At 37.6% G+C, this 134,826-nt stretch overlaps 15 protein-coding genes and 4 pseudogenes across 18 annotated transcripts; 6 read left to right on the plus strand and 13 right to left on the minus strand.

Moving 5' to 3' along the window:
* Positions 1-6,805: 6,805 nt before the first annotated feature.
* LOC143538759 (uncharacterized) lies at positions 6,806-9,911 on the minus strand (annotated as a pseudogene). The gene is made up of 9 exons (XR_013136310.1): positions 9,761-9,911; positions 8,752-8,812; positions 8,526-8,658; positions 8,320-8,443; positions 8,010-8,066; positions 7,444-7,540; positions 7,166-7,373; positions 7,012-7,072; positions 6,806-6,934 (listed from the first exon to the last, which is right to left on the minus strand). The product of XR_013136310.1 is annotated as an uncharacterized LOC143538759 (transcript).
* A 1,498-nt stretch (positions 9,912-11,409) lies between these two features.
* LOC143538760 (ubiquitin C-terminal hydrolase 13-like) lies at positions 11,410-20,760 on the plus strand (annotated as a pseudogene).
* A 15,475-nt stretch (positions 20,761-36,235) lies between these two features.
* Positions 36,236-46,496, plus strand: LOC143538738 (myosin-11-like; annotated as a pseudogene).
* A 99-nt stretch (positions 46,497-46,595) lies between these two features.
* LOC143538740 (carbon catabolite repressor protein 4 homolog 4-like) lies at positions 46,596-49,952 on the minus strand. The gene is made up of 9 exons (XM_077032222.1): positions 49,723-49,952; positions 49,518-49,558; positions 49,146-49,195; positions 48,923-48,992; positions 48,711-48,832; positions 48,491-48,603; positions 48,276-48,393; positions 48,009-48,156; positions 46,596-47,356 (listed from the first exon to the last, which is right to left on the minus strand). Exons 1-9 carry the CDS (start codon positions 49,898-49,900, stop codon positions 47,054-47,056), a joined length of 1,143 nt encoding a protein of 380 aa, XP_076888337.1. The 5' UTR covers positions 49,901-49,952; the 3' UTR covers positions 46,596-47,053.
* Positions 49,953-53,916: 3,964 nt separating this feature from the next.
* Positions 53,917-56,336, plus strand: LOC143538739 (uncharacterized). The gene is made up of 2 exons (XM_077032221.1): positions 53,917-53,959; positions 54,537-56,336. The coding sequence occupies exon 2, from the start codon at positions 54,614-54,616 to the stop codon at positions 56,246-56,248; it is 1,635 nt and encodes a 544-aa protein (XP_076888336.1). The 5' UTR covers positions 53,917-53,959; positions 54,537-54,613; the 3' UTR covers positions 56,249-56,336.
* A 242-nt stretch (positions 56,337-56,578) lies between these two features.
* Positions 56,579-58,379, minus strand: LOC143538761 (uncharacterized). The gene has a single exon (XM_077032242.1). The coding sequence runs from the start codon at positions 58,310-58,312 to the stop codon at positions 56,579-56,581; it is 1,734 nt and encodes a 577-aa protein (XP_076888357.1). The 5' UTR covers positions 58,313-58,379.
* Positions 58,380-58,597: 218 nt separating this feature from the next.
* LOC143538762 (uncharacterized) lies at positions 58,598-61,594 on the minus strand. Its single transcript, XM_077032243.1, has 11 exons — positions 61,478-61,594; positions 60,887-61,216; positions 60,683-60,793; positions 60,240-60,330; positions 60,050-60,118; positions 59,869-59,946; positions 59,684-59,776; positions 59,559-59,609; positions 59,264-59,464; positions 59,046-59,114; positions 58,598-58,609 (listed from the first exon to the last, which is right to left on the minus strand). The coding sequence occupies exons 4-11, from the start codon at positions 60,312-60,314 to the stop codon at positions 58,598-58,600; spliced, it is 648 nt and encodes a 215-aa protein (XP_076888358.1). The 5' UTR covers positions 60,315-60,330; positions 60,683-60,793; positions 60,887-61,216; positions 61,478-61,594.
* Positions 61,595-71,859: 10,265 nt separating this feature from the next.
* On the plus strand, positions 71,860-75,724 carry LOC143538741 (serine/threonine protein phosphatase 2A regulatory subunit B''beta-like). The gene is made up of 13 exons (XM_077032223.1): positions 71,860-72,026; positions 72,357-72,602; positions 72,914-73,019; positions 73,109-73,208; positions 73,286-73,391; positions 73,479-73,569; positions 73,647-73,788; positions 74,289-74,436; positions 74,541-74,650; positions 74,763-74,919; positions 75,002-75,127; positions 75,220-75,361; positions 75,456-75,724. Exons 1-12 carry the CDS (start codon positions 71,877-71,879, stop codon positions 75,358-75,360), a joined length of 1,623 nt encoding a protein of 540 aa, XP_076888338.1. The 5' UTR covers positions 71,860-71,876; the 3' UTR covers position 75,361; positions 75,456-75,724.
* Positions 75,725-76,657: 933 nt separating this feature from the next.
* Positions 76,658-78,147, minus strand: LOC143538743 (H/ACA ribonucleoprotein complex subunit 1-like protein 2). Of its 2 annotated transcripts, none has more exons than XM_077032226.1 (4): positions 77,930-78,147; positions 77,687-77,835; positions 77,492-77,607; positions 76,658-76,882 (listed from the first exon to the last, which is right to left on the minus strand). In XM_077032226.1, the coding sequence occupies exons 1-4, from the start codon at positions 78,096-78,098 to the stop codon at positions 76,705-76,707; spliced, it is 612 nt and encodes a 203-aa protein (XP_076888341.1). In that variant the 5' UTR covers positions 78,099-78,147; the 3' UTR covers positions 76,658-76,704. The 2 variants fall into 2 exon arrangements, with proteins under 2 accessions (XP_076888341.1, XP_076888342.1); XM_077032227.1 differs by having other exon boundaries at positions 76,659-76,850; positions 77,484-77,607.
* A 2,367-nt stretch (positions 78,148-80,514) lies between these two features.
* LOC143538714 (uncharacterized) lies at positions 80,515-82,907 on the minus strand. The gene is made up of 3 exons (XM_077032202.1): positions 82,639-82,907; positions 81,566-82,252; positions 80,515-81,096 (listed from the first exon to the last, which is right to left on the minus strand). Exons 1-3 carry the CDS (start codon positions 82,861-82,863, stop codon positions 80,602-80,604), a joined length of 1,407 nt encoding a protein of 468 aa, XP_076888317.1. The 5' UTR covers positions 82,864-82,907; the 3' UTR covers positions 80,515-80,601.
* A 212-nt stretch (positions 82,908-83,119) lies between these two features.
* Positions 83,120-84,853, minus strand: LOC143538763 (uncharacterized). The gene is made up of 3 exons (XM_077032244.1): positions 84,839-84,853; positions 84,328-84,759; positions 83,120-83,941 (listed from the first exon to the last, which is right to left on the minus strand). The coding sequence occupies exons 1-3, from the start codon at positions 84,851-84,853 to the stop codon at positions 83,219-83,221; spliced, it is 1,170 nt and encodes a 389-aa protein (XP_076888359.1). The 3' UTR covers positions 83,120-83,218.
* On the minus strand, positions 84,809-86,542 carry LOC143538765 (uncharacterized). The gene is made up of 3 exons (XM_077032245.1): positions 86,528-86,542; positions 86,017-86,448; positions 84,809-85,630 (listed from the first exon to the last, which is right to left on the minus strand). Exons 1-3 carry the CDS (start codon positions 86,540-86,542, stop codon positions 84,908-84,910), a joined length of 1,170 nt encoding a protein of 389 aa, XP_076888360.1. The 3' UTR covers positions 84,809-84,907.
* LOC143538766 (uncharacterized) lies at positions 86,498-88,231 on the minus strand. The gene is made up of 3 exons (XM_077032246.1): positions 88,217-88,231; positions 87,706-88,137; positions 86,498-87,319 (listed from the first exon to the last, which is right to left on the minus strand). Exons 1-3 carry the CDS (start codon positions 88,229-88,231, stop codon positions 86,597-86,599), a joined length of 1,170 nt encoding a protein of 389 aa, XP_076888361.1. The 3' UTR covers positions 86,498-86,596.
* Positions 88,187-90,773, minus strand: LOC143538742 (uncharacterized). Its single transcript, XM_077032225.1, has 4 exons — positions 90,495-90,773; positions 90,255-90,407; positions 89,395-90,164; positions 88,187-89,008 (listed from the first exon to the last, which is right to left on the minus strand). Exons 1-4 carry the CDS (start codon positions 90,577-90,579, stop codon positions 88,286-88,288), a joined length of 1,731 nt encoding a protein of 576 aa, XP_076888340.1. The 5' UTR covers positions 90,580-90,773; the 3' UTR covers positions 88,187-88,285.
* A 954-nt stretch (positions 90,774-91,727) lies between these two features.
* On the minus strand, positions 91,728-95,992 carry LOC143538744 (uncharacterized). The gene is made up of 5 exons (XM_077032228.1): positions 95,527-95,992; positions 93,245-93,379; positions 92,989-93,171; positions 92,708-92,875; positions 91,728-92,140 (listed from the first exon to the last, which is right to left on the minus strand). The coding sequence occupies exons 1-5, from the start codon at positions 95,861-95,863 to the stop codon at positions 91,980-91,982; spliced, it is 984 nt and encodes a 327-aa protein (XP_076888343.1). The 5' UTR covers positions 95,864-95,992; the 3' UTR covers positions 91,728-91,979.
* Positions 95,993-97,029: 1,037 nt separating this feature from the next.
* Positions 97,030-99,773, minus strand: LOC143538715 (late embryogenesis abundant protein D-34-like). Its single transcript, XM_077032203.1, has 3 exons — positions 99,467-99,773; positions 97,449-97,742; positions 97,030-97,360 (listed from the first exon to the last, which is right to left on the minus strand). The coding sequence occupies exons 1-3, from the start codon at positions 99,770-99,772 to the stop codon at positions 97,184-97,186; spliced, it is 777 nt and encodes a 258-aa protein (XP_076888318.1). The 5' UTR covers position 99,773; the 3' UTR covers positions 97,030-97,183.
* Positions 99,774-102,233: 2,460 nt separating this feature from the next.
* On the plus strand, positions 102,234-105,543 carry LOC143538746 (chaperone protein dnaJ 10-like; annotated as a pseudogene). Its single transcript, XR_013136307.1, has 7 exons — positions 102,234-102,384; positions 102,769-102,898; positions 102,972-103,130; positions 103,927-104,105; positions 104,181-104,261; positions 105,088-105,220; positions 105,292-105,543. The product of XR_013136307.1 is annotated as a chaperone protein dnaJ 10-like (transcript).
* Positions 105,544-107,562: 2,019 nt separating this feature from the next.
* Positions 107,563-109,758, plus strand: LOC143538745 (UDP-rhamnose/UDP-galactose transporter 2-like). The gene is made up of 5 exons (XM_077032229.1): positions 107,563-107,886; positions 108,132-108,316; positions 108,759-108,959; positions 109,152-109,319; positions 109,408-109,758. The coding sequence occupies exons 1-5, from the start codon at positions 107,757-107,759 to the stop codon at positions 109,756-109,758; spliced, it is 1,035 nt and encodes a 344-aa protein (XP_076888344.1). The 5' UTR covers positions 107,563-107,756.
* Positions 109,759-111,982: 2,224 nt separating this feature from the next.
* LOC143538747 (uncharacterized) lies at positions 111,983-114,919 on the minus strand. Its single transcript, XM_077032230.1, has 3 exons — positions 114,282-114,919; positions 112,796-113,481; positions 111,983-112,121 (listed from the first exon to the last, which is right to left on the minus strand). The coding sequence occupies exons 1-3, from the start codon at positions 114,504-114,506 to the stop codon at positions 112,082-112,084; spliced, it is 951 nt and encodes a 316-aa protein (XP_076888345.1). The 5' UTR covers positions 114,507-114,919; the 3' UTR covers positions 111,983-112,081.
* Between the last annotated feature and the right edge of the window lie 19,907 nt (positions 114,920-134,826).

Below are 134,826 nucleotides of genomic sequence, written 5' to 3' on the forward strand. Positions count from 1 at the left end.
GCTAGTAGTAAAAGGGTTTAATCAGCAAGAAGGAATCGACTACAATGAAGTGTTTGCTCCTGTGGCAATATTGGAGGCAATTCGACTATTTTTGGCATTTGCTGCTCACAATGAGATGAAGGTGTTCCAGCTAGATGTGAAAAGTGCCTTTCTGAATGGTAAAGTCGATGAGGTGGTGTACGTTGAACAACCTCCGGGTTTTCCTGACCCTAATTTTCCTGATCATGTGTACAAACTGAGCAAAGCGTTATATGGGCTACATCAGGCCCCTCGTGCTTGGTACTCAACCCTGTCTGATTATTTGCTTGAGAATGGGTTCGAAAGAGGAAAGATCGATAGCACGTTGTTCATCAAGAGAAAAGCAGGAGATTTTCTACTAGTGCAAGTCTATGTGGACGACATCATTTTTGTTGCATCCAAAGTCGCCATGTGTCAGGATTTTGAAGCAGTCATGAAAAAGAGGTTTGAAATGAGCGCCATGGGCGAATTAACTTTCTTTTTGGGATTGCAGGTTGATCAGAAGAAAGATGGGATGTTTATTTATCAAACAAAATATGTCCATGACGTACTCAAACGCTTCAAGATGGAAGACAGCACTTCTTTTGATACTCCAGTTTGCGTCAATCACAAACTGGGTGCAGATTTTGACAGTGATGAAGACGTGGACCCCACCCAATATCGAGCAATCATAGGTTGTTTAATGTATTTAACTGCATCTAGACCTGATATTATGTTTGCAGTATGTCTTTGTGCTCGTTTTCAGGCAAACCCGAAGGAATCACACATGAAGGAAGTAAAGAGGATCTTGCGTTATCTCAAAGGCAAGCCTAAGTTGGGATTGTGGTACTCAACAGGAGGAGAACTGGATTTGGTCGCTTACACAGATTCCGACTATGGAGGTTGCAACCAGAACATGAAGTCAACAACCGGTGGATGTCAGTTTCTGGGAGGAAGATTGGTGTCGTGGCAGTGCAAGAAGCAGACCTCTGTAGCCATTTCCACCTGCGAAGCAGAGTATATGGCAGGATCGAACTGCTGCTCCCAGGTTCTTTGGATACAACAGCAATTGCGAGATTACGGTCTGAATTTCACTCAAACTCCTATTTGCATTGATAACATTGCTGCTATCTCAGTAACTAACAATCCCGTCAAACAAAGCAAAACTTAACACATTGACATTCGTCATCATTTTATACGGGATTGTGCTGAGAATAAATTAATTGTGCTAGAAAAGGTTGATTCGTTGGTTAATTTCGCCGATCTTTTTACTAAAGCGTTTGACTGAACTCGTTTTCAAAATCTTGTTGAACTTAATGGGATGATCAATCCCGAGTAACCGTGTTTTTCGTTTTTATTCAAAAAAATAATAATAAAAAAAAAAACGTCACTATCGCTTAAAATGATATCGATTGCTTCAGTTTGAAGGACATATCTTCGAATGTGTTTGGTCCTCACTTCTACCAGCAGACTATGAGGATAGCCATTAACCAGATGACTGAAAGTGACCGGGGCGGTTTTTGATGGGTTTTTATTCTTTCGCTGAAAAATAGTCGTTCATACTTAGTTAGAAGGACACATATTCGTATGTGGTCGGTCCAGCTGATCCATTGGATCTTCAGGATAGCCGTTTATCTGAAGACTTTGACTTGATCGGGGCGATAGAATTTAAAATTTTTAAGGGAAATGATATAATTTTTCAAGTCTATAACTTCAAAGGAAGTTTCAATACATTGTTTAAAAGAAAATTGATCCAACCTTGGAAAGTGATAGAAAAACTAACTCTGTGTGCTTAACTAGTGAAGTTATGAGGCCTAAAAGACTCTAGAACAACCATTGCATGTTATGGTAGCTTTTTATGGTGCGTAAAAGTAGAAGTGATACTAACTAAATCTCCTCGATTTAAAGTGGAGACTCATTCAGAGTTGTGCATGTCTCCAAATACATCTTTCTGAATGATAGGCAGAAAAGTGATTACCCAGTCATACCCGAGCCCGTGAGTGTTCTGATTCCCGAGAAGATAGTGTGTCAAGCACCTGCAGTGATCCAGATTCGGGACTTGCAGTCGTCTACTGTTTGAAGCTGTGTTAATCTTTATTAAAAAAAATGTGTGTTGTTAAGCCTCTGAAGCTTATGATGTTATACTTATCAATCGAGAGGCAAGAAAGAGAATGGGAAGAAGACTCTAAAGATCAATATGTACTTACTGTTTAATAAAACTACGGGTCGAGATCAACTCGGGGTGACTTGGGGAAAGCCAAATACGCTTTGAGAATAGATAGGAGGCATCACAATCTCTCATGTGATGTCCATCTAAATTTTGAGCTTAATTGAACCTAATCCGTATCACAGAAGCGATGAAAACCATACTAAGTTGTATACCTGCTTACAACCTGCTTCTTTATGTCATAATACCGCTGAACATGGATCTATGTGACAGCCACTTAATTAGTATGATTCCTGTTCGGATCTTTTCTAAAACATGCTGGTCCCCGTCAAGACTGAAATTTGATCCCGTTTATTAATTTACTAAATATTAAAGTTGCATATTTTGTTTTATGGTTTCAAACTTGGTTACTTGGTTCGTTGATCGTAAAGTTTAAATGTTTAACGAAGAATTTTAAAAGAAAGTTGAACTTCGATCTAATGTATAAGGAACTGTTTTGTAAGTTTAATATTAAGCGAAGTTAAGGGTAAGCGAAGTTAACCTTAACTTCGCCTGTGCATATTCAAACCTATATAAAGGTCAACTTAGTCAAACCTTTTACATTTTTCACAAACCCAGCGAACTTATCCTCAATTAACCCACGGCGAACTTAACCCTCGAATCAATCCTTGATATTAGTTGTTTTCTATCCGTGTTAAAGGTGTGTAGGCTCGGTATAATGTATAATTCTTGTCAATGATGTTAATCTGATGTCGTTTTGGTCTGAGTTGTGACCTCGTTCATGCAAACCTTTAAACACCCGATAACCAATCTCTTTCTAATGTGTTCATAACTAATTTGATCGTCTAGATCTTCATAGTAACATCCTTTTATCTTATCAATCACCAATTCTCCGATCAAACCTTGATCAACCCTCTGTATATGCCGTTTCAGATTCAGGCGAAGTTATGATTAGGCGAAGTTGTTCTCAACTTCGCCTTAGGCATAACTTCGCCTGGTTATTTTAAATTAATTAATTATTCTGAGTTGTTCTCAGGCGAAGTTAGATTTGGCGTAGTTACACTCAACTTCGCCTTTTGTTTAACTTCGCCTGATGCTTATCTTAGTTAATTTAAAAGTTTTGATTATTATCAGGCGAAGTTAGGATTAAGGCGAAGTTGTACTCAACTTCGCCATATGTCTAACTTCGCCTGCACGTTAGGAGTTATCATAACTTCGCTCATGGTAACAGGCGAAGTTATGATCTGCTTTGTCGATATTCTAACTTAGACCGTTTGTTGTGCAGATATGGCTGCTGTAGCGGGAGCTGGTGGTGCTGGTGGAGACGAAGGTGATAACAACCGACAATTCTTTCCGGGTCACAATATGTACATCACACTGGATCCGGTGTAGATGATTATCGCGAGATCATCTCCTTCCTTGTTCGCTCGCGTATTTTCCACGCGATTACTACAACTTTACCCATATCTCTACCGAACATTGAAGATTTCTGGCGAACGGTAGAATATGATTGTAGAGTTGAGCATCCGGTCATGCGGGCCACAGTAAACAATCAGGAGGTCCAGTTTTCATCAGAACATATCAGGGTCGCCTTGCAATTCGGGACTGAAACTAGAGATGATCCTACAGACTTCTCTGCTCCATTCAGAGATGGTGCATTTTTACGAATGGGCTATTCAGGCCCATTGGGTGACACTCAGAGACGAAAGGGATTTTTATTGGATCAATGGCGCTTTCTGATGCATGTGATGATTATGTGCATGTCGGGTCGTAAAGCTGGTACTGACGGTATGGGTGCAACGATGCAATCAGCAATGACAGCACTGACTTACAACAAGCCTTACAGCTTCAGTCAGATGGTGTTCTATGAAATCGACCGTCAGAGGCGCGCAGTCGCTCGTGAAAGATTTTTGATGTATCCCAGATTCTTACAGATGATCTTGAATCATGTAGCTCCTACGCTACCTCAGCGCCGTCCCATTCGATATGTAGAGAGTGTAAGCAAGAGGATATTTGCGCAATGCAGGTCGTCAAGTACTCGCAGTAAACCAGAGATTCGTCATCGGCATACTCCTTTATTTGGTTATTTGATAAACCCTGCGTATGTTGCTCCTCGTGGAGATGAATTTCGGGATCCGGCACCGCAACAGGCTGATGTTTTTCAACCACCACCTGTGGTACAGCAAGCATTGCCTGCTGCTCCTGTTGTGGCACCGGAAGAACAGGTAGATCTTGAGGCTGCTTTTGGTGGCCAAGGGTTCTTTGATATGGAGCGAGTTGATCCTGCTGCAGAGATTCAGGTCTCAGTAGCAGAGGTTTCTGGTGTAAATGTGTCGATGGTAGCTACGTCTGTGGCTGATTCTGAGAGAACCGATTCTGACTCCTCAGCTGATGATGTTGCTGAAGCACGACAGATTCTGGTCACCCAGGAAAGAATTCATGGAAAAAGGAAGAAAGACTCGGATGATAGTGACTCTGACTTTGAGGAGGAGTTAGATCGTTTGATTCGTCGATCGAAAAGGGTCAGAACGGGTGAGGGCTCGGGGGCTGGTGAAAGCTCAAGGGTGGTTCGTTTCTCTCCACCAGCGTTATCTGGTATAACCATGGTTCCTGCATCGATGACTGTGACAGAACCGATCACCTCAGATGCTCCCGTGTTAACTACATCATCTTCTTTTGGCATTCCACCCACCACTTTTCAGCTCTCGGCTCCAGTGATAGTTTCCTTGCCGCCCCCTACACTTACTCTATCGGAGGTTGTTGCAAGATTTGTTGAGTCGACACTAGTGGCTACTGCGGGGTTATCTGTTACAATACCACCCGTGGTTACTTTTCAGCCTGATTCAGATATTCCGGCTAGCTTGGTAATCCCTCCACCGTATGCTCAAGACGTTTCTCATATGAGGTTTGATTTTGATGCTACATTATCTGATTCTGAAAGGATAGCAGCTCTTGAGAGGGTGGTGGCAGAACAGTCAAGAATTAATCTTATCCAGACTCAAGCTATCCAACGCCTTGTTGCAGAAAATCAGATCCAATCGTCCCTCCTGGTTGAGCACGGTAAACTTTTTGATGCTTTAAAACAGTTCTTAGCATCTCAGGGGGAGACGAGCTGCAAGGGCGATGAGTTGAGAACGAAGAAAAGTCATGATAGAGACGATGATCCCAGTGCATCGAAAGGTGCAGGTGGTGAGTTGCCAAGAACTGAACAAACTCTTGGGACTTCCACATCTCAGAGGAAGTCAACTGGTACAACAGGTGGATCAGGTGGTGATGATGTGGTGGTAGTAGATGATGAGGAAATGGTGGATGATGATATTGTGGGTGATGAAGATGTGTTATCGGTTGATGAGATTGAGAAGATAGGAGCCGAGATTGTGATTGACAGTGAAATTGAAGAGGGAGAGATTGTGGAGGACAATGTAGAACATGATATCCCAGAAGTTGATAAGGCAAATGTGGGTCAAGATATGGAAATTGATGAGTCTGAATGGGAAGAGCAGCCCAGATGGAAAGAAGGCTACGCTCAGTGGTTCGTAAAGACAAAGAAGCACGCGGTTCCGACTATGTTAAAGAAAAGTTACAATATCAAAGAGTATGATGAATCGAAAAAGGGTATTATATGCTGGTTGTATGATGAGCAGTTGAGGCTATTTGTGATTAAACGCTTTGATGGGATTCAGTACTTTAAGAGGTTGTTGAGATCGTTGAATACATTGCCTGAGTGTGAGGTGAAGGATTTGGCCAAGTTGGGGTTGATTAATAGAAGTGATGATAATATAGTCAGAATTATTGGGAAGATTGTGTGGAAAGAAAGTATAAAAGAGAAGAAGTTCGAGTTGTTAAAGCCGCAGAAAGGGAAGCTTGTTGAAGATAAGACAGAGGAATGCGAGCTGATGGCAAACCTTGGATGGCAATGAAGTATAAGCCGATCCGGTGTTTGAAAGAAGTGCCGATGAAACCAATGCCCAAGGATGTCTTAAAGAATCTTAAATGGTGGTATGTTGATAGTCAAACAGCTGAAGCGGTTATGGAGGATGAAGATGAACAAGAAGTTATGAGAGTATATGATCCCATGTACTTGGTAAATTTGTCTCAAGCTGACTTGCAGGTGCTAAACGAGAAAAAGATATTCTATATTCCTGTATGGAAAGATGAAGCCAAGAAATATCAGAGAGTTGTTTCTGTTTGTGTCAGAGAAGGCGTTCATGCTTGAAGACGTGTGACACGAGATTTTTGGGATTACAAGACACGAGATTGAAGATAGAGATATGAAGCTACTGCCAAGGAGGAGTCTGTTGGTGCATGATGTCAGTAGTTCAGTATTTAGTGTTTTGTATGTGTCTGTAATCGTGTTAGTTTGTTTGTTTTGGTTTTAGATATGTAATCTCACAAGTTCGCCTAATGTAAGCGAACTTGTGGAGAAGCGAAGTTAATGAAAACTTCGCCTAGTCTGTTAGGCGAAATTGTCGAAGTCTTTATAAGCTTAGGGTACGGCTTGTTTCAAAAGGTACGAGGGAGAACGTGTAATTGTGATTCGATATCACGTGTTGAAGTGTTGCAATACAACGTGTCTTATCAGTATTGTAACGTGTGTTCGTGTTCGTTTTAACGTATTCCACATCTTATACTCGTATCGTGTTACGTAGGGATTCCGCACCTACGTATTACGAGATAATCCTGTGTAGATCCGGCTGGGAACCTACAATCACTTCCAGGAGAAAATAGTTCTGTAACGAGCTTCACGACCCCTGACATTGGTGCATCATCCTGCAGAAAATGATTTACCTTTTTAATGAATATTGTTGCAGTGATTATATATAATGTATGTATATATCGACACTCACTAGATACACAATGTCATAGCCTTTGCGGTAGATATCGAGAGAGTTTTCAACGTTGTGATTCCTGCAAAAAGGCAATAATATAATTACAAATACTCATTTTTGGCTGCCAAAAGATTTAATTTAATAATGGCTTGAAAGAATAATATCTACTTACAAATATCCAACAGAAATACGAGTTACATAATCCAAACCATCAGACATTCTCAAATCTCCCATATGATCACCAAGAAGTAGCACATTAGTTCTTTGCTTCAGAGACGCGCTATCGATCATTTGATCATCAATTTCACCCAACTGCTCATGCAAAGATGCAGCCATATCGAGAGCATGCTCGTTTTTATTCAAGCTGTGAATCAACTTCCCTGTGCAAATTTCCAAAACTAAAACAATGGTTACCTGTTCATTTACATGTTCAAGTAGCAGCTAAGTTACCCGTAAAAGATACAAGGTTACCACTGTCGTCAAATTTCATCCGGTTTGATACGATCTTAACATTTTTGAAAGTTCTATGAAGTTTTTGACGAAGAACCTGATGTCAATGAGAATAAACACCATTGTTATAACAGGGCTGGCAATTTCTTGCATAACATGAAAGTTCGGGTCATAAACGGGTTCAACCAGCCTAACTCATTTATGACGTGATTAAACCTGTTTTACCTAATCGTGTTGAGTGGGCTAACACATACACAACACGTTTTATATTATTAAATATATTAAAAATTTGAATATATGATACATTTAATAATATAAAACAGTTACACAGTTGATAAACGGGTTATAAATGTGTAATGTATGTGTTAGCCCAATTTAACACGACTAGCTAAATGGGTTCAATCGTGTCATAAACGTGTCGACTCGCTTATGACCCAAACCCCTTTGAACTCAAACCCAAGCCAACTTAACTTCATGTCGTGTTGCCAGAAATTGCCATTTTCAAACTAGGATACTATTTTCCAGCTGGCATAAAAGAGTGCTGACATGGCAGTGGTTTAACTTACCTCCTCAATAATATCTGCTAGACCTGCTGAAAATATGAGAACCGGAATGTCTCTTTCCTGTACACATAAAAGATATAGCTTTACTTACGTTTTCATAACCAGATGATGTCATAAATAATTTAAAAAAAATACATAACTAATTTAAAACAAAATGTAGAACTACTTCATCTTTTAATGTAAATTTGCAATATTAACAAAATATGAAACCTTTTTTTTTTGTAAAAAAAAAGAAACTAAATCAGGGTCCAACCACTCGGTTCAGTTATGCAGCCGGTAGTAATAAAAATGTCAAAAAAGGCTAGAAACTCGCCTCTAAAAACTCAAAAAGCTCAGCAACACCGTCTCTAAAAGCAATCAAAGCACTAGATACAGAGTTTCTTATTGCATCATACGTAAGACCTCCTTCAACAAGGAGATCATGTACCTTACCCCACCTGTAAATTAAAAGAAGGAACATAATCAAATTTACGTACTAATAAACGCTTTTATATATAAGCGTGTAAATAGTCAACATACCATTCTTCCATGAGCTTTGTTTTCTCATCGATTGGAAGTTGTGGGTCATATTCTATCGGATGATAATAGTTAAATAGTTCATCTCTTTTAGCATTGTACTCAGGGTTCTCTTGTTTTAGAAGCCCGTGACTCGCTACACGCGTAATCAGATAATACTTTGGTTACATTAAAAAACACATAACAGTAACAAAATCATTCAAAGTTTATAAAGAAACCATGAACATACATTGTCCTCTGCATCCATCAACCCAAAACCTTGTCAGTGTATTATCGAAATCTGCAATTACCTACAGTTTAATCAACGAAACGGTAGCAAAAAGTTAGATCAAGAACCAAAGTACTGTTTGCAGACTGATAGATCACATTTTGTTTTAAGATTGCATTGCCAATAAGGGTATGCACAGTTCAGTCTGGGTTGGTCTTGGGCTAAAAGCAAACAAAAAACCAAAACTTCAGTTTTTGAAAACGTACGGTTTCGGTTTTGCCATTTGAGCTTTGAATGTTTTGGGCCCAAAAAAAAAATTTGGCACAAAAAAAAGTTGTTAATAAATAACTAATTGATATTATACATTTGGACTAAAATATTTGGATTACGTATTTATCAGATTCTAAATTACTTATAAATAAAAGATAAATTATTTTGTTAACTAATAACTAACTGATTATTATACATTTGGACTAAAATATTTAAATTACATATTATTTTTTTTAACAGCCAACAAACATAGAATGCCTAGGTACTCAATAGTCCATACGGGGTGACCCAATGGCAAAAGGTCACCGCCAGCTGGCCTAATCCAGCCGTACGTTCCGGGGAAAACCCACCCGCCTGAAGGCCCACCGGTGGTAATACCCAGACGCCCTCAGGATTGAACTGAAGATCACAAAGATTCCAGTCTTTCTTCATTTAAACTACACATTATTAAATTCTTATAAATTACTTATAATAAAAAATTGCTGTCCAGCAAAAAAAAAATCTACAAACTCTGTTCGGTTTTTAATACATGTAAAACCAAAACCGAACTGTAAAAAGTTTGATTTTTTACAAAACATTAAAGCCAAACATTCAGTTTTTGTCTCGGTTTGGTTTTTCTGGTTTTATGCAACCCCTAATTGTCAATAAGACTAAATTTAGTAACTTTTTATATTATGAACACCGGAACTATGATTATTACAAAAAGGGTACCAATAAAAACCCCCAAATTGAAACGATTAACTATTTACATATAAAAAACCTGCAATTTCGTGGGACCCGCAAGGCGAATAGCTGCTTTCTTTTAATGAAGAAGCTTGGGATTATCGATTACAACGTTTGAAGAATAACAGTTGGACCCGTTAATCATTGTTTTAGCTTGATTCATGCTTCTTGCACTGTAGTTAAGAACCCTAGAAATTAACAAGAAGAAGTGGGATGAATCAATGAGTTAGATGCTGCTTTATGTACACGCATTGTAACATAGATTAAACATTACTGATTGCTGTTGACATAACTTCATAAGTTTACAAAACCTGGAAGTGAAGTGGAGAGTAAACTCAGACAATGAGAAAGTAAAAAAAATAAAAGTTTATAATTTGTATTTGTATTATTAAAGGACTATAATAGACAACGTTGACCAAATATTATCAAAAATGAATACGTTTATTTAACATACATCTCTTCAATAACTGTTTTTTGTCTAATAAACAAGGGTTACGTCAGCGAAATCGGTTTAACCTTAGCTGACAATTTTAGGCACTAAAAATTGTAAAAATAATACATGACTCACTTTCAACCAATCCAAATATGATATGTGTCAAACACGGCTAAACTTAGTCTTCAACTTTAGTTTATTAACCATCATGCATGACTCTTAGCCGAATTCGAGATTCGTGTTTTTCACCTAGCCGACTCATATTTTCTCTTTTAACGCGCTCTAATTTGACTCGCGGGCTAGAACTTCACTTAATTAGCCGTCTTCTTTTCTTCCTTTAGCTGCTAAAATTACATAATTTACCTAACCAATTAAGTACTTAGTCGGCTTCCAATTTTTTTTCTCTTAGTCGCTTCTTTTTTCCTTTTAATAAATTTAGTCGCGATATTGAATGCTTTTACTTACACAATTTAATACTTAGCCATGTTATATTTTTTTCCTCTTCGCCATCTTATTTCTTTTCTTTTAGCCGGCATGTTGTGTGCCTACAATTGAGTATATTGTAATCGTAATTTATTATGTTTTGTTATTATTATGATTTTTATTTCAGTGTTAATGAACATTTTCGTTTATTATTTTTTTTGTTAGTGTCAGCACATATATAATATTTTTAATCAATGAGGAAAAATAGATATTGTGTTGTAAGAAAGTAAAAAAATTTTGGTAGGGTGAAAAAGGTTTTATAAGTTTTTTAAAAAATTACAAATTTTGTCCTTTTGAATTACATAGATTACGGAATGAGTCCTTTATCAAAAATAGTTTCACTCTTTGTCCTTTATTTGGATGTTTGCCATGATTTTTGTCCTTTAAGCTAACACCCGTTAACTTATACCGTTAAACAGCCCCATGTGTATAAAATGTGATCGGCATAATAGTCTTTTCCCCTGCCCCTTCTCTTTCCTCCTACTCACAACTTCAAACACTTAGAATAATTAACACCCTTTATAATTTAGAAACCCGGAAGAACATGATTCTTCTTCCAAAACCGTTGCTGATAACAATAATGATGATGATGATGATGATGATAATAATAATAACAATAATAATCGGAAAGCAAAGAAGCAGGAGCAAAACACTGTTCAATCAAACTAAGAAGAAAAACAGTTACAAACGTCAAAACCCTAGGTTTGTTACCGAACCGAATCAAACAGGCAATAACACTCCGGAGCCGGAGGAGAAACAACTCCGGTTCAATGGCGAAGGCCGGAATCAGACCGGAGGTAGCACGCCGGAACCGGTGCAGGAGAAGAAGAAACCACACCATTACAACGGTGGAGGACGGAATCGTAACCCTAGGTTTGTCAACGAAACAGGAGGTGACTCACCGGAACCGGTGCCAGAGAAGAAACAACATCGTCAAAACAGCGGGAAATCGGAACCCTAGGCTTGTCATTGAACAAAATCGAACCGTCGATAGCACGCCGAAGCTGGAACCGCTGCCGGAGAAGAAACAACAACAACACCGTGACAACGGCGGAAGGCGGAATCAGAACCCTAGGTCAGTTACCGAACAAAGTTTGGGATTAACAGGAATACTTTGGGGATTATGGTTTCTAAATTATAAAGGGTGTTAATTATTCTAAGTGTTTGAAGTTCAACAGGTGAGTAGGAGGAAAGAGAAGGGGCTTGGGAAAAGATTATTATGCCCATCACGTTTTATGCACATGGGGTTGTTTAACGGTATAAGTTAAAGGGTGTTAGCTTAAAGGACAAAAACCATGGAAAACATCCAAATAAAGGACAAAGAGTGAAACTATTTTTGATAAATGACACATTCCATAATATATGTAATTCAAAAGGACAAAATTTATAATCTTTTTCTAAGTTTTATAAAAATATTAGATAAGAAAATAAATTTGGTAAGTAACCACATTTAATATTGCGGTATGCGGCAAAGAGAAAAATAAAGATGATGAATAAGAGAAAAAAAAAGAAGAAGCAAGCAAGCTAAGTACTTAAGTGGGTAGGTAAAAGTATTTAATTATGTGAGCTATTTTTTCGTCTAAAAAAAGAAAAGAGGACAAGTAAGAAGAAAAAAAATGGAAGCCGCCCAGGTGTTAAATTTGGCTAGGTAAATTATTTAATTTTATCGGCTAAATTTATGCATCTAAAATACAGAAATGAAGACGACTAAGTGAAGTCTTAGCCTACGAGCCGAGTTAGAGCCGGCTAAGAGGGAAAAAAATGAGTCAGCTAAGAGGGAAAGGAATGAGCCAGCTTAGTGAAAAAACATGGATCCCAAAGCTGGCTAAGAGCCAGGCTTGCCGATTAAGAAACTAAAAATTGTAGGCTAAGTATAGCTGTGTTTGACCCGTGTCATATTTCTATTAGTTGAAACTGGGCCTCATATACTTTTTATAATTTTCAATGCCCAAAAAGTGTCGGCTAAGGCTTGACCGCCTTAGCCGGCTTCCTTGACATAACGATGGTTTATTGGACCAAAATCCAATTGTTAAGGACATTAGGCTAAAATCGACATGTTTATTTTTGAAAATATATGATCACAGTTGTCTATTATATAGTAATTTTGCCTTTATTAAAAGTGTGTGAAGATTAAAAAAAATATAGATTTCTTTAAAATGAAAAGCTTGTAAGAATGCTTATAAAAGTGTATGTTATATCGTTTCGGTGTGAGTATCCACAAAGTGGGTTGTAGGCATCTTCTAATGTACGTCCGGAGGAGGTGGAAATAGGGTGGATGTATGGATGGAGTTGTGGAGGGAGGTCTGTTCGGGTGGGGTTTATCGTTATAGATGAGAAGCAGACTATGAAGTGGGGGCTACCTCTTTCACACACACATATATATACACACACATAGTATATATTGCTTTAATAATTTTAGTTGGACTTGCGGAGGTTTAGTGATGTAGAAAAAGCAAGGTTTTTTTAGAAAAGTTTGGAATATGACGTGACGTCGATGTGATGAATTGTGAAACTCCAGTATTGCTAGCGCTCTAAGTGCCAACCAACTTTTAAAAAGATCATGGTATGTCAAAGTCTTCAAGATTAAATTTAAATCACAGGCGTTTAATTAAAGTCATAAAAATCTTCTAGAAGTAGCAATTGATTAATGGCAGTTATACACATTCTCTCATGTGTTTAACTCTCTACGTCAATATCAAAACTTATTCCACTTTCACTCAACATTCATCCTTTAAATATATATGTGATCACCCTCCCCCTTAATGGTCCAAGGGCTGCAATCAGTCTTGTAGTAAAAGTCTGTCGACCGTTAGGTGGGGAATAACGATTAATCGATGTATAGTTAGAATTTTCACAAACTCCCTTCCTCTTCTTTTCCTTTTCAAACAAGCACACCCCATCTTTTCAAACACCCCATCTTCATCGTCACTAACTCCTCCGCTACACCACCGTCCCACACCTTACAACCACCATCCCTTTCTCCATCGTATCCGCACCACATGCAACTTCAGTGACCAGCATTAGCCACCACCTGCATTAGCAACGTTGACTGAGGTACTTACGGGTGACAAATGTCGCCACTATTACTTCGTTTTTTTCAGTGTACTGTAAAGTAGTTATCACACCCTAACCTGACCCGACCCGACCCAAATAACTATTTTCCCTTTGAAATATCTTCAAGTTTGTTTACATTTTTCAAAAATGAAATAACTTTTATATTTTAGTTAAAACAAAGTTACTTTTTCTTATTGAAATATCAATATTAATATTATTATGACATGATTAATTGTTGTTGGGTGACGCGCGTGTAAACCCTTGAAGTGGTGTGCATATATAAGAAGAAAGATAGATACAGTAGTCGGTCTTCAGGTGTTGCGCCGTTGCTTCAAAGTCAAACCCCCTCGAAATTGTCGCCGTCTGGTCGGATTCCGACAACTTCAATTCTCCTCCGATGAGTTATTATGTATGTAATATCAATCACACTTCATACATATATATATATTTATATATACACACTCACACTTTATATACTCATACACACACATGCACATGCAAATGCAAAACCCTAGCTTCTTGCTGTTAACTATATATATATACTGTACCACACTCACTTAATCGGCTTATAGGCTTTAGATCTATATATATATATATTTTCAATCGATCCATATAATCCTAACTCTAGGGCTTGTCTATCAACTATATATACATATATATATATACACACTGTTCTAGGGTTTTGGATAAATTGTTATCGGATCTAATGTTTTTATATCTGGCTTTCATTGTTGCAGCCTGAAGCAGCCGACGAGATCATACGGCTCCCACCTGATTCTGATCCAGCGGCCTTAGAATTAGGTACTCGGCACAATTTAATTAACTAATACGTTTCTTGTTTGTGTATACATGTAAAGATTTTTTGGTGGTTTGGTCAATTTACCCAAAAAGAATATGGTTTCTGGTGGGTACAGATCGACCATGAAGCGTTTTTAGTGATTCCGCTACGTTAGATAGCAAAATTTGACACGGGGCTGAGGAAAGGCGGCATGCTCCACTATCTGAGATAGTGGATCTATGCCAATCTCAGAGAGTGGAATACCCTAAAAACGCTTCACGGTTGATCTGGACAACCAGAAACAATCCTCTTAATTTGGCTAAATCGACCGATCCAACAAATTACTTTGTAATTAAATATGCATAAGCTTCTTTTAGTACTTCTGACTAAAATATGTTAAATCCGCTTCAGTGTTTGAGGATCTTCCATCGACGCGGTTCACATGGAATATAGAGAATTTTTCAACATTAAAGGACATTAATAACTTGCTCTCTGATCCCTTTGATGCTGGAGGATACAAATGGTATTATTTTTTGTTACATGGTGGATTGATTTGTGTGTTAATTTCTTTCGTTGTCTCGTGTTTGTGTAGGCAATTACAGCTCGTATTCCTGAAAGGAAACAATGAGGACGGCCTATCGTTGTATATTCAGGCTGTTGATTCCACAAAACTGCCATATGGTTGCAACATATATGCTAAGCTCAGCCTGGCTGTAGTGAATCAAGTGAGTCGTTCGTTTAACGTGCAGGAAGGTAAGCCTTTACTTATGTTGCTTACAAGGATCTACAACGCTCATTTATTAGGAAGGCTCTGATACCATGTAATTTGTCAAATATTCGATATCATTTATTCGCAAAGTGAGTACATATACAAGATGGTACCACACATGTTTTGAGGGCGATATATATACAAAATAAATACAATGATATATACAACAATACTTGCTAGCTGCTTTTTTCTTTTTCTCGATCGTACCACACATGTTTTGATCATTCTTGCTTCTTGTTTTCTTTGTCTTGCCATCACTCAGGTTTCTTGCTATTTTGATATCAGCCTTGCTTTGTTTTTGCTTTAGTTACTTGCTATATATCTTCTCTTGCTTTAACTGGAATTGGTTTATTTGCTAAACTTGCTATTCTCTTGTTTGTTACTAATCAAAAACCAAATCGGTATATGTTTTTCTTGCTTCTTGTTTAAACGTTCTTGCTACTGAAACGATTCTTGCGTTTGTTCGCTTTCATTAAGCCTGTCGTTGCTCATAAGATCTCTTGCTCACTTGCTACTAAACTTTTATTGATCAACCTACTCATGTGGTTGATCAGGTTTCTTGCTATACTTACTTGATTAAACGAAAATCATCACTAACAATTATAGGACCAAGCCAGGAGATCATGATTCAACCAACAATCAAAAACATAACATGAAGAATTAAATATCCACTAAGACCCATTACCTTCCGATCTGGGGAAACCCTCACCTAAGGCCAACGTCTATGAACACTCACCTAAAGGCACGACAGTGCGGTGAGATAAAACCCTATTGTTGCAATACTCTATATAGTTATTGCTCCCTTATTACTAAGTAAAAATGGAAATTTGATCATTTTGATGATCAGTTTTACCTTGCATCTTGATAAATCAGTGGTGGATATATTGTAGATAAATTTTGGTATGCAGCCCAGAACATTAATCCATACTCTTTAACCACGTGCGGACATGCTATCTTGTAGTTTCTTCTTTTATATGTTCCTTAAAATGTTAATCGTTAAAACATATGTGGTCTAGTTCACGTTAGAAGTAATATTCTGCATAATCTTTTTATGATAATTTATAATGTGTGTAACATACCTTAGTTATTTAATTATCTCACATCGACAAGAACGAAAATATTTATTCCTAGTGTCGTAATCTCCACGTTCTATCCTGCAGATACACAACATCATGAGTTTAGTTATCGATATAATGATTGGGGTCATAGCTGGTTTATGCCACTTAGTGAGCTGTATGACGATGGCAGAGGTTATGTTATCAATGATAAATGTGTAATTGAAGCTGATGTTACAGTAAGGCAGTCAGTTCGCTCAAAAATGGAAACTGGTTATGTTGGCCTTAAATGTCTAGGCTCTACTTGCTATGTGCATTCTCTCCTACAAACCTTATACCACATACCTTACTTTAGAAGGGTGAGTGATATCACTTTTTAGCTTTTACCTCATCAATTGATGCTCTTTAAAAGTATAATATTCGACGCTCATGTTTAACTTTTCAATCAGGCTGTCTTTCATATGTCACCAACTGGATTTGATATGCCATCTGGGAGCATTCCTCTGTCTTTGCAGAGCTTATTCTATAACCTTCAGTACAGTGAAACTAGTGTCGCCACCGAAGAGCTGACCAAGTCTTTCGGTCTGGATACACATGAATACTTTAAGAAGAATGATGCTCAAGAATACATCATGGTTCTCTTTGAGAAACTTGTAGAAAAAATGAAGGTATGCCTATTTCCGCCATCGAACATGAATTTTGTTAATTTTTTATTATTGCCTGATTATGTAGTTATGTATACTTGTGGTTATACATTGGCATAGGGTACTGTTGTAGGGGGTGCAATACAACGATTGTTTGAAGGACATACTATGAGCTATGTCGATTACATAAATGCCGACACCAGATCAACAAGAACGGAAACTTTTACTTGTAAGTACATTAACATTTGTAAGAACAAACTTGTTTTATATATGTTGATTGTAGTTCTTTTATTGACACATATATCTTGTGTCAGACCTTCAGCTTGATGTCGAAGGTTGTCGCAACGTGTATGATTCTTTTGACAAATATGTAGAAGTCAGGCAACCTGAAGCTGATATTAATAGATATGATCAGGTCAGAATCATTTCTTGAATTTATTATAAATGTACATATTTTGCTATTTAAACATTTGGGCTTTTACAATTCAATCATGTGTTGTTCTTCACAGGATCTGTTCATTGATTTCCCCCCTGTTCTAGTACTGGAGTTAAAACGTTTCAGATACGATGATTCCATGGAAGATACAACGGTGAAGGTCAGTAACTTTGATCCTTATGACATGGTTCAGTTCATGTGAAGGCCGCGGTTTGATATACTTTCGAATACGTTTTGTTGATTCTTACAACAATACCTTATTTGGACTTTTTATTGTGAAATTATTCAATTGGACAGATTAACAACGATTATAGATTCCCCTTGCAACTTGATCTTGATATAGTGGATAGAAAGTATTTATCACCTCTGGCAGACAAAAGTGTTCGCAATCTTTACACTCTTTACAGGTATCAGAATTTAGTTGAGTATTTCGCACCGCGAGTTCATTATAGTAACTTTCATGAATCAGTAGTCATAAGATATATAGCATAACATAGTAACTAGTTATTTTAGTTCTAGAAACAGTTAGAAAGCAGGCCAAAATGATTACTGTATTATTTAAGTTATGGAAATATGCAGGAAAAACCATAACTATGCTAAGTTTTGTGAATAAGTTGGCTTTTTAATTTATTTTATTGTCTGAATATTCAGTAATTCAGTTCTATGTTATTTTTCCAGTGTTTGGGCTCACAGTGGGGATGTACATGATGGGCATTATTTTGCCTATATCAGGCCGACGCTATCTGATCAATGGTATGAAATATCACGTGTTTGACAACTACGACTGATCTCTTCGGTTTTTGATTTTATTATCCGGTTTTCAATCTAAAAATACGTTCATTCATTCATACATGTATATTAATTACATACATGATTGAACAAAGTAACACAAACAAATTTTGAATCTTGATTTCACTAATTTCATCCTATTTGTTTACAATATAAACAGACGTTCCAAACCAACGCAACGTTTGGATACGACTGATTACATGTTACAATATTAACACTTGACATTAAGCTATAAATTTAGTTTAATTAATACTTCCAATAATACATACAGATATAAATGCAAAGGCATATGCACAAACACAAACACAAACACACACACACACGCACAATCTATCACATTTTTATTTAATGCGTTGGCTGAAGTTAATATCTTGTAGGTTTAAATTTGATGATGAACGCGTGATTGTCACAGATATCAAGAGAGCATTGTTTGACCAATATGGAGGCGAGGAGGTGATTTGGTGGATGATATAAGTGATTTATTAGCATGCACTTCACTTAAACTTATATATAATTCATGAATTTATGTTTTATTTGAAACAGGTAAATTATTATACAAGGAATTCAAACGCATACATGCTTGTGTATGTACGTGAAAGTGAGAAGGCTAAAATATTTTGTAATGTGGATGAGAATATGGATATGGCCGAACACCTTCGAGTAAGAGTTTTTATTAACAAATCTGGTATTCTTATTAGTTTTTGTGATCTTACTAAAAAATCACATTGAACCCATAATTATATCTTCCAGGTAAGATTAATAGAAGATGAACCGCGTTTGTGTACAAAAATAAAGGTTAATTTCCAATGTTTTCCTCCTTAGAACTACCATTTGAGATTCATGAAATCATTACTTACCTTGCAATATGATGAAACTAGGTTGTTCATGATAGGGATATTTATGAACAGATTGGGAGACAGATATATTTGATCTAGTGGATTTTGATATAGTTCGTTCTTTTCGTATCCGAAAACATGCCTCTTTTGCTCTTTTCCAGGTACAATATTTGGTTATCACATATCATACATAGTTCAAATTGTGTTTTGTATTGTGCTATTTTATAAATCTGAATATCTGAAAAATTTTGCAGGATTAAGTTTTTAAAGAAACGGGTATACCAGTGCGACGACAACAATTTTGGCTGTGGGAAAAACGCCAGGGTCCAACCTATCGCCCTTATCGTCCATTGACATCTAAGGAAAAAGATAAGACTGTATGCACTTTTTGAGCTCTGCTTAAATTTGGTTTAATTGTTGATTAGTTAAATAAATAAACTAATTACGTTAAATATGACCCAATCATCATTCGTATTGATTTTCGTCCAATCATATTTTAGTGAATCTATGGATCAAGATTAATGTCACTAAGATCTTTCAATCGTTGCTAACGGGCAATTAAGTTGCAATTTAACTTTCCGAAGAGCTGCATCTATGCATTTATATAGGAATAATCCAAATGCTTTTATTGGTTATATCCTTTCATTATGATTTGGTAATTTTTGTCTAATTTAATGTGTTTTAGGTTGAATATATAAGAAAATTCTCAAGCAGGGTTAAAAACGACGAGCTTCACTTGTATCTTGAAGTAGACTTCGGATCGGTAAGATCTCACTGATAGCTTTTTATTTTTAATATTTGCTATCCATTTAATTTTCCATTGTATAGGACCTGCTGCCATTCCCTCCACCGGAGAAGCCGATTCTTCTTTTCTTTAAACTTTATGATCCTGTAAAAGAAAAGCTTCGGTATATATCGACCCTCACTCTATATATAACAATATGATACCATATATATACTCACATACAATACGGAATCAGCGTTGATTATTGTTTTTAACAAGCAGGTTTGTCGAGCACCTCGGTGTGAAGGCTACTGGAAAGCTAGATGACATAGTGTTAACGCTAGAAGGACTGGCTGGCTTTAGACATGGTGCTGAAATAGCACTATATGAGGTCAGTATTATATGTTTTGTTCGGTATTCTATCCACATTTTGTTATGTTTTATTGTTTTAATCTTTACCTTCATTATGTTTGATGCAGGAAGTGAGTTCTGAACCATTTGTCATATGTATACCCCTTGACAAGGAGCTTACTTTTAAAGAAAACCAGGTATTAATGCAACTCTTTGTTTGTGGTTTATATATTATAATTGTTTATTCATTTAATCATCATTTTGTAATAATTATCTGGTAATTTGTGTGTCTTCCTAGCTTAAAGATGGGGACATTATTTGCTTTCAGAAAGTTGTTCGTGATGAACTTAGAGAAACGTTCCGGTTTCCTGATTTTCCTTCTTTTATGCAACATGCTCGGGATCGTCAGGTAATTTGCAACAAGTTTATTCTTGTTTGTTAGCAATTTTTTTACTTTCTGATATTTAGTTCTATTTGGTTTGTTTAGTTATTTTGTCTGGAAGGTGAACAGGACATTGGAGATTCTTAATTTTCGGAAGCATGTTGATAAACGGCTATGAAGTAGTCATGTGAACTTGATGTCGAGCAAGTTTTCTGCTAGTATGTTTGAGTAAAGTTTATCGACTAGTTGGAATTTATTCGGGCTTTTCTGTTTGATTGTTATTTGCTTTTGTTTCTCTTGTTTAAGAGCGAGCTAGTCTTGTTTCGTTTATGCTAATTAACCAGTTCAATAATAAAAATTGAGTGAACCTTTTGCTCATTATTTGTGTTTCATTTGTTTGTGAGAGTTGTTCTTATGCCCAAAATTGTGGTATTAGAGCACAATGTGTTATAATATTTGAGTTGCGAGCACATCTCCATACAAATCAATGGCTGAACCAATTAACGTCATTAAAAATTGAGTGAACCTTTTGCTCATTATTTGTGTTTGATTGTTATTTGCTTTTGTTTCTCTTGTTTAAGAGCGAGTCTTGTTTCGTTTATGCTAACCAGTTCAATAATAAAAATTGAGTGAACCTTTTGCTCATTATTTGTGTTTCAGTTGTTTGTGAGAGTTGTTCTTAACTTCTTATGCACAAAATTGTGGTATTAGAGCACAATGTGTTATAATATTTGAGTTGCGAGCACATCTCCATACAAATCAATGGCTGAACCAATCAACGTCATTATGATACAAGGTCTAAGGAGAGTTTAATTGTGTTTAGCGACCGGAGGGGTTCAAGAACAACGAGTCTATAAGCTAACAAAAGGTTTGGCCTACGCCAAGCCCCAAGGGTGCAGAACATAAGGCTCGACTTGGCATTAATTAAAGAGGCTCGTTTTAACAAGATACAACAACAATAATGAGTGGTCTACCATAGAGAAGCTAACTAACGGTTATTACTTGTTTAAATTTGAGAATTACTAAATTTGAGAATTATTCTTTAAAAAAAACACTATAAAACACACGACTCACATAGGCTTATACTACAAGTATAGATATATATTGTCCGTCTTATACCATGCATATAGGTCTATATTGTATAAGCCGTATAAGCCGACATATGACTTCTATAAGTAAAGGCGTCCTTTAAAATAACAACATCCATTAAATATATTGTTAAAATATTAAAAAGGAAAAAAGCACAAGTCAAAGGAGTAATGGTCAGCTTCCCAATATTGTCTCCTAATTAGAAGATGTCACAGGCTGTCACCAGTTTTAGTTACCTTGTTTAGGCTCTTTTATTTTCTATTTATGCTGGTGTTCTTTTCCTGTGTAGATCATCCTTTAATAAATACAAAATAATATATTCTCTGAATACCAATTCAAGATGGTATCAAAGCATGTTTGATCCTGTGAAATTCTAAGCTTCAAGATGCCTGACACATAAACCATTGTCAGCCAAATTCCTGATGAATTGACGATGCAGATTGCTGCTCTTCTGAGAAATGGTCTCGGAACACAGCAAACAACAACAAACTCTGAAATTTATCCTTAGGGATTAAACTCGGGGGTGATAACTATGCCTTAAGGGCAACCCTGATGAAGAAAGCCATTGGAGGCAGGGGAAGAAGCTCTCACATTACAGGCGACCATGTGCCTCCCTAAAAAACCGAGACAGGTTACTCACGCTGGGAACAAGACGATCAGTGTGTCTTCACCTGGATTATCCAGAATCTCGAATCCAACTTGGTGAATAATGTTTCACGGTATCCGACCGCAAAAGCCTTGTAGGATGGTTTGGCAACTACATACGGGTTCGGAACCGATTCATTACAAGTCTTTGACCTCCATAAAAGAGCCAACTCCCTTAGACAAGGATCTGACACTTTGGAAGACATGTGGAACAAACTGCAAAGCATATGGATGTCCATTGATAGAAGAGATCCAAACCCCATGAAAGACCCGGGAGACATCCAGATCTATAATAAGAAGACTCAAGAGCAAAGGTTATACCAATTACTCACAGCACTCAATGACAAAATGGAACCTGTAAAAAGGGATATCCTGAAAAAGGATCCTCTTCCAACGGTGGAAATGGCTTACGCCACCATACGCAGGGAAGCTGCTAGAATGAATATTCTAAGATCTAGACCATCCGATAATGAGTCAACAGAGATTGGGATGGGACTGGCTGCAAAAGACTGGTCACAAAGAACAAAACTTCGACCTAGAGATAAAGAAGATAAATCCAAGCTCTTTTGCACCCACTGTCAAATGAAGAAACACACGAAAGACCAATGTTTCAGGCTCGTCGGTTATCCAGAGTGGTGGGGAGATGGTCAGAAGCAAAAGAATTCGAGGGCTGATGACAAAGGAACGTCGACGGCGGGTGGGGGAGTGGCTCCGATCGAAAAAGGCAGGAGCGGCGGTTTTGGGGGATTGGCTGCAACCACCAATGATAATTCGATAGGTAAAGGGTTTGAGAATTACATCTCAAGCCCTCCCACTCTTAACTCTAAGATTTTTCCCCTAAATCTTTCTTTATTTGCTGAATTTAATCAAAAAGGAAATGGAAATGAAAAATCTAAAGCCTGTCATGTTCAGCCCATATCTCAACCTAAAACTTCAAAGAATTGGATCTTTGATTGTCGGGCCACATATACCATGTCTTAAGATCCCAAAGATTTTTGTAATATATCAGCCCCATCTAAATCCCATATCGAGACCGCTAGTGGGGAAATGGTTCAAGTCAAAGGGGGAGGTTCTATCATTTTTTCAGAAAAAATGAAAATTAACAATTGTTTATACATTCCCTCTCTGTCCTCCAAACTTTTATCCATTAGCCAAGTTACAAAGCAACTTAATTGTGTCGTGCTCATGTATCCCAATTTTTGTGTTCTACAGGACATTCGTACGAAGGAGATCGTTGGGCGTGGTACTGAACATGGAGGCCTCTACTACGTTGATGAGGTGGTTCACAGGGGACATGCCATGCTTGCTCATGGGACAACTGAAAGACAACTATGGTTATGGCACCGACGTCTTGGTCATCCCTCTTTTAGCTATCTTAAATTTTTGTTTCCTAGTCTTTTTTCGAATAACTCCGTTCAGGAGAAGTGTGAAACTTGCATTCTTGCAAAAAGTCATAGAGTATCTTTTAATCAAAACGATACTAGAGTTGAGTCTGTTTTTTCTTTAATCCATTCTGATGTTTGGGGACCGGCCCCTAATAGCACCAATAGTCGGTTCAGATATTTTGTTCTTTTTGTGGATGATTTTTCACGTATGAATTGGATATACTTCATGAAACATAAGTCAGAAGTCCCTGAAATCTTTTTATGTTCTATAAAATGGTTCAAACTCAATTTGGAAAAAAAATACAGATCCTCCGTTCCGATAACGGAACTGAATTTGTGAACAAACCGATGAAAACCTTCTCCCAAGAAAATGGTCTCATTCATCAAACTACTTGTCCCAATACTCCGCAACAGAACGGTACCTCGGAACGAAAAAATCGCACATTACTCAAAAAACGTGTGCAATTATGATTGAATCTCATGTCCCTTTGTCATATTGGCCAGAAGCTCTTGCCACATCGGCATATCTTGTTAATCGTCTTCCAACTCAAACCCTAGGACATAAAACCCCGTTGGATGTCCTAGCCACCTAAGTAAAAGTTCCATCCATAATGACCTTACCTCCTCGGGTGTTTGGATGCTCGGTGTTCATTCACACTCCAAAAACTAATCGAAACAAACTTAGTGCCTGTGCTGAAAAATGTGTTTTTGTTGGGTACGGCATCCACCAAAAGGGTTATCGTTGCTACAATCCTGTCACTCTTCGGGTCCATGTAACCATGGACCTTGACTTCACCGAATCTGACTATTTTTTCGACCATCAATCTAGTGCTCAGGGGGAGAAAATAAGTGAGTCACTCGATTGGTTCGATTGGTTGTTTTATCATAGTTGCTCGATGGATGTTCCGACAGAGCCGGTAGATGGCGCCAACGAACCTGCTTCAACCAATGTTGAAGAGGATGACGAGTTAGCTCACACAACCAACGATTCTCTTAAGGACGTGTAACATCCCGAAATTTCAAGATAATATTAATTATATTACTTAATAATAGAGGGAAAGTTTACTCGGGTTATCTGGAAATAAACAATAGAATAGGAGTTGGTATGGGTCGGGCTAGCGTTGGGTAATGGACGTGGGTTATGGATTTGGATTAATAGAGATGGGTTAAATGAGAATGGGCCTTAGGTCCATGGGATTTCAGGGATATAAATATCCCCTAAACCCCAAAATATCTTTCATATTTCACCAAACTCCCTAACACACACACCATACCACACTAACTTCGCCGCCGGGCCAAGGGAAGAATCGGGCAGATCCGAGAGAGAGAGAGAGAGCGGTTGGTTGTGATTAACAAGTAAACAAGATCCAAACAAGCTCAAAAAGGTATGATTCTTGACCTTTAAGGTTTAAAGATCCAAGCTTTTTAGTGTATAAGCGACCGAAGATGGTCGGGAAGCGTAGTGGGTGATATTGAACCATAGCAAGGGTGTTAAAAACGCTCAAAATGCTGGAAAGAAACCGAACAGCGGCTGTCTGGGTAACTTCGCCTGCATCTGGGCAACTTCGCCTTCAACACGATGAACTTCGCCTGATGAACTTCGCCTGCAAGCTAAGTTCGCCTAATGGCAACTTCGCTGTAAAGTTAAGTTCGCCTAACTGGTAACTTCGCCTGAGGCCAAGTTCGCCTGATGACAACTTCGCCTGAAGCCAAGTTCGCCTGATGGCAACTTCGCTGTAAAGCTAAGTTCGCCTAGCTGGTAACTTCGCCTACAGCTAAGTTCGCCTAAGGTTAACTTCGCCTAGAGCTAAGTTTGATTAGAAAATAAATTAAAAAGCGATAAGTTGAGTAAGCTACTACTAGGCCACCAGATTAGATCAGGCGAGTGTTGATACGTGTAACTTGTACAGTCAGCCGAGCTCAGATAGAGAAGGGATTTACAGCTATCAGAAAAAGAAGCAGAATTCAGGTGAGTTTCTAGCCCCATTCCTTGTTATGTTTTCGGGGCTGTGTGCATACTCAATGTGATAGTTAATACACTTACCTTAAATGGTAAGTGTATGCCGTGTATGATATATGTGATAGATACGATTGATTGCTTGACAGTACGTGAACGATCTTCGGATATTGCACGTACTGTCAGGATATAAATAAAGATATTAATATTGCATGTAATGTAAGGATGATGTATGAACATTATGAATGAAAGCTTGTCGGTACGTGAACGATCTTCGGATATTGCACGTATCGTCAAGGGAAGTGATTAGCTCCTTACATGGATATTAAATAATAACGTATAGATAGTGTTCCTTTTATGGAAAGTATAGTGTTCCTTTTATGGAAAGTATGGTGTTCCTTTTATGGAAAGTATAGTGTTCCTTTTATGGAAACTATAGTGTTCCTTTTATGGAAAGTATAGTGTTCCTTCTATGGATAGTAAAGTGTTCCTTCTATGGAAAGTATACAGAGTGTTCCTCCTATGGAAATTATATATAGTATGGTAATGGTAATGGTTCTTTTAATAGATATTACGTGACGATCCTCCTATGGATATTTATACGAGGTTAAGATTGTAATATGTGTCTTCGGATACGGGAAGAAATATATGGGAATAAATTGTATGTATGGTAGCAAGTATGTAGGTAGAACAGAAGGGCAACTAGTGAAGTATGGATATGTATCTACAGATATGTATGTATGTGTATGTATTGTATGGCATTCGATTAACTAGAACTCACTCAGCGTAGCTGACTTTTAGTATGCACGCAGGTGAGCTGATTACAGAGCTAGCATGAGGATGACATACGGCATGGATTGAACGGCTGGCATCTGAAGAAAGAAGTAAAGATGTTTTAAAAATAAAGTTTTGTGTTATGGTATCAAAGAAAAGATTTAATGTTTTGTAACAAATGATTTATGTTTTATATTCCGCGAAAAGTTTTAATAAACTCTGATTTGAAGAACTGTGTTTATGAGTAAATCCGACACGAAAGTAGGGCCACCGGGTTCGGGGCCTTACAAGTTGGTATCAGAGCATAAGTTCGAGAGATTTAAGCATCCTACATGCTTAGACTCGAACAGAGAATGGGATTTAAGTAAGAAAAGAAAGAAGATGCCAGTTCAAGAATGCCATGTGTCGCTCAAGCAAAAATCAGTAAAGGTAAGGTGTATGATTAAATGATATATGTTAATGAGAAAGAAAAGATACGTGAACGATAAGAATAGAAGTAATTGATTGTTTGATTTGACTAACTGCTTAAGTAGAACCAGCACAAATAGACACATAAAGGGAAGCGAATAGGACACGGAAAGCAACGTGATCAGCTAGTCACAGCTGGCCACTGTTATTACCTGTTAGCCTTGCTATCCTTGTACTAAATAGTTCCTTGGGTGATGATGTTTGTGTTGTCCCTTTAAGAATACTGATGGCTGGAGCTGGAGAAGTTGTGGGAACTAGGGGTCGCACTGGACGTCGTGGCAGGCCTCGTCTTGTCCAGCAACCCTCGGTAGAAGAAGTTTCCCACACCGAAGATGAAGGGAGCGCCGCTGGAGGAGACCAGAACAACAACGAAGAAGTTCAACTTAGCCCTGCGGTTCAAGCAGCCATTGTTCAAGCTGTAGTTGCTGCTGTGAAGAACCTGAATCCCGAAGGATCTGCTGGAAGCCGTGAACGAACCGTTGAAGGGGCAGGTGGTAATAATAGAAAGGATGACGAGAGGGAAAGGGGTGACTCGAGTGAGGTAAAGTCTGTGAAAGATGATGATAGGAAGAGGGGCCGAGGCGGTTGCAACTATAAGTCCTTCAAAGGTTGTGACCCGCCTAAGCTGACTGGTTTAGGAGACGCAATCGCTACTCTTCAGTGGATAACCGCCATGGATAAGGTTATCCGCATTAGCGAGTGCCGTCCTGACCAAGCTGTCGGTTATGCCACTCAATCTTTTGAAGATGAGGCTATGTATTGGTGGGAGAGTGTGGAGCAGAGGAAGACCCGTGAAGAGATCAAGGCGATGAGTTGGAATGACCTAAAGGACATGGTGATGAAGAGGTTCTGCGCTGATACAGAAGTTGAAAGAGTGGAGATGAAGTTTCTGAATTTGAAAGCGGGAGAGATGACACAACGGGAGTATACTACTGAATTCAACCGCATGTCTAGGTTGGTACCTGACATGGTGAACACCGAATGTCTAGGTTGGTACGTAAGGGAAGCGAATAGGACACGGAAAGCAACGTGATCAGCTAGTCACAGCTGGCCACTGTTATTACCTGTTAGCCTTGCTATCCTTGTACTAAATAGTTCCTTGGGTGATGATGTTTGTGTTGTCCCTTTAAGAATACTGATGGCTGGAGCTGGAGAAGTTGTGGGAACTAGGGGTCGCACTGGACATCGTGGCAGGCCTCGTCTTGTCCAGCAACCCTCGGTAGAAGAAGTTTCCCACACCGAAGATGAAGGGAGCGCCACTGGAGGAGACCAGAACAACAACGAAGAAGTTCAACTTAGCCCTGCGGTTCAAGCAGCCATTGTTCAAGCTGTAGTTGCTGCTGTGAAGAACCTGAATCCCGAAGGATCTGCTGGAAGCCGTGAACGAACCGTTGAAGGGGCAGGTGGTAATAATAGAAAGGATGACGAGAGGGAAAGGGGTGACTCGAGTGAGGTAAAGTCTGTGAAAGATGATGATAGGAAGAGGGGCCGAGGCGGTTGCAACTATAAGTCCTTCAAAGGTTGTGACCCGCCTAAGCTGACTGGTTTAGGAGACGCAATCGCTACTCTTCAGTGGATAACCGCCATGGATAAGGTTATCCGCATTAGCGAGTGCCGTCCTGACCAAGCTGTCGGTTATGCCACTCAATCTTTTGAAGATGAGGCTATGTATTGGTGGGAGAGTGTGGAGCAGAGGAAGACCCGTGAAGAGATCAAGGCGATGAGTTGGAATGACCTAAAGGACATGGTGATGAAGAGGTTCTGCGCTGATACAGAAGTTGAAAGAGTGGAGATGAAGTTTCTGAATTTGAAAGCGGGAGAGATGACACAACGGGAGTATACTACTGAATTCAACCGCATGTCTAGGTTGGTACCTGACATGGTGAACACCGAAGCTAAAAGGATCAAGTGTTACGTAAGGGGACTTCCACGGAATGTTCGCACTTTGGTTAAGTCTAGTAAGCCCGCAACATTTGACTCGGCCGTGGAATTGGCCGAGATGATTTATGAGGACTTTGCCAACTGTGAAGGGGAGAAGATGGAACCGAAGAAAAAGAACCCAACCCCAGAACCAGAGGAAGCCAATGAGGTGGATCCACGCAAAAAGAAGGCAAGGCAAGAGGGGTTCACTGCTTGTGAAAAATGTGGGAAGAGACACCCCGGAGAGTGCAGAAAGGGATTAGGTGTTTGCTACAGGTGTGGAAGAGCAGGACATTCCTCTTGGGAATGTAATTGATTACCATAGGTGTTACAACTGTGGAGGACGTGGGCACCTAGCAAGGGATTGCAAGAAGCCAAAGGGAGGACATGAAGGAGAGAAGAGTGCTTGAGGTTTAACAGATTCCTCCGTATGCTTAGAGAAGCCATTCAAGAAGGCTAGATGCTAGCCATAAGTATTAAATCTATGTGTAACTTATTGATGACTCGATGCGTGTTGATTTATGTTGAAATTTAGACTGGTGTTTATTAATTATGGTACGAATTGTCTGAATGCATGTTAGTCATGATAAATTGACGTGTTGTGATAGAGTGTCGACTTAGGCTTTAGCATTAATATGATATAAGACAAAGCCTCTTAAAGATCGAAACGAGACTTGGTACATTGAGGGCCTCATGGACAAGCTACCTTAAATAGCTAATACACGTGACCACCATTCGATGACTGCAAAGTCGGAAGTAAGAAGGGTAACTCAGAAAACGAAGGCGATTCAATAAAGCGTGTAAATATAAGAAGTTTTCCTTTTATAGGGAATAAGTTAGGTTTCGGGGACGAAACCTCTTTAAGGAGGGAAGACTTGTAACATCCCGAAATTTCAAGATAATATTAATTATATTACTTAATAATAGAGGGAAAGTTTACTCGGGTTATCTGGAAATAAACAATAGAATAGGAGTTGGTATGGGTCGGGCTAGCGTTGGGTAATGGACGTGGGTTATGGATTTGGATTAATAGAGATGGGTTAAATGAGAATGGGCCTTAGGTCCATGGGATTTCAGGGATATAAATATCCCCTAAACCCCAAAATATCTTTCATATTTCACCAAACTCCCTAACACACACACCATACCACACTAACTTCGCCGCCGGGCCAAGGGAAGAATCGGGCAGATCCGAGAGAGAGAGAGAGCGGTTGGTTGTGATTAACAAGTAAACAAGATCCAAACAAGCTCAAAAAGGTATGATTCTTGACCTTTAAGGTTTAAAGATCCAAGCTTTTTAGTGTATAAGCGACCGAAGATGGTCGGGAAGCGTAGTGGGTGATATTGAACCATAGCAAGGGTGTTAAAAACGCTCAAAATGCTGGAAAGAAACCGAACAGCGGCTGTCTGGGTAACTTCGTCTGCATCTGGGCAACTTCGCCTTCAACACGATGAACTTCGCCTGCAAGCTAAGTTCGCCTGATGAACTTCGCCTGCAAGCTAAGTTCGCCTAATGGCAACTTCGCTGTAAAGTTAAGTTCGCCTAACTGGTAACTTCGCCTGAGGCCAAGTTCGCCTGATGACAACTTTGCCTGAAGCCAAGTTCGCCTGATGGCAACTTCGCTGTAAAGCTAAGTTCGCCTAGCTGGTAACTTCGCCTACAGCTAAGTTCGCCTAAGGTTAACTTCGCCTAGAGCTAAGTTTGATTAGAAAATAAATTAAAAAGCGATAAGTTGAGTAAGCTACTACTAGGCCACCAGATTAGATCAGGCGAGTGTTGATACGTGTAACTTGTACAGTCAGCCGAGCTCAGATAGAGAAGGGATTTACAGCTATCAGAAAAAGAAGCAGAATTCAGGTGAGTTTCTAGCCCCATTCCTTGTTATGTTTTCGGGGCTGTGTGCATACTCAATGTGATAGTTAATACACTTACCTTAAATGGTAAGTGTATGCCGTGTATGATATATGTGATAGATACGATTGATTGCTTGACAGTACGTGAACGATCTTCGGATATTGCACGTACTGTCAGGATATAAATAAAGATATTAATATTGCATGTAATGTAAGGATGATGTATGAACATTATGAATGAAAGCTTGTCGGTACGTGAACGATCTTCGGATATTGCACGTATCGTCAAGGGAAGTGATTAGCTCCTTACATGGATATTAAATAATAACGTATAGATAGTGTTCCTTTTATGGAAAGTATAGTGTTCCTTTTATGGAAAGTATGGTGTTCCTTTTATGGAAAGTATAGTGTTCCTTTTATGGAAACTATAGTGTTCCTTTTATGGAAAGTATAGTGTTCCTTCTATGGATAGTAAAGTGTTCCTTCTATGGAAAGTATACAGAGTGTTCCTCCTATGGAAATTATATATAGTATGGTAATGGTAATGGTTCTTTTAATAGATATTACGTGACGATCCTCCTATGGATATTTATACGAGGTTAAGATAGTAATATGTGTCTTCGGATACAGGAAGAAATATATGGGAATAAATTGTATGTATGGTAGCAAGTATGTAGGTAGAACAGAAGGGCAACTAGTGAAGTATGGATATGTATCTACAGATATGTATGTATGTGTATGTATTGTATGGCATTCGATTAACTAGAACTCACTCAGCGTAGCTGACTTTTAGTATGCACGCAGGTGAGCTGATTACAGAGCTAGCATGAGGATGACACACGGCATGGATTGAACGGCTGGCATCTGAAGAAAGAAGTAAAGATGTTTTAAAAATAAAGTTTTGTGTTATGGTATCAAAGAAAAGATTTAATGTTTTGTAACAAATGATTGATGTTTTATATTTCGCGAAAAGTTTTAATAAACTCTGATTTGAAGAACTGTGTTTATGAGTAAATCCGACACGAAAGTAGGGCCACCGGGTTCGGGGCCTTACAGGACGGTGTCCAACATGAAGTCGAAGAAGTCGAAGCTAGAGAGCCAAATTCTGATATGACAAACAATGAGGTAAACGACTCACAACATCACGATAATTCCACAAATGTTACTAATCATGACAGGTTAGAAAGCTTGCATGTGGAACACGAAGAACAACAAAACACTCCAGTCCTCCCTCCTAGAAGAAACAGGGGAGTCCCTCCTAACCGATATTCCCCGGAGCACACCTCTCGTTCCTCCAAATACCTTACAAAAACTGACAGGGGGAGGGTGGCACAAGTTGCAAAAGCCTTCTCAGCCACACTTCTTTCAGAAAAGATTCCTACCACGGTCCAAGAAGCCGAGGAGACGACCGAATGGAGAGAGGCAATGAATTTAGAAATGGAGGCTTTGAAAAAGAGTGGCACATGGGAAAAATGTACTTTACCTCGAGGGAAGAAACCGGTTGGCTGCAAATGGGTATTCAATATCAAATATAAATCTGATGGCACCATTGAACGACACAAGGCTAGATTGGTAGCCAAAGGATATACACAAACTTATGGTATCGATTATTCTGAGACTTTTTCCCCAGTTGCTAAAATTGATACTATCAGAGTTCTTTTTTCAGTAGCAGCAAATGAAGACTGGCCTCTCCATCAATTTGATGTTAAAAATGCGTTTTTGCATGGAAACTTGAAAGAAGAGGTTTATGTGGACCCTCCCCCGGGGTTCTCAGCTGATTGTAAAGGAAATGAAGTGTGTGGACTGAAAAAGGCATTGTATGGGCTCAAACAATCTTCGCGCGCATGGTTCGGGAAGTTTACTATGGCTATGAAACGTTATGGGTACAAACAAAGTAACGCCGACCATACCTTGTTCTACAAGAGGAGGGAAACTCTTGTTACATGTCTCATAATTTATGTCGATGACATGATCATAACAGGAAGTGATGAAGAAGAAATTAACTCCCTCCGGAAGAATCTCTTCATCGAGTTTGAAATGAAAGACCTTGGGGGATTGTAATATTTTCTAGGGATTGAAGTGCTTCGGTCAAGCAAAGGGATTTTTATCTCTCAACGAAAATATATCTTGGACTTGCTTGTTGAAGTGGGCATGGTGGATTGCAAGCCCAATGATACTCCCATGATTGTGAACCATAAACTGAGAATGGTTGAAGGAGCCAAACTAGCAAATAAAAAAAGGTACCAAAGGTTAGTGGGAAAGCTAATCTACTTGGCCCACACTCGACCCGACATTTCGTACGCAGTGGGAGTTGTTAGTCAATTCATGCACAACCCTCAAGAAAATCATATGGAGGCGGTTATGAGGATTATCCGGTATCTAAAGGGCACAGTAGGGAAAGGAATCGTGTTTAAAAGAAACGACCACCTAGATGCTGAAGTCTTTACAGATGCCGACTGGGGAGGAAATCCGAATGACAAACGATCAACCTCCGGTTACTTCACTCTCCTTGGAGGTAACTTAGTAACGTGGAGGAGTAAGAAGCAAAAGGTAGTATCTTTATCAAGTGCTGAATCTGAGTTTAGAGGTATCGCTAAAGGGATTACTGAGATCCTGTGGCTAAGGAAGATAATGAAAGAAATTGGTGCTCCACTTAAAGGTCCAACTCAGTTAAGATGTGACAACAAAGCTGCCATTAAAATCTCAGAAAACCCAGTACAACATGACAGAACCAAGCACGTTGAAATAGATCGTCACTTCATTAAAGAAAAGATTGAAGACGGTACCATCGAACTCCCGTTCGTCAGGTCGAAAGATCAACTAGCAGACATTCTGACAAAGGCCGTTGCAACTAAAGCGCTTAAATCAGTTTTAACCAAGTTGGGTATTGGAGATCCCACTACACAACGTGAGGGGGAGTGTTAAAATATTAAAAAGGAAAAAAGCACAAGTCAAAGGAGTAATGGTCAGCTTCCCAATATTGTCTCCTAATTAGAAGATCTCACAGGTTGTCACCAGTTTTAGTTACCTTGTTTAGGCTCTTTTATTTTCTATTTATGCCGGTGTTCTTTTCCTGTGTAAATCATCCTTTAATAAATACAAAATAATATTTTCTCTGAATACCAATTCAAGATATATAGATCATTTAATTTGGAATTTGGACACATGCAAAACTAGTCTTCGGCGACAAGAATTCGAAGAATTCGAAGATATATAGATCATTTAAAGTATGGTTTTCCGCTGCATTGCGCGGGCACTCTTCTAGTATATATATATATATATATATATATATATATGTATATATATATATATATATGTATATATATATATGTATATATATATATATATATTGTCTACGAAAATCATAATCAATCAAATAAACAACATTTTTTTTTGGTTTTTTTTAATCTCGTCCTATGTTATTTTACACAAAAGAAAATTTTATCGCGCGTTTTTAAATTTTCTATTTGGGACATGCTAAAACTTCAAAAGTCTTCGCCGACAATTAATGTTAATGGTTGTGGTTGTGATCTATGAAGGTAAATTACCAAGAAATTTGAGGCATGGATGATGGACCATGGTCGACGTAGACTCACATCATATTCTGCAATCGTATTTTAAAGACTTAATGCATGTTTGACTAATTGGTTCTTAATTGAGAGAATGATTGAAAGGGAAGTGAAGGCCGAGTACTACAAGTCTACAACCCACTCTTTCTACTCGGACAAAGGCGGATGGTGTATTGGTGTACACCCGGTGTACTTGGATTACTTGGACAAAGGCGGACGATGTACACCTCATGTACCCGGACTACTCGAATGACCCGAGTAAACCATCCCTCTCACCTTAATATAGGCAATAATCGTTAAAAACTTAAAATGATCATTTTGGCTAATAAGTTTACAAAATGAATTAACTTTTTGACTGATATGAGTTTTTAACTAAAATAAAAAAAAATAGTCAAAAATATATTTTTATAAAATACGAAGTTCAAATGCTAATTTATTAATTTTATGAGTTAATCATAAATGGCCATTTTGATGATATTTTTTTCCTGAATACGGGGGTGCTAAACCTACATTAGTTTTTTTTTTTTTCATTTTTCTTGCATCACTTCAACTTGTCAAATAAATAAATCAATATATCATACCCGGTAGAATCCTACCAATTACAAGCTATAAGTAGGTTCTAGGAAATGTGCGATGTAGACACACCGTACATCTATCTCAAAGATTAGAAAGATGACTTCCAGAGAGATCGAGCTCCAAAAATCATATTATGAGACAATATAAAAGAAAATCAAAGTTCATCAATAATATTATAATAATAATAACACGTAATAATAATAATAATAATAGATAAAAGTAATAAGAACAAAATACAAAATAAAAATTTCTGAGATGTAATACAAAAAGAAATAATATAATGATACGTGAACAAAAAAAAATTGTAAGAAAAGCCCCTAAGATATTACTTCTTCCCTACAAGTCCATAACCTTAATTTTACATTTTCAAGAATATTTATCCTCGGAAATGTTCAAGTCTAGCAAATCATGCCTAATCCTTTCATTCCAAATCAATTTAGGCCGACCTGTAACCCTTCATCCCTCTATAGTACACACAAAATACAATTAAACTCTTTTGTTATTTATGTATATAATTATTTTCTTGTCTTTTAATGCTATTATTATTATTTTTCTTGTTTTTAAATCATGAGCATTAATTTTATTTCAATAACTTTTGTTTTACATAAGCAGCATATACGTTATATATGTACGTGTTTCAACCACGAGTAATTTACGAAAAACAATCCGACTTCACAGGGAACATGAATAAGAAAAGAAAGAAAAGAAGAAACTATTCAATTCAATTCAATTCAATTCAATTCAAATTCAATAATGTGACACACCAAATGGCTATGGAGATATCACAACCTGAATCCCACGATTAATGTATTCAAAATATGCCCAGACAAGAATTTTTCACCATTCAAATCCTTCAGGGTCACCGAAATTGATCCCGACACGAATGGATCAGTGATCATCGTTGAAATATAACAAGAATATATACATATTTTTTTCTCACAATGGTACGTAGGTGATTCGTGTTTTAATGTTATTAGTTTCCGCAATTAATTACTAGGCGTCCGAAACATCATGAAACTTTGGTGATCGATTAATACGTTCGTTAACATCTTGTCGGAATTTGAAATGTTATTAAAATATGATCTTGATGGAATTTTTATAATTTTATTGCCAACTTTGTTCGGCATGGTATACTTGATATAAAAAATAATGTAATAAATTTGTTTAAGTTGCTTGTTTGTCATCCAAAAACATAGTAACGGAACCAATGTTATTCGTCTAAGAGATTACGTGTACGTAAGTGCAACTAAAGCGAACCATGTAGATAGAATGATAGATACGTGATTAGGTGAATATGTACTGACTGATTTGTACGTGCTACAGAGCACTGCGGTTAATATAATAGTTGGCTCCCATGTTTGGGTTGAAGATTCAGCCGAAGCTTGGGTTGAAGGCCAGGTCACAAAGATTAAAGGGAAAGATGTTGAGGTTCAAGCCGATAATGGGAAGACGGTTAGTCATCAATATTCTGTTTCAAATATACTAGTGTAGTGAAATTCATATCATCGGTTATTTTTCAGGTGGTTGCTAATTTATCAAAAGTATATCCGAAGGATATGGAAGCACCGGCTGGCGGTGTTGATGACATGACAAAGCTATCTTATTTGCACGAGCCCGGGGTGCTACAGAACTTAAGAACCAGATATGAGCTTAATGAAATTTATGTAGGTTTTATCTTTTCAAATTTTTGTCATCTTATTTTAGTCTAAAGAAACATGAAGAATATATTTTTTAAGTTTACTTAAAATATGACAGACTTACACGGGCAACATTCTAATTGCGATCAACCCGTTCCAAAAGTTACCTCATTTGTATGATGCTCATATGATGCAACAATACAAGGGAGCACCATTTGGTGAATTGAGTCCCCATGTGCTTGCAATTGCAGACACATCTTACAGGTTATTATTATTATTATTATTATTATTATTATTATTATTATCGTTTACACGTAATGCCTGTTGGTTAGTAAGAAACTGTTTATCATGTTATGCATTGTTAATGGAGTCTGCAGGGCGATGATTAACGAAGGAAAAAGTAATTCAATTCTGGTGAGTGGTGAAAGTGGAGCAGGTAAAACCGAGACAACCAAAATGCTTATGCGGTTTCTTGCATATTTGGGTGGGAGAAAAGCTACCGAAGGCCGCACAGTTGAGCAGCAAGTTCTTGAAGTACGATATATGACGTATAGTTCTATGTTTAAATAACCCCTTAATGATCTAAATTTATGTCAATGTGTATACAACTATATAAACTTCTGTCACAATTTTGACTGCAGTCAAATCCTGTTCTTGAAGCTTTTGGCAACGCTAAAACCGTTAGAAATAACAATTCCAGGTGACTAGCTTGTAGCATACTGTCTTGTGTTTAAAGAACTAATGTTCATATTTTAGTTGCATTTTTATTTATTTTATGTGATAATGGCTCAGTCGTTTCGGGAAGTTTGTTGAGATCCAATTTGATAAGCAAGGGAGGATATCGGGGGCAGCTATCCGGACTTACCTTCTAGAAAGATCTCGTGTTTGTCAAGTAAATGATCCTGAAAGGAACTATCACTGTTTTTACCTGCTTTGTGCAGCACCACCAGAGGTACTAGGATTTTACTATGGCAAAATAGTGTTGACTTTTATGAGGTACTAGGAGTTTGACCAAATAGTGTTGACTTTTAAAACCTTACAATCAATCAGTGTCTGACACGTGTCCCTCGGCAACGCCAGAGAGAAATTTATTGTGTCCCAAAAACAGAAAGTCATATAATACTTTTGTAAAAGAAAAAAAGTCAACGGTCAGAATGGCCTATGAGTTTGACCAAATAGCGTTGACTTTGAAAACTTTCCAATCTATCAGTGTGTAACAAGTGTCCCTCGGCAACGCCAGATTGGAATTTGTTGCGCCAGATAGATATTTGTTGTGTCGGCAAATTAGGGTGTGCCATGTGGAAGCATCTGGTTGGTTGAAACAATTTCTTATCCAAAAAAAAAAGTCAACGGTCAAAATGGCCATTTTGGTGATTTTCCCTTATTACTTTTAAAAAATCAACTTCACTGGTAAATACTTGACTAATTATACACGCGGTTTACAGGAGATTGAGAAATATAAATTAGGAAGCCCGCAGTCGTTTCACTATCTTAACCAGTCAAAATGCTATGAACTTGTCGGTGTGGATGAAGGACTTGAATATCTTGCCACAAGGAGAGCTATGGATATTGTTGGAATTAGTAAAAAAGAACAGGTTTTTATTCAGTAATTTCATTTTCTTTTTTTACATAAAAATTATAAAACTAAAATAACAAATTTATAACCAATCTTTTTACTTTTTCATAGGAAGCAATATTCAGAGTTACTGCAGCTATACTTCATCTTGGAAATATTGCGTTTTCTAAAGGGAAAGAGGTTGATTCTTCCGTACTAAAAGACGACAAAGCTAAGTTTCATCTCAAGATGGCGGCAGAACTTCTTATGTATGATTATATTTAAGTGTTAAGCAGTTTGTAGATCTTTTTTAACTGTTATATGTATTTATAAATTTATAAATTGACGAGGTCGTATTAGGTGTGATCCTGTTGGCTTGCAAGACGCGTTGTGCAAGCGAGTGATGGTAACTCCTGAAGAAGTTATCAAGAGGACTCTTGATCCTCTTAGCGCATCATTTAGCAGAGACGGTTTGGCTAAAACAATATATTGCAGATTATTTGACTGGTACAAGAAACCTGTATTGACTATTGAATAAACTTGTGGTAATTAATTATTAACTATCTTTTTCATTGTTTTTCAGGTTGGTGAATAAAATTAATGTATCAATCGGACAAGATGCGAGTTCAAAATCTCTTATTGGCGTGCTTGACATCTATGGTTTCGAGAGCTTTAAGAACAATAGGTAGTAGAAATTAACTGTATTTACTCTTTAAATGTTATATCTGAAAGTCATCATACGCGTGCAGCTTTGAGCAATTTTGCATTAACTTCACAAATGAGAAACTGCAGCAACACTTTAACCAGGTAACTATCGAACCTTTGTTAAAATCACGGTTAATTAGCATGAGAATGTTGTTTTCAAAACCGAAGATAGAAAGCGCTATGTTTGAATTTCAGCACGTCTTTAAAGGGGAACAAGAAGAATATAAAAAAGAGGCTATCAACTGGAGCTACATTGAATTCGTTGATAACCAAGATGTTCTAGATCTCCTTGAGAAGGTATAAATAATTACTTCATAGTTTTTAAAATTTTGATGTATATAGTATTATGGTTCTCGACTCGTCTTGTGTTTCTATGTTGCAGAAACCTGGTGGTATCATTGCTCTTCTTGATGAAGCTTGGTATAACATAAAACTTGATTTTTTTTCTTTTTATGTTTAGTGCAGATAAAAGATTAATTTTTGATAATATTTTACAAATTTGAACTTATGGTTTTTAGCATGTTTCCAAAGTCGACGCACGAGACATTCTCAAACAAGCTTTATCAGACATTCAAAAATCATAAACGCTTTATAAGCCCAAGTTGTCGCGCACAGATTTCACGATTGCTCATTATGCTGGAGAGGTATGTATGTATGTACGTATGTATGTTAGCCAAACACTATTTGTCTAAAACTAAAATATTTTGTATATATTGGTTTTAGGTGCAATATCAATCTGATCAATTTCTCGACAAAAATAAAGATTACGTGATTCCCGAACACCAAGATTTGTTGAGTGTTTCCAAATGTTCATTTGTAGCAGCTCTTTTCCCTCCTGTAGCCGAAGAGTCATCTAAATCATCTAAATTTTCTTCAATCGGTTCCCGTTTTAAGGTATCTTTACTTTACTCATTATCACGTCGTATCTTATAACCTGACATGTAATGTAATCATATTCTAATGCAGCTTCAATTGCAACAACTGATGGAAACGCTAAATGCTACGGAGCCTCACTATGTTAGATGTGTAAAGCCTAACAATAAACTGAAACCTGCCATATTTGAAAACCTCAACATCATGCAGCAATTGCGTTGTGGTGTGAGTATATGTAGTAATTGTTATTATTATTGTTATTATTTTCTATTTGTGACTAATTCTTCTACTCTTAGGGTGTTTTAGAGGCAATCAGAATCAGTTGTGCTGGTTATCCTACCCGTCGTGCTTTCTTTGAATTTATAAACAGATTTGGACTTCTTGCACCAGAAGCCTTGGCTGGAGGGTATATGTTTTCATATTCTTTCTCTTGATTTGAATTTTGCATATATATATATATAGGATCAAGATCATGTGAGAACTATTTGAAAATTGAGAACCGTGAGAACCATTTTGGACCACAAAAAACCCAAAAATAAAAAAAAAATCATATAACAAAAAAAACGCAAAAATGAAAAAAGTAAAAAAACCAAAATTCTTATTTACCATCTAGGTTTCATAAAAAAAAAAAACCCGTCTCGGTTTAGCTAAATTATACATAGATGTATAATATGTACATACATGTTTTTATACACATATGTACAATTTAAGGTAAATAATAAGGTACATATGTGTACATTACGTAACTAGAGATTAAATGAAATTATACACATGTGTATAATACGAAGGTTTTTTTTTTATATATATGAAACCGGAATGAAATATAAGAGTTTTGGTTTTTTTACTTTTTTAAATTTTTTGTTTATTTTTGTTTTATAATTTTTTTAAATATTTTTTAGAGGTTTTTTTAATGGTCCAAAATGGTTCTCAATTTTCAAATGGTTCTCTTAGGATCCTTACCCTATATATATATATACACATACACACAAAGAACAAAAAAACATGTTGAGAACTGCGAGAACTGCATAATGCACTTGTACATTATGCAGAAAAGATAATTATGTGGTTCTCAAAATATATTATTTGTTCTCATTTGAACATCTCACTATATACATATTCTGACATTTTTTTATTGTAACTGAAGTACCTTTGATGAAAAGACAGTATGTACAAAGATATTGGAAAAGATGGGGCTCACCGGCTTTCAGGTACACTGTGTAAAACTAATATTTGTCTGAATGTTGTAACTAGAATGAAGGGATAACCCTCAATATATACAAGTGAGAAACTTATATAGTTATATACCATAATATTAACAATAATTAACATACTGCATATGTTATTATTATACAGATAGGTAAAACAAAGGTGTTCTTGAGAGCGGGACAGATGGCAGAATTAGATGCAAGGAGAGCCGAGGTACTCAGCACTGCAGCAGCAAGAATTCAGAGACGAATAAGAACGCATATTGCTCACCGGCAGGTTACCGCATTACGCAAGGCTTCAATATTCTTACAATCTTTCTCTAGATGTGAGCTTCTAAAATACATTTAACTTGACCAAATTGATAATAGAAAAATAAATAATTCAACACTCTCGTGTTTTATGTTTAAAAATGTTGAAAGTTTAGATATATTGGCGTGTAAGAAGTTTGAAGAACTGAAAAGAATTGCAGCTGCTATAAAAATCGAGAAACATGTGCGTAAATGGTGTGCTTGGGTAGCCTATCATAGACTTTGGGTGTCGGTTCTTGCGGTACAGACTGGCTTACGTGCAATCGAGGCTCGTAAAAGATTCAGAGACCGAAAGGAAACTAAAGCCGCCATTAAAATCCAGGTTGAGTAATAAAATATAACCGCAACTAATTTATATTTTGTGTTGTATAAACTGAAGATTCTAGTGGTTTTCTCTTCGGTTAGGCCCGTTGGCGTTGTCATAAAAGTTCTGCGTATTATAAAAAACTAAAGAAAGGAACCATAGTTACACAATGCGGATGGAGGGGAAGAATTGCACGGAAAGAGCTTAGAAACCTTAAAATGGTCAGATTTTATAGTTTAATATGATATTACAATCATGTGCGTCGTGCGTATGCGCTGACCCGTAATATATTTAATAACATGCTTTACCTTTTTCCTGCAGCTAGCTCAAGATCATGGTTTACTTAAAGAAGCGAAAGATAAGCTGGAGAAACAAATGGAGGAACTAACATGGCGTTTACAGCTTGAGAAACGTTTAAGGGTAATAATATAATGTTGCGTATATATATCTATTTATGTAAAAATATTAGAAAAATAATAAGTGATGATACAAATTTGTACAAATTTGCGTATGTCCAGACTGATTTGGAAGAAGCGAAAGCACAAGATTTGATTAAATTTCAAAGTTCTATGGAAGATATGCAAAAGAAACTCGATGAAGCAAACTTAATTGCAGCTATGGAAAGAGAGGCTGCCCGTAAAGCTATCGATGAAGCACCTGCGGTTGTTGAGGAAAAAGAGATTGTTATTGAAGATACTAAGAAAATTGAATCTTTAAATGAAAAAGTTGAAGATTTGGAGGTATGTTGACTGCTTAATCTTTAACTGTTTCTGAGATTAAATTTTAAGTTGATGGTTTGTGTTTTCGGCTTTGCAGGCAAAGTGGGAATCAGAAAAGAAACGCGCTGATGATCTTGAAAAGTGCAGTGAAGAGAGACGTATTAAGTTGGAAGAAACAGAAAAGAAAGTTGTTCAATTTCAGGAATCCATGACCAGGTTTTTTTTTTATTTATTATAACTTTCAGTTTCTATAAACTACATGTTCAATATGTATTTGTTCTGCTAGGCTGGAAGAGAAGTTATATAACTTAGAATCAGAAAACAAAGTCTTCCGCCAACAATCGGTATCCATGGCACCTAATAAGTTCCTTTCGGGTCGTTCCCGATCTATTATTCAGGTATTTTTATTATTATTATTATTATTATTAATTTTAAGTAGAGAACTGCATAAAATATTGTATTTAGTACGATTCACATGTGAAAAGGTGGATAAGAAATAATGAATTAAAAGAAATTAAGTTTAAAGTTTAGAATTTTAATAAAATGTTTAGATTAAATATCTTAGGTTTATCTAGTTGATTTAATTAGTTTATTAGGGTTTTTATGTTTAGCATAAGTATAGGTCGAGGGATTTGGTTTCTTTGTCAGGTCGAGTTTGTCTATTTAATAAAAAGACTCGAAGTCGTAGTTGGGCATCAAATCGGTTTTGTTCTTTTATATATTGTGTATGTTCCTTTAGGTTATGTAGTCACATAACCGATTGACCGGCTTGTGTATCACAGCTAAAGTAATAGTGTGTTGGCCCGGAATCAAACACAAAAGAAAAAACGCAGGAACACGAGTTTGACCAAATACTGATCGACCCTTTTGTATTTGATAAACCGAAACTTATAGTACACAAGACACAAACATGAGAATAAGAAACGTAAATCGACCCAAATAGGATGCCAAATAAATGCCAGTATCTATATCCTAAAATATGCATATATAAACAATCCCAAAATAAACTAATAACCAAAAAACAACTCTAGATATTGTTCACGTAACCAAATTCGGACTCAAGATTCAGACACCTGCGAACCGCAAATGATAAAATTGTTTATGTGATTCTCACAATTTTCTACTTAAAATTGGTTTTATATTGAATGAACCTTATATCATATAAGTATATAACAACTATTTTGATCTTTAATTCTTTGCAGAGGACTCACAGTGGCACTTTAATAGGAGATAGAAAGTCATCTCTGGTATAATAATTTACATCAATGTGGTTTTTGAATTATTGGTTTCATTTCTTTGCTTTAAATTATTGAATGACATGTTTCTTTGTTTATGTATGTTTTAGGATCCGAATAGTCCTTCAGTGGGCCAACGAGATCTCGGAGAACTAGATGACAAACCACAAAAATCACTCAACGTAAAACAGATTGAAAATCAAGAGCTGCTTCTTAAAAGCATTGCACAGCATCTGGGGTTTTCAGGGAACAGACCGATAGCAGCTTGCGTTATCTACAAATGCCTTTTGCAATGGAGATCTTTTGAAGTTGAGAAGACAAGTATTTTTGATCGTATCATCCAGACCATAGGCAATGCAGTAGAGGTTTAAAATATTCTTGCATTACGCTAATAATACGTCTCTTTTGAAGGTTTTGTAAAAAATGGTGTGCTTTCAAAACGTATTTGAAAAAAATGCCGCTTATTGGGGGGTTTCAGACCACGGATTCTGTCTCCTTAATCTCATAAATCATGTTTTTTTTTATTTTTCCTTTTTCAGTTTTCACTTAACATATTATTTGGTTTTTTCTAATAATTTGTAACATTTAACAAATGTTAAATGTGCGGTGTTAAGTTTCGATATAATTTGATTGAACTGAGTTGTATACAAAATTAAGTAGTTTAAAATGTATTTATATTTGGATACAACTCAATTTTCAATCAAATTTGGATTGAAATTTAGGAAAAAAAATATTTAGGTTCTTTTAAATATTATATATGTTAATTGAATTCTAAAAAGAATTTATTTATGAGATGAGGAGAGAGAACTCGTGGTTTGAAACCCCGGATAAGCCGCTTTAAAAAGCACCCGTCTTTTTTAATATTTTCCTAAAACACCATTTTTTACAAAAATTCGATCTTTTATACAAGTATTTTTGTACTGTTTCTTGTTAATTTTTTGTTAATTTAAAGAGAAGGCAGGATAATAACGATGCATTGGCCTACTGGCTGTCCAACGCTTCAACTCTTCTGCTTCTACTCCAATGCACACTAAAAGCGAGTGGGGCCGCATCTGGAATTGGCCCACAGCGTCGTCGATCATCAGCTGCACTTTTTGGCAGGATGACATCCGTAATTTCATAAATTATATTTTAATATATAGAATTTAATTTCATATTTTTTTATAAATATTTTTGGTTTTATAGAGTCTTCAAGGAACTCCTAATGGTGTTGATCTTTCCTTTGCAAATGGAAGCCTGAGTAATGGAGTTGAAGGGTTTAGCAAAGTGGAAGCTAAGTATCCAGCTTTGCTTTTTAAGCAGCAGCTTACGGCCTATGTTGAAAAAATATATGGAATGATTCGTGATAATTTGAAAAAAGAGATATCTCCGTTGTTAGGGATGTGCATTCAGGTGACGTTAGTGAAAGGGATAAAATCATGAAATAGTAACCAAGTTTCGATATTGTTTATTGTTCCACCTTGTGAACTATTCCATAATTATTTAAACTAAAATGGCCTAAATGGAACATATGAAACTTGGTTATTACTTATGTAACTTTTTGTTAAAAACTAATGGTTACTAATTTGTTTGTTAAACTAAAGGCACCTAGAATATCCAGAGCAAGCCTGGTGAAGGGATCATCGCGCTCAGTTTCTAGCACGGCTCAGCAAACCGTAATCGCACACTGGCAAGAAATTGTTAAGAGTCTTGGAGTTTACTTAAACGTTTTGAAAACAAATCATGTTAGTTGGAACTTGTATTAACTTTTATTATTTTCTTTTCTTGGATATATATTTTGTTACTAACCTCAAATTTTTGTTAGGTACCGCCATTTTTGGTGCGTAAAGTTTTCACACAAATATTCTCATTCGTCAACGTTCAGTTGTTTAACAGGTATACCTTTCTTTTATATACACACACATCTGGTTTTTTTTTAATTGTTTCTTTTTATATATTATTTTGTAATTCCAAATTTATGATGCAGCTTACTTTTGAGGCGCGAATGCTGTTCGTTTAGTAATGGCGAGTATGTGAAAGCAGGTTTGGGTGAACTAGAACATTGGTGTTACAATGCAACTGATGAGGTATTTTTAACATTTGTTATATTATATTTTTATATATGTTTTAAGTGTTAAACAGATGAACTACAGTATGCAGGTTCGGCTTGGGATGAACAGAAGCATATACGACAGGCTATTGCATTTCTGGTAAAGCATTTCTTTCATCGTATATCATCAAAGATTTAAGTTTTGATAAATATTTATTTTTATGAGAATTTGTAATTCCTTTCAGGTTATACATCAAAAGCCCAAGAAAACAATGGATGAAATAAGTCGTGATCTCTGCCCGGTGAGTAATATATGTTTTTGTTAAGATATATATATAATATAATTACGTCATCCGGTTTTTTAAGCCAGTCAGACCCGACCAGTGGACCGGTACCGGTTATGAAAACATTGTTGTTACAGATTTTATTCTTGGTACACAGATACTTAGTATACAACAGTTGTACCGGATCAGTACAATGTACTGGGATGACAAGTATGGCACACAAAGTGTATCCCCAGATGTAAGTTCTATTATTATTATCGATTTATTTGAAATAATTATATAAAACTAATATGCGCCTCAAATGTCATCATTATTCAGGTGATATCTAAAATGAGGAAGTCGATGACTGAAGAAAACACCGTTGCAAGCAACTCTTTCCTATTGGATGACGATTCGAGGTTAGTTATAACTTAGTACAATGACCCCTTTAGTTATTATGTCAGTTGTGATGTTTTCTCATGATTAATTTATTTATTTTATGCAGCATTCCATTTTCACTTGATGATATATCAAAATCGATGGATCAAATTCAAATCTCAGACATTGAGCCTCCACCTCTAATTCGTGAGAACTCGGGGTTTAGCTTTCTGTTACCACATGTTGAGACTCGCTGACGCGCTTTCTATATAGCTTTTGTGTGCTATTTTATCTCATTTCTGGTGGATTGGGGATAATAGAAAAATGTTTGTGCTGAAGAAATGTGACCTAGAGAAAGAGGATGGTTGTGTAGATCAGCTGCATTTGCGGGTGTTTTTTCAATTTATTGTAGTTTTGTAGCATGTTGTACAATTAGATGTATTCATGTGTTATGTTGTAGATTGTTGATTACGGGTGTTAAACATCACATTGTTACTATTTGTTACTTAAACGTGATTTTTGTGAGTTCCTGTACTAGTTATGTGTAAACCTGATGCATCTTTGCATCCAAAATTCTTTTCCTCTTGTCATTTGTTGAATAGTAAATCGTCTTGTTTTTTAAAACAGTGTAAATCGTCGTGGGCAACTTATACGTCCTTTAAGACCCTCTATATTTAGACCCGATTTGTATAATATTAAACTATTATATAGAGAAACCTACTATAAAAATATAAAACATATTCTGACTATGTAGAGGCAATTTTTCTAGTACTGACTGTAGCACGAGCGTTAAAGTGAGAATCGTTCCTAATTAGTCATTCTGCCTAATCCCAAATACTTCCAACATTTTCTTGCTCTAATGCATACGCAAACACACGACTTCTATCGTATAACTTCTGTGCAAATGGTCTAGTGTTTGTGACAGTTGACTCTTAACTAACTTCATTTCTTCCTATGTGTACAATGCTTTTAACAAATATTAGAATCAGAAACATTTCATTAAAAACAAAATCTAATCATAAATCCACAAGTAAAATAACCTTTTCCCTCAAAAAACGATTGGGAACTTTATAGTTTTTAGTTTTTACCTCTAAAAGAATGATAAATTTCAACAAAATAGTAGTGACCTGAAAAGGCTTCAGCTATCTTAGACCACTGCAAACTCGGCACCTATTGGCAAATGATCACTTGGATAGCAGTAATTTGGCAATCCACCTTTTAGGTCAGGTGATTCAGCATCTGGAAGCTCAAGGTAACTGACTGGTTCAATGCCCTCGGAAGGAGAGAATAATATGTAATCAAGTGTCCCAGTAAACCCCGGTGTGTAGTTTGTGAACTGCGGTTCACCCCTTGTGTATGCATACACACTGCACAAAGGCATTGGTACGTCATCTGAACATTCTGATGAAGGTTCTGACATGGGCCCACCAGAAACAAGGTACTGGTATACCTGGAAACATAAATCTGTTTTAACTCCATATTCAATTTATTATTACATCTTGCATGAGATGTGTAATAAACAACTATGGGTTTCTTGAATCTCGGATGTAAAAAAGTCAACATGGTCAAAATTTAGACGTGTCAAGTGCCACATCATCAATTTTACTAGTAATCAGATCAGATTACCTTGAATCGAGATTTTTGGAAGGTGGTTGGTTGCCTTCAAATAAAATTTTTGAAAGTTTGATTTTTTTTAGGGGTGGCAATTTCTAGAGACGAAAATAGTCAGGTTTTGGGTTGTCATATCTAGATCGTTTAATAGACAGGTCGTGTTCATTTAACCCGTTTATTTAAACATGTCGACCCACTAACCTGTTTGATTAGACAGGTAGTAGACCTGTGTCTAACCAGTTTAAGTACAAGTCGTGTTCAGTTGACCTGTTTAATTAAACGGGTCATGTGCGGATTGATCTATTTTAACACATTTAATTAAACAAGTCGACCGGCTAACCTGTTGGATCAGGCCGTCAATCAACCCGTTTAACCCACTTTTTTACAACTTGATACACGTTTAGATAAATGGGTTAAGCGAGTCGTGCTCGGGTTACACGTACGATTTGAGTGTGTGCAGTTAGCCCTAAAATAAACGCGATAGAGTGTACCTTATCTCCAGGAACTGAATTAAAATCTCCAGCAATAAGCACTGACGGCGTGCACTCAAATTTATCAGATACCATTTTTTGGAATTGAGCTACACGTGACAGTAAATATTTCGCCTGTGCAAGCTTGACATCAGCCCATTCTGGGTCCCTAATAAACAAAATTCACATTTTTATCATGAACACTAAACATAAACAAAAATAGATCCACCTAGGATATTTGTGTGTTTGTTACAATGACATAAGGGTAGAATTGGAATTTACCATTACCAGTAAATATGTGTGTTTGTCACAATGACATAATGTTGATAAGGATATTTGAACTTGAATGCGGCCATAATTCCAACACAATCACGTTTCAACCGTACATATGGATCATTAGGATCTCCTATGTCACAATTAAATAAAGAAATATCATTATAAGAATCATTCATCAAAAAATGTAAATTACAAAAAAAGACCTGAAAACCTTACTTGATAGGTACCTCTATTATTGGTGTCGGAAGCCTTCTCTTTTGGTTCCTCACGTGATGCGTCATCTAGAATCGATTCAGCCAGGTCATTATAGTCAATTGTCTCCTCTATGACCAATTCCAATCTGCAAATTAAATGAACAAAAGAGTAAACAGATTATTTAAATTTGAATAAAGTAAAAACGCCTTTTGCTGTTAAATGAATGAAACAATTTCGTTTCAAAGAGCATACTTATTGTGCTTGTAGAAAATTCCACACCCGTCAAGTTTTTTGCCACTTCTTTTAATGTAGATGCTTGAGTAATCATTCTGCTCTATTTTTTCTTTGTAGAAGCTATCATATTCATCTAATTCCTGATAACAGTTACATGATATATCTCAGTTCAGGAAAACCAAAAGTTGATAAAGATAAATATGAAAGAAGATAAAGGATATGAAAAAAACCTGTAAACATAAGATATCAGCATCAAGACTCCTGAGAACATCAAGAACTGCTGGTGAACGAGCTTTCCACCTGTTATAATAGCCGCCAAAGTTAAATGTAGATTTAGCCCATAAAAGAAACATCTAATAATATTTTTTTTAATCATTTTCTAGCCATCCAATTTATCATGATAGCTTAATTTCAAGTATTGACCATAGAATACTAAGAAAGAAAGAAACTTACTTGAGACATGGCGATGGAGAGTGTGGAAACACAGAACTTTTTACATATGCCTGCAAGTTGAACCAGAAAGTAGTTGTATACTGAATGTGCGTATAAAAATATTACATAGGAGCCCTATATTACACAAAAATACTTTGGAGACTATAATGATCACAATTAAGTACATACCTAGACCCTAGTCACATTTAGAGTTTGATATTACATTTAGAGTTTAATATGGGTAACTCGGTAAGGGTGCAAAAAGTTATTCATAATCAAGGCATTGATTAATGTCTTGAATCTGGTGTATCGGACTATAAGTATTTGCATGTACCAGACTATCATTTAATGATAAAGCCTCTAAGCAACTTATAAAACTGTGCACATACATACCTGAGCAAGAATATTATAGGAAACCAGTCGAAACGTGAAGCCTGCAGTATAAGATATAGCATTGTATTCAGCTCATGTGCATTCAATCAATAGCATTCAAACAACATAGAATCTAGAAAACCGACATGCTGAAACAATTCACAAACTAATAATAATAATAATAATAATAATAATAATAATAATAATCAAGTAGGTATAATAATACCATCAGACTTGGTAACTGAAGTAATCTCCTTCTGCTCAACCGGAACGAACTTAGGGTAAACCGGTATAGCTGCAGCTGCAGCAGCTTTACCAGTACTCATACTTGTCACACAAATCTTACTGCACATAATCAACATTGAGATTAAAAGCCCTAATTTAATAAAACAAACACTAAACATTGAGATTCAAAGTAATTAGTTAAATTATAGATTAGTAACGATATGAGTAGTAATTAAAAGGCGGAAGCAGCGGTTACCTTCGTCGGGATGATGATTGTCGAAGCACGAAATGAATCTAACCTGATCCATGACGATGTTTCCACGGATTTTCGAGATGAACGAATCACGTCTTGATCTTCTTCATCAGCTGCGCCTGAGACCTGCAGTGGTTTTCGGGGGTGTGGAGGTGACTGCTAAGATATCCTGAGGATTTCTTGTTCACAGACACAAAAAAGTGGTGGTGGCTCTTATTGAGCATGACCCTTTGATAAGGAGGTGGAGACCTCCTTATATAGAGAGTCTCATGGCCACCATCATGGTACCCTAATGGGCCTGGCCCAATTAGGGTTACCTCCACAAAACCCCCTCAGCCCAATAACATTGTATTAGTCCATGTAATAAAATAAGCCAAACATAACAGATTTAGGGTCGTAGAACCGGGTTTTAGTACCATACCCCTACAAGCCCCCCCAAGTCCAGTGTTGCTCCTGGGCGCGCAAGCGTCTAGGTGGAGCGCTGGACTTTATAAGGTGTGAGGCGGTTTTTTCCCTTTCCTTTGGCCTTGTCTTTATTGTCTGAGTTTTGGGAGGTTTTCCCCATGATGGTGACAAGCTGTAAAAATAATGAAGCCTGCGCGTGAGGCGGCTTACGAGCTATGAGAGTAATAAAGCTTGCGCGCGAGGGGCGACTTACGAGCTAAGAATAATAAAGCCTGATCGCGAGAGGCGTCTTACGAGCTGTGAGAGTAATAAAGCTTGATCGCGAGAGGCGTCTTACGAGCTGTTTACGAGCTGTGAGTAATAAAGCTTGCGCGCGAGAGGCGACTTACGAGCTAAAAGAATAGTAACAGCTTGCGCGCGAGGCGTTTTATGAGCTGTAATAATAGTGAAGCTTGCGCGTGAGGCGGCTTACGAGCTACTTTATGTCCCGCGCCACGTGCAGATGTTGCATGCGCGTGCGCGTGGACTTTGGTTTTGTGTTATGCGCGTGCGTGTAGACTGTGATATGTGTGAGCATGTGATGCGTAAGCATGTGTAATATGCGTGAGCATATGGTATGAGGACTCCCAACCCTTAAGTTTGGCGCGTAGCCATATGGGATATTATGAGGATTCCCAACCTTGAAGTTTGGCGCGTAGCCATATGGGATATTATGAGGATTCCCATCCTTGGCGCGTAGCCATATGGGATATTATGAGGATTCCCAACCTTGAGGTTTGGCGCGTAGCCATATGGAATATTATGAGGATTCCCATCCTTGGCGTGTAGCCATATGGGATATTATGAGGATTCCCAACCTTGAAGTTTGGCGCGTAGCCATATGGAATATTATGAGGATTCCCATCCTTGGCGTGTAGCCATATGGGATATTATGAGGATTCCCAACCTTGAAGTTTGGCGCGTAGCCATATGGGATATTATGAGGATTCCCAACCTTGGCGCGTAGCCATATGGGATATTATGAGGATTCCCAACCTTGGCGCGTAGCCATATGGGATATTATGAGGATTCCCAACCTTGAAGTTTGGCGTGAGGCCTGATGCGCACGTGCACGGCGATGGAGTGGTGACTCGTGTGTGCGCGTGCATGGCGGAGGTCTCTTGCGCAAAGCCCAGATGATGGTTTCCGCGACGACACATGCACAGCTGTGGAGTGAGAATCCGCGGGCGCGCGTACATGGCGGCGGAAGTCTGGTACTTTCTGGATCTGCAATTTTAGAGTCAGATCTGCAACTTTAGACCTAAAATCCAGGTCTGTAATCTAGACCTAGATCTGTAAATCAGATCTGGAAAGATCTGAAGCCCGGTGCAGATTTAAAACCATCACAGATCGGGAGACCTGATCATTCGAATCAGGCCGTTTCTTTTTGCACAGATCTGGAAGCCTTTTTTAAATCTATGGATCTTTTTGAGCTTTAATAAAACAAGCCTTGAAGCCTTTTTCTGTAAAACTTCCAGATCTGGGTTTTTCCTGGGAGAGATCTGACAGCCGAGATGAAGATCGAAGGGTAGTTCGTTGCCGTCCCACGGATGGCGCCAATGTCGAAGCACGAAATGAATCTAACCTGATCCATGACGATGTTTCCACGGATTTTCGAGATGAACGAATCACGTCTTGATCTTCTTCATCAGCTGCGCCTGAGACCTGCAGTGGTTTTCGGGGGTGTGGAGGTGACTGCTAAGATATCCTGAGGATTTCTTGTTCACAGACACAAAAAAGTGGTGGTGGCTCTTATTGAGCATGACCCTTTGATAAGGAGGTGGAGACCTCCTTATATAGAGAGTCTCATGGCCACCATCATGGTACCCTAATGGGCCTGGCCCAATTAGGGTTACCTCCACAAAACCCCCTCAGCCCAATAACATTGTATTAGTCCATGTAATAAAATAAGCCAAACATAACAGATTTAGGGTCGTAGAACCGGGTTTTAGTACCATACCCCTACAATGATGATGAACAGAGAGGTATTCGAGACAGCAATTCAACACCGGATTTCAGAAGCATTTTTCAGGCGGACTGTTATGACGGCTAACTGATAATAATATTGGGTTGCAATACCAGTCCCTCGACTATTATGTGATGGACAAGTCCAAGGGGTGTTATGTGAGGCTGCTGGCTACCGGCTCGAAATGGGTAAACGGTACGCGCCATGCCGCCATAGGCTAGCCCATTTAACTCCTTTCTTAGGGGGTGTTTGCCGTTTGGGATTCCTTATTTTTACCTCCTTAAAACTATTTCCTTTTCGAATTTTTTTCGTGACTTCATTTCCTTTAAGTTTCATTTCATTTAAAATTTTATATTCTGAATCTAGTTCTTTGAAATTTCAATTCTTTTGATAAATAATATATTTCAATTCCCTTAAAAAGATTCCATGAACTAAATCCACCTAAAGACGTGTTCAGTTCGCGAAATTCAAAAGAATTAGATGCAGTTTGAATTTAAATTATTTCTCTTGATGTGCTTGATTTAAAGAATTCGTTATAATTGAATTTCAATTCCATGTTCAATGTATTTGGTAGGCAAATAAATTGGAATTTGAATTTTATTCAATCAAATCCGTTTCACTTAAGAGATTTCACAAATCCTTTCAACATGTGACGAATTTTCGACTTTGTCATGTATAGATTATACATGGTCGGCATGGCTATCGTGTGAAGGGTGTCTATGGAGCAATGGTGGATCTACTAAAAGCTAAGAGGTAGCCCAGGCTATCCCCTTCAACTTTGTCAGCAAAGTGTAAAATTAGTGTAAATTTATTTTTCTTCTATGTTTTATGTATTTGATACCCTTGAGCAAATATTAGGAGACCCGTAGGTCTAAGAGATTTTTGCGTACTCCTGAAATTCTCTTTTAGATCCGTTCATTGTTATAGAGCTTCCCACATCTCGTATGATATCTTATACATTAATAATTTTTTTGAGCACCTCATATTATTTTTCAACACTCGTTAGATGTTTTTAAAAATCGAATTACACGGCGTTTTTTATCTTTTTATGAATATTTGAACATAAATATTATTGAAAACCACGGAAGTTTTAAAACTCGATGTTTTTCGGTCTCGTATACCGCTTAAGCATACTTGTATCGCTAACTTTAATTAAACATATTTACGCATTTCAACTAGCCAACAACAATGAAAACTGTTCAAATATATAGACAAATTGAATTTTAATAATCTCAACTAAATGTTATTGGCCGATAACGGTCAAATCTCTATGTGATTAATCCTTACAAACACTCTAAATAAAAGGACGTTAAGTGTAATAATATTATTTAATCACCGGCTTTACAAAACCCAGAACCCTAGTAGTTAACGCCAATTTGGTTAAGTAGTTTTAAAACCATTGCCATCTAAATCTAAAACCACCGGCTAACCCCACCGCCTCTTTACCGGAAACAGTCGCAAATCGCCGGCGACAACATCTACTCGTCTTCCCTCTTCTTTTCCTGAATAAAAGCCTCAATCTTTTTATTCGTTTCACACAATTTCGATTTCAACCGGTTTCTAGGTTTTAGTTTGGTAAGTCTACGAGTCATTTTTATGTTTTAATTGATTCAGTAAAATGATTATTGATTGTATGTTGATAGATAGTGTGAAATGAGGTTTTCAGTTTCTGTAACGTTTAGGGTTTATAAGTTTTTTAGGATTTTTGGTCACACGGTTCGGTTTTTGGCTAAAACAAAAGTTCTGTTTAATAATATTTTTAAACAGTTTGGTTCCGATTTTTTCGGTTTCCGTTTTTATCATTTGAGCTTGAAAATTTTGTGTTTAAAACTCTTTTTGGCCCAAAATAGTGGATTTAGGTCTAAATCATATTTGTTAATTAATAATTAGTTGATTATTATATATGAGTACATATTTATTAAATTCTTATAAATTACTTAAAATAAAAAATGGAATTTTAGAATTTCGGTTCAGTTTCTTCGGGTTTTATTACATACAAAACCACACCGGGACTTTTAGTTCGTTTTTTTACAGAAACATAAAACCAAACTGTCGGTTTTTGTTTCGAAGCGGTTATTGTCATTTCAATTTTGAATTTTTTTGGTGTTGTGATATTTGTTTGGTTAATTTGGATTAATTTTTTTTTTTGCAGAAAGATTGTGTGAATTGTCAGAATTAACATTATTAAGGTTCTTCAATCATTCTCAGACTTCATTCACTGAAGCATCAATGTTGCAGAATTTGAATTTTATTTCTGATCAAGTCAACCTCACTTCACTTATCAGCCATCATTCAGTTATCTCTCCTGTCAAGACACAGTTTCATGAACCATGGACCCGAGTTACAGTCTCACAAAGATTCGGTAACTCGTCACAGTGCCATGCTGTTCTTGACAGAATCACTGAATCCAGAGTAGATCCATGGAGAAAGAACAGAACTGATGTTAAGGAAGACGCAGAAGACTCGTATTCCGGTAGGATTTTCGTGAGAAACGATGAGCAGACTAATAACGAGCTTTTACAGAGTTTTTGCAGGCACTGGGAACTGCTAAAAGCAGCAAGATTGGTAGCTTTAATGTGTCGAAGAAACCAAACTCCCGACTTTGATTGGTGCATGAAGTTGATTAGAGGTTTAGTCAAGCTTAATTTTATGGAACGAGCTACTGAGGTCTTGACTTGTATGGTTATGTCGGGTGGGGTCCCTGATATCATCACTTACAATATGCTAATCAGTGGTTTATGTAAAAACAGGCGTATAGACGCTGCTCTTGATCTTCTAGAAGGTATGAGTGTATCTGGTTGCCCTCCTGATGATATAACTTACAATGCCATAATTCGTGTTATGTTAGAACACGGTTATCTTAACCAAGCGGTTTCATTTTGGAAGGATCAGTTAGCCAAGGGCTGCACCCCGTACGTTAGCACTAGCTCGGTTCTTGTTGAATTAGTTTGCAAATCACGTGGTGTTTTACGAGCTATGGAAATCTTGAACGATTTATCGGTTCATGGTTGTAATCCTGATTTAGTGACGTACAATTCCATTATTAACATTACTAGTAAACGAGGGAATTTTGGAGATACTATTTTGGTTATAAACGATCTTTTATCTCACGGTATGGAGCCGAACACGGTAATGTACACAACGCTTATCCACTCGTTTTTCAACCATGGTTACTTGGATAAGGTGGATGAGATATTATCTTTCATGAATGAAACATCTAATGCCCCAACTATGGTTACTTACAATATTTTGATAAAGGGGTTTTGCCTATACGGGTTTCTTGATCGTGCTATCGGTTTTTTTAACGAAATGGTGCTGAACGACTGTTTACCTGATATCATCACCTACAACACGCTTCTGCGCGCGCTTTGTGATGTGGGAATGATGGACCTGTGCTTACAGATCGTTGAATGTTTAAAAGACAGTAATACCCCTCCGAGTTTGGTAAGTTACAACATTTTGATTGATGGTTTGGCTAAAAGAGGTTATATGGAGAAAGCGGTTGGTTTATATCAGGAAATAATAAAGGCGAAGAAGATTGTTCCTGATGATGTTACTCATAGAAGCTTGATTTGGGGATTTTGTCATGCTGATATGGTTGAAGAGGCTGTGAAGATTTTGAAATTGATGAACAAAAATGGACATAGAGCTACTCATAGTACTTATAAGTACATTATTCATAAGTTAAGTCAGAAACAGAAACTAGACGATGCGATCAAGGTTTTGAAAATGCTGGTATCTAGCCCACAGAGACCGTATGGTGCCAAGTTTTATTCTGATATGATTGGGGGTTTGGCTACAAGTGGCATGCGAGAAGAAGCTAAGCAACTACATCAGAAACTAACCGAATGGAAGGTTGTTTAAACTTTTAAGGTTTCTGTCTTGTAATTTCCAGCTATACGTTAACGAATAGAAGTTTTTTTATGCGTATTTGTCATTTTCGATATAAGAAGCTGCAAAAGATTGTTAATTTCAGCAGGATTAATGTCGATATCTACTTGCTTTCCTCAAATTGATACACGAAAACTGGTATTTATACATGAACAAATAGAAGATTTTTTATGCGTATTTGTCATTTTCGATATGGGAAAATGTAAAAGAATGTTAATTTCAGTAGATTAATCTTGATATCTACTTCCTTTCCTCAAATTAATACACAAAAACTGGTAAAGTTTACTGCTTTTTACCTAATTTCTAGTTAGAGTATTCTTGAGAATCTTGCAATGGGAACGTCTTTTTCAACCGTCTGACAGAATCATCCGAAATAACTCTCATTTTGAACAACAAATTACCCAAATCCAAAGCCTCGGCCCGTTTACCAGAAAATCCGAACCCTTCCACCAGCAAAATATAAGTCGTTTGGTTCGGTTTACACCCCTTTTCCACCATTTCTTCCAAAACACTAATTGCATCATCAATTCTATGAGCTTTACACAATCCAAGAAGCACAATATTATAAGTTATAACAGTTGGCGTAAACCCGTAATTCTCCATACTTTCCAACAACCCGATCGCGTCGTCTACCAACCCGTCTCGACATAAACACGAAATAAGCGCGTTATACGTTATCTCATCTGGATCAATCCCTTTACTTATCATTTCTGAAACCAAATGTAAAGCCTTTTCTTTCTCTTTATTATACCATAAAGCACTTAACATTGTGTTATAAGTACTCACATCAGGTGGACACCCTGTTTCCCCTAGTCTTTCAAATATCTGCATTGCTTCATTTGCATTCCCATTTTTACACAAAGCCGATAAAACCGTGTTGTAATTCACTATATCGGGTAGACACCCGCTCGAGATCATGTAATCCAAGAAACTTAACGCGACATCAAGCCGACCCTCTCGACAGAAAGCCGAAATCAAAGGATCGAAAGTGAAAGCATCAGGACTAAGCCCACTTTCCACCATGATCTTCAACATGTTTAAAGCTTCATCTACTTTCCCGTCCCGACACAACGAGGTTATCAAAATACTATAAGTAACCGCGTTCGGCTGACACTTTCTCGAAAACATTTCTTCCATTAACCTCTCCCCATCACCCCATCTCCTTTGATTCAACAACGCTCTCAACAATATATTATACGATATCACATCCGGTTTACACCCTTTCGACGGCAAACTTTGAACAAACTCAAAAGCTTCTTCCATCATACCTTCTCTACACAACCCTCTAATTATAGCATTATAAGTATACATATCAGGTTGCAGCCCTCTATCCAACATCTCATCTAAAAGCTTCCTCGCCTCATCAATCCCGCCTTCCAAAATCGTCGCCTCGATCAATATCGTATACGTGATCACCGTCGGATTACAATCATCTTCCAACAACTGATCCAACATCTCCATAGCTAACCCTAACTTCCCTCTATCACACAAACTCCCAATCAAAATATTATAAGTCACAATATCCGGCGAAAACCCATTATTCTTCATCCGATCCAACACTCGATTCGCCGAATCAATCTGATTCAACTTACAAAACCCACTGATCACTGCATTGTAAGCAAACACATCCGGTTCACCGTAAGCCTCGAGTATTTGAAGAACCTTAAGCGCGTTTTCGACTCGCCTCGTGTTGAAGAAGCCTTTAATCAGCTTTGTGCATAGGATCACATCAGGCTTGTAACCTCTGCTAACCATGAATTCAAGAAAATGAAGTGACTCTTCATAATTGCCTGCTTTGCAGGATCTGTTTAGCAGTTTCATGAAATGGGTTTCTTTGTAACTGCGAGTTTGTAACTGGGGTGACTTGAAATTGGTGGAAAGTTTGAAACTTGATGAGGTTTTGAGATTAGGGTTTGTGTTAGGGTTTGGGTTTGGGTTTGTGCAGGTGATAATGGAGTAATGGTGATGAGGGGTTGAAGTGGGCTTTGGGTGGGAGTTGAAGGGGAAGAAGTTTGGTGTGAATTCTGTGGAAATCATTGTTTGATTTTGGGTTTGAGGTTTGAATTCATGTGGTTCTCATTGTTGTTATTGCAGAGAATGCAAGAAAGTGCAGAGAGAGAGAGAGAGAAAGTGTGTGCTGTGGATGTGTGTGGAAGGATATGATGATTTTGGATTTTGGTATAAAATTTTCTAGTTTGTGGATAAGATGTGATCCATGTGTAATAGAATAATATGTGGGTCAGGTCGGGTCGGGTCAACCCGCACTTTGGCTCCATTTTTTCTCACTTTAAAATTGCCAGGTCCCTTATTAAGAATTTTAATTTACACACGGCCCTGTGTAAATTAAGTGTAAATTAATAATTTACACAGGACACAAGGCTATACAGAACGCAGCTTGTTGTTTGCTTATCTGATTCTCTTAATGACACAAAAATAAAAGATTTAAATAAATAATCAGATGCTATTGGGCTGCTTTAGTGCTTTCTTTAAAAACTCACTTCACAAATAGATTTGCTCTTTAGCTCGAAAAGACGGGCCAAACAAAGTCAAATGGGTGGAAGAGCTAAAAAACATGTCACATGAGTCGACCGGGTCAAATGAGTCTAATAATAACTTAACGGGTCAAACAAATTTACTTTACATTTCGTCCGATATAAATAATAAACAAATTCACATCACACTTAACAAAACCAAAAGTTTCAAAAACAAATTACTGCCTTTGACTTTTCATCCTCACAAGATCCCAAAGAAAAGCCTTATCAGGGCATACCTTCTGCAAAACTTCAACTTCTTCTCCCACTTTTTCTTGAATCTCCACTCTTTTAAGTTCATCCATTTGCTAATAAACAAACAAATATTTGACTTTAACCGCTTTATAAATGGGTCAATACGAATAGGTCAGCCAAACCCAAACTTGGTTTGACCCATTTCAACACGAACCCATTTGACTTTTTTACCCATAATGAAATTAAAGAAAGCTGGTGTTACCTTAATCAACCACGCTATACAAGTAGCTGCAAACTTTGCTTGTGATTCATAATCCTCAAAAACATTATCCGGAATAATTATACACGAGCGACAGAGTAGTAATTCGTTATCCAAAAATAAATCAACATGGGTCCCACTCATACGAGCTGCAAAATGTTTAATCCAGAAAACTGAGAGGAAACGACGATAAAGCCATAGTGCCTGAAACACATAAACATATATCTCATTTATTATTAAGTCAAATTAGTCAAACTTTGTTAAAAATAACAAAAGAATGAAAAACAGATATGTGTACCTCTCTTCCTATGTAACGCTCGATTAATGTTTCACTCCAGATTAGCTCTTCCTGTTATTGTACAAATTGTTAATGATATATAGATGCAAAAGATTCATGGAATTATAAATATGACAGCCTTAAACCTTCCAAAGTTGATGCACTTCTGTATTATGTGACGGGCTTTCTTCTAATTCTTGTTTATAACATGAGTCTTCTAACGTCCTGCTCATCAACCGCTGCCCAATCAGTTAAAATTTCAGTCACTCAAAACCAAAATCAATCTAAATAAATACATCAATAGTCATCGATAGTCGAAACTTAAACTTACCGTCCGATAGTGAAAGCAAGAGTTATCAGCAACATGTAATCCAGCCCAATCTCGATTGTTAATTAACTCATCAATTATCTGAAAAAAGAACAAAGAAAAACCTATTAACACTTACAAAATCATTATAAACATAAAACATAAAAAAGAGATACTAATAGACCAAGAAGTGTTAAGTTCACACCTGACTTTTGGTCATGTAAGAAACTAACCAGAAACGGTGATTCCATGCACGATAGTTCATCTTTGACTTCTGCAAATTAAAGTCAACAGGATCAGGAAGTGATGACTGGGCCATCTAGTCTATGATAGATAAGATGAATCGAAACAAGTTCAACATATAAATCATCAAATTTTCCAAAGTGACACTTAACCTCTGCTATTCTTTTGGCTAATTCAGATTCGCTTTTTAAAACTTCTTCAAGATTTATACATTTGTCAGCTATCATCTTAATCACCCATCACCTGTTATAAACTCACAAAATTTAAAAAGATTACAGAAATATGGAAAGCATACAACGAAGTTTTCAGTTTTTATAAGCATTAGCTATTTCTCATATACAAAAACTAGATCTTTTTGTTTTTAAGGTGTTGATTACTCCATATCTCCAGGAATATATTTTCTACACTAGTATAACAAGTGCATCATAATATAACCCTACAACAATAATAATATCAAAACATATTGAATCCTAATACAAACACTAATTTCAAAATTTCATTAAACAAGATTTCATTGGGTAAAGATAACTGGAAGTAAAATAATATTATTTTGAAACAGAAACTATTAATTCCAATAGAGGAGCTACCTTCCCACCTATGGCTCCAAGCTCGCTCACTTTTTGGTGAATACGAAAGAACCAAAGATGATAACTTTAGCTCATCAAAATATAACATAACGTCTTGCTTCTTTGAAACATTTTCCTTCCTGCAAAGTATTATCAACCCACTAAAAACAGAACATATTTACAGACCATCTTGATTCAAAAAGTTTCTTGAATATTAAAAAGAGCACGAATACCTGCAATTCCATGCGGTTCCAAAATCACAACTCATCAGCAAAAGCATCCTGCGATTCTTCATTACTTCACTTTCAGTATCCAAAACCACTTCCGTCCCGTGTAAATCAGTCAACAACTTATACCGATTTAGTGAAGACATAAACGCGTGTTTAGCAGCATTATACAACGGACGGATAGCGTGTGTCGAGATGCCCAGTTTATGATCTTTACACACGAAAGCCATCTCAGCATGATTAGCTTCTGATGATTCTGATATTGACCTAATGCTATCATCTGATGTGTGAGTTATCGCAGCAAACTGACTCGGATGAACGAATCCCACTTCATCACTGGTTACAGATAAAAACCACAAGATCAAGTTAAGTTATGTTTACTTTCTATTTATTAATGTAACGGTGGGTCCGGTACAAATAAAAATAACCTGCTAAACGGACAAATAACTAAACCTAACAGTTTTAAGCTATAGTAAATTAGTAATTACTCTAGTTGTTTGTACGATATGTAATTGGTACTTGATGAATCTAATTACAGTTTCTGCATACTTAATAACACTTTTACTAATCACTGAATGAACTGAATTGATGACTTACATTAAAGGATCGGAATCGAGAATAGACTCTAACTCATGGAGTATACAAGACGACGTATCTGCATCTGCTGCTAAGCTCATCTTCGAACTGATTTTGAATCCTAGGGTTAGATGAAAATGAAGAATAGAACCCTAACCGGACAGTTTATTATTAGTCATTACTAGAGCATATTTTGTATAATAAGCTACACAAGTGTCAGTAATTTATCTTATCTGTACCATGAAAAATCGAACCAAATCAATTCCGAGTAAACATCGTTACCAATATCGATATTATGTCCAAATTAGTTATTAAAGAATCCTATATAAAAAAACTTAAAGAAAATCATAATAATACAATAATAAAGAAATTAAAAACAAAGAGAATAAAAAAATAGTTTTTGTTTTAAATCGATTTTAATAAAACAAAACATAAATGTTAGAAACAGTTCCATAAACATTTTTTTGAATAGTTTAGTTTTAAAAGAAATGAAAAAAAAATGTATTCTTTATCTATGATTTTTATATATAGGTTTGTAATAGAAATTAATTTATTTAATAAGAATGAGTGTGAGAAAAGGTAAATTTATTAAGGAAAAATCTATTTTGGTAAATACTTTTCAAATCACCCAATTTGGTAAATAATTTTTTCCCCTCCCCAATTTTGGTAAAAAACTCTATAAGGCATGTGCATACATTACAACAAACATCATGATAATGTTCATCAACTAAAAACGACAATCTCGAATACATTTCATTAACGAAAGTAACACTTTTTTGAGTGGACATGTTGTGACACAAACCCGTGTCACATAACAAAATTCGGTCCAAACATGTTTTGACCCTAACCTAACCTATCCCAACCGAAACGAAACCGTTACAGCCAAAAGTCCAAAACCAGACACTACCAAATCAAACCACAGTTGATTGGCCCACATATTTTAAGAAACATAAAACTTAATAATAACAACCAATGGAAGACATTACAAGTGTTAAATAAAAAAGAATGCTTACCACTGAATTCTTGAGTTGAAAAATCAAAGTGTAACTCCTTTAACCTTAAATAACAAGAAAAAAAAATAACATAATTTGGATAAGTTTGAAAGCCCTAAATTAAATAACTTTCACCATAACAAGTGCAATTAGTAAAAAAAAACCTCTGCTTTCTTCAATTGAACATGCAATTCACAAAATTATGTATATATAATATATAACTACTTGATCGCTGCAAAGACAAACAACTAACTAGCTAGGGTTTTGAAATCAAACCTGGCAAATGATCAGTGGAAAAAACCTAGCCCTGGTTGGTTGTAGATATCAAAATCAATCGGAGAGAAATTATTAACACATTATACGTAGTTGGAGTGGAAGGGAAGAGAGCAATTAGATGCACAGAATAAGAATAAATGGAAGAAGAAGAAGAAGAAGAAGAAGAAGAAGAAGAAAACTAATGGAGGATGGAGCGGTGAAGGGGTGAGCATAAAACCGAATTAACTGAACCGAAATCGAATAATCGAAGAATCGAAAAAACCGAACTGAAATATTAACAGACGGTTAAATTTTTAGTTTTTTGAAAAACCGATTTTTAGTTTAGGTTAGGTTATCCATTTTTGAAAAACAAAAAAAAAACGAACCGATTAATCGAACCTATGTTCTCTACTTGTTTTTTTAAGATGTAATGACCAGAAACATAACACCAAAATAATATACCATTGATGGTGATGAAGATGATCAATATTGGGTCTAAACTTTGAAGATGAATAAGACAATAAATAAAGATTCGGGAAACCTTTAGTTATTTTTATTAAGAACGTTGTTGAATTTTAAACTCTACTACTCAAACAACTTTGTATTTGTTTGGTTCCACATAACATGTGCCTATTTTCGTATTTTGAATTTAATATGTATGAGGTACTATTTTTTTTATTTTTTATTTTTTGAATTCTTTGCTTTTTGTAATGTCCACTCACAATAAAAAAACCGAAAATAACCTAAACCGAAACCGAAAATAACATAAAACCGAATAATTGAATAAACGAAAACCGATTGGTTGGTATTCTAAAATAACCGATAGCTTAGGTTTACGTTTGGGTTTCACCCAATAACTGAACCAAACCGAACCGTGCTCACCCCTAGCGGTGAGTGGTGTACAAATTTACCATATCCCACTGATATCTCACTGCGATAATAGGTACTTCATATATCGGTCATTAACCGATATCTGATATTTTTCCGCATTAACTGCTTAGGTTGTGAGCACCCTAGCTAGAAGTGTACATTCAAATCGGTTAGTGATTGGTTTCTAACCGATCTAACCAGTCAGTATCCAACCAATCCCACTCTAACCAGTTTCTACCTGGAAAAGCCCCACGATTAGTAACCCGTTATGTATTTTGGCCAAGAAACCGGTTCACCGAAGCCAATTTTTGATTTATTTTTAAACCGGTTATTTATTGGTTAACCACAGTTAGGGGTTTTGTGCTTGAAAACCGGTTAGTATCTGACCCGATTAACCGGTCTAACTAGTTAACTGGTCCTTGATCACTAACCTGTTATTAAATTAATCGATTTTAAATAGATGGTTTATGCATGTCTATCCCTAGCTACGCGTATGGATAATAGATTTGTCTTTTTAACACTTCACCTCTATGATTGCTACTAATAGATTTTTGATATTGGTTTTGTTAATGGAATACTAAAAAGACATAAGATGCAATTAAGTGTGACATTATAGTGATTATATCAAGTATGTTGTATGTTTTGTCTACTATGATTTGCGGTTTTGTTTTTGTTGTTTGAGTGAAGACTTCCAAGTAAAGTCAAACACAACATTAAAGATTAAATAATAAATACAATTGGTGACACAAGGTGGTGATAACTGATTACCAATGCCTTTAGTCTATGTGTAGCCGTGGGCTACAAATTAGGGCGTTTTGCGTCATATGGTTCAGTTAGCAAATTGTGGATTTTTGTTTTTGGGTGTAGTGGTGTTGTAGCCCAATATATATATATATATATATATATATATATATATATATATACTAGAAGAGTGCTCACGCGATGCAGCGGGAAACACATACTTTAGTAATCATGTAAAAAATTTATGGGTATTTATTATTACGTTTGAAATTGTGAGACTGTTCATTAATTATGGTTTCACAGTTGAAACCAGAGCTGACCGTACATAATGAAATGCTAATTTTAATTATTTACTTATTTAATATTAGATATGTTTTATAATATATATTAGCTAGTGTTAAAAGATAGTTAAACAAAGTTTTATCTAATATGAGTAAACTTGTCTATTATAATTTTAATTTAGCCAAATTTCCATTATGATTTTTTGTAATCTTTGTTCTTGTTATGATTTTGATTTCTATTTATTCTAATAAGGTTTATCATTTATATGAATAAAGTTATATTTGTTCATATTACGATTATTTTAAGTAATTTATTAGTTGGTGCTTAGTTTGAAGTGAATGTATAGACAAGTTAATAATTTATTATTTTAAACTCAATTTATTATCGAAGTACAAACTACATCGGAACCTAATCATTGGTAATGGTTCAGTTTAGTTGGGTTTAATTTAAAGCAGTTCAATTTTGGTTTCGACAATAAAAACGTGTAAAGTTGGCTCTTGGTTTAATTTAAAACCATCAAAACCGAACCACAAACGCTTCTGCATAAATTGTTTTTTTTTTTTACTTCGAAAACTATAACAATATTATAATCAAGTTAAAGATAATAAAATGCTCGTTTTTACGATGCCATTTATTCTAAAAAGTATTAACGTATGAAAAAGTTATAACCGTTTAAAAATCGTAGGGGTAGTTGGGTTAAAAGTGAAAATAAAAATATATATATGCAATAGATTAAGGATGAATATTGTAACTTTGAGGGATGCAAATTGTAATTATTTTGAATAAGTTTCAAACGTGATATTTAGTGTGTTAACGACTCTTTTACCCTTATTATACATTGTACTTCATGCATGAAATGTTGTAAATTATTTAAAAGATAGTCTTAGTTTAACCTTGTTTGGAACTTGATGAGTTGTAAGAACTTTAAAAACTCAATTTTAGATCACACATTTAATTAAATGAGTTAGAATATGTGGATGGGATTAAATTTGATTAAAAAATGAATCGGGAGAGAGAATTAAAGTTTTTGTTGATTACACAAGTTTAAACTTTAGTTACACATTTGTAAATAGTCGATTCGGTGTGTAAAAAATTACGGTAATTTTTTATACATTACTTACACTTACGTATTACACATGTGTAAAAAAATTCAAAAAAAAAGTTGTTACGTTGAGTTCTTTCGAGTTCTTAAAACTCAAAGGGGTTCTCAAAAGAAATCAATCATATATATATATATACACACACACACCACACACACAATAATATAATAATAATACCTTCAAAGAGTTGGCCGGCGATAAATAGTAATCGCCCAGCCCTTTATCGCCCAAGTTGTCGCCCCTATTCACCCAAAATTGCAGCTCACTACATATGGCCTTAGTGAGATGTGATACGGTGATCATTACAACATTAATAATATATCGTGACAAATATTTGTACAGGTTTAAAAAGACGTTGAGATAGTGTAGACAATTTAAACGTATTACTAAATACTTTTACTTTTTTTGTTAACTCATTTCTCGACTTAATCTTACAAATTTCAAACCAGAGATACTATTAAGTTTACGACTTTTTTGGAATGAGTACTCTAAGAGAGAACAAAAATATCTAGTTATAAAAACCGATTAAGTTGAATTATAATTTAGTTGGGTTAAATTTACATAAAAAGTGTGTATTTAAAGTTTAAATTTTTGCTTCACATGCTCAACATAAAAGATGAGCATATGACAATGTGACAGGCCGGCCCTTATACCATATTTAGACTTTATAAATCACAAGATCCTTCATTATTCATGGGCATCTTAAGTATGCTACATGTTACTTCACAGGTTAAAGCTAAATGCTTCACATGCACCACAACACATAAAGCTGTGCATACTTACTGCTTACACACATGCATAACTTGAAGTCCACACTTTTTTATTCGATTCGATCTCATGGTTATTTCAGAAGAACCAGTCCAAACAACATGTATGTGTGAGTGAGCTTGCAAGCTAGGCAACTCCCTAGGGATGGTAACGGGCCAAGTATCGAGGAGTTTGATGATTCACAATTCCCGTATCTAGGCTCACACCAGTCGAATACTCATCGTTACCACTTGTTACGCAACTTTACCTGTCACATGGTCTTATGTGATTAAAATTGCACGTTACGATGCCTACTCCCAATGTTGAAAAAGTCGCTAGGCGGACCCTAGGCGGCCGACTGGGGAGCTGAGTGTACTCGGAGTACCCGGGGAGTACTCAGACATCGTAAATATAAAGAAAATTAATTTTTGAATATTATATGCATGTCAAATATCATAAACTTACTAATAGTTATAACAAAATAGATAAAGATCAATATAAATAAGAGAAATACATTTTTAAATAATAAATTATTCTAAAAATTGTTAGTCATTAAGTAAAAAAATGATATTTATTCTTTAATAATAAAGAAACACGAGTTATGTTTTATTTTTTTAAGCCAAAATCGGCCCAAGTTCACCGACTAGATGCGATTCTGACTGAGGTTGACCACCTTTAATTAATTCTTAGTAACTAGGCGGAATTAAAGAAACTCGTCTCAGCGACAAACCTTGTAACGAGTACTCGGGGAGTACTCGGCCTTGAAAACCTACTTTTACAACATTGCCTATTCCTAAAACTCGATTTTAAGCTCATATCAACCACACTTCTAACAATTCTACAATATTAACAAGTTCAATCTTTTAACAACTTCAACATACTATTTATTCTATTTTTTATAAAATAATATAACATATTGCCATATTGGTACATGCAGATTCTTATTCGGATGAATAAGTTCGGTAATCAACAAACATTACAAGATTCCACACTTGTCCAATAGACATAATTCTTTTAAAACTAATACCGTACATGAAAACTCAGTCTCAAGATTTTCAAGTTTCATGTTTACTGTCAAATTTGATTTCGGTTTCTTTTGTCATTCATACCACTTCCATTTATGTTTGAGTCCAAAACTCATCTTTACTACTTTTATATATGGTCTTGTCTGAATTTATTAATCATTTTTGCTATTTACATTACTTGCAACTTTTATATTTCATATAAACATCCAAACGATTTACAATGAAGTGGCAGGTAAGCGGGCAACAAGCTGCGCCGCAACCCCCTTTTGGATAGCAAACCCAATCCGACTAAAAACAAAGTTTTGATTCTTATGGGCTGATACGTTACTATACACAACTTTCTGAACCCTATTCAAAAGGTCCACGGCATCCGGAGCTAAGAAACTAAAAGTGTCAAAGGCGAAGGGGATAAACACGTGTTGATTCTCCAAACAAGCTCTCTCGTGTTTAGCAACCTTGCCCGATGCCGCCTTCAATGCTGCCTGGCCTGCTACAAATCCAGTGTCCCTAATCCCAACAAGAGGGGACACTCCTGTGAGGTCGACACAAGCGTGTTTTCCCCCTACCCACCCAAAAACAAGTATATCGGCCGGTCGTAATGTAGATCTTCCTTCTTGAGGATCCGTAAGAAAGTTTAAGAACATCGCATAGAACATCCCTCACCAAATCATGCGTGTACTTAAACCCATGCAACTCTTTGCAGTGAACCGCATGCTCGCCAAAAGAATCCAAACAAACCTTACGGCAAACCGGGCACGGCTCATCTACCGGAAACAAAGGGATCATTAACCGATACTTCAGGATGGCCCGGTACTCCAAAGCCGACATATGTTGGCCCAATCCTTCAATAATGAACACTTAAGAAATCTTGAGCCCGAGGAGCCCGAAGACACTCAAACACAGCTTTCTGACGAGGGGATAAATCAAACTTCATTTCCAAACTCTTGATGAGTCCACTATAAAGGGCACTCGCCAAAGCATGTTAGGCTTTAAGGGGGGCGGTGTCTTTATTAGAGAAAGCGCTAATGTCAAAATCGGGAAGTGAAATGTGCAACCGATCTATCGCACTCCCATAATCGGAGTCAAACCCATTAATACCACAACCTCGAAGAATGTGGTCTTGTAATTCCCAAGATTGCGCCCTCGAGGCCACAAACACATAAGTAGAAACGTCTGAAGCTGAACATAAACCCAAACCTCCAAAACGATTCGGAAGTGATGCCAACCTCCATTGAAAATCTCCAAAGAAAGGACCACCACAAACCACGATGTCCTCAATCGCCCCCCGAAGGCCATTGTCAAACACAGAAACTGCTTCACCTACATACACAGGTTGGCATGTTCTGAGACCAAACAACAACTTTCCAACTCCCATACATGAGCGGAGCAAAAGGAGCTCGCATTGAGGGTCCCGCAAATGCAGGAGATAGCTCATCAACTCCACAGCTCGCGAAGCCCTTTTCATAGCAAGTTCACTGATGAACCCGGCATCCCGGCTAACGGCTCCCCCGAGGAGTTTCACACCTAGCACCGGTCTTCCAATCTCACAGGGAAACACCCCCTCCTGCACCTTAACCCCATTGCACGACGGCCAAAATACTTCGGTTTTCTTAATATTAAGTTCAAGGCCCAGGCGGGGACCCTCCGACCTGATAATATCTAAAGCTTTGGCAACCTCTTTAGAATCTCCAATAATTGTACCATCATCTAGGTACCAAGCATGAAAGAGAAGCTTACAGGAACTCTGGACTAGATGAATAAGTGGGTACAGAACTAAGGCGAAAAGAAGAGGTCCCAAAGGGTCCCCCTGCTGAACCCCAGTGATGGCCCAAATGTGGTCGGCCCCCACATATAGCCTGGCCGGTTGCCCATATAAAAAGTTCACCCATAAGGAAATAGATGGACATCGGGCCCGAACCTCATTCAGAAGGGCAGTCCTATCCACCAAGTTGAAGGCATTACAAAAATCAATAGTAAGCATAGCCAATGACCCATCAGAATGGAACTTACTTAAAAACCTGTTCGCGCTATGAAGAACGGTCTCTGCACCACTAGGGACTCTCACCCCAAACTGAAAGTCGCACAGGTATTTAGTAATGTCTTTCCCAACACCCCTCATAGCCACCTTAGAGATCAATCTTCTCCAAATGGCACCTACGGCAATGGGTCTAATCCCATTGTCCGGTTTGAGCAACGGTGTGAGAGGAGCCGACGCAATGAACTCTGCCAAAACCCTTGGGCATCTCCCCCCCAAACATAAATTAACCATCGCAGTAGTAGCCTTTAGTAACCCAACAGCGATCGGCGACCCCTCTCCACAAAATGCATCCAAAATATGTTGTGCCCTCAATCCATCTCGTCCGCATGACGTCCCTTTAGGGAAGGATTTAATGCATCCAAGCACACAATCCTCATCAACAACAAGAGGAGGCTCAGAAAGCAATGAAGCAGGCATAACCGGCGGGGCAAATTGGGATGCTTAGCCACTAACGCTTTCAAAGTGTCATTGCCGAAAGGTGCAACCCCTGAAGAGCATAATACTTTAATGGCGGCAGTAAAATGCCCGTCCGCCACTTTTCGTAAACATTGTTTCACATTGGCGCATACCGCAACATCATCGTGCTTAGCGAGAGGCTCCCCATGACTCGAGTTCACCCCTATAGGTGTGGCAAAAAGGGATAAAATAAGCGCATCAAAACCATCCTTAGCACCCCAACTTGCTAGTGCTTGTTGAATACTCTGACATTGCAAAGACTTTCTATTACCAGACATGCGCTCCTGACGTTTAGAAGGTCTGAAAACACGCAGCGTGCACCGCGGTAACAAGAAAAGTTTCACTCATGCCTCAATAGAGTCTGGCATAGCAACCACCTTACCCAGAGCCGCAGTTAACGCTTGAGCAAATGCCATACGACAACTATGAGGGATGCTCTTAACAGTTGTGATAGGAAGAAAGAAGACGCGGTCAAGGAGAACCTCATCCACCACTATCCCTCCCAAGGGAGCAACATCCCTCACAACATGTGGTTTATCAATCCCCACAATAAACTCCTCCACAACTCCCACACCCTCATTGTACTTGGTGACTCCATCAGCATGATGACACGTCCATTTAAGAGCATTTGGACGCATACACACCCCACATAGCCACTGGTCCGAGGCCTTAAAAGCCTCCCCAACCGAAATAAATAAATCACAATCCGTGGAAATGGCGTCCCGTAGGGTCCCTTTCCACTCATCCAACGACAAATGAAGTTGTTTGATATGCGCCATTAACCGAGAGATCCCCCTTGACCCCGCCCGTCCATCCGGGCAACAATGGAACCCCCTAAAAGGACATGGCCAAACACCCACCGAACCCACACTATTTTCTAGGGTCTTAGACATAGCACCCTCATCAATTAATCCATCACGAGAAATGATGTCGAACCGACAACCATGTCTACCTCCCGTGCCCACCTCCCCCGATGGGGCTCCTTTGACAATCCGAGCCCTTGTCATAACCCCTCACAACAAAAAGGCCAACAAACAAACTCGAGCTGAGGTTTGGGAGTAAAAACCCGAACTAAGAGGAGAAAGGAGAGCAACCGCCAGTTGCTCTCCCCTCCGTAAACCCAAAAAAAACCGATTAACTCATTGAGACATTTTATCGAACACCTGGCGGGCAGACCCAAAACCGAGGATTAAAGGCAAAATTGAAATAGCAGTAGGAGTGGTGGTGAGGAGATGATGTTAGTTACTGATGTGTGACGGCAGGTTGTTCTTTAGGCGAAGTGTAGCAACGGCAGGTTATTCTCTTATAATGCTATTTACATAATCTCTTAATAACACATAAAGGTGTTATCTTAATCTTAATCTATTAATATAAGCAAATTATAAATATAAGTTACACATACCAAACCATTTCAATCATTTACACTTTCTAAATCTATAAATATTCATACCATGAAAATGTTGGATAAGACTTAAAAGTACCCAAAAATATAAACATGGGTCGTATCAATCAATATACATCATATATGTTTTAAATATAAAGTCTTGATTTTTATGAATCTTGGTTTCTTTCTTTCTTTCTTTTCTTCTTCTTCTTCTTCTTCTTCTTCTTCTTCATCACCAACTTCAGGTGCTTATCATTCATACCCATTTTATATACAGAATCTTGCATTCTTCAATTCATTCCACCCACCGAATTCAAGATTTGCAAAAAGATTCAAACTTTATGACTTTCTTGATTCGAAACGTGGACCCAATGCGATTGATTGGATTTTGAACATACGAACGTGTACGGAATTGATTGAATTGAAGTGGGTTTTGTTTTGAATTTGGTTTTGGTTTGATTGATTGATTACTAGGGTTTCAATTTGAGATCTGGATGATTGATTGAGGGTGGTTGATTTGGGTAATAAAGATGGATGTGGATTATAATGGGGATTCGGGTTTTCTTGACCCGGATTTGTTGCAGCTGAATGAAGTGTCTCCGTTGGCGATTAAGTCGAATCCTGTTGTTGCAGAGAAGTTGTTTCAGCAATGGCTTTCGCTTCCCGAAACCACTCTTTTGGTAATTATTATTGTGTTATTAATGTTATTATGATAATTTGTTAGTTTTTGTTGTTATGTTGGTTTGTGTGATATGTATATTGTATAGTATAGCTATAATAAGATGGTAAAGTTTGAATCTTGATACACTTTATCCGTTTCTTGGAGTACAATCCACCTTTATGTCACATGAATTGACACAATTACATTGTGAAATAAGATGTTAAACAGAAAACAATAAGGTTATAAACAAACGAACAAACAAACAATACGTGTAATAATTGCTACGTATTAATATAGACTATTGATATCGCTATCGGATTATTTATGGTATTTTTTTGTCTGAAAATAGGTGAAATCTTTGTTTAACAATGTTAAAGCGGGCATTCCGTTAAACGTATCTGGATCGGTTTCCAGCCCGAAAGCTTCTTGTGGGAGTCCAATACCTTCTATGTTTCCAGCTGGCAGTGCGCCTCCACTTTCGCCAAGAAGTTCATCATCCGGTTCTCCTCGTATAACAAAACATAGGGCGGGCCCATCTGTACTAGGTTCTCCGTTAAAAGTAATAAGTGAACCAGTCAAGGAGTTAATACCTCAGGTCAGTTCTCAAATTAATAACTTTGTTTTACTATGCCAAGAATTAAATTGTTGTTTTTTACTATCAGTATTAAGTGTGTAAATGAGTTCAGCTCGTTTGACTTACGAGAGCTTGAGCTCGGCTCGTTTCGAGCTCTATTTCAAAATCTTGAGCTATATCTCTAATTCTAAAGCTTGAGCTCGGCTTGTTTATTATTTGTTAATTAAGTTATATACATTTTTTATAGATATTTCAATATATTAAGTTTATATATAACATAATATACATATACTATTTAGTTATTTTTATCAAAGTGTGTTAATTTATTGCAGTTTTACTTTCAAAATGGTCGTCCGCCCCCTAATGAATTAAAAGAACGATGCTTGTCTAGAACTAACCAGTTTTTCTATGGTCATGCGGATGGACTACAATTGCACGGTGAGATATGCATTTCATCATTTTTGTGGAATACAAATGGTCAACATGTATTTTGATTTTGACTGGGCTAATTTTGACATAATTTGTAGAATTCAAACTGCTTACAAAGGAAATTTGCAAACTGCCATCTTTCTTCTCCACTGCCCTTTTTAAAAAGATTGACGTTGCTGACACTGGCGTTGTGACCAGGTATTTTTATATAGTTGTATGTTTTTTTTTTCTACTAAAAAGATTTTCTTTTTTACAAGTGAAGTTTTAATTTGCAGGGATGCATTTGTTGATTATTGGGTCAATGGTAACATGTTGATAAAAGATGTTGCAACTCAGATATTTACAATATTGAAGCAGCCTGATTTGAAATATTTAACTCAGGTATTTGACTATTTTGATTTGTAAGTTTCTTTTTTGACCACAAAAGTCAAACAAAAGATTTACCATCAAATATGTCATCTTCAATAGGAGGATTTTAAACCCGTACTCCGGGAGCTATTGGCAACTCATCCAGGTTTGGAGTTCTTACAGGGGACGCCCGAATTTCAGGAGAGATACGGTATGTTTGGTTTATTATTATAATTATTATTTATTAATGACTTTACTTTTATTTATTTACATTTGCTGTGATGGCAGCTGAAACGGTGATATACAGAATATTTTACTACATGAATAGAGCGGGTGATGCTCGTCTTACCCTACGGGAACTAAAACGAGGAAATTTAATTGCTGCAATGCTGCATGCTGACGAAGAAGAGGACATAAACAAAGTTCTAAAGTAATGATTTTTACAATTCATATACACTTGTAAACGAGTCGACCCGTGCTCTGTTTCTAAAGCTCAAGTTCGGCTCGTGAATAGTTTTTCAAACACGAGCTCAGCTTGTTTCATAATTATTTATTTAATTTATATACATTTGAAGTGTATATTTTAGTTATAATATTTATATATAGTATACATATATTTATTTAGTTATTTTTATCATAAACTTGTGCATAATAATAAATTTCATATAAATATATATTAATTTGTTTTATATGATTTATATAAAAATACACGTCTTCAGGCGTGTGAGCCAGCTCTAGCGCAATAAGTGAAGCTCAGGCTCGTTTATTCAACAAGCTTATTTTTATGCTCAAGCTCGTTAATGTTTGGGTCGATTTGAGCTTTTAGTGAGCCGATCTCAAGTAGCAAATGAGCGGCTTGGCTTGTTTACACCCCTATACACTTGTTTATAAAAAAAATTCTAATAATTTTATATATTTTTTCCTTTACAGATATTTCTCGTATGAGCATTTTTATGTAATTTATTGCAAGTTTTGGGAACTGGACACGGATCATGATTTCTTGATCGATAAAGAGAACCTTATACGATATGGTAATCATGCATTGACATACAGAATCGTTGATCGAATATTTTCACAGGTTGGTAATGTAATATCACCGGAGTTTGATTTAAAAAGTGTGTTTTTCACATTTTTTTGTTTGTTTAATGTTTGAATTCTTTGATTTCGTTTTACGTGTATCAGGTACCGAGAAAATTCACCAGTAATGTTGATGGGAAAATGGGATATGAAGATTTTGTTTATTTTATTTTGTCGGAAGAAGATAAATCATCAGAGCCTAGTTTGGAATACTGGTATGTTTGATTTGGTACATAGTTTGATATAAGTCTGGCAAAACGGCCGGTCGGGTAGACCCAAATGAACCCATGAGCAAAATTATTTAAAAAATTCACACTGTATATTCAGGTTCAAATGTGTAGATTTGGATGGAAACGGTGTAATTACAAGAAATGAAATGCAATTCTTTTACGAAGAACAATTACATAGGATGGAATGTATGGCCCAAGAGCCCGTTCTTTTTGAAGACATATTATGTCAGATTGTTGACATGATTGGCCCAAAGGTAATAATTTCGTTTTCATTTTTTAATTTTCCGTTTTTTAGATCATAGATTATTAATATATATTTCACATTTTTCAATTTAGGATGCGGGGTATTTTACCCTGCATGACTTGAAAGGAAGCAAACTTGCTGGCAGTGTTTTCAATATTCTTTTTAACCTTAACAAATTCATGGCCTTTGAAACTCGCGATCCGTTTCTCATACGTCAGGTACATGCATGATCACTAATTGTCGGTTTATTTATATAAATACTTGAACTAATTTCTGTTGAGAAATTATATTAATATTTTTTATATAACAGGAGCGTGAGAATCCAACGTTAACAGAGTGGGACCGGTTTGCACATCGGGAGTATATTAGGCTGTCAATGGAGGAAGACGCTGAAGATGCATCTAATGGTAGTGCAGACGTGTGGGATGAATCACTCGAGGCCCCGTTTTGAAGTACTTTTTCAAATAATGTATTTTTAAGTTCTATAAAGAGAAACATAAAAATATAAGCCTGGGCGGCTCATTCATGTCTGGTTTTCGATGGCAGGTGAAACTGAAGAATTCTTGAATTTAAGTCAAATGCACCGAAGAATGTGAAGCTTTTTTGTGGATTTAGCGACCAAGTATGCTGAACCCGACGGTAAAAGTAGATAGTAAGTTCGGTTTTGAAAACGGGCTACGAAGTTGCAGTTGCATGTCAGGTACTTTAAGCGGAAGCAATAGTGTGTTTGGCAACTTAACTTATTATTAGCATTTGTTTCATTCGAATAGTTATGTTTCATTCAATATATGTTGTCTTTAAGAAAAAAAAATTATTTTGCAAATCTGTGGCATCAAACTTTAATGGGAAAATGTGTGGTATTGGTAAGGTTGTTCAACTTTCTCTTTGAAATAGTTGTTTTCTGGTGCTAATATTTGTATTTATTATGTATTACAAGAATATGGTGCTTAATGTAAACACGGTAGGGCTGTAAACGAGCCGAATCAAGTCGAGCCAGAGTGTGCTCGAGCTCGAACTTAATCGAGTTGGCTTGAGCTCGGCTCGTTTTCTTTATCGAGCTGAAAAATTGAGCTCGAGCTCGGCTCGTTTAAAACTCGAGCCGGGCTCTTTTAATTTCTTCAAATTTTTTTAATTTTTATTTATTATTTTATTATTTTATATTTTACAAATTTTGATATATAAAATCAAAAAATATAATTTTAACATACATATTATATAAAATTTATAAACTAGAGAATTTATAAATTTATATGTTTTATTTTCATTATTTTTTATATGGTTTTAGGTATCAAGTGGCATAATATATGTATAATTTTTATTTTTATATTTCTTGGTATGATATTATTATACATAAATATTAAAATTTAGGGTTTAATCTAAACGAGCCAACGAGTCAAGCCAAGAGCGAGCCACGAGCCGAGCTGACCTTGGCTCGAGCTCGGCTCGTTTAAAAATCGAGCCGAGTCAAGTCGAGCTCATTTAGAATCGAGCTTTTTTGAGCAGAGCTTTTTTCGAGCGAGCCACGAGCCACAGGCTTTTTGAACAGCCCTAAAACACGGCCCGTGTAATAAACTCTCTGGCCTATGGCCTATTAATTACTCGTATTTGCAAACGAACATTAAAAATAGCGACCTAAAACACAAGTTATCCGAATACTTGTTTTGTCGATGATCAAACGCAACTTTTCAAACCAGAATGTCATAACTCATAACAGAAACCAAAGGTACAATCTTGAATTAAAACTACAAAAGGATCACTTCACTAAATCAAACATACACAAAACATCAATCTTGTTCTACGATCTCCCTCGACCCATACTAAACCCACTCCCACGCCCACCACCACCACGAAAACCACCACCTCTACCGCCTCTAGGCGCTCCTCTTCCACGGAAACCACCACCTCCACGCCCACCACCTCTACCGCCTCCTCTTCCACCCCCTCGTCCACCTCCTCTCCCACCACTCGCTCCCCTATAAAACCAAATCAAAACACCATTAACACATACAAAATATATAATTTGCATAGGTATATGATCATGTTCAAATTTAGGGGTGAGCAGAAAACCGTAAAAAACCGAACCAAAACAAAAACCGACGGTTTGGTTGTATGTTTTTGTAAAAACCGAACTTACGGTTCGGTTTTGGTTTTGCATGAAATACAAACCCAAAAAAACGAACCGAACCGAACCAAATTTTTATATTTTTATTTATTATTTATAAAATTAATAAGAATTTAATAAATATGTATCTCGAATATTTTTGACAAAATGTATAATTACCAACTAGTTAACTAACAAAATTATTTATACTCATATTTATTATGTTCCTCAACTTTTTTTTGCCTAAAATTTTCAAGCTCAAATGAAAAAAAAACGAAACCTAACCAAAACCAAAATGAAAATTGGAAAACCGAAACCGAAAACCCCAAAACCGAACGGTTTCAAAAATCTAAAAACCGAAGTTTTGGTTTTTGGTTTGGATTTAGCCTAAAACCGCACCAAACCGCACCACGCACACCCCAAAGTTCAATAACCAATCCATAACATGAACAATCAACCGAACAATCAAAAACAAACATACTTCGGCTGCGGAAGAAACCGCGACAAAGGCAACAGCTTCGCTGGGTCAATATAAAACTTATCACCCGCAGCATACGAACCCGCTATAATACCTTCCGACATCTTAACCGAAAAGAACTACAAAACACACAAAATCCATCAGCAAATAACCCAAGTCAACAAAACCCTAACCCTAATTGCCAAAAACCCAACTCACCGATTCATTAATCGGCCCAAATATCTCATCAACTTTGCCGATCTGGGTCTTGTTCTGCAGGTAAATTGGCGCATTAAAGTAAGGTACTTTCTCATTAGTAAGCTTTGTTACTGCATCTCCTTCACACGCATGAACAAATGACGAAACCTCTGCATAATTAACAGTTAAATCAAATTAAAGATACTTTTAATTGAATCTGTGAAGTGGGTATTTGTGTGATTACAATTACATAATATTGCATACCTACAACTTCTTCTGGTGGACCTTCGTTGAACCGGTCACCACCGAACCGGCCGCCTCCGCCTCGTCCGCCACGGCCACCACCGAACCGGCCTCCGCCGTCTCTTCCGCCTCTGAAACCACCGCCTCCACGGCCTCGACTGCCGAACCCGCCGCCTCTTGGTGGTCGCATTTTGGTTGAAGATGAAGAAAGTAAGATTAGGGTTTGGAGGGTTTTGTGGGGGGTTTAGAGTTTAGACTTGTACATTTGCCCTCTTTTAATACTTTTTTTTTGTTTTTGCTAACGTGGAATTTTGTAAAATAATCATTAATTATAAAATTATGTTTATTTAAATTTATATATATATTCGTTATTGAAAACTTAAATAGAATTACAGAAATTGTTCTTTATGTTTACCCAAAATTTCATTGGTGGTCCTTTTATCTTCAAAAGTAACATAATTTATACTTTATGTTTCAAAATGTTACATCCTTTGTCCTTTAACACTAACTCGGTTAGTTTTTCTCGTTAAGTATGATCATGTGTCTTGCCCATGAGGGCAAATTAGTCATTTAAATACTCTATTTAAAAAGACATTTTAAAATAATTAGAAACAATTTAATTAAAATATTTATACATTATAATTATAATTAACCCAACCCACAGTCTCCTCTTCTTCCTCCATTGCCACCGAGCTCCATCTCCGGCAAGCCACCACCACCGTCGTCTTCTCCGACAATGAAAGCCCTCTCCGTTCCCACCGGAAACCACCACCATCACATCTGTCTCACACCCATATCTTCAACCTCCCGTAGACACCGTCTTCCCCTTCCACCGTCGGCACCGTCTTCCCCTTCCACCGATGGCACCGTCTCCCACCTCCACGACAACCAAAAACTCCTTTCTCTCTCTCATAAACCCTTTACAACCACTGCAACAACCATCTCCGCTGTCGGAAACCAACCGGCGCCGCTAGGACCATAATTAATTGAACCCTAATAATCGTTGCCAAAAACCTAATAATCGAAGACAGATCTGATGAAGGGAAAGTTGTGGAGGTGGTTTCCGGTAATGGAGATGGGTGGAGGTGGAAGACGGTGGTGGCAGTGACAGATGATGTGTGGTGGTGGGTGGTGGCCGACGGTTGTCTAGATGGTGGTGGCCGACGCTTCTCTTGATGGTGGTGGCCGGCGGTTCTATGGATGGTGGTGGCTGACGCTTCTCTTGATAGTGGTGGACGGCGATCCTGTTGCGGTGGTTGGATGGTGGTGGTTGTGTGGGTAAAGTGCAGAGAAGAGAGCGAGAGAGTGTGTGTGTGAAGAAAGAGAGAAAGGAGAGTTTGAGTTAGAGAGAGAGAGAGAGATATTTTATCTATTAAAATGTTATTATAAATAAATTGGGAAAAATGACTGATTTGCCCTCATGTGCAATGCACATTATCAGAGTTAACGATAAAACCTAACTAGGTTAGGATTAAAGGACAAACAGTGTAGCATTTTGAAAACGTAAAGTACAAAATATGATACTTTTGAAGATAAAGGACAACGAGTGAAATCTGATACAAACATAAAGGACAATTTTTGTAATTCTGTCAAAACTTAATGGTATGGTGATTTATCATTTTAAAATAAAAATGAATGTTCAAATCTTTACAAGTACAAAATAAGAAGAAATTTTAGGTGAAATCTTTAAAGTAACATAGTCGACTGCTTTATTAGTCTTCCACACTTTTCAATTACCTCTAAGAATTTTTCTCAAAACTCAAAAAAGTGTGGTTGAAAAACTTATTTATCATTATGTATTTGTCAATAATAATTTCAACTGAGAATATTTCTTTTGATGGTCCCACATTTTAAAACTTTTGTTCTCATTGAACATCCGTTAAAAACAAACTTAACAGCGTTTAGTTTTATCTAAATTTTAAACTAATGTTTTAGTGTTTTTGTTCGGAAGAAGGATACGATTCGGTTGTTGTAAACTTACTTTGAAACACTGCTCCAAACCGCTTGATTTTTGTTAATTGGAAGTTCAAACACTCTGAATTAAAGCACTGTTTCAAGGTAAATTTTACATCAATCGATTTGTATCATTCTTCCAATATAAGGCAATAAAACATCAATTTGAAATTCCGATAAAGCTTAACGTCATTAAATTTTTTTACCGGCTGTCCATTGAGAACAAAATATTTAAAAGGTGGGGGTCACAATTAGAAATATTCTCAGTTGGGATTAATATCGATTAATGACAAAAATGAGTGTTTCTAAAACGAATAAATTACACAAAAGGTCCTTGTGTATCTACATATCATGGATTGTACATTAATTGTTGGGTCCAATAACTTTGGTATAGGGTAAGACTACTTAAGAGCATTTCACAACAATAAACATTCATAAATCGTCACATCAGCTTCACCTCAAATTCCAATTTTTTCTTAAAGCCATAAATTTTTCCGACACAACAAACCTACATACAAACTTTTCTAAAACCATGTGTGTAACATATATGTGTGTGTGAGACTCAACCTCATAGGGAAGACACATTTCTTACACATCTTAATACCATTAGGCCATAAACGCACCGGTTCATTAAGTTTCGCATCTAAAAAATATAATAAGCCAAACCGGATTATCCGTCAACATTGCAGCTCAGCCAACATGTTCTTATCAAGAGTGGAAAAAAGTTTCATTGAAACAAATTAATTTAACATCTCACCATCGAACTCTTCCTTTTTACAATCTGATTGCATATTTTTAGCTTCAAAATCTGCAGCCTCAGCTTCTTGCAACAAAATATCAGCTTCTTCAACATCACCTATTTTCACAGTACCTGGTTCACCTTTCGCAGGACTTGCAGCCAGAATTAAACGTTGGTATCTAACCGTTTCTAACTCCTTTTCCATTAATAACACATTTTCGTCTTTCTCTTGTAACTTCTGCATGTTTTCGTTGATTTCATTTTCAATCTTTTTAAGGGTATTCATATCTTCCTCTATCTTAACCTGTAAAGTTTCTTTTTCAGCATATAATGTCTTAGCCTCGTTGGCAATACGGGCTGCTTCCTTAAAGTTTCTTGCGGTTGCAAAGGCACGTTTTTCGGATTCTATCTCCGGGACCCGTTTTTCTATAAAAAGAAGCCTTTGTTTTGAAGATTCGATAGATTGTTGGGTTCCTGATTTTGTTGAAGATAGATCCTAAACAATAAACATCATTAAAACAAGTTTATAAGAATGTATTGTTTCAAAATTGTGGATTTTAACTAAATAAGCAACTATCATGTTTGGTTGGTCGGTTGGAACTGATGAACGGAACATGCTCATTTTCATCCATATAACTTTAACCGAACAAACATTTAAACATGAACAGTTAATTGAACGGGGTTTCCTTGTACGGGCCAAAGAATTTTAAATTAATATATTAAAGAGCATAAAAAAATAAACTTAAACAAGCGAGATATATGATTATGATCGTTTGTTTAACTAAATAAAAAAAAATGGTTATGTTGTCCATTTATCAAATAAGCAAACTTCCTGCCAGATGGTTCATTTACAAGCCTACATTCCCTAATTTCATGTTATCAAACATTACCTAAGTAACGTCATTCTAGTTCATTTTCATTTAAACCTTTCAAATCACTAGTCCATGATTAATTAGATAACTAACCTGAAGAGAAGCTCTAACAGCAGAGATATCTTGTTTGAGCATTTGCACATCATCAAACAACTTCTGCTCGGTTTTAGCTAATCTTATTTTATCTTCCCGTGATTTCAAGATAAATTTTATTACACTCTTACGCATGTTTATAACTTCTTGGTGCCCACTCGCTTCATCTGCAGAAACCTTTGCAAGTTCCCTAATTTTTAACCATTTGGCTTCTTCCTGAAGGACAAAATCAACAATTTCCCTTTTTTTACTACACAAATCATCATTCTCCAATTCAAGTTCAGAAAGGCCCGACTGAATGTTTCTAGACTTCAAATCAAGGTCTAATAGTGCATCCTTGAAGCTAGAAAACGCACCCGCCATCTTCTTTTCAACTTCTTTGATTTGTAAATTGTTTTTTGATATTTCTGCTTCTTTTTGTTTCACTAAAGCGAGTAATTCTCGTAGTTCGTCTACTAAAATCTTTTGTTGCTCGTGAAGTAGTTGACTTTTGTGTTTGTCTTCTTTGACTATTTGGTCAATGGAATCCTCTAACCCTTTCTGTGCTCCAGATATAACATCTAATTCAATTTCAGCTTCCATTTTCTTCACCTCTAAAGCATCAGATAACGAATCCCATTTCTCCAATTCTTCTGAAGTTTTAGTTTTGGCATTTGTGATGACAGAATCTGCATTTTGATCAGCATCCTGAGAAGAAAACAAAAGTCCAAATTTTTTGAGTTACTAAAATACAAATAAACCCTGACAATAAAGTATTGATATCTATAAATAAGATGACAAAGGCAAGAAAATTAGATACATGAGATAGCATCACCATCTGAGTTGTACATCACGTAAATTTATCAGCTTTGTTATCCGTTATTCGTCTTTCTTTATACACAGTTAAGTCCCAGTTATAATAAACTAAGAACTACTTTCCAACATGTGATCACTTTGATTTATCTCCAAGATTTCATACGAAACTATCAACACCGTGCAACCAATGGAAATTACACTATATTTAATATTATCACTGAGCACAGGATTTACAGATCATAAGGTTAATGATAAAATGTTAAAGATAGCAAACTTACCACTGCAAAGCTTTTCAGCAGTTCTGTACATTCCTCTGCAGCTACAATCTGCAACTCTAAAGCCTCCTGCATCTTGGAATCAATGGCATCAAACTCCGTTTCAGCTTCTCTCAACGCAATCAAAAGAACCTCCTTGTTTTTCTCAGCCAATGCAAGACTGTCACTGACGCGTTCAGCAGTCTCGAAATCTTCAGACTCAACCGCTTCCTCCAGCTCCTTCTCCATTTCCTTGTACTTCACAGACGCAAGATTCAACTCCCCCGCAGCCTTCCTTCGATTTCTAAAAATCTCCTTCCACTTAGCACATACCGCAGCTACCGCTTGCTGTGCATAGTTCAGTTTCTCAGCAACGTGTTTCTTAACATGTTCATATCTCAACTCAATTGAATCCTCCCTGCTTTGAACTTGTGTAAACTCGTGCTCTATCGTTAACTAAATAAAAAAAAATGGTTATGTTGTCCATTTATCAAATAAGCAAACTTCCTGCCAGATGGTTCATTTACAAGCCTACATTCCCTAATTTCATGTTATCAAACATTACCTAAGTAACGTCATTCTAGTTCATTTTCATTTAAACCTTTCAAATCACTAGTCCATGATTAATTAGATAACTAACCTGAAGAGAAGCTCTAACAGCAGAGATATCTTGTTTGAGCATTTGCACATCATCAAACAACTTCTGCTCGGTTTTAGCTAATCTTATTTTATCTTCCCGTGATTTCAAGATAAATTTTATTACACTCTTACGCATGTTTATAACTTCTTGGTGCCCACTCGCTTCATCTGCAGAAACCTTTGCAAGTTCCCTAATTTTTAACCATTTGGCTTCTTCCTGAAGGACAAAATCAACAATTTCCCTTTTTTTACTACACAAATCATCATTCTCCAATTCAAGTTCAGAAAGGCCCGACTGAATGTTTCTAGACTTCAAATCAAGGTCTAATAGTGCATCCTTGAAGCTAGAAAACGCACCCGCCATCTTCTTTTCAACTTCTTTGATTTGTAAATTGTTTTTTGATATTTCTGCTTCTTTTTGTTTCACTAAAGCGAGTAATTCTCGTAGTTCGTCTACTAAAATCTTTTGTTGCTCGTGAAGTAGTTGACTTTTGTGTTTGTCTTCTTTGACTATTTGGTCAATGGAATCCTCTAACCCTTTCTGTGCTCCAGATATAACATCTAATTCAATTTCAGCTTCCATTTTCTTCACCTCTAAAGCATCAGATAACGAATCCCATTTCTCCAATTCTTCTGAAGTTTTAGTTTTGGCATTTGTGATGACAGAATCTGCATTTTGATCAGCATCCTGAGAAGAAAACAAAAGTCCAAATTTTTTGAGTTACTAAAATACAAATAAACCCTGACAATAAAGTATTGATATCTATAAATAAGATGACAAAGGCAAGAAAATTAGATACATGAGATAGCATCACCATCTGAGTTGTACATCACGTAAATTTATCAGCTTTGTTATCCGTTATTCGTCTTTCTTTATACACAGTTAAGTCCCAGTTATAATAAACTAAGAACTACTTTCCAACATGTGATCACTTTGATTTATCTCCAAGATTTCATACGAAACTATCAACACCGTGCAACCAATGGAAATTACACTATATTTAATATTATCACTGAGCACAGGATTTACAGATCATAAGGTTAATGATAAAATGTTAAAGATAGCAAACTTACCACTGCAAAGCTTTTCAGCAGTTCTGTACATTCCTCTGCAGCTACAATCTGCAACTCTAAAGCCTCCTGCATCTTGGAATCAATGGCATCAAACTCCGTTTCAGCTTCTCTCAACGCAATCAAAAGAACCTCCTTGTTTTTCTCAGCCAATGCAAGACTGTCACTGACGCGTTCAGCAGTCTCGAAATCTTCAGACTCAACCGCTTCCTCCAGCTCCTTCTCCATTTCCTTGTACTTCACAGACGCAAGATTCAACTCCCCCGCAGCCTTCCTTCGATTTCTAAAAATCTCCTTCCACTTAGCAGATACCGCAGCTACCGCTTGCTGTGCATAGTTCAGTTTCTCAGCAACGTGTTTCTTAACATGTTCATATCTCAACTCAATTGAATCCTCCCTGCTTTGAACTTGTGTAAACTCGTGCTCTATCGTTAACTAAATAAAAAAAAATGGTTATGTTGTCCATTTATCAAATAAGCAAACTTCCTGCCAGATGGTTCATTTACAAGCCTACATTCCCTAATTTCATGTTATCAAACATTACCTAAGTAACGTCATTCTAGTTCATTTTCATTTAAACCTTTCAAATCACTAGTCCATGATTAATTAGATAACTAACCTGAAGAGAAGCTCTAACAGCAGAGATATCTTGTTTGAGCATTTGCACATCATCAAACAACTTCTGCTCGGTTTTAGCTAATCTTATTTTATCTTCCCGTGATTTCAAGATAAATTTTATTACACTCTTACGCATGTTTATAACTTCTTGGTGCCCACTCGCTTCATCTGCAGAAACCTTTGCAAGTTCCCTAATTTTTAACCATTTGGCTTCTTCCTGAAGGACAAAATCAACAATTTCCCTTTTTTTACTACACAAATCATCATTCTCCAATTCAAGTTCAGAAAGGCCCGACTGAATGTTTCTAGACTTCAAATCAAGGTCTAATAGTGCATCCTTGAAGCTAGAAAACGCACCCGCCATCTTCTTTTCAACTTCTTTGATTTGTAAATTGTTTTTTGATATTTCTGCTTCTTTTTGTTTCACTAAAGCGAGTAATTCTCGTAGTTCGTCTACTAAAATCTTTTGTTGCTCGTGAAGTAGTTGACTTTTGTGTTTGTCTTCTTTGACTATTTGGTCAATGGAATCCTCTAACCCTTTCTGTGCTCCAGATATAACATCTAATTCAATTTCAGCTTCCATTTTCTTCACCTCTAAAGCATCAGATAACGAATCCCATTTCTCCAATTCTTCTGAAGTTTTAGTTTTGGCATTTGTGATGACAGAATCTGCATTTTGATCAGCATCCTGAGAAGAAAACAAAAGTCCAAATTTTTTGAGTTACTAAAATACAAATAAACCCTGACAATAAAGTATTGATATCTATAAATAAGATGACAAAGGCAAGAAAATTAGATACATGAGATAGCATCACCATCTGAGTTGTACATCACGTAAATTTATCAGCTTTGTTATCCGTTATTCGTCTTTCTTTATACACAGTTAAGTCCCAGTTATAATAAACTAAGAACTACTTTCCAACATGTGATCACTTTGATTTATCTCCAAGATTTCATACGAAACTATCAACACCGTGCAACCAATGGAAATTACACTATATTTAATATTATCACTGAGCACAGGATTTACAGATCATAAGGTTAATGATAAAATGTTAAAGATAGCAAACTTACCACTGCAAAGCTTTTCAGCAGTTCTGTACATTCCTCTGCAGCTACAATCTGCAACTCTAAAGCCTCCTGCATCTTGGAATCAATGGCATCAAACTCCGTTTCAGCTTCTCTCAACGCAATCAAAAGAACCTCCTTGTTTTTCTCAGCCAATGCAAGACTGTCACTGACGCGTTCAGCAGTCTCGAAATCTTCAGACTCAACCGCTTCCTCCAGCTCCTTCTCCATTTCCTTGTACTTCACAGACGCAAGATTCAACTCCCCCGCAGCCTTCCTTCGATTTCTAAAAATCTCCTTCCACTTAGCAGATACCGCAGCTACCGCTTGCTGTGCATAGTTCAGTTTCTCAGCAACGTGTTTCTTAACATGTTCATATCTCAACTCAATTGAATCCTCCCTGCTTTGAACTTGTGTAAACTCGTGCTCTATCGTTAACTAAATAAAAAAAAATGGTTATGTTGTCCATTTATCAAATAAGCAAACTTCCTGCCAGATGGTTCATTTACAAGCCTACATTCCCTAATTTCATGTTATCAAACATTACCTAAGTAACGTCATTCTAGTTCATTTTCATTTAAACCTTTCAAATCACTAGTCCATGATTAATTAGATAACTAACCTGAAGAGAAGCTCTAACAGCAGAGATATCTTGTTTGAGCATTTGCACATCATCAAACAACTTCTGCTCGGTTTTAGCTAATCTTATTTTATCTTCCCGTGATTTCAAGATAAATTTTATTACACTCTTACGCATGTTTATAACTTCTTGGTGCCCACTCGCTTCATCTGCAGAAACCTTTGCAAGTTCCCTAATTTTTAACCATTTGGCTTCTTCCTGAAGGACAAAATCAACAATTTCCCTTTTTTTACTACACAAATCATCATTCTCCAATTCAAGTTCAGAAAGGCCCGACTGAATGTTTCTAGACTTCAAATCAAGGTCTAATAGTGCATCCTTGAAGCTAGAAAACGCACCCGCCATCTTCTTTTCAACTTCTTTGATTTGTAAATTGTTTTTTGATATTTCTGCTTCTTTTTGTTTCACTAAAGCGAGTAATTCTCGTAGTTCGTCTACTAAAATCTTTTGTTGCTCGTGAAGTAGTTGACTTTTGTGTTTGTCTTCTTTGACTATTTGGTCAATGGAATCCTCTAACCCTTTCTGTGCTCCAGATATAACATCTAATTCAATTTCAGCTTCCATTTTCTTCACCTCTAAAGCATCAGATAACGAATCCCATTTCTCCAATTCTTCTGAAGTTTTAGTTTTGGCATTTGTGATGACAGAATCTGCATTTTGATCAGCATCCTGAGAAGAAAACAAAAGTCCAAATTTTTTGAGTTACTAAAATACAAATAAACCCTGACAATAAAGTATTGATATCTATAAATAAGATGACAAAGGCAAGAAAATTAGATACATGAGATAGCATCACCATCTGAGTTGTACATCACGTAAATTTATCAGCTTTGTTATCCGTTATTCGTCTTTCTTTATACACAGTTAAGTCCCAGTTATAATAAACTAAGAACTACTTTCCAACATGTGATCACTTTGATTTATCTCCAAGATTTCATACGAAACTATCAACACCGTGCAACCAATGGAAATTACACTATATTTAATATTATCACTGAGCACAGGATTTACAGATCATAAGGTTAATGATAAAATGTTAAAGATAGCAAACTTACCACTGCAAAGCTTTTCAGCAGTTCTGTACATTCCTCTGCAGCTACAATCTGCAACTCTAAAGCCTCCTGCATCTTGGAATCAATGGCATCAAACTCCGTTTCAGCTTCTCTCAACGCAATCAAAAGAACCTCCTTGTTTTTCTCAGCCAATGCAAGACTGTCACTGACGCGTTCAGCAGTCTCGAAATCTTCAGACTCAACCGCTTCCTCCAGCTCCTTCTCCATTTCCTTGTACTTCACAGACGCAAGATTCAACTCCCCCGCAGCCTTCCTTCGATTTCTAAAAATCTCCTTCCACTTAGCAGATACCGCAGCTACCGCTTGCTGTGCATAGTTCAGTTTCTCAGCAACGTGTTTCTTAACATGTTCATATCTCAACTCAATTGAATCCTCCCTGCTTTGAACTTGTGTAAACTCGTGCTCTATCGTTAACTAAATAAAAAAAAATGGTTATGTTGTCCATTTATCAAATAAGCAAACTTCCTGCCAGATGGTTCATTTACAAGCCTACATTCCCTAATTTCATGTTATCAAACATTACCTAAGTAACGTCATTCTAGTTCATTTTCATTTAAACCTTTCAAATCACTAGTCCATGATTAATTAGATAACTAACCTGAAGAGAAGCTCTAACAGCAGAGATATCTTGTTTGAGCATTTGCACATCATCAAACAACTTCTGCTCGGTTTTAGCTAATCTTATTTTATCTTCCCGTGATTTCAAGATAAATTTTATTACACTCTTACGCATGTTTATAACTTCTTGGTGCCCACTCGCTTCATCTGCAGAAACCTTTGCAAGTTCCCTAATTTTTAACCATTTGGCTTCTTCCTGAAGGACAAAATCAACAATTTCCCTTTTTTTACTACACAAATCATCATTCTCCAATTCAAGTTCAGAAAGGCCCGACTGAATGTTTCTAGACTTCAAATCAAGGTCTAATAGTGCATCCTTGAAGCTAGAAAACGCACCCGCCATCTTCTTTTCAACTTCTTTGATTTGTAAATTGTTTTTTGATATTTCTGCTTCTTTTTGTTTCACTAAAGCGAGTAATTCTCGTAGTTCGTCTACTAAAATCTTTTGTTGCTCGTGAAGTAGTTGACTTTTGTGTTTGTCTTCTTTGACTATTTGGTCAATGGAATCCTCTAACCCTTTCTGTGCTCCAGATATAACATCTAATTCAATTTCAGCTTCCATTTTCTTCACCTCTAAAGCATCAGATAACGAATCCCATTTCTCCAATTCTTCTGAAGTTTTAGTTTTGGCATTTGTGATGACAGAATCTGCATTTTGATCAGCATCCTGAGAAGAAAACAAAAGTCCAAATTTTTTGAGTTACTAAAATACAAATAAACCCTGACAATAAAGTATTGATATCTATAAATAAGATGACAAAGGCAAGAAAATTAGATACATGAGATAGCATCACCATCTGAGTTGTACATCACGTAAATTTATCAGCTTTGTTATCCGTTATTCGTCTTTCTTTATACACAGTTAAGTCCCAGTTATAATAAACTAAGAACTACTTTCCAACATGTGATCACTTTGATTTATCTCCAAGATTTCATACGAAACTATCAACACCGTGCAACCAATGGAAATTACACTATATTTAATATTATCACTGAGCACAGGATTTACAGATCATAAGGTTAATGATAAAATGTTAAAGATAGCAAACTTACCACTGCAAAGCTTTTCAGCAGTTCTGTACATTCCTCTGCAGCTACAATCTGCAACTCTAAAGCCTCCTGCATCTTGGAATCAATGGCATCAAACTCCGTTTCAGCTTCTCTCAACGCAATCAAAAGAACCTCCTTGTTTTTCTCAGCCAATGCAAGACTGTCACTGACGCGTTCAGCAGTCTCGAAATCTTCAGACTCAACCGCTTCCTCCAGCTCCTTCTCCATTTCCTTGTACTTCACAGACGCAAGATTCAACTCCCCCGCAGCCTTCCTTCGATTTCTAAAAATCTCCTTCCACTTAGCAGATACCGCAGCTACCGCTTGCTGTGCATAGTTCAGTTTCTCAGCAACGTGTTTCTTAACATGTTCATATCTCAACTCAATTGAATCCTCCCTGCTTTGAACTTGTGTAAACTCGTGCTCTATCGTTAAATCCAAATTCGAAACAGTCTCGGTTAGCTTATTCTTTTCTTCAGTTTCAGGTTCAACTTTCTCTTCAGATGGAGACGTAATATACGAATGAACCTGTGAATTATCATAATCAACAGCGGAATCATATCTGCTGTTCATCTTCTTGTGGTTCAACTTTCTCTTCTTCTTTTCCCTGGTGGACGAAATACGCGACGTGAGCAATCTATTAGACGGAACAACATTTCTTTTATCGACAAGAAACAAGTTGAGTGGCAAAAGCTTCGCGGGGTCAATGTAAAACTTATTACCCGCAGCATACGAACTCGCCATAATACCTTCCAACATCTTAATCGAAAGAACTACAATAACACCACAACACACATCATTACAAAATCCTAATTAACAAAATTAGAGTACAATGCCCTAACCCTAATTTTTCAAAATCAAACTCACAGATTGATTAATCGGACCAAAGATTTCATCAACTTTGCCAATCTGGGTCTTGTTCTGCAGGTAAATTGGAGCATTAAAGTAAGGTACTTTGTCATTAATAAGCTTTGTAACTGCATCTCCTTCACACGCATGAACAAAAGACGAAACCTCTGCATAATTAACAGTAAAATCAAATTAAATAAACTTGTAATTGAATATGCGAACTGGGTATTTGTGTATGATTACAATTACATTACCTACAACTTCCTCCGGTGGACATTGGTCAACATCCTTGGCGCCTCTGAAACCACCGCCTCGACTAGCGCCTCTTGGTGGTGGCATTTTGGTTTGAAGAAAATAAGATAAGAAGATTAGGGTATTTTGAGGGTTTAGAGATTAATAATAATATTAATACTTTATTGTGGACCAGCGGTGGCCGGAGAGGATCATCGGGAAGGAAAATGTGTGCATGCATCGGGAGTGACGCAATCCAACGTGGATATGAGGATATCCAATGTTCAATTTTCCCGCCAAATGTTATTAGGACGGTCCAAGATTTTAGTCTGTCAGTTGTGGCTAGCGAACGGATAATTGGAGGATGAATTCACTCATTCAGGCACCTGGCTTGTTGTCGCCGCGAACGACAAGGGGTCCGGTTATTGTCATGTGACGTAATATGATATGCTGAATTATCCCCGTTGAATGTCCACAGCATACAACCTTATATAATATATACTCTATTGTTACCCGATCCAAGATTATATACGTGAATGGCCCACTAACAACGCGTCTTTTCATGATTATGTGTCGGAGTATTGCACGAGTACAAGAGTGTTAGCACTCCAATTGTTTGAGATCATATAGGGATCAATAAAGACCACCTCGTTTATTAAATAAATTGGATCATACGTCAAGTTGGTTAAGCATTAATATTGTGTTTTACACCATAACTTAATACTCATTGGATATTTTATATCAAAATTTATAAGTTAAAAGAAAAATGAAAATCAGGTTGTTTAAGACGTTATATTTTATACACATTTGATTATTTTTTTAATAGAGCATTAATAAATTAATATGTATGAAATAAATAAAAAATACAATGTCAAATTAAACGAGTCATGTTCTTGTTAAAACTCATGCCACGTGTCGGACACAATGTTCGGATGTGAGTCATGTTAAAACACATGCCACGCGTCAGACACAATGTTCGAAGGTGAGTCATGTTCTTGTTAAAACTCGTGCCACGTGTCGGATACAATGTTCGGATGTGTCATATACGAGTTTTTGTCCGTGTCAAGTTAACCAACAAACCCGTTTAACACCCCTACCTTACTATTTTTCCAATGTCACAAACTCACAATCAACTTCACTACCACCCCCAAGTGCTTCCATTTCACAAAACTCCACAATCACATTCACAACACAACCAAAAAAATTTACAAAACTTACTGATGACATGCTATCAAAATCAATAAAACACACTTGAATGTAAAGTTTTGATTTGTTCTGATTATTGAATTAGTGATAGTATGAGCACACCCTATCAATCTTTTCTCTATTATTGTACTACCAGTCTACATGTGCACTGGTTCTAATCTTTTACAGCAAAAAAGAACACCAATGCAGTGCGTATCGCGCAATAAATCAATGGAACAATAAACAAAATCTCATCAACATAGCTAATATTTTAGGCAAAATGTATATATACTTTACTGTTGCATATCATTTCACCTTAAAGGTTAGGCCTTTATCCTTGAAGATTCACCAACAGCATTCTCCATTCGCGTGTACCACTCGCCAATTCTGGTGTGCTCAACCATATCTTTACCTGACCTCAGATAACGAATCGGCCTCAACACTCCAAACACAGCTAGGTCAGCCAGATTAGGTTTCGACCCACCTGATGCAGTTGTAATAAATACTAAAAGTAAGAAATTTTACTCCTTAATGCATATACAAAACAACCTTAATGAAAAAACTATACAAGTCAAACCCCAAACACCAAATGAACCCGATCTCCTTATATAACTATCTATAACAAAGGCATTTAGCACCACTGGTTTAACTAGTCCAACAGGTCAAACTTTTATTTTGATTAAAAGGAACGAGTCAAAATCACCCAAAATGCATAAAAATCTAAACTGTTTATTTCAAAGTAGTATATGATTAAAAAAAAAGATGTTTGTGCCTCGGTGAACCTGACCCGATCCTGTTTAACCCGAACCCTTTTAGCATGTTATCCAACTCGCCCATCTTGCAACCTCAACTGGGTCAACCACTTCAGGTGGCATTTTAACCCATTTAACAATAAATGAGTTGATCCTTGTTATGTTTTACCTCTAACGGGTCAAATGAGTAAAAACAGAACATTTAGCAGAAAAGTAAAATGGGTCGCTAGTCCTAGAGTGTATATTTTAGATAACTACAGTAATAATATTGTGTGAAAATGTCACCGATAAAAACTGACCTAAAAAGTCCCTTCCATCAAGTGCATCAACCCAGGTTTCAGCAGCTTCATACAAGGCTGTCCTTTCATCAGTGATATTATATTTTTTCTTCAATTTCTTAGACACAAAATACATAGCAGCAGCCCCCGCATATTTTACTGTATACTTTTCAGTAAAGCTGAAATTACCTGAATTGCAAGAACAGTAATATAATGTTTAGGATTGTTCTCGATTTTTCACAAATTAAAGAAAAAACATATGTATACCTAATTAACTTTAGTATACCATATTTGTGACTTACCGTTGCTAGTAATATAATCAAAGGATTCCAAAGCCTCAGAAGTGTTTCGGTAAATATTCGGTGATAAAACATGCACCAAATGATCATCAACCCACTTACGCCACTTCTTTTCTTCATCGTTATTGTCAGCCAGTGAATTTGATTTAGTGGAACTGAGTTTGGTTCTCAGCTGGTCAATAATAGCTACACAAAATTACGTTATATGATTGTTGTACCTTTGATTTGAGCTTAAATACTGAACTTAATGAAAGAAAACCTGATGAATCTTGAAGTGGTTCACCATCCACAACTAGTATAGGCACTTTCTTGTAATCAGACCATTTGATTTCCTTCTTACTAAGTGGATTCACCTCCACAACTTTGTATGGCACATCATAGTAATCCAGAAATGCTGAAAAACAACAAAACAAGCAAGAAAAGTATCATGTATCAATTTTCTTGCTTCTAAATACCTTGCTTCACACATACAATGCACCTAAAAGTCTAAAACAAACGTGTCATTTGCTATCATAAATCTTAAAACAAAGACAAACAAACATACCCAATAAAATCCCACTTATAAAAAACTATTGGTATAGTTAGGGAAGGGTAGGATGTGTACAACTTTCCTCTATCTCAAAAGATAGAGAGGTTGCTCCCGTTGAGACCCCCAGCTCCAGAAAAACCCATTTCTTGACATGTAAAGTATGGTTTCCAGATAACATTAAGTGTGGTATAGGGAATCAAAACAAAAGGTACTAAAAATAATAGCAGTAAACTACCAATAAAACAAAATGGTCAGAAAAAAAAAGAGCAGATAGACATGAATAAAGTAACCAAATCCCCTCAAAACTACCTATAAACTCCCTTAACATATCTATGTGCTAGGTCTGCGCTAAGAAAAAACTATAGCTAAGGCAACCAAAACTAGTGTAAGAAGAGCTAAGGCCCCTAGTCCCTACCTTCATGACTTCACAGCTACAGAAAAACAAAATTCTTAAGACTTACATACGGTTCTTAGTTTGCAGAAAGTAAGAGTTATCAAGTACATAAAATCATTGTCAGACTTCTTAAACTTGTTCACTATCTTCATAGCTACAGAAAAACATAAGTCTTTAATCTAACATGGCATTCTGTATAACACATATGTACATCAAATGATGTACCGTTGATGTTATGCTTGTAGTTGAAAATGCTTAGATGCATTATTTTTGTACAATTATCCTTTCCAAAAGATAGATTAGTAAATTGTTCTATGTGAATTCAAGAAACAAGGTATAGTCCACTGAATTGTGATTTGGTGGTCTGAGACATGGTAAGCAGTAAGCGTTAACATAATTTCAAGCTAGAAGAAATTAGTCACAACTACAAACAATTAACCAACTTGCTCCCTTTATTATCATTCAGTTTTTATATATGTATTTTCATGCACGTATCTTCATCGTTTTCAAAAACATGTATTCAAAACTACTATTGCGACTAGCAAGTGGTAACATAATTTCAAGCTAGAAATAATTAGTCACAACTATAAGCAATTAACCGAATCGTGCTCTCTTTATCATCATTCAGTTTCCAACTATCTATTTTCATGCACTTACGTTCACTGTTTTCAGAAACTTGTCTTCCTAACTGCTATAGCGGGTGTTCGGGATTTCTATATAAAACCACCTATCCGTTTATCATGTTTTGGTACCTAAATAACGTATCTTGAGTGTGTATTTCTAATCTAAATTCTAAATTGCTTAATAAGTTGTTTAAATTAAAAGGCAGATAATCAACCTCAATAACCAATCCCTAACATCCACTCACACTCCTTTCTTCCAAAGAATATCATAATCACACCAAACACATACAGAACTAAGTATTGTTAAGTTGATCACGTATCCAAAATAATGCATCTAATAACACAACCATCCAAAAACTTAATATAATATTCAAATTAAAGATATAAATATAGCTACTGTGACCAGAGGTGCACAAACCAGTTTAAAACTCAAAAACCTGTTTGGGTTGAAACCAGTTCGGTTGGTCAACAAAAGTCAAAACCACCGATTTCTTGAACAGGTTACAATCGGTTTTGGTTCGGGTTTTGACTGATTTTGGCCGCGTTCGGTCCGGTTAAACGGTTTGGAACCGGTTTTGGTGGAGAAAATTACAAACCGGTTCCGAACCTACGGTTTCAATCGGTTCCAAACCGGTTTCTACATAATCATTTTTGGTTTCATTTTTTGAGTCGGTTCAATTAACCAGTTTATTAGCCAACCTCTAACAGTGACACATTAACATCAACTTCACCATCCACTCTTAGTTTATTTCTAATATTAACCAAATACATATAAAACTAACTAGCGTTAAAAGGATATCATAATCACACAAATACATATAAAACTAACTAGCGTCGAGCCGATCACATATATAATACTCAAATTAAAAACATAAACCAAACCTAATGTGACATGTATGTTAATATCAATTTCAACATGGTTATTTCCAATATTAGCCCTAATAATAAATCCACATGTAACAAAAACCTTGCTGAACAAGAAACCTAAATAATACCTTTAACCTTATTACAAAACGGACATGATTCATACTGATACAGCACAAACTCCTTCGGAATCAGATCTAGATTCACCGGCTCCTTCGCATACGCCTCTTTCTCCTTCAACAACGACGCACTAGCCACCGCAACGCATCCCAACGACATCATAACAGCTTTAGCCGCGCCGGAATATCCGCCGCCGGATGACGTGGATCCGATAGACGAAGAGAACCAGCGGCGAGAAGTGAGAGCATTGGAGGAAGCTGTTTGGAAGAGGATGTTGTGTTCGGAGGAGGCGAGGAAGGTTCGGGATAGAGAAGTGGAAGCGGCGGCGAGAGTGGAAGCTCGTCTCATGGTGGTGGATTAGGGTTTGGTGGCGGCGATTGGACGGTTGCCGGTGGTTATAAGGGTTTTAGAGGCGTGTGGAAATGAGATGTGTGTTTGGTGTGTGTGGGTGCTACATGGTAGACTTGTGACCGTGGGTTTAATAATTCGTTATACTAGACCCGCCTTTTTTTTTTTATTTTTTTTCCTTTTTTTTATATATATTTTAATTTAATTTTCAAAAAATATATTATTTGAATCAAAGAAAATTCTAATTTCATTATTATGTAGAATAGTGGTTAGTTGGTATGTCCTTCTCTTCTTAATTGAGACGTATATTCGGTTTTCAGTTGCTCGTTTTCATGGACATGGAACATTTGGTGAATGGCGATATCAAACTCAACAGGAGGCGATGGTTTATGAAATCTATTTGGTTCTTGTGCATGGGGGGATACCTTTTCGACATTAACGTAAATCTATTAAGGGTTTGTTCATGGTGTGCCAGTGGAGTAATGGAAAGTGGAAAGGAGTATGGGTCTAGGGCCGGCCAATAGGAATGGCGGAATGACAAAGGGGTATTACTTTCAACTAAAAGGTTATGAGTTCTAGTCTCAAATTTGAGACATTTTTAATTATATTTTCACACAAAAATTTTTTACACAACCCAAATTATAACCAAGTAAACCCATATAAAAAAACAATTGTTTAAACCAACAAACGCCTTTTAAATTAACGCCCAAAAAAATTTCGCTTTCAGCCCAAAACATTTTTTGCTATCTCGGAGCTGAGCCTGTATGGGTCATTAATTATATAACTAAGTTCAGTGCATAAAGAAACCAGTGTTCTATGTTCCATGATCATACTCAGGGACAGATGATTTGTCCTCAAGGTTTAGAGGACATGTCAAGAGCTCATGGGTCGCTTATACAAGCAACTTATACACGCAAGTGCATTTAAAATATGAACATATGCAAATGTTTATCTATACACGTCTAAATTGAGTGATTCAATCACCATGAGTTAGGCGTCATTTAGAAATTTGGAACAATATCTCTAAGGCAAGTGTTTATGTTACAACTATGGATAATCATTGGTGTAGTTTTGAAGGGATGACTTAGGATGCATTTTGTAGGTCATTATATAGGCCATATGGAGATGATTGTTTGTACTCGACTTCAACGCAAGAGTAAGGGCTATCAAAGTGTAGGCTGTGAAGGAGTTGCCTTGCCTGATCGATGTCCACACATGTATTTTCGCACTATGCTAAGTGTCTTATAACAAAACATCGAATCATCTCAAGTTATAAAAAACTAAACCGAAACAAGTAGAACAACGTGACACTGATAGGCTTTAAACTAGCTTGCCAACACTCTCCTTTTCATTCAAATTAGCAGCAGCCGAAATGGAAGCCGATACTCCAGCAGCGTGAGCCGTCATATCACCAGTGTTCCGCCTCTCTGCGCTCAACACACCTTCAGCATCTTCTCTCATAACCGCCTTATCCGCAGGAAGTTTCACCGTTGCATCCTATTAATATTTTCACACACACATAAACATTTAAGTACACAAATATTAATCAAGATGCAATGAGTATATTAATCAAAAAATAACTGACCGTCAAAATTTCACTAAGTTTGACTTTATCTTCTTCACATGTAGATGTGTTCAAAGTGGCAGCTGATTGAGCTTGAGCTGCGAGTCCACCGGGGATTTGTATATTACTACCGGTAGCCCTGACTTCCGCAGCTTGAATTGCCGCAGCATCACTCTGCTCGACGGTCTTGTTCCCCGCGGTCCTTGCTGTAGCTTCGAGTGCTTCTCCGATTGTTATTGCACCCTGTTGGTGAAGATCTCCCACACCACCGCCTTGCTGGAGTACCGGTGTAGCCTCCACATACTGCCCCACCACCTGCCGGAAATGAACTCATGGTTAATATACGCTCTCGATCATTTCCGAATCATTGTATGATAATATCGTTTAGGCTCGAGCCTTAACAAGTCTTGTGAGTTTTTTTTAAGTTCTAACTATTTTGGTCTTCTACATATTAATTTTGCAATGCACAGGTGAGTCCTACCTGAGCTTTGGCTCATTCAAGTGCACGTGAGCTCTGGGCTCGTTAAGGTATTTCTCAAAATATATAAAATTAAAATAAGAATGCATATAAATTAATTAATAAATAACAAACGAGCCAAGCTCTGGGTTAAAAACAACTTAGGAACTAGAGCTTAAAAAAAGGAGCTCGAAACAGGCTAAGATCGAGTTCGCGCTCAGCCTAGCTCGCTTACGGCCCTGTCCATGACACTCGCCATTTTAGTTCTTTTCATTTCCGTCCTCAATTTGATTTATTTTTGTTGTTCTATGTAATATGTATTTCAGTCATTTTCAATGTTGTGCAATGATAGGAAGCATAGGTTCTTTAATAGAGACCCAAGTTCGATCCTCACATACAATACTTTGAGAGGGCATGGGTGACTCAATAAAGGAAGACAAAATCTTTATGATCTCCGGTTCGAGGGCATCCGAGTTTTACTACTAGTGGGTTTTCCCCAAAACTGGATCGAGATAATTTAAAGACGTTTAATGGATCTATATGGCTGGCCAACGTGTCAATGCCATCAAGTCACCCGGTATGGAGTACCGGGTAATTGATAAATAAATGTAATATCTATTACTTTAAGAAAAGTATATATCTATTTATTCTAATCATCAATTTTTTCACCATAAAACTCCTCACACCTTGTGTCTGAGATTCAAAAGTATTTGAACCATCACAACTTAAATCAATTTTCTTTTAACCCCTCAATTTTTTTTCTGCTTTTCAACCATATCTTAAGGTGAGATTATAACCCACAACTATTTGGTTGTAAGGCCATGTATTCAGTCTTCACCACCAGACCGAAATAGTGGTTGTCACGTTGTTAAGTGGGTGTTTGGGATTTCTTATTTTAATTTCTTATAACTTTTAAAAAAGTTAATAAGTTAAAAAAATATAACTTATGTAACTTTTTCTCTCACAATATAAGAGATCCCAAACACCCTCTAAATCGGTAGTTGACCGGTTTAAGAAATCTATTAAATAAAAGAGTTTTACTAAAAAAAACTTAATTAAAAATATCTTAAGGTGAGACTATAACCCGCAACAATTTGGTTGTAAGGCCATGTCTTCACCACCATCAGACCGAGATAGTGGATAGTGGTTGTCACGTCATTAAGTGGGTGTTTGGATTCCTTATTTTACTTTCTTATAACTTTAAATTAAAACTTTTAATTAAGTTAATAAGTTAAAAAATTGTAACTTATGTAAGAGGTCCCAAACACCATCTGAATAAGTAGTTGACTGGTTTAAGAAATCTATTGATTATTAAATAAAAAGAGTTTTACTAAAAAAAACTTAATTAAAAATTATTAAATGTTAAAATTAAACCCAACAAAAAAATTGTTATCAATATAATCGGGTGAGCTGGTGACCCGTTAGTGATTCATGATTCAAATGGTCGATAAAGAAAGAATAATGTGCTTAACAAGTCAATCCCATTTTGAACGTTTTACCAAATTATGCACCACCAATCTAATCACACACGTTAAATATACCAATTTCTAAAAGAAAAATATATAATATTAACATAAAGAACCTGGCCAGCAATGGTTTCAGTGACAAGACGTGCACCGGTAAGCTCAGTAGCAGTGACAGTAACCCCTTGATCACTGGCAACAGTAAAATCCTGATGACCAACTAACCCAGCTCGTTCATTAGTTGCAGCAGCTGCCTGCATGGCTGCAGCAGTGCCACCCTTCCGGGTCTGTCCAAACACCGTACTCTCCGCCGCCTGTATCATGGCAGCGTCTTGTGGGGCCACCGGCTTGTTGGCTAACTCGCCGGAAACTTCAAACACGTCTCCGAATTTGACGGGATGTTTTTGCAGTTGGTTCTGACTCATCTTGGATTGTTGTGGATTGAACATTTGTTGGTGTTCGAGGTAGTTAAATATGTTGGTTGATGTACACGTGTGTATGGTCGGTGAGATTGTCGGGTTGGGCTAGGTCCACGTGGAGTACGATGAAGGTCGGTTGTGGTTTACGTGTACGTGTTGTATGGTCTGGACATTGGAATATGAAGTAGGTTTGGTTTTTTAGACTTTTAGTGCAGGTGGCATGTTTTTGTTGATTTCGAACCAAGAGAAAAGCTAAGAAGAAGTTTGGATATTTGTTTTTGAATAAACTAAATAAAAGAAACATTTAGTTGGTCATTTAAAAAAAAAATAAAAAAATAAAAGAAATATAAAAAATAAATGCGTGTATACCGGTATTTTACTTGTATCGAATTGGACAAAAAAATAGTATAACCGGTTGAACCGAATTATACCGGAAGGTTCAACCGGTTAAATAGTTTACCTTATAATTTCCTATAAATGTAACTTCAATACAAAAATAACCAAAAACAAAATGATTCCTATAACAAAAATAATTTAAAAGTTAATCCATATTAAAAAAATAATGTAAAAACACTCAATTTTTTTTAAAAAAAATAGACATAAAGTTTACACATTTGAATGTTAATTGTTGGGTTAAAGGAAATTTTGAAAAAATATGGGCCGCAAATATAAAAAATTTCCCGTCTTAAAACCGGTTTCCCGATATTAGACAAAAACCGCCGGTATGATGTTCTTGCAAACCGGTCAAAAATACTGGGCTCAAAATACCGGCCTACTGTGCGAAATCCGGTTCAATTGGCCTTCATAAGTGGTTAAACGTTTTAGTTTAATGATTGATACTAATACTGATGTAGATTTAGATGTAGAGTAGTTTTAGCGGACATGTGAGCTAGCGGTTCTAAAAGGAAAAAAAGGAACTTAAAAGGATATGCAAATATAATCTTTTAACTATACAGATATTTGACCCAACAATTGACCTAACATTTACTCGAGCTCGACTAGTTTGGGGCTCGGGGCGTATCAACGACATGCTTCCAACATATCTAATGCGACAAGGTGGTACCTCCCTTATGGTCGGGGGAAAATTCCCAAAATATCCCACTTTTAATGAGAGATTCAAAATATGTTCCTTCAAAATTTGAATTTCCTCTTCGTCCCTTTATTAACTCATCTTTAGCTCTACGTTAGGAAATCTAGACGATATGTTTCTTACTCGCCGTCTCCCCTCCATATTAGCTTATAACACGTCGCCTCCCCGCCATGTTAGCTCAAAACTCATCGTCTCCGCTCCATGTTAGCTTAAAACTCGTCGACTCCACCTTATGGTCGGGACTGATGCAAGAGTTTCCTTCCAAAACTTGTCAGCCTAGAGTTCCAAGAGTTCGATCTTGAGGAACAATAGTATAGGGTGAACCAATGTCTCATTATCAGTTATCTGTTAAAATAAGGTTAGGAGGTGGGGCCTGAGCCAGACCTGATGGTCAGCAAAGTTACAAACGCAGCCTCGGTCGTATCTACGTCGCAATCATAAGCTTTCAATTCGTAAACAATTGACAATTCAGTTTGTATAACACGTCTTCATTTAATTGATACAATATTTATGTGAATTTTTTTTTGTTTAATTTGGTCATTTATTATGTGTTATTATTTTGCCCTAATTGAATGAAATATAACATTACATTTAAGGTGTAGTAATGTCTATATTATTTAGGCAACCTTTCATTATCTCTACAATCAATGATCTGCAGTTTGATTAGGATTCAAGCTAGAACAACTTATATGTAGCACATTGTGTCTGTAAGAGAACATGCATATGAAGTTTTGGCGGTTTAACTGTTATATTGTAATCGACTGTGTGAATCGGACCAGTCGTTTAATCCTTTTGAACTTTGTTGGAATATGTAGAAGTTACGTATATGCGTTATATTCATGAACTATCTTTACCGTTTTAAGATCTTTGACACAGCAAACCAACGCCTTTGAAGAAAAAAAGTTCTGTGCATCAAACTAGATTACGTTAATTCATGAAATCGGGCAGGCTAACATGTCTGTGTGTGCATAGTTTAATTCTTGTTATCTTTAACTTGCTATGCTTGGATGATTGCAGGCACGACAAGTCCATCCAGACAAAAATCCAAATGATCCTCTTGCAGCACAAAATTTTCAGGCAACATTTCCATCTAACCCGTATTGAATTTTTTACTTATATTTTTTCTTTAATGTATTGTTTTAGTTAAAGATTTTATATTTTACAACAGGTTTTAGGTGAAGCTTACCAAGTATTGAGTAATCCGGATCAACGACAAGCTTATGATGCTCACGGGAAATCAGGAATATCAACGTTAGTTTTGTGGTCTTTAATTATGGATTATGGTATCTTGTACTGTATACACACACGCGTTCATATGTTTATTTTCTTCTTGATATTTATTTAGTTATTTTGTCTGTTAATTATAGTGAAGCGATCATTGATCCGGCTGCAATCTTTGGCAATGCTTTTTGGGAGTGAGTTATTTGAAGACTACATTGGGCAGCTTGCAATGGCATCCATGGCTTCTTTGGATCTTTTCACAGAAGGGGAGCATGTTGATGCTAAAAAGTTGCAAGAAAAGATGAGGGTATGTATGTGTGCGTATAGAATCGGGATTAAACTGTACAATTTGAATCATATAGATGGCAAATTGACTAACGTGACAATTTTTTTATTCCTTTTGAAGTGTTTGACAAAATTTTGAAGCATTGAAAAAGACAAATTTACAAATTTAATTGTGATACATAAGGTGGTTATGTAACTACATAACCGTCTCTCTTTGTCTCTCCCAATACAATAATATATACAAGCATTAAAGCCGTTTTTACATAAAATTTATACGGTGTTGATCGCGCTCTTATAATATACTGTAACATATTTCTTGTTATCTGGCAGTACACTAGAAGTAATATTTTATAAAATTTATAACGTGTCTACGTAAATTTGAATCAGTTAAGTGTGTGCATCACAGACTGTGCAAACGGAAAGAGAAGAAAAATTAATTGAATTACTTAAAAATCGTCTCCATGAATACGTTCAAGGAAACAAAGATGATTTTATTCGCCATGCTGAAGCTGAAGTATCAAGGCTTTCCAATGCAGGTATTGTTAATTTAAGCAACATATCTTTCTGTTATAGATCATTTACTAAAACATATTAATACCCTTTTTGTAGCTTATGGCATGGACATGTTGAACACAATTGGTTATATATATACTCACCAAGCCGCCAAGGAGCTTGGTAAAAAGGCTATTTATCTTGGTTTACCGTTTATTGCTGAGTGGTTTAGGAACAAAGGTCACTTTATTAAATCACAAGTTACAGCCGCCACAGGTACATCTGCCTTTTAATATGGAAATTACATATAAACCCTTGAAAACCATAGTATTTCATGTTTACCCATTTATTATAATGCAAGATTTAAGGGAAAGGGCGAAAGGCATAGATGTCAAATTTGAAAATGTGTGTTTGATACTATGATTTTCTGTTGAGTAAATATGCTATTTTACTAAGTTCTAAAAGGGATGTATGAACTTATCCCTTTCTAGTCATGTAAATGGACTGAACGTTTAGTGAACCGTTCGGCGGGATGTTCGTTTTAATAAATAAATGAACGAACACGAACCACAGTTTTAGTTCATTTAGTTACCCAAACGAACATAAATTTCTTTATGCACGTTCGTTTGCGTTCATTTATGTTCGTTACTTTACGTTTGTTTAACTTCGTTCATTTACGTTCGTTAATATTTAATACACTCATTTTTTATTTTTGACCCATTACAATTTAGTCTATTTTTAATAACTTTTCAGGCCTGATACATTATTCACATTAACTGTTATTGGTTTTAACTCAGTTATCATCATTCATCTACGTTCAGTTACGTTCGTGAACCTTTTGTTTGTACTGTTAACAGACAAACATAGACAAACACGAACAGTTCATTTTCTTAATGAATGGACACGAACAAGAAAACCCTGTTCGTTTATTTCGTGTTCGATCGTTTGTTATGGTAAAGCTCATTAATCGAACACGAACATGTTTCGTTCGGTTCGTTTACAAGCCTATCCCTTTTAATAATTTGCAACACTATCTTTTTTGTCATTGTTGTGTTACCTTTTACCTTTTTAGGGGCGATTGCTTTAATTCAGCTTCAAGAGGACATGAAACGACAATCGAGTGCAGAAGGGAAGTACACAGAAGAGCAACTTGAAGAGTACATGGAGTCACACAAGAAATTAATGATTGATTCACTTTGGAAGCTTAATGTAGCAGATATTGAAGCCACAGTTGCTCGTGTCTGTCAAATGGTTGTACTATTTTTTCCTTATTTTTAGCTTATATAATATGTAGATCGGTACTTAGATTTATATTGTTTGTTTCAGGTTCTTCATGATCATACTGTGAAAAAAGAGGAGCTTCGTATGCGAGCCAAGGGATTGAAGACTCTTGGTCGGGTCTTTCAGGTGTTATACTTAATAATAATATTATGTATAGGGGTGTGCATAGATCGATTTGGGTTCAAACTGAACAAAAAAATCGTTTTTTTTAACTGTTTGGTTTTGGTTTTTGCTTTTCACAATGAGTTCGGATTCGCTTTTTTTGGTTTTGCCATTTGGGATTGAAAATTTTGGGCCGAAAAGTTTTTGGCAAAAATTAATGAATTTGGGCATGAAACTTTGGATGTAAGCTTTTTTGTTAGTTAATGGTTAATATATTATTACACATTTGGATCTAAAATATGTGGGCTACACCATTTATTATTTTTATATAAGTTACTTAACATTCGAAATTTAAAATTATAATTCATTAATTCAATAACAAAAGCTGGTTTGATTTGATTATAAAAGTCGGTTTGTTTGTTATTCCAGTTTTCGGTACTTGAAAAACTGAAACTGAACTAAAAATTTTGTTTTTGGAAAAACATAAAACCAAACTGTTGGTTTTGGCCCTTTTGGGTGGGTTCGGTTATTCTGGTTTTAACTGGTTTTGGTTTGGTTATATCTTATAAAAGCCGGTTCTGTTTTACGCCTTAAGTTCGCTTTTGTCCTTCGGTTTGCAAATATAAAGCCGGTAATGCTGATTATTTCGGTTTTATGCACACCCCTAGGATCCGGTATGGCAAAGCAAGTTAACTAGATGGGTCGGGTCAAACAAGTTAACTAGATCCTTTAAAATTGATCCACTTGACCCGTTGAAGAGATATAATATCTCACCCAAATCGACCCATCTTCAAGTAGATCAGTCAAGACCGATACATGACTGATGTATAAACAATTATATTGGTTTCAGAAAGCAAAACCAGCCAATGGGCATGAGAGTGACCCCATGTTAAACTCTGGCATGCATGATCCAAATGGTATTGAAATCATAAGTCAAAAGCTGCAGAATCTGGTCAAACTTCTCAAACCACCACTGCACCTCAGGTTTATTATTCATATTTTTCCGCTATTAAAACATATTTTTTCCCATTTTATATTATAATTTTTTTTTGTGGAGTCCATATGTGGAAGCTCCCCAAGGTGCAGAAAATTACAATTACCCTATGCCAACTGTACCCCCTGGAGCCCAGAGATTAAAGTGAAGTTGCATGGTTGAATGGTATGTATGTATGTGTTTGTATGTATGTATCATTGTGGTAATGATATTGAATTTGTATTTATTTGAATGAATACTTAAGTTTTTAATTTGATTTATTATACACATAATGTATTGTTTTTCCCTAACTATGTTGCAGATTCATGTACAGTGCAAGTTAGATAAATGAATACTTCAGTTTTTCAATGTGATTTTATTATAAGTGCAAGTATTTTTACATGTTAAATTATTTGAATTATAATACATTTTGAGTGATATTTAAATTGTTATATTTGTTTGATCTAATGTGTTTCTAATATAAAAGCAACATTGATAATTATATGCTTCGATTTTAAGGCGTGATACATAAGATTTAAGGTGTCAATCATGTTATCTTGACGGGCTTTGGATTAACGGGTTGAATTGCAACCTAAACATGACTTGTATGTTATTGTGTGTAAAACATTAATCGATACATGACTCGTTTAAATTATTTTTCATGGGTTGTAAAAAAATTGCTAAACAAGTTAGTGGGTTGATATGTTTAGTTGTAGAAGTTGGTGAGTCGATTTGTTTAATCAAAAGGGTTAAACACGTCAACTTGATCATGACCTGTTTATTAAACAAACTAGATATGACAACTCAAAATTTGATTATTTTTGTGTTGTGCCGGAAATAGTCACTTGTGTCTAAGATGATATTTTAACCGTTTCTTTTTCTCAATTTTATGTATTTGCTACAAGTTTTTTTGACATATATACTACAAGTGAGTCTTTCATTCACTATATACAATGTTTTTTGCTATTTTCTAGTTAAAATTGATGGTGCGCCATACAATATGCAATCAAATAACAGTTGACATCAAAAGAAAGTTACAACATGTTACATGGTCTATTATAGTCCATATATGTGATGTCGGTAGGTAAGTATGGCCTTGGTTGGTTTCATCCACATGAAACCACATACTGGGCATCGAATGCGACTTTGCATCAACCATAAATTATTTACAAGGTATTTATCATGTTGGCACGTCATGTTAATAACTTATTAACCATATACGGTCACTTTAACATGTTTAATAAGCAAGTCGTGTGCAGGTTAAAATGTTTGATCAAATGGATCATGTTAGGTAGACCTGTATACCTTGTTAAGTTGAACTTGTCGGCATATAACCCATTGAACCCGGTTTTTACAACTTACCAATCAGATTAAAACATTTACAATTTGATTGTCATATGTCAACCCGTTCGACACATCCGAATAAATGAGCCTGTCACAAAAGGAAATTCACATTGCTTGAGAATAGGGATAGAAGGATGTTGGGAGATCCCCAAACCAAATGCTTTGAATAGCAATCTTTCATACCCTTTTCAATAAACTTGTCGGGAAAGCTTAATAGAGTGACCACGTCGACCTTATACGAAAAGATTCCAACCAATCACGAAAAGTTGCCTTGCACTAAGCAGGTTGTAGTCCCATCTTTTTTTTCTCCTTCGAGTGAGAACTGGATTGGAAGAGTCAACATGTCTTTTCACGTGCACACATTATTTAAGATCATTCTTTCTTTTCATTTAGCTTTGGTTAACTTTTTAAAGCTCCACTTACTTACATGACACGTAAGAAGAAAGAGATCGATTGATGACACATTTAAATAAACGAGTCAAAGATTCGTGTTCATATCACACAACTTCAAATGTGTGCATGTTACACAAATAAAAAATATTCACCATATTTACATTGAACAATCACTCCCACCAACTCGAAAACCGTCAACTTAACACAACTAACACCCCATGAACACAATTTAACTATCTTTTTAAACAACTAACACACACTCTTTAAACTACTTCTAAACCTACACATTTATCCGTCTCATACTTAAACTCTCAATCACCACAATAGAAGAGACACATTTACTACATTCACTTTATAGTTTATAGTTTACACAACCATACAAATAAAACTTATCCAAATGTTAAAAAGTAACATCCTCTTCACCACCTAAAAAAAGCTAGGTAAAGTAAAGTAACAGTTGTCTTTATTTAGTAAATAAAAGTAACTAAAAATAGAAAGTAACCACCACCATCATCAAAATCAAATCAAAACTTTAATAAATAAAATTTTCAAAACTTTTATTTATTTTCCCAAAATAAAACAGATCTTGTCTCCATATAATAATATTAATTCTTCTACCCCTAGATCACCGTTCATATTCATATCATATTATTATCATTATCATTAACTAATATTATTATTCTTATTAAAAGAATCTTGATTTCTTCTTGCTGTCAATCATCTTCGTCCTGTTCTTCTTCTTCTTATTATTATTATTATTTCAACTTCTTCAATTGGCCGTCAAATACCCAATTCAATTCCGATCAATTATGGCTACCGACAAGAAACCATCGCCGGTGTCCGACGTCGGAGCATGGGCCATGAACGTCGTAAGCTCTGTCGGAATCATCATGGCCAACAAGCAACTCATGTCAGCTAACGGCTACTCTTTCACTTTCGGTTAGTGGGTCTTTCAGATCTGCCAATTTAGGGTTCAATTGAGGTTCAATTTCATCAATTTAGGGTTTAATTTCATTGATCTAGCTTCAATTTCACCTCTACTTTACTGGGTTTTGATCGTATTGCCCTAATTATGCATAAAGTTATTAACTTTGACTTCATTTCATAGATCATGAAAAGTTTTATATTTTCTTGATTTTGAATTAGGATTTGGTTAGTTTGCTAACAATGGTGTTTGTTTACAGCTACAACGTTAACCGGATTCCACTTTGCGGTAACGGCGTTGGTTGGATTCGTGTCGAATTCTTCGGGGTACACTACGGCCAAACATGTTCCGTTATGGGAGCTTTTATGGTTTTCGATCGTTGCGAATATGTCCATCACCGGGATGAACCTTAGTCTCATGTTGAATTCAGTTGGATTCTACCAAGTATGTAGTTATATAATTTATTTGCATATATGTTTTATAAATAAAGTTCTAGTTTTATGGTATAAGTTGCATTTTTGAAATGTTCAACGGGTGGTACGGTGGTAAGCGTCTGATTCCTTTAATTAGAGGTCTCAGATTTAGGGATGAGCAAATTCGTTTGAGTTTCGATATCGGCACAGTACCTGTATTTCTCGAATTTTACCTTAAATACCGGTACCGAACCGATACCTTGTGATTTTCGGGATCAGGGTTTTCGGTACCGATCTCATCCCTACTCAGATTTGAATCTAGCTTCCACTGGTTTCTGCCTTAACCTCTTGAAGACCACATGCCTGTCAGTCAGTGTACTGGTGGGCCCATGAGTTTTTCTTTAACGGTATCTCATGGTTACAAAAAAAATTGTATTCTTGAGTATATTACTTATGTTTTTTTTCCTATGTAGATTTCCAAACTAAGCATGATTCCGGTGGTTTGTGTGATGGAATGGATTCTACATAGCAAGCGATATTCAAGGGAAGTCAAAGCTTCGGTTGTGGTTGTGGTTATAGGCGTTGGTGTTTGCACCGTGACTGACGTTAAAGTTAACGCCAAAGGTTTTATATGCGCGTGTGTAGCAGTGCTAGCAACATCATTGCAACAAATTGTGAGTACACGTGTCACGAGTGTTTAGCAATATTTAATGCGCGCAAATCCTTAATAATTGTAAAAGTAAATGATATAAGAATACATATACGAAAGAAACCATAAACCCTAGAGAAATGTATGTACTAATAAATTCTAATGATAAGTCAGTATGACTATAGCTAACAATAATGATTTTGATTCTATCGTGCAGTCTATCGGATCCTTGCAGAAGAAATACTCGATTGGAGCTTTTGAACTGTTGAGTAAAACCGCACCGATTCAAGCTCTTTCACTTCTTGTACTTGGCCCTTTTATTGATTATTTTTTAAGTGGAAGACTAATTTCCGATTACATGAAAACCATATCTTCTGGCGCAATCGTAAGCAATATTCGTTCATTTTTATTTCTTGTAACATTTCAAGCATTTTGGTGAATCATTTTTTTAACTTCATTCTCACAAATTACAGATTTTCATATTAATATCATGCTCATTGGCGGTTTTCTGCAACATTAGTCAATACCTTTGCATAGGGCGGTTTTCAGCTGTTTCGTTTCAAGTTTTGGGTCACATGAAAACAGTAGCCGTGTTGACTTTAGGGTGGCTGCTGTTTGACTCAGAGTTGACTTTCAAGAACATTGCGGGCATGCTTGTTGCGGTTGCGGGTATGGTGATTTATAGTTGGGCAGTGGAAGTCGAGAAGGCGGCTAACAAAAGCTTACCGCTTTCGAAACATAGTTTGACTGAAGAGTTGACTTTGTTGAAAGAAGGGTTGGAGAAAGGTCCAATTAAGGAACCTGAGTTTGGGGAGTCAAAATAGAAAGAATGATTGATTGATATTAAATATGCATTTGATTTGATTTGATATCATCATGTTTTGCATGTTTTTTGATGTGGTTTTGTTCATTGTTGTTCCAAATTGGAATTTATAGTTTTTATTATGTAGCTTTTTAAGCAAGCTCAGGGGCTGTTTGGTAGCCTCTTAACAGTCATTAAGAGACTAACTCTTAATGGCTCATAACCTCTTAATGGTTAAGAGGTAGCCTTAAGTCTGAATGGTTATTCAGACTTAAGGCTACCTCTTAACCATTAAGAGGCCATGAGCCATTAAGTCTTAACTACCAAACAGCCCTTTGTTTTTGCAGTTATAGAAAGGATTGTGTCAAATTAATAGATTCATTAATATCAGCTGGTTGATTGTGTTTTTCACTCCATTCTAGTTTTGAGGATGCCTTTAATTTTTTGTGTTTTTGTGCACCAAGTTTTAAGCTCATTTGTTTATGCAGTTATAGAAAGTATTGTGTCAAATTAATAGATTCATTAATTGGTTCACGTGGCAGCATCAGCTCGTGCCACGTCATCCAGTTTTTTCTTTTTTCTCTTTTTAAAGTTTGTAAATTTTTCGTTTTTTATTGTTTTATTTTGGCATCGTAACAAACATAACTGAAACCGTCCTGATTTGCGTTGACTCCCCACAACAACGGTCAGGTTTGACATACCGGCTTTACCAACCAAATAAACGTTGTTTTAAGTGTGTTCTTTTTTTTCATAAGCTAGATGAGTATTCTGGGCGTTTAATAATATATTTTTTTGGGTTTAGTGCCCTATTGTAGCGTACCAACCGAATTCGTGTAACTTTGATCATAAGTTTTATTTGTTTTCTTAACATGTGTTGTTACTGTCTTCTTTGTTGACGAATTAATTTTTTAAATTCAGTGTCAGTATCGTAACGAATTTAACTCATACCAACCGAATGCACGTTAATGCACCGCCTCAATGCGACAGGTGCAATCCTAGTTTTATATAAATTTGTAGTTTTGGTTCCAAGGCCCTAAATTTATAATTTTAGAGTATTAATATGAAAAAGTATTAAATAAAACGTGAAATTAGATGGATCGTGTTCGTATTAACCTATAAAAAATCGTGTTGTGTCTAGGTTCATATATCTGAGAGACTAACACCATTTTATAATTTTAGATTATTAAGTTATTAACATGCAAAATTATAAAATAAAACTTCAAGTTAAATGGGTCGTGTTTGTATTAACTACGATAAATTGTATTGTGCACAGGTTTACATGTCTGACATGATTTTCTAATTTGTGATGACTTATTGAATTCGACCTACCAACCAATGTTGTAAAAATCCCGATTAATCGCTAGACTCTACCATACTGACTTGTCACCAATTAATCCTCATTTGAACAAAATCGGTCAAAATTGAAAATTTTAAACATAAAAATTGAAATATATATGTATATTTGAAATTTTACATATAAACTCCAATCCGATTAACCCCACGCCCGACTAGCGCCTGACGATTTCTACAACACTACTGTAAACAACACCCAATGCTACATCAAGAACACCATTGTAGATCAACCAAATCAAAACACTTAAAGCACATTAGTTGTACTCACAACTCAATATATTTTGACTTGAATGTTACTAAACCAAATGAAAGGTCTTAGCTCTTTTAACAAATCCTCAAGTTCAATTGTTTATACAACATTGTATAGAAATCACGAACAAACATAAACAGTTTCAACAAATCAAAATCCCAAAACAAAATATGGGTGTATGAAAAACACAAGAAAAAAGAATACCTCTAGACACCATTGATGTTGCTTGCCAGCTCAGCCAACTGGTTCTTATCAAGAGTGGAAATAAGTTCCATTGAAACAAATGAATTCAACATCTCACCATCAATTTCTTCATTTTTACAATCTGATTGAATCTTTGTAGCTTCCAAATCTGCAGCCTCGGCTTCTTGCAACAAAATATCGGCTTCTTCAACATCGCCTAATTTTAGAGCAGCCGATCGTTCAGCCTTGGCAGCACTCGCAACCAGAATCAAACTTTTGTATCTAACCGCTTCTAAATCCTTTTCCATTATTAAAACATTTTCTTCTTTTTCTTGTAATGTCTGCACATTTTCGTTGATTTCGTCTTCTATCTTCTTAAGGGTATTCGTATCTTCATCTATTTTAACTTGTAAAGTTTCTTTTTCAGCATATAATGTCTTCGCCTCGTTGGCAATTCGGGCTGCTTCGTTGAAGTTTCTTGCGGTTGCAAAGACTCGCTTTTCGGATTTGATCTCCGGGACCCGCTTTTCTATAAAAAGAAGCCTTTGTTTGGAAGATTCTATTGATTGTTGGGTTCCTGATTTTGTTGAAGATAGATCCTAAAACATAAATAAAGAAAAGCTTATAACATTTGTATTGTTTCAAAATGACGTTTTTTTTAACTAATTAAGCAAGTATCATGTTTGTTTGGTTGATTTTAATTGATGAACGGGGCATGTACGTGTCCGTTCGTCTAACTTTAACTGAACAAACGATCAAACACGAACAATTAAAAGATTAGGGTTTTCTTGTTTGTTTATGTTCGTTCGTTAATAGTATAAACGAACGGTTCACGAACATAACTAAATTTGATGAACTAATATAACTGAGAGAAAATTAGCTAAAACTAGTTAAAAGTAACGTAAAGAACAATGTATTGGGCCTAAAAAGTTATTAAATCTATACTATGTTGTAATGGGCCAAACAATTTTAGATGGATATAATAACAAACTAACGAATATAATTGAAAGTAAATGAACAAACATAAACGAACTTAACTAAACGAACGTTCATGAACATAAATGAACAAATGAGACATATGCTCATGTTCGTTCATTTAACTAGATGAACAATTTTTCCTTCATGTTCAAACTTCCCGGCGAACGTTCGGTTTGTCTACTTGCCTACATTCCCCTAATTTCATGTCACCAAACGTTACCTAAGTAATGACATTCTAGTAACTTTACGTTTATAACATTCAAATCACGAGTCCATGATTAATCAGATAACTAACCTGAAGTGAAGCTCTGACAGAGAGATATCTTGTTTGAGCATTTGAACATCATCAAACAACTTCTGTTCAGTTGTAGCTAACCGTATTTTATCTTCTCGTGATTTTGATATAAAATTTATTAAACTCTTACGCAAGTTTATAACTTCGTGGTGCACACTTGCTTCATCTGAAGAAACTCGTGCAAGTTCCCTGATTTTCAACCCTCTGGCTTCTTCCTGAAGGGCAAAATCGTCAATTTCCTTCTTTTTTCTACACAAATCATCATTCTCCAATTCAAGTTTCGATAGGCCGGATTGAAGATTTGCAGACTTCAGATCAAAGTCTGACAGTGCATCTTGGAAGCTAGAAACAGCACCGGCCATCTTTTTTTCAATTTCTTCGATTTGTAAATTGTTTTCTGATATTTCTGCTTCTTTTTGTTTCACTAAAGCGAGTAATTCTTGTAGTTCGTCTGCTAAAACCTTCTGTTTCTTGTAAAGGAGTTCACTTTTTTGTTTGTCTTCTTTGACTATTTGGTCAACGGAGTCATCTAACCCTTTACGTGCTCCTGATATAACATCTGATTCAATTTCAGCTTCCATTTTCTTGGCCTCTAAAGCTTCAGATAATGAATCCCATTTCTCCATTTCTTCTGAAGTTTTAGTTTTGGCATTTGAGATGACAGAATCTGCATTTTGATCAGCATCCTGAGAAGAAAACATAAATCAGAATTACTTGAGTTATTTGAATAAAGATGCCAACTGTAAAAGTGAATACATAATTAACCGAATTATAGTATAATAAACGGGTCATGGAGTCTTTGTATTGTTAAATTTTCGGTTCATGTTAGCAAAAAAGGAGTCGATTATAGTTTTGATCAAAGTCTGTTTTTCTTTTTCATCTTTTGTTTCTTGTTTTGGTTAATCAAAGTTGCTGCAGTAGTGTGATATTATTATATTAAATAATCTAATCCAAGCCCCTCAATCTAGTAAGCTAAATATAAATAAACCCTAATATTAAACTATTAATATACATAATTAGCACTGATAATTTGACTTACTTTGAACACATTTAAGTCCCACTAGTGTTACACTGAGGTGTAAAACACTAAAATTTATCAGTTTATTCTCAGTCATTTGACTTGCTTTGAACGCATTTAAGTCCCACTAGTGTTACACTTAGAACGACTACTTTCCTACATGTGACCAGTTTGCTTTAGCTCCATGACTTCATATATCCCAACCAAAGTGTAAATCACTTAAAACTATTGGTTTATTTGTAGTTATATGTCTTTCTTTATATTATACTCATTAAAGCCCCAGTTGTAATCAACTTAGAACTACTTTCCTACATGTGATCAGTTTGATTTAGCTCCAACATTTCATATGTATGTATAATCTGATAAGTGATATCTATGAAACTATTAACACTATGCGGCCAATGAAAATCACATTATGTTTAAAATCACTGAACACATGATTTACATATCATAAGATAGCAAACTCACCACTGCAAAGCTTTTTAGCAGTTCTGCACATTCCTCTTCAGCTACAATCTGCAGCTCCAAAGCCTCCTGCATCTTGGAATCAATTTCATCACACTCTGCTTCCGCTTCTCTCAAAGCAATCAAAAGAACCTCCTGGTTTTTCTCAGCTGATGCAAGACCGTCACTGACCCGTTCAGCAGTCTCGAAATCTTCCGACTCAACTGCTTCCTCCAGCTCCTTCTCCATTTCCTTGTACTTCACAGACACAAGATTCAACTCCTCCGCCGCCTTCCTTCTCTTTCTAATAACCTCCTTCCGTTTAACAGACACAGCAGCCACCGCTCGCTGCGCAGAATCCAGCTTATCAGCAACCTGTTTCTTAACCTGCTCATATCTCAACTCAATCGAATCCTCCCTGCTTTCAGCTCGTGTAACCTCCTGTTCAAACGTTGATTCCGAATCTGGACTGTTTCCGTTACCGTGATCCGTTCTTCGATTTCAGAACCGACTGCGTCTACTACAACTGATTCGGCCCTAATTTCAGACTTAATTTCAGGATCATGTACAATTTGAACAACCTGCTGTTTATCTACGTGTGCTTCTACTTCTGGTTGAATTTTAACTTCAGATTCAACCACAGGCAATGATACTTGAGACGGTGACGGCGCGAATGAGCCGATGAATTATCAAAATCAACAGCCGCAGCTGGTCTACCATATCCAATTCTCAATCCAGCTCTCTTCTTCTTCCTGATCGATGAACTCTGTGACGTGAGCGATCTATTATTATTATTAGTAACAACAGTTGAAGTAATTGAAGCAAAATCAGTAGTAGCAGTAGTAGTACTACGAGACGATGTTGAGGAAACGTCGTCGTCTTGAGGTTGAATTAGGGTTAGATCGGAGAACAGGTTCTCATCCAGAGGCTCAAACGAAGCTCCGGTGGTGGATTGAACCGATTGCTGATCAGTTTCACGGTGATTAGAGAGATTAACAGGATCATCGGGCTTATTATTATTATTATTGACTAGTGGTGGTAATTGAGAAGATGAAGATTCAGAAGATGTAGGGTTGAAGAGGACCATGCCTTCGAATAGTGAGTCATCCATGGCAATGCTGGTGCCAGTGTTGGTGTGGATTCAGTTGATTGATTGATTGAATTAGGTATAGAAGAAATCAAGGCGTCTGATTGAATCTGTATGATCAAATGAATACTGCAACTGACACAGACTGTAATTGTGGTTTTGGATTTGGACTATATATCTCCTTTTGATTATTCAAGTTTCAACGTCCCGAGTTCTCAAATTGTTGTTCACATTTTAAAGGTTTTTGGTTTCTCTTTAATTCTTAACTTCGGTAAAACTAAAGTTTGGACCATGGCCGTAGACGGGCGTCCAACTAATTGTTTGGTAAATGAACTGGACATGAACAAAAAAATTTGTTCAGTATGCTTAATGGATGAACGCGGACAAAGGCCGCGTTCGTTCAGTAGTTTTTAACGTCCGTCCAGTAACATCCGTTTAATAGTGTTGTGTATATTGAAATTCCTATAAGAATGAACAATTTGAAGCTTGTTTATTGTAAAACACTAGAGGTTTGTGGATTTCGAACAACAAAACATTATTTTGATAAGATTATGTGTTTAGTTACTATGTTAAGTGTTAAGTATTTTTTAATATCATATGGTGTAATGTTCATTAGCATTTATGTTAAGGGTGTGTTTGGGATTCCTTATTTGTTGTGAAAAGGCCTTTTTGTTATAAGTTGAAAAGGGCTTATGACTTTCTAATAAGGAGTTTTCAAAAAAGTGTTAGGTAATAACATAAGTCAATAAGTTGTTTATTAAAAAATGTTTCGCTTAACTTATTGATGTAAAATGACCAAAAGAGGCATTTTGTATAAGTGAATTAAGTTGATTTTAAAAACAGCTTTGAACTTGTCTAACACAGGCTGTAAACTGTTAGGGATATCAGGTTTGTTTTCGGGTTCAACAGCTAGGTGTTGGAACGAGGCTGACTTTTGTGGCCCTGAAGCCACACCTTGAAGTTTATATATTTGCCCATCGATTGAAAAAATCAAAAACATTTCGTTCCAATTGGCTTGAACCATGTTCAAGGTTGCAAGCCATTGTACCCCAAGAACCACATCCGACCCGCCCAGGGAGAACGGGTAAAAATCTTGTTTAATTTTAAGTTCTCCCACCTGTAACACAACATCACGACAAATTCGACTACAACGAATAATATCCCCATTTCCAATTTGCACTCCGAATGGTGGAATGAGCTGAGTTGTGAGATTCAATTCGTGAATCAAGTTATCAGAAATAAAATTGTGGGTTGAACCACTATCAATGAGTATTAGGATTTCAGTGGAGTTGAATGTACCATAAACCTTCATCGTTGAAGTGTGAGATTTTCCAAGAATCTCTGCCATATCGTCTTGATTGGTTAATGGTTCTTCTTCTGCTGTCATCACGTTTTCTGGCAGTTCTTCATCAGCCTCTAACAGTTTAAGGGAACCAGTTCGGCATCTATGACCCGGACTAAATTTTTCCCCGCAACGAAAGCACTCTCCACGAAGGAGACGAGCATGTTTTTCTGTGTCGGATATTCGAGTGTTGGGTCTGGTATCGGGTTTAGGTTGGGCTGAAGATGAGGCGGTAGTAGGTGTGAACAACTTGGATTCGGGTTTGTACTGTGAGTTCCATGAGGTTTTCTTGTCGTTACGAGTATGGTTAAGTTTGGACTCATACTCAAGGGCTAGGCTCATTGCTTTGTAAATGGTTCGGGGTTTATGGATTCTAACATCGGCTTTCAACTCCTCCTTGAGGCCGTTAAGAAAAACCCCAAGTAAACAATGGTCGGGCCAGTTTGAGACCCATGCCGATCGGCGTGCAAACTCCTGTCGATACTCCTGAACAGAACCTGTGTGCTTGATACCACAAAGGTACTCATCGAAATTTTGAAACTCCGGTGGTCCAAAATATTTCTGCAGTGCTTTTACCAATTCCTCCCAGTAGGTTAACTCCTGCTCGGCTGTTAACCAGGAGTAATAATCCAAAGCATCTCCAACTAAATGCATTGCTGCTACATCAACTTTATCTTCCTCCATGGTGTTGTAAAAACGGAAATACTTTTCAGCCTTTAATACCCATCCTCTTGGGTCCCCTCCACTGAACGTCGGGAAATCAATCTTATGGTAGGGTCGGTGTTGCGGCTGTGATCGCCACGAACTGTCTCCTTCATCAAATCGGTTTTTGCTAGTGCTGGGTTTATCACGGGGTTGAGATTGATGTTTAAGGGCTGCCATGTCGGAGTCTAATGACTCGAGTTTTGCATCAATCGTAGCTAACTGGGCGGCGATCGGATCACCCTGACCAGCGCCACTATCTGCTAAGTTGTTCAGGGTCTGAACCATCTTCGTAACTTCCCGGCAATGGAACCAAAATGATAAGAACCGAAATTATAAGACTTGAATAGGCTGAATTTCTATTAGAAATAGGATAATGGTTTGCCCAATTCGAGAGGAGCTACTCTCCAGAATACAACTATGAAATGGATAATTTTGATAATGAAAAACAAACAAGACTCTAGCTTTATTTATACTGATAACTTTTAGGGGTTTATCAGTTTGGGTGGAATGGGTATTCTAAACCTATAAGGAGATAAGTTACCATATCCTAACTTATGAAAACCTCATTTTTTAGCCTTAGGGATAAGGAGAAAGTTAAAAGGACTTATTGGTTCCCAAACACTATATAAACATAAAAAGGACTTATTCATCATTCATAAGTTATAATGAGGGGAAATTAAGGAATCCCAAACACCCCCTAACTATTTTGATAGGTTTATCTTTGTTTGCCCATTAACATTCATTAGTGTCTGAAGAAACGTGGATCGACTCACTGGTAGACGATCTACTTTCCTCGGGTGTGATTATGCTCTTCCACCGATGGATCTCTGGAATCTGGGTTCTTCCACCTTCAAAATGAACAGCACCGTAAACTTACCCCTCAGAAAGGGACAGAGGGGTCCTCTTTGGGGTAACCCTCCGGTGTGAGAATAAATGTTTGTAGGAGAAGATAATAATATCAGAGTAAGGAAAATGGAGTGTATTGCTTAATAGCTGAATACTCTGTAATTGTCTGTGATTGTATGTAATTGGATGTAACTGAGTGTGTCTTCCTTGTGGAGTTGATGTGGTATTTATAGTGCTAGGGTTTCCACTGATTGGGCTCAGCCTTGTTGGCCTCCTCCAATTGATTTGTGCCACGTGTCCTTGGGGACACCTGGTGCTTTTTCATTGGTTATAATCACGTGGTAGCACATGGGTTTTGCTGAGTTGTCAACCTTTCATTGGCAGCTGTCAACATCAGCATATTCTTATTCCTTGAAAAGATACCTTCTGGAAGGTTGTCTGACGTGCATAATCAAGGTTGCCCTAATCCTGATTTGGATAAGGACGAGGTTGATTATGTGCATGTGTGATACGCGCCTATCCTGAGGATGCGCGAGGTCTTCTCTTTATTCTCACGCGCAGATGTTTCATGCGCAGATGTGATATGCACAAGCATGTGATATGCGCCACGCGCAGATGTGATATGCGTGAGCATATGTGATGCGTGAGCATATGTGATGCCTGAGCATATGATGCATGAGCATATGTGATATGCGTGAGCATATGTGATGCCTGAGCATGTGATGCATGAGCATATGTGATATGCGTGAGCATATGTTATATGCGCCATGCGCATAGGTTTTGGCTTTGTGCCTTCATAATGTCTTGATTTCAAGACTCTTGTCTATATCTTGTGGGTTGACCCGCCTCGCTCGGTGTTGAGGCGGGTACATACCTCTTCAAGCCCCCCCAGTCTAATGTGTGTCTTGTCTCGCGCGAGCGAGGTAAGATAGATATTAGACTTAATAGTTTGCTCTTTTAACAGGGTTTTGTCTTTTTCTTCTTATTACTCGTCGTTGCGCGAAATTCTATCCTTTTGGTTGAAACGAATCGTCTATGTACGTGATGGAGATGTGTCAGACCTTTCGTGTGCTCGAGGTGCTACAGTTGCCTTTCATGTCCCCTCACATAGTGTCAGGAACACGTGTCGCGCTCGCGTTGGTCCGTACCTGCGAGTGGTGGCGCGTGAACTCTGGTGGCAGCTGTATCGTTTCTTTTCGTGTCCCCTCACCGAGCGAGGCGGGTCAACCCACAAGATATAGACAAGAGTCTTGAAATCAAGACATTATGAAGGCACAAAGCCAAAACCTATGCGCATGGCGCATATAACATATGCTCACGCATATCACATATGCTCATGCATCACATGCTCAGGCATCACATATGCTCACGCATATCACATATGCTCAGGCATCACATATGCTCACGCATCACATATGCTCACGCATATCACATCTGCGCGTGGCGCATATCACATGCTTGTGCATATCACATCTGCGCATGAAACATCTGCGCGTGAGAATAAAGAGAAGACCTCGCGCATCCTCAGGATAGGCGCGTATCACACATGCACATAATCAACCTCGTCCTTATCCAAATCAGGATTAGGGCAACCTTGATTATGCACGTCAGACAACCTTCCAGAAGGTATCTTTTCAAGGAATAAGAATATGCTGATGTTGACAGCTGCCAATGAAAGGTGGACAACTCAGCAAAACCCATGTGCTACCACGTGATTATAACCAATGAAAAAGCACCAGGTGTCCCCAAGGACACGTGGCGCAAATCAATTGGAGGAGGCCAACAAGGCTGAGCCCAATCAGTGGAAACCCTAGCACTATAAATACCACATCAACTCCACAAGGAAGACACACTCAGTTACATCCAATTACATACAATCACAGACAATTACAGAGTATTCAGCTATTAAGCAATACACTCCATTTTCCTTACTCTGATATTATTATCTTCTCCTACAAACACTTATTCTCACACCGGAGGGTTACCCCAAAGAGGACCCCTCTGTCCCTTTCTGAGGGGTAAGTTTACGGTGCTGTTCATTTTGTAGGTGGAAGAACCCAGATTCCAGAGATCCATCGGTGGAAGAGCATAATCACACCCGAGGAAAGTAGATCGTCTACCAGTGAGTCGATCCACGTTTCTTCATTGGCGCCATCCACTGTTACAACGGCAACAAGATCTCATCAGATCTCTAAAAAAACAAATTTTCACCATGGTTTCTGGTGCTCGTAACGTCGATCAAGTTCTGGAGGATATTGAACGTGAGGATGTTAATGAGGGACAACAGTTTCTGAGGGGGCCGCGTGATTCTACGCGCACCACCAGTAACCGTCCCTTCATCACAACTCCTCACGGCCAGACTGAAACTCCTCCAGACGATCTCACGTTACAAAATCTTGCCGGCGCGAAACAAAAAGGACCAATGGGTCCAGAAGATGAAACCAATGACCCTAAAGAATGGCTCATAAACGAGCAACGACGTCTAATGGACAAGTACAATGAAATGGTCAAACAGAAAAAGTTAGCCGACTTAACACAAAGGCTAGCGTTTGACAAGCAAGCCATTCAAGGAACAAAAAGGGCGCGCGCGCCGGAAGAGGGTCACTCTGTTCACACTGAACATGCTGAGTTTAGTGATGAAGAAGTGCACAGCGTCAGGAATACGCGAGATACTCATGCAGGAGGCTCACAGCTCCGCGCGCAAATGAACATGGCGCATGGAGCCAGAGCCGATCTGGATCTGCACACACCATACAGCCCACCAGTGAGAGGGCAAGTGGATGTAACCACACCGTACAGGCCAGCCATCTTGGTGAAACATTCAAAATTCACTGAGCGCATCGCGAAGGCCCCCATCCAGCACAAGACCAAGATGCCAAGTGGTTTAGGCAAATATGACGACACAACAGATCCAGACGATTTCTTACAAGGTTTTTACAACACTGGAAACCTAGAAAGCTGGACGATGCCAACATGGTGTCACATGTTTGCTCGCTGCCTCACGGGCGCGGCGCGTGTTTGGTTTGAAAGCTTGCCTACTGGGCAAATCGATGGGTTCGAGGAACTATTGGAAAAGTTCCAAGCTCACTTCGTACAACAGCGCAGACACACGCGCGACCCTGATGACATCATGCACTGCGTGCGCAGGAATGATGAAACGATTGAAGACTACATCACTCGTTTCAATCAGGAGTCTCTGGCAATCGGAGGTATCACCGAGCAACTATTGCGCGTGGCCTTTATACAAGGCGCGCGCAGTGATCAACTCCGCTGAGCTCTCGTAAGCAGAGATGGCATGCCAACCACTTGGGCCAAGCTAATGGAAGCATCGCGAGTCTTCGCGAGAAATGAAAAACAAATTGCCCAAGATAGAGCGAGAGAAAGAGGGCATCAAGCAGAGGCACCGCGCAGCAGCGAAAGAAGGGGCAAACAGAACACTGTATGGTCTAGGTTGCAATCAACCAGTTTTTCTTCCGCAGAAAAGCAGGCGCAACCAAGCTCAACCCAGCCCCAAAAAGACGTTCGTAATCGCGGGGAGGGTGACAAGAGGGAAGGCGGCAGAGATCCTGGCAGACCTCTGCCAAGAATCTGGACTCCCCTCACTAAAACACCTTCACAAGTGTTAAGCACTGAGAATGTCCAGTTCAAAAGCCCCAAGCCACTACACTACAAGGGACCATCAAACAGTGGCAAGTACTGCGAGTTTCACAAGTCCACGGGACACAACACTGATGCATGCCATCACTTGAAGGATGCAATTGAAAAAGATGTGAAATCAGGAAAGCTGGCTCACCTGGTGAAAAACCCAAGACCAGAAAGTGAACAACCAGAAGGAGCCTCTGCCAGCAAAAAGTACAAAAGAATCTGTGTAGCCGAGGGAGGAAGGCAAGGGCAAACATCAAGAAAGAGAAGCGCGCAAATCCAAGGAGATTGGCGCGAGCAACAAATAATCTTCCCAAGAATCAGGGGAGGCCCTTCTATTAGCAGTCCTCTTGTTATCACTACACACATTGCTCATTACGAAGTGTCAAAAGTCCTGGTGGACACTGGCAGCGAATCAGACATCATGTATGAGCAATGTTTCAGAAAACTGGATCCGGCAGACCAAGCAAGGCTTGAAATTGTGAATGCACCAATCTCTGGTGTTTCAAATGAAATCATTCATCCCCTAGGTCAAATACAATTTGAGCTAACTATGGGGGATGAGAAACACAAGCAAGCCGAAGTTGTCAACTTCTTGGTCTTGCCCACCACTTCTTGCCACAATATGATCTTGGGTAGAGGAACGATTGCCCAATTTAATGCCATACCGTCGCCAGCGCACGGCGCGTTGGGGTTCCCAACACCAACAGGTGTAACTTTTGTATACCGAGATCATTTGTGTGCAGTGACAAATACTCCGCGGGAAGGGAGAATGAAACTTCCAATGGCAGACAACGCGCCAGAGGAATGGATTCTCAACCCAAAATTCCCGGAGCAGAAGATCACAATTGGCGCAACGATATCAGACGACACGAGGTTGAGAATGAAACGATTGCTCACGGCATATATGTCGGTCTTCGCGTGGCAACACTCTGATATGACTGGGGTTCCGCGAGACCTGGCACAACATTCTCTCAACACGTTCAAGTCTGTAGAGCCAATTGCTCAAAAGAAGAGAGTCATGGGGGATGAGAAAGCGAGGGCCATGAATGAGCAGGTTGAGGATCTACTGCGCGCAAACATCATCCGCCCGATACGATACCAGACATGGGTAGCCAATCCTGTGATGGTAAAGAAAAGTAACGGGTCATGGAGGATGTGCATTGACTTCAAGGACCTCAACAAAGCATGCCCAAAGGATTGTTACCCCCTCCCAAACATCGACGCAAAGGTGGACTCCGTGGCGCCATTCAAGCTCAAATGTTTCTTGGATGCCTACAAGGGCTATCACCAGATTCAAATGGCACCACAAGACGAGGACAAGACCGCCTTCAGAACCGACAAGGGTGTTTTCTGTTACACAAAGATGCCCTTTGGTTTGAAGAATGCGGGAGCCACCTACCAAAGACTTATGGATGCCGTTTTCAGCGAGCAAATTGGAAGAAACCTAGAAGTCTATGTGGATGATTTGGTTATCAAAAGTAGGGAGGAAAAACAAATGCTCAAAGACATCGAAGAAACCCTTGGGCGCCTAACGGAAGTTAACATGAAGCTCAATCCGAGCAAATGCACTTTCGGCGTACAAGAGGGAAAATTTCTAGGTGTAATGGTCACCAAGGATGGTTTCAAGGTGAACCCAGAAAAGGTGGAGGCCATCCTTGACATGCCCTCGCCATCCACCATGAAAGAAGTCCAGAAGCTGAATGGTAGATTGGTATCAATCAACAGGTTCCTAGCGAACCATGCAAGCAAATCTACCCCATTTGTCAATACATTGAGAAACTGCTTAAAGAAAAGCCAGTTCAAATGGACTCCTGAGGCCGAGCAAGCCTTCAGTGAGATAAAAGAGTGTTTGATAAATTTGCCCGCGCTCACAGCTCCACTTCCTGGTGAAATCTTGACATTGTACTTATCAGCAGGAGAGCGCGCCATCGGCGCAGTATTGTTGGTGGATCGCAAGGGAATCCAAACGCCAATATACTATGTGAGTCGGGTGCTGACAGATCCTGAGACGCGCTACTCCATCATGGAAAAGTTAGTTTTATCACTAACACACGCGTCGCGCAAGCTTCATAGATATTTCAATGGTCATCCTATTGAAGTACTAACTGGTTACAACATCCAGCAAGTCTTGCGGCGCCCCGCGCTCTTGGGAAGGCTGACAAAATGGGCCCTGGAATTAGGTGAACACACGATCGCCTATAAGCCCCGTCCAGCAATAAAGGGGCAAGTTTTAGCTGATTTCATCGCAGAAATCCCCGAAGGAAGAGTTGAAGAGGCTCAGCGCGAGGTAGACCCTCCGCGAGCCAATGATGAAGAAAATGTTTGGAGATTGTTCACTGACGGAGCTTCAAACAACGAAGGGTCCGGCGCAGGTCTCAAACTGGTGGATCCAGATAATCATGAATATACTTATGCCATCAGGTTGGACTTCAAGAGCACCAACAATGAGGCTGAGTATGAAGCCCTGCTGGCTGGGCTGCGCATCGCGCACAAATTCGGAGTTAAAAAGCTAGAGGCCCATGTTGATTCATACTTGGTAGCAGCACAGGTCAATGGCCTTTATGATGCCAAGGAGAACACCATGCCTCTATATCTAGAGCAGGCGAAAAAGCTCATTGAGCAATTTGACTGCTTCAGAATCATTCATATTCCGCGCAGTGAAAACAAATCTGCAGACGCGCTGAGTAAAATGGCATCAACCAGTTTTGATCACTTTGGCAAAGATCTCAGGGTAGAAGTAATGAGCAACCCGTCGGTGGTAGTGAAGTCTGTCCTTGTAACTCATACAACCCCTTCATCATGGATAACTCCAATAATGGAATTCTTGAAGGAGGGAAAGGTACCAGATGATCGCGCACAGGGCGAGGAAGATAAGACACAAGTCGCAGAACTATGAACTCCTTGATGGCACATTATATCGACGCTCTTATCTTGGGCCGCTCATGAAATGCCTAGATGCTGAGGAAGCAAGTTATGTGATCAGAGAGATACACGAAGGAATCTGTGGAATACATGCTGGCCCGCGCATGGTGGTTGCCAAGGCAATGAGCGCAGGTTACTATTGGCCAGGCATGTACTTGGACGCTCTAAAAGAGATCCAAAAATGCAAAGCATGTCAGAGCTATGCGCCAAACACCATGCGGCCAAAGAACAACTTGATTCCAGTGACCTCTGCATGGCCTTTCCACAAATGGGCAATCGACATTGTGGGTCCCCTTCCGCAAGCGCAAGGGCGAGTAAAATTTTTGGTAGTGGCAGTAGACTATTTCACAAAATGGGTTGAAGCCAAGCCACTAGCAAAAATCACAGCCGAAGCGATGAAGCAGTTTATATGGAGCCACATCATATGCCGTTTTGGCTTGCCCATGGAAATTGTGAGCGATAATGGCAAGCAATTCACTGACAAGAAGATATCTAGCTGGCTCAAGGAATTGCGCATCAACCAAATTTTCACTTCAGTTTATCACCCTCAGGGGAATGGCCAAGTGGAACGCGCTAACCAAAGCTTGCTGAATGGGCTGAAGAAAAGGTTAGAGGGAGAATCCCATTCTTGGGTCGAAGAGCTACCTAATGTCCTGTGGGCACACAGGACATTAAGCAAAACCAGCAATGGCGAATCCCCGTTCAGCCTGACCTATGGAACAGAGGCAATGATTCCAGCAGAAATTGGATGCCCATCCCATAGAGTGCTCATGATGAGCAAGATTGATAACGAGCGCGAAAGAAGGTTGGATCTCAACTTACTTGAAGGGCGCAGAGAGGCGGCTATCATCAGTGAAGCCAAATACAAGAAAAAACTGGAAAAATATTACAACCAGCGCGTGAAAGAATGCCACTTCAAGAAAAATGATTTTGTCCTTCGAAACAATGAAGCTAGCGATACCCCCGGGAAAAATGTCCCCCAATTGGGAGGGACCTTATCAAGTCTTGGAAGAATTGGGAAAAGGCGCATACGCCTTAAAAGATTTGAATGGAAAGAAGATCCCGCGCGCATGGAACGCAGCACAGCTTAGAAAATGTTTCATGTAAAAAATGTCAAGTTTGTAATCAAGGCTTTTTAAGCCATTATGAATAATGATACGCGCTATCTTCACTTAATGTGGATTCTATTACCTTTTGCATACATGTTTCACACTTCCCTTTATTAATTTTGAGCAATATGACAACATTGTATTGACATCAAACAAAATAAAACGAAGTAAAACATACATGCGCAAACGCGTTAACGAGTCTTAACTCTAAAACGTCAGGGCCTTAGCCCAAAATTATGAGCCTTAGCTCAGGGCCTTAGCCCAATAATGTGAGCCTTAGCTCAAATCACTCACAACATCCATCCTACATGCTGCGCAGACTGACCATAAAAATACCTAAGCACAACTAAGGCAAAGCAAATGCCAAAACGTAGTTGTTAGGGTCTCAGGTCGAGGTCGCGCATGAAATTGTAATGGATATCTGAGTAACACACATTGACACGTAAAGGCTAAAAACTCATAATTCCATATAATAAATGCGCGATAACGTCGCGCAAAAGAGGAATAATGAAAACGCCAAGGCACGTGTCAACATAATCAAGATATGGCAAAATCACTTACAATATGACAAGGATTAAGTATAATAATTTCCTTACAACCTTGTTCTTATTTCAACGTGCAAGCATATCTTATATTCAACAAGCAAACATGCAATATAAAGAGATGAATGGGGAATGCGCAAGATGCGAAGAAGGGAAAAACAAAATTTCATTCCAAAGCATTGAAATTTACAAGTTTACAAGATGAGATACAAACTACAAATAAAAATAAAAAACATGAAGGGCTTCTCAAGTCTCCACGTTGACATCAGCCTCTTCATCATCCTCATCACCGCCCTCAGCATCTGGCGCAGCCTGCTCCTCGTCATCTCCAAACTGACCATAGTCAAGTTGTTCATCCTGAATGGAGTCTTCTATCACAGTAGTGTCAGGAGCGGATCCTTTGGCCACGCTAGAGCCGCTAGCAGGAGCAGCATTCCCCGCGCCATCATCGCCGCCACCAGCCCCTTCGCACTCGTCAAGTAATTTCTTTAGCGCGCCGAGGTCGGGCTGGTCAGCAAGCGCGGATATCTGCAAATCATAAGGAAAAATATAAGTACAAAAAAGACTTGGAAAATAAGTCAAGGCAATATCATTAAGGATAAAATACCTACCCAAGGATGGGAATGGGAGTATTCAAATACTTCTCCCCCATCGCGGCCATGTCCGCGCAGGCAACGTCGCTCTGATAAGGGTAGTCGGATGGGTTCTTCTTCAGCATCCCATATTCATAGCCATCCTTAAACCCTTCAGCTCGACCCACCAAGCGCGCGGCAGCGTTGCAATCCATCACAAGGGCCTGAAACTCGTCTGAATATTTCATCGCGTAAGCGCAACGAGTCATACCCTGTGAGACTAGCCATTAGCGATCCTGCGCGAGAGAAGAAACAGTCGTCTCGAGGGCAGGAATCTGAGAGTTTAACAACTCAACAGTTTCCTTAGTCTGTTTTAGCTCCTCTTTGTCGGACGCTGCTGCCGCCAAGGCTTCTTCCTTTTCCGCCCGCGCAGAATCAAGTGCTTCCTGGCTAGACGCTGCCATCGCCAAGGCTTCATCCTTCTCGGCCGCGCGGCCGCCAGCTCCTTCTTCAGGCGCGCAACCTCACTCTCCAGTGATGATTTTTCAGTTATAGACTGGACAAGAGCTTGGTCACGCGCCTCCGCCTCCAGCTCCAAGTCGCGCGCTCTGCGCGCGTACTTGGCCGCGTCCGCCTCCGCCGCCTGTAACTTCTCCCGCGCAGCCTGAAGCTCATGCCCGCGCTTCACGAAGGCGCTGTTGGCACTTGCTCTGTTCTCACTGAGCTCTGCTTGGAGCTTCTCAGCTCTCTCTCGAGCATCAGAAAGATGCCAAGCAGACACTTTAGCCTCTTGCTTGGCTTCCGCAAGAGCATCACATACCTTTACGTAATCATAGCGAAGCTCTTGGGAGGCAGCAAAGAAGGCCGACCCAGCAAACAGATGATCGTTGAGCAAGTCATCGCGAGCGCGGTCCTCCTGGAACCTCATTTCAGCTGGAGGCACAGCATGAGCCCAGAATTCCGCACACACACCCATGGACTGAAATGTGCTGTCTTCAGTAATATTCCATCTCGGGCGGTAAATGTGATCGGCTTCCTGCAAAAGCAAAGTAATTATCTAAGTCATCAAAACACTAAGATGGAAGTCCGCGCAGCGGAGCAAAAATGAACCTATACCTGCGGGGATGAAGCAGAAAAGTCAGCGCCAGCCCCACGAGAAGGCTCCGCCACGAAACCTCGTGGCGCTGCAGGGCTGACGCGACCGCGGTCGGAGTCTTCAACTTCAAACTCCTCATCCTCCTCGGAAACAGGCTTTTTCTCCTGCGACCTTGAACCAAAATCAGTCTCGCGAGGAGGGCTGCGCGCAGGAGGAGGTGAGGGAGGTCTCGACGCCGCCAGGTCGGCGCGTAAAACGGCCTCCTGCTCCTTAGTAATCCCGATGAGGGGAGATTCAGCACTTGCAGGAGCAGGAGCAGAAGCAGCGGCGCTGGCACCGGCGCCAGGAGTGCCGCCAGCAGCTTGTACGCCGGCTATGACTCCTATGAAAAAATCAACAAAAAGAAATGGTTCATGACTTGATCTAAAAGAAATAAGTCAGAAAATAAAAGCGCAACACATACCTTGGCGCAACTCCGTTCGCGAGGCAAACATCGCCATGAAGTCCATTCTACCCTTTTTTGAGGGTAAAACGGGGGACTTCGAAGGGACCTCCGGCGCAGCCTCGGCATCTTGCGGCGCTTGAGGTTGATCCACCAAGGTCGCCGGCTCTACACACATTTAAGTGAGCAAAGATTCGTTAGTAATTCTATCAGAATCGCGCTCATAGAACCATAAAAGATAGGCAAAGGATAAGCAAAGTATACCTGTCGAAGGCGCAACACCGCTTCCCTTTTCCGCCGCGCGAAGGGAGGAGGCAGCGCCACCATACCTCAAGTGGACAGGAGGTCTGCCCACTTTTTGAGGCAGGGAAGACAAGGAAAACTTGGTGGTAAACACCTGGGTTTTCTCAGGTCCCTTCGCCTGAGTAGGAGGATCCTGAACAACAGCGGCATCATCTTTCTTCTGTTTCTTGCTGGCCCCTGCGCCAGTTTTCCCCTTAGCTTTACGCTTTAGTTGGGGCGCCTCCTCTTCCGCGAGCTCCAGCTCGTAGTTTTCGAGCGCATCTACAATAAGTGCAAAGGAAATGTTAGCCAAATTTGGTATAAAGGCATAAGCATAAGTACAAAGGCTTACCAGGCGCATCGCTGTCAAAGACAAATCCCAGATCAACAGGGATGAACATGTCATCGAAGCGATCGGGGAAACCAACCTCCCCAGCGCCCAGCGCGACGGAGCCACCCTCCATATGCTCGTCATAGGCGGCGTGGACATACTCCTTGCTGACTGCACAAAACAAGTCACATGATATCAGCAAAACGAAGTACATTAGCGCAGAAGTAATGGAATGAGATTAACTTACACAAGCCGTCAACTTGGATAACGGGCTCAGCCGCGCTGTCGGCCCACCTCCTGCTCATGCCAACCCCCACCAGCGCCTCCTCGCAAATGTTCTTGGCGGGGGATGGTTCGGCAGTCAACTTGTTTACCCAGGCGCCAGTTGGGTTCTTGAGGACACCCACATCCGCAGGCGCAGAAGAGATCGCACGCATGGTCATGCGGATGGGGATCACACCAGCCCTTATATAGAAAAATCTCTCAGACCAGTCATGAAGGCTCTTGAATGAAACAGTGCAGCACTTGACCTTCTGAATGCGAGGAATAAATGAGAACCAAGAATCTTGGATCTTGGGCTTGTAAAAAAATTGAAAGCGACGAGGGGTGGGCTCCTCGCGCTGGGATTTGCACATGAACTCAAAGTGAGTCATGCGCACAAGTCCAAACGGATGGACTTGGGATATATGAATCCCATAAAACTTAAGCAGCGCACCCACAAACCTTGTCATCGGGAGACGAAGGTTGCAGTGGGTGAAAAAATGGCTATAAAGGGATATATAGCCGGTGGGCGGGTCCGCCGCCGTTTGCCCGGCCGCCGGCAGCATGCAACCATACTCAGGGAGAAAACCCTGAGAGGCGATAAGGCTGTCAAAATCGTCCTGCCTCAGTTTGCACGGGATCTCATCCCACTTCTTCACCGTCTTGGTCTTCCCTACATCCTCCGATGAGGCCTCAGCAGCTTTCTTCCCCTTGCCGGTCTTCTTCAACGTAGACATTACTAAGGATTTAACACGGCGATGGATAGGGGAGATTGTTTTGTCTGAACTATCAGACATACAACTGTAAGAACGAACGGAGGATGCCTCTAAAAGAACAGAGATCTAGAAGCAGAAGACGGTAATCGGAATAGAATGAAAGAAAGAAAAAGCTCTGAATAAACAAGAAGATGAAGGATAAAAAACTCAAAGGGGCTGGCTTTTATAGGCCCAGGAGAGAGAAAAAGTGGTACTGATCGGACTCCACGCGCCACCACTCGCAGGTGTAAGCCAACGCGAGCGCGACACGTGTCCCAGACACTGTGTGAGGGGACACGAAAAGAAACGATACAGCTGCCACCAGAGTTCACGCGCCACCACTCGCAGGTACGGACCAACGCGAGCGCGACACGTGTTCCTGACACTATGTGAGGGGACATGAAAGGCAACTGTAGCACCTCGAGCACACGAAAGGTCTGACACGTCTCCACCACTGACGCATGTCAGCAACAACCAACCACGTACATAGACGATTCGTTTCAACCAAAAGGATAGAATTTCGCGCAACGACGAGTAATAAGAAGAAAAAGACAAAACCCTGTTAAAAGAGCAAACTATTAAGTCTAATATCTATCTTACCTCGCTCGCGCGAGACAAGACACACATTAGACTGGGGGGGGCTTGAAGAGGTATGTACCCGCCTCAACACCGAGCGAGGCGGGTCAGCCCACAAGATATAGACAAGAGTCTTGAAATCAAGACATTATGAAGGCGCAAAGCCAAAACCTATGCGCATGGCGCATATAACATATGCTCACGCATATCACATATGCTCATGCATCACATGCTCAGGCATCACATATGCTCATGCATCATATGCTCAGGCATCACATATGCTCACGCATCACATATGCTCACGCATATCACATCTGCGCGTGGCGCATATCACATGCTTGTGCATATCACATCTGCGCATGAAACATCTGCGCGTGAGAATAAAGAGAAGACCTCGCGCATCCTCAGGATAGGCGCGTATCACACATGCACATAATCAACCTCGTCCTTATCCAAATCAGGATTAGGGCAACCTTGATTATGCACGTCAGACAACCTTCCAGAAGGTATCTTTTCAAGGAATAAGAATATGCTGATGTTGACAGCTGCCAATGAAAGGTGGACAACTCAGCAAAACCCATGTGCTACCACGTGATTATAACCAATGAAAAAGCACCAGGTGTCCCCAAGGACACGTGGCGCAAATCAATTGGAGGAGGCCAACAAGGCTGAGCCCAATCAGTGGAAACCCTAGCACTATAAATACCACATCAACTCCACAAGGAAGACACTCAGTTACATCCAATTACAGACAATCACATCTAACTACACAGTATTCAGCTATATTAAAGCAATACTCTCCAAATTTCCTTACTCTCATATTATTATCTTCTCCTACAAACACTTATTCTCACACCGGAGGGTTACCCCAAAGAGGACCCCTCTGTCCCTTTCTGAGGGGTAAGTTTACGGTGCTGTTCATTTTGTAGGTGGAAGAACCCAGATTCCAGAGATCCATCGGTGGAAGAGCATAATCACACCCGAGGAAAGTAGATCGTCTACCAGTGAGTCGATCCACGTTTCTTCAGTGTCCATTGGTGTTTGTTTGTTCATTAGCGTCCGTTTACAATACTAACGAACGGACACGAGCAAACCAATTCCATAATGAACGGACACGAACACGAATATTCGTTCGGAAGGGTATTTATGAACCGTCGTTTTGTCTGGCAAATGATTAACGAACAAACACAGACAATGTCTCGTCTGGTTCATTTCGGTATGTTTACAATTCTAGTTTGGACTCTATACAAGTGGCTAAGAGGATAACAAAAATGATGATGGGGGGGGGGGGGGAGCAGGTGGTTGGTTTGTAATAACGGAATGTCAAAGAATGTGAGGGAAGAGAGAGGAGGGTGTGGTCTGCAAGATGTCGGGGGGGGGGGGGGGGTTGGAAGATTCAGATATGGCATTGTAAGACACTATTTGTTGCGGATGCTCTAATGCTTGAAATAGGCTATGCGTATGTTCCATCAATTTGTTAATTTATGTCATTTACGTAGAATGAAACAAAATATACAAACTACTCTAAGCAAAACTCAAAATTTGGTCTGGTAGATGAAATATAAGAAAAATACTAGAGAGGTGAAAGGTGTTGAGCGGTAGTTGAAAGGAGCCAGAAGGCGAGGGCACGGCCAAAGGTGTTTTAGGATTTAAAAATTTTGAATTCATGACTTAGATTTTGAATTTCATATAGTAGTGTAGTATATGTTGAGTTCGGTGTAAATAGCATGATTAAGAGTTTGAACTCCTTTTGACATTTTATCGATTTTATTCGTTTCATTTTACCCATAATCTTGTTTTTTTAAAAAGCTTATATTAGCATCACAAATGACTTGGTATGGATTCCAATCTAACTACGATTGATCTTAACTTGGCGATCATAGAGCCAACCAACCAAAAGTGAAACAATTTCAAGAATGTGAAAGATGATACAAGAATAAGAAAGACAACAAATCCATCATATCTTAGGTCGACGATCATAAGAAAGATAATCACAAATTTATTTTATCTTATTTTGATGATAATTGTTTTGCATTGATTGGTGCATCATTGATTTTAGTTAATTAAAAGATTTATCAAGTTATTTCATCAAGCGATGAAGCTTTAACAAACATTTTTTTTATCATATGTAAACGGTGGTGCATGAAGACAGATTTACCAAAGTTATTTTTGTTAACAAGTGAAGTGACACCTCTACGGCTCTACCAACTAGCTAATGTTCAATTCAACTTATAATTAATAACATCAACACTTTAAAAGTAGGCTGAAATTAATTTTTAGGGAAATTGTATATTGATTTGAGAGATTATGTACATCCAGTATGATGATTAGAACTATGTTTGAAAATAAAGTCTGATTTAAGAATCCTAAGTTACTTTTAATCTTATATAATAATCAACAACGAAAGGTTGATTGAATGATTGAGAATCCAAACATTAGATAACAGGTACCAAAGTAGCAATCTAGACAGTACATAACAGTCTACATTACCATGTGCGAGCATGTGAGGCTATTTTACACTTGTAGCATATATATGAAACTATTTTAACATGTGCATTGAACTAGCAACACCTGCCTAATTTCATTATTAAAATATAAATAATTCGGATCAACTTGGGCCAAGGGGCGGTGATAAGTGCTGGTTTTATACTTTTCTACTACAAACAGATAATTTTTTCTAAATGAATATAACGAATAAAGCACGATTATTTGGGGTAACCTAATGACAAAAGACAATCTCATACTTTCGTTTGTAGACAACGCTGAATAACTCATGTCCATCATTTTATGTTTCTTGGAAATTTCGTCATCCGAAGGCCCACAAAACCCTGTTGGGATAAGAGGAAATATATGATTATATAAACAAATGTTGGTTTTAAATTCTTTTTATTGATATTAGAGAATAGAAATATAGCTTTAAGCAAAAATTAAAATAAAATAAAAAAGATATGTAGTTGATAAATGATGAGAGCCTTGCCTAAAATTGTGTAAACGTATGTTCTTTTTATGGGTTTTACACTTACTTTTACACATGTAGTACATGTGTAATCACTTTTAGACTATCTTTTACTTTTTCAAACAATAATTCTAAAACTCACAATTTTAATGGTAAAAAATAGAAACCAAGAAATTCACGATCGGATGGCATGCTATCAAACATAACATGATATAACATAACATAAGTCGAATTAATCATAGCAACCAGTATGAGTTACTCAAATTCACAAGCTAGTGTTTATAATTACTTTTCATATGGACATAATATCTTACAACTAAATCATCAAGCTTTTGTCCGGATTTGAGTATCGGGTGATTAGTCGTGCATGATATTCCTAGTTGAATTCACAAGTCTTCATGTAGCAAACATCATTAACGATGAACAAACATATCTTACAAAAATCTTGAGTTTTTACGCATTTTTTTTACACAATGTACTAAAGAATCCTAAAAATCACGGGTTTCCAAACGTCGTTGATGAACCTCTTTAAACTACTGAAAAACCATGTTTAACGAAATGGGCATCGCCCAACATTGACATACAATTCATCGAACTCAACATGCAGCCCAATAGGTTCATAAAAGGTTGATAATAACACATCAAATACTAGTACACCATTCAACACCTCTTCATATAAAACTTTAGAAGAATTATGAACTGGATGATAACATAATTTTTCAGTTTTGTCATTTGAGCTTGAAAACTTTAAGCCGAAAAAAAGTTAACAAAAAATAATGAATTATATATAATTTTGTTAATTGTAAAATAACAGACTATTATACATTTGATCAAAAATATTAGAGTTATAAATTCATTAAATTCTTATAAATTACTTAATATAAAATATGAAAAAACAAAAATGTATGATTCGGTTCGGTTTTTTTGGTTTTTGTTACATGCAAAATTAAAACCGAACTGTTAGTGCGATTTTTACAAACATAAAAAATTAAACCGTCGGTTTTTGTTTCACTTCGTTTTTTTCAGTTTAAACTTTTCGCTTTTTTTCAGTTTCAGAGTGTTTTTTTTTATTTGTTGCATACCCGTAAGTAGAATATATA

Source organism: Bidens hawaiensis, unplaced genomic scaffold (assembly GCF_021521415.1).
Source record: "Bidens hawaiensis isolate Kalapana, Puna unplaced genomic scaffold, B.hawaiensis_p1.1 tig00011691_1, whole genome shotgun sequence".
Lineage (NCBI taxonomy): Eukaryota > Viridiplantae > Streptophyta > Magnoliopsida > Asterales > Asteraceae > Bidens > Bidens hawaiensis.

Coding starts and splice junctions, on each gene's coding strand:
- LOC143538740 (XM_077032222.1), bottom strand. CDS start 49,900: ATGTTTAGTGTTTGTTTTATTAAATTAGGGCTTTTAATCTCAATGTTG. Junction 49,196..49,517: donor CCTATAATATTCTTGCTCAG/GTATGTATGTGC, acceptor TTCAACTTGCAG/GCATATGTAAAAAGTTCTGT. Junction 47,357..48,008: donor ATTCAGTTCCTGGAGATAAG/GTACACTCTATC, acceptor TTATGTTTCCAG/GTATACCAGTACCTTGTTTC.
- LOC143538739 (XM_077032221.1), top strand. CDS start 54,614: ATGTTGCAGAATTTGAATTTTATTTCTGATCAAGTCAACCTCACTTCA.
- LOC143538761 (XM_077032242.1), bottom strand. CDS start 58,312: ATGATTTCCACAGAATTCACACCAAACTTCTTCCCCTTCAACTCCCAC.
- LOC143538762 (XM_077032243.1), bottom strand. CDS start 60,314: ATGATAGCTGACAAATGTATAAATCTTGAAGAAGTTTTAAAAAGCGAA. Junction 60,119..60,239: donor TAGCCAAAAGAATAGCAGAG/GTTAAGTGTCAC, acceptor TTTAATTTGCAG/AAGTCAAAGATGAACTATCG. Junction 59,115..59,263: donor GTATAGCGTGGTTGATTAAG/GTAACACCAGCT, acceptor TTTGTTTATTAG/CAAATGGATGAACTTAAAAG.
- LOC143538741 (XM_077032223.1), top strand. CDS start 71,877: ATGGATGTGGATTATAATGGGGATTCGGGTTTTCTTGACCCGGATTTG. Junction 73,020..73,108: donor GGATGGACTACAATTGCACG/GTGAGATATGCA, acceptor CATAATTTGTAG/AATTCAAACTGCTTACAAAG. Junction 75,128..75,219: donor ATCCGTTTCTCATACGTCAG/GTACATGCATGA, acceptor TTTATATAACAG/GAGCGTGAGAATCCAACGTT.
- LOC143538743 (XM_077032226.1), bottom strand. CDS start 78,098: ATGCGACCACCAAGAGGCGGCGGGTTCGGCAGTCGAGGCCGTGGAGGC. Junction 77,836..77,929: donor TCCACCAGAAGAAGTTGTAG/GTATGCAATATT, acceptor TTAATTATGCAG/AGGTTTCGTCATTTGTTCAT. Junction 76,883..77,491: donor CGGTTTCTTCCGCAGCCGAA/GTATGTTTGTTT, acceptor TTGGTTTTATAG/GGGAGCGAGTGGTGGGAGAG.
- LOC143538714 (XM_077032202.1), bottom strand. CDS start 82,863: ATGGAGAAGGAGCTGGAGGAAGCGGTTGAGTCTGAAGATTTCGAGACT. Junction 82,253..82,638: donor TGCTGAAAAGCTTTGCAGTG/GTAAGTTTGCTA, acceptor TTTTCTTCTCAG/GATGCTGATCAAAATGCAGA. Junction 81,097..81,565: donor CTGTTAGAGCTTCTCTTCAG/GTTAGTTATCTA, acceptor TTTATTGTTTAG/GATCTATCTTCAACAAAATC.
- LOC143538763 (XM_077032244.1), bottom strand. Junction 83,942..84,327: donor TGCTGAAAAGCTTTGCAGTG/GTAAGTTTGCTA, acceptor TTTTCTTCTCAG/GATGCTGATCAAAATGCAGA.
- LOC143538765 (XM_077032245.1), bottom strand. Junction 85,631..86,016: donor TGCTGAAAAGCTTTGCAGTG/GTAAGTTTGCTA, acceptor TTTTCTTCTCAG/GATGCTGATCAAAATGCAGA.
- LOC143538766 (XM_077032246.1), bottom strand. Junction 87,320..87,705: donor TGCTGAAAAGCTTTGCAGTG/GTAAGTTTGCTA, acceptor TTTTCTTCTCAG/GATGCTGATCAAAATGCAGA.
- LOC143538742 (XM_077032225.1), bottom strand. CDS start 90,579: ATGCCACCACCAAGAGGCGCTAGTCGAGGCGGTGGTTTCAGAGGCGCC. Junction 90,408..90,494: donor TCCACCGGAGGAAGTTGTAG/GTAATGTAATTG, acceptor TTAATTATGCAG/AGGTTTCGTCTTTTGTTCAT. Junction 89,009..89,394: donor TGCTGAAAAGCTTTGCAGTG/GTAAGTTTGCTA, acceptor TTTTCTTCTCAG/GATGCTGATCAAAATGCAGA.
- LOC143538744 (XM_077032228.1), bottom strand. CDS start 95,863: ATGAGACGAGCTTCCACTCTCGCCGCCGCTTCCACTTCTCTATCCCGA. Junction 93,172..93,244: donor ACCACTTCAAGATTCATCAG/GTTTTCTTTCAT, acceptor AATTTTGTGTAG/CTATTATTGACCAGCTGAGA. Junction 92,876..92,988: donor TGATTATATTACTAGCAACG/GTAAGTCACAAA, acceptor CTTGCAATTCAG/GTAATTTCAGCTTTACTGAA.
- LOC143538715 (XM_077032203.1), bottom strand. CDS start 99,772: ATGAGTCAGAACCAACTGCAAAAACATCCCGTCAAATTCGGAGACGTG. Junction 97,743..99,466: donor CTGAAACCATTGCTGGCCAG/GTTCTTTATGTT, acceptor CATTTCCGGCAG/GTGGTGGGGCAGTATGTGGA. Junction 97,361..97,448: donor AACTTAGTGAAATTTTGACG/GTCAGTTATTTT, acceptor AAATATTAATAG/GATGCAACGGTGAAACTTCC.
- LOC143538745 (XM_077032229.1), top strand. CDS start 107,757: ATGGCTACCGACAAGAAACCATCGCCGGTGTCCGACGTCGGAGCATGG. Junction 108,960..109,151: donor CAACATCATTGCAACAAATT/GTGAGTACACGT, acceptor TCTATCGTGCAG/TCTATCGGATCCTTGCAGAA. Junction 109,320..109,407: donor CCATATCTTCTGGCGCAATC/GTAAGCAATATT, acceptor CACAAATTACAG/ATTTTCATATTAATATCATG.
- LOC143538747 (XM_077032230.1), bottom strand. CDS start 114,506: ATGGAGAAGGAGCTGGAGGAAGCAGTTGAGTCGGAAGATTTCGAGACT. Junction 113,482..114,281: donor TGCTAAAAAGCTTTGCAGTG/GTGAGTTTGCTA, acceptor TTTTCTTCTCAG/GATGCTGATCAAAATGCAGA. Junction 112,122..112,795: donor CTGTCAGAGCTTCACTTCAG/GTTAGTTATCTG, acceptor TTTATGTTTTAG/GATCTATCTTCAACAAAATC.